This window comes from Antechinus flavipes, chromosome 2 (genome assembly GCF_016432865.1).
Source record: "Antechinus flavipes isolate AdamAnt ecotype Samford, QLD, Australia chromosome 2, AdamAnt_v2, whole genome shotgun sequence".
NCBI lineage: Eukaryota > Metazoa > Chordata > Mammalia > Dasyuromorphia > Dasyuridae > Antechinus > Antechinus flavipes.
In genome coordinates this window covers 7,909,556-8,053,734 of record NC_067399.1, presented here as the reverse complement: position 1 = coordinate 8,053,734, position 144,179 = coordinate 7,909,556, and positions in this window count along the sequence as shown.

Genomic DNA, 144,179 nt, shown 5'->3' with positions numbered 1-144,179 from the left:
AACTGATGAACTATTGATATAAAACAGCTCAATTGTTAGGAAACAAACACACACTGTCAATAGACCAGAAAGCTAAAGGTGCTGTCACTGATTCTTCTATAGTAGAGCCCACTATAGTTGAATTTAGAAAAACATAGGGAAAAAAAACAAATTAAAACAAACAAGCAACAAAAAACCCTTTATCCCCTGCTATGAAAAGGGAAAATTATTTGTCATAGGCAACTCAGTACAAAAAGACTGAAAAATAGTAATTTTTACTAAAGAAATTCAATGTTATTCAAGACTAATCACTGACAGAATAATTCCAAGTAAGCTTATGAATCTTTAGCAAACTAAAGAATAGTGGGGATTTTAGGTTTGTTTTGTTTCTTTTTAATATCCCTTGGACCTGGAAGGTTTATCTTTTTTGATGAAATGATAAGATTCTGGCAAACATATCTAAAGAACATATCATAAAGAACAAAATTATCTCTGTATCGCAAAAATTTCCTAATGGAGGTGGGTCACACTACAGAAAAGATTTAGAAATTTATCCAATACATTCAAAGGAGTTCTTAGAAAAAAATGTCATGTATCTAGAGGCTTATTTGCATAAATAGAGAAAGAGAAAATCAATGAATGGGCATACAACTAAAAAAGCTAGAACAAAAAATTAGGTCTTTGGGGGGAGCAGGGGTAGAGCCAAGATGAACAAGTAAAGTCAGGAAGTTGTTGGAGCTTTCCCAGTTTCCCTCTAAAACTACATGAAGCTAAGCCTCTGAATGGAGTCTGGCAGAATGAAACCCCTCTACAACTCAAGATAGACTGAAAAAATTTCAAGAAAATTTGGTCTCACTGGGGTGAAAAGAATGTTTAGCCCAGATCAAATAGTCTCTGGGAAAGCTGGTGAAAGGGTCTTAATCACAGCAATCACAATGAAGATCCTCAGACCTAGCTCAATAGAGGAGCAAATCAGGGGCCCACCTTCCAGTCCCAGCTCAGAAAGCAAACTCTGGGGGAAAAGGGTATTTCCTGAACAGAGCAGGCAAAGCTAGCTCCTAAAAACACAGGGGGGCCCTATGCTCAAAGACAAAGCTCAGAGCTTCACCAGAAGCTTGGGACAACACTCCCTTTATCCCAGGGGCAGAGTTCTACCTTAAAAGTGAAAAAGAGGAAATAATAAAAGAAAAAAAAATAGAAAATAAGCAAGAGACAGAAAAGAACCTTGACCATCAAAAGTTACTATGGTGACCGGGCAGACCAAAAGACAATCTCAGACAAGGACAGAATGTCCACAGAAGAAATCTCAAAGAGTGAGATAAATTGGTGTCAAGTCTAAAGCATTTTCTTGGAAATGTTCATTAAAAACTTTGAAAGGCAAATAAGAAATTGAGGAAAGAACTGAGAGCTATGCATGAGAGAGTCAACAGTTTGGAAAAGGAAGGAAAAAATCTCAAAAAACAAATCTTTAAACAATAGAAAAAATGCCTACTCTCTCAGAGGCGGAGTCAGATTCATTCCAACTTCACCTTTGTGCTGGCTGGAGATTCGGAGGAAGAGAAGCTGAAGCTGGAAGAGGCAAAGGACTAGTGGCAAGAGCTCTCGGCACCAAGGAGAGAGATAGGTCTCTAAGAAAACTAACTGGGCCCAAGGAAGGAGACAATAGAGAATCTGGACTTTAACTCCTGGCTGCATTTGGGGTGATTACACTGAACTGAAACTAAGGCTGCCTCCAGAAGTCCCCCAAGAAACCTGCTCCTGGAGAACATTATATTTTAGAGAAGAACATTACAAAATAGAAAAAGAGATACAAAAGATAACTGAAAAAAATCACACATTAAAACTAGAACAGGGCAAATGAAAGCAAATGAGTTTGTGAGATGGCAAGAATCAGTCAAACAAACTAAAAAGAATGAAAATGAAAGAAAATGTGAAATACCTCATTGGCAAAACAGCCAACCAGGAAAATAGATCGAGAAGAGACAGTTTAAAAATTATTGGATGACCTGAAAGCTATGACCAAAAAAAGAGCCTGGATAGTGTTCTACAAGAGGTCATTACAGAAAACTGCCCCAATATTGTAGAGAAAAGACAGTGAAATACTCATTGAAAAAATCATTGAATTACTTCTGGAATAAGATCCCACAAGAAAAACCCCAAGGAATATTGTTGTGAAAATCCCAAACTATAATTTCAAGAAAAAAAAGATACTTCAAGCTGCCAGACAAAAATGATTCAAGTAATAAGGAGCAACAGTCAGGATTACCCAGGATCTGGCAGCTTGTACAATAAAAGAACAGAGGGAGAGCCTGCAATATGATATTCTGGAAGGATTCGGGGTTACAACCAAGAATTAACAACCCAGTGAGTTTCAGCATCATCTTTCAAGGCAGGAGATAGAGCTTCAGTGAAGTAAGAGACTTTTAATCATTTCTATTGAAAAAAAACAGAATTAAATACAAAATTTAATTACAAATAAAGGACTCAAGTATAGAAAAGTAAACAGGGGAAAATACATATATTATTTAAATGTTAAACTACTTACATCCTCACATGGGAAAACTACATGTGTAACTCTTGAGAATTGTATCTGTCATTGCATAAGAAAAAAAAAGGGTGTCATCACATGGACTGAGGGTGGGTTCTGAATGAACTCTGATGTGATGACATCAAAGAAAAACACATTAAGAGTGGAAAAGCAGAAAAAGGGAGGTATAATGGGACAATTATTTCACTTAAAGAGATACAAAAGACCTATTACAATCCAGGGAAAGAAGGGGAAAAGATGAGCATTGTTGAAGTTTTCTTTCATCAATTTTGAGTTTAAGAGAAAATAATTTAATCATTTAGTTGGATATAGAAATTTATTTAATTTTATAAAGGAGAAGAAAAAGGAAAAGAAAAGAGAGGGACAAGATAGAATAGGCAGAAACACTAGGGAAAAATAGAAGGAGGGAAGGATTTGATAGAAGAAAAGGTAGTTGGTGGAGTGGGTTAGAAAAAATACATGACTAAGGACAGGGTGGAAAGAGAGAATAAAAGTATATACAGGGAAGGAAATAGGATGGAGGGAAATGCAGGGGTGATAATCATAATTATGAATGTTTATGGGGTGAAATTTCTCATAAAATGGAAGCAAGTAGCAGAGTGGATCACAAAACAGAATCCTTCAATATGTTGTTTATTAAAAACACATTTGACACAGAAAGACACATACAGAAGAAAGGTAAAAGGCAGAAAAAGAATTTATTATGCTTCAGTTTAAGTACAAAAAAATAGGGGTAGCAATTCTGACCTCAGATAAAGCAAAAGTAAAAATAGATTTTATTAAAAGATATGGAGGGAAAGTTCATCTTGCTAAAGGGTAGAATAATTAATGAAAAATTGATAGCAGTAAATGTGGATGGATCAAGTGGAAAAGCAGGAAGACTAGAGAAGATTTTAAGACAGTTACAGGAAGAAACAGATACAAAACTTCTTGTGGGAAACCTCAACCTTCTCCTCTCAAAATCAGACAAATCTAACAAGAAAATAAACAGAAAAAAACTAGAGAAGTTAATAGAAAATCTAGATATGATAGAACTCTGGAGAAAACTGAATAGGGACAAAAAGGAATACATCTTTTTCACAGAAGTACATGCTACCTACACAAAAATTGACCATGTATTGGGGCATAAAAACCTCACAATCAAATATAAAATGATGGGAATAGTAAATCCTTCCTTTTCAGACCATAATGCAATAAAAATATATTCAATAAAGAACCAGAGGAGGATAGAGTAAAAAGCATTCTAATTCTAAAGAATGAATGGGTCAAACAACAAACTGAAGAAACAATCCATAATTTCATTCAAGAAAATGACAATAATGAGACAACATACCAAAACCTATGGGATGCAGCAAAAGTAGTTCTTAGAGGAAATGTTGCAGATTGAAATATTTTCAAATATCTGTGACAAGGAACTGGAAACTGAGCAGATACTCATCAGTTGAAGAATAATTGAATAAGTTAGGGTATATGAATGTTATGGAATATTTATTGTTCTATAAGAAATGATCAGCAGGATAATTTCAGAGAGGTCTGGAGAGACTAACATGACCTGAGGCTGAGTGAAATGAGCAGAACCAAGAGATCTTTGTACATGACGACAAGATTATACAATGATCAATTCTAATGGACATGGGTCTTTTCAACAGTGAAGGGATTCAGGCCAGTTCCAATGGTCTTGTGATGGAGAGAGACATCTATATCCAAAGAGAGGAACTGAATAAGGATTATGGGAAAAATATATATATGTGTGTGTGTGTGTGTGTGTGTGTGTGTGTATATATATACATACATACATACATATAAAATTGCACATGTTTAATATATTGGATTATCTGTTGTCTAAATGAGGGATAGAAGGAAAGGAAAAAAAATTGGAGCAGGTTTTGCAAGGTGGATATTGAACACTATCTATGCATGTATTTTGTAAATAAAAAGCTTTCATTTGTCAATAAGAAATTTATTCAAAATTCAAAGATAAACATGTATTATGAACCTTGATTATCACCCGAGTTAAACTCCATTATAAATCTATGGGCTATAATCAAGACTAGACAAGAAAAATCACCAGCTTGCCAAAGTGATACTTAATAGCCAAGGAATTTGAGTAGCATTTTATAACAAAGAAAGAAAAAATGTTCAAAATCATATAAATTCAATGTTATGTAAAATAGGTGTTTTGAGCAAAAAGGACATATACATACACATATAGGTATAGATATAAACATACTTGCACACCATACAAAAACACACATATATGTGTTTAAAGATAGAAAGTTTTAAGTTTTTAATATATATCATTCACTGAATTGTTTTACTTTATTCCAAGTAACTGACAGCTATAAATCATTCCATGAACTTGCCTGAGGAGTTTCACTCTCTGTATTTCAGTTTCCTCATCTGTTAAATCACCAACTATAATATTTTGAAGGTCCCTTCTAGCTACAGCAGTTTCAGATTCTAGGAGGACCCTCTCCTTTTACTCAACCTCATTTTAAAGAAAATTGATTGAACAAAACTCAACTTTGCTGAATTCTCTACTCAAGGCAACCTGAAATTAACCAGGTTTCAGTTTGATTATCACAACAGTCACATAACTGGTGCAAGGTGTTTGACAGCCTCCAGAGGTGGCAAACGGTCAGAAGGCATTAAGGATCTCCTAAAAAAGAATGGGGGCTTAGCCAGAGTAGAAACAAGGAGGAAAATGATCATAAGAAGCATTAAGGTCAGCTACATTAAGTTAATTTGAATTAACTGAACCGGGGCAAGGTCATTACTGAGGCAGACTTCTGCTCCAATTTCTTTAAAATCCCATCTTGATCAAGTAGTAAATTTGCATTATAGAGAAAAACTCAAGAATGTTTCCTTTTCATAAAAGAAAAAGACAATTTTATTTCATTTTCTTGCATTGTCTTAGTAGAAAAGATGGATGATGATGGTGAAGAATGGCAAATATGTGCATTGTGTAAACTTGTAAATGTATATACCATATTTTTATATGTAACTCGAGAGAGACAGACACAGAGAGAAGACAGAGACAAAGGGGAGAAAGAGACAGAGACAGGGAGACTGAGACAGAGAAAGAGAGACACAGGGAGGTTGAGACAAAGAAACTGAGACAGAGAGAGACAGAGATAGAGAGACAGAGACAGAGTAGGCCATAGCTTTAAATTATCCATGAATATAGATATAGAGGAAGGAGGTGGGTATGGGTATGGAGGTTTTATATGTTGTATATACATTGTTTGATTTGAGTCTCAAACCTTCTGAGATAGACATTTGTGTGATTATTGTTCCCATTTTATAGAAGAAGAAAAGAGGCACAGAAAGGCAAAGATCATGCACCTCACGAATGTTAGAGGAAAGATTTAAATGAAATCAATAGAGACTATTAATCACCTAAGACATCCCGGGCATATGTCTAGGTTATGAAGATTCAAAGATGAAATTCAGTCTTTTTTTTAAGGACATTCTATTTAACTCATTTATTATTGTCTCTACGTGGACAAATTACATTTGAGGTCCAAAAGAAAAGTAATTTGAGGTCTTGTTGAGCACTTTCATATAGAATCTACATAATTACCTTTTCACACATGAAGTCCCCAGAATAGCCAATCCATATTAGAGATACTCTGTGAATCCACATGTACTCAAAACGATCTTATGAGGCACAACTAATAAGTCTACATTGTCATCCAGAGGGTGCAATTAGTTCAAAGCAAAGTAGTTTATTCAATTAGAAAACTAAGGTGATTTTACTAAAGTCTATCATTCAATAAATTCAAGCAATGTACACCCATCATTGGTGGAGAAAATGAGAATTTTAAGAGTCAGTTAGGAGAGAAGGGGGTTGACAGCTATAAAATGAGACTTGGTACTGATACTTGCAGAGTGTGGAGCTCTTGTGAGTGGGTTGTTTTATCATTTTTTATTTGGGAGATGGGGGTTTGGTTTGGTTTGTTTTTTGCTGACTGTGATTACTCCCCCTTGTATTGAGTGCTCTTCATTGGGAATAGCATCTCTATTCCATTGGGCTTTGCTGGAAGCCCTACACAGTCTAGGCTGGCTCATTGTCTACTCATTTCAAAATTTCTTTGCAGAGTATTGTTCTGCTTATAACTTCAACTAAATCATCATAGATCCAATCAGCTAGGGCATAGGAGCTTCTATAGCTGGAAGTTTTAGTCAAAACCACTAACAGCAGTTTTAAAAGTCAGGCAGAGTAGCTCAAGCTGAACTCAGGCCTTTTTTGACCCCTATAATCTGGCCAGAGTTCATAGGATCCTCAAATTAAACCTTCAAGAAATATTACAAGTCATCACATTCAACCCCTTCATTTTTCGGATGAAGAAACTGAGAGCAAAGAGCATTTAAGTGATCTGGTCAGTGCTTACACATAGCAGATTCTTCATGAGATACAGGTTTTATTTTTCAGGGTTCCTCAGTTTACTTATTCTGAAAATCCACCCAGGCTCAGCTTAACTGCAGATGAATTTAGACAAAAGGTAGGTTGAGAAGGCAAAGACAATATTCTCTATCTGCCTTTTACAATATATCAAGAGCAGAGCTTAGTGGAACGATGCCTTGTTTTAGCCAAAATCTATTCATTCTATTTTGTTTTCCTGGCCATAGGATTTTAGGAATCCCCTGTATATAAGGAAACTAAGACTTTCAAAAAGAGAAGCATCTTTCTTCAGGTCACAGAAGGGAGAAGAAAGAGGGTCAGATTTCCAAACCAGCACCTAGAACCATAATTCTTTATGTTCTTTATGAACTTCATAAAGGTTAACGTGTTTGGACAGCGATATAAAAGCTACTTAATGTTATGAGCTCATTTCAATAGACACAATAGTACTGAATATATGCTTCATGAGGGTCCCAGGTCTAGGTCAAAATACATCAAATACTCATGCCTTCTCCTGATAGTAATTCCAGCTTAACTAGGAAATGTAGGCAACTCTATGGACACAATAACATGACAATAATAGAGAATATTAGAGAAATAATAATAGAGAAATGGCACACATTGCTATGTGAGGTGTGAGGGAGATAATAATTACTAAGGAGGAAGATGAGAAGTTATAGATCAATGAAGGCTTCCTGGAGGAGATGGCATGTTAAATTAGCCTCTATGTGATAGGTTGAAATTCAATAGGAAAAAGAGATGAAATCACAGGTGAAGGAAACAGCACAAAGAAAATTATGACTTCCAAAGGGCAAGTTTGGAGGTCAAATATCTACCTGGCTAACTGGAATTTAATGTGTTCGGGGTGAGGAGCAGAGTAAGGTAAAGGTCAAGAATAATGAAATATAGCTAGAATGGATAGGGTGACATTGGAATATGAAGAGTTTTAAAGTTCCTTTTTATTTTATCTTCCCCAATTACATGTAAAGATAATTTTTTAAACATTTTTAAAATTTTGAGTTTCAAATTATCTCCCTCCTGCCTGCGAAAGCAAATAATGAGATATGCAAAACTTACTTCTATATCAGTCATGTTGTAAAAGAAAACACAAATGCCCCCCCCAAAAAAAAGAAAAAAGAAAGAAAAAAAATTTTTAAATGAGCTTTGATCTGCATTCAGATTCCATCTATTTTTTTTCCTCTGAAGATAGATAGCATTTTTCATCATTAAGTCATTTGGATTTGCCTTGTATCATGAATAAGCTGTTATTTTTTTGCACATGTAGCTCCTTTTTGTTTTTAATTTCTTTGGGATACAGACCTAGTAGTAATATTGCTCAGTCAAAAGGTATGCATGTTATATATGTATTTTAATTTTCATTTTTAATCAATGATGATTCAGAGCATTTTTTCACATCTATAGATAACTTTGATTACTGAAAACTGTTTCTTTTAACCATTTATTAATTGAGAAATGAACTACATTCTTATAAATTTGACTCTATATATTTGAGAACTGAGGTCTTTGTCAAAGAAACTTGTTTAAAAGCTTGATGCTTAATAATTGTGCATTTCCCTCAATCTTATCCACCCATTTATACTGTCACTGTTTCTTTCTCTCTATAATTTTCTTTCTGTCACTATTTCTATTTCTCTGTGTCTCTGTTTCTTTTCTCCCTGTCTATTTCTCTATTTCTCTTTCATTCTACCCCCCCCTTACCATTCATCCTCAAATATGGTTTGGTTCAATACCACTTCTCCATTATATACTCCCATCTATCATTACTCCCTCTTTCCCTTCCCTCCTCCTTTTCTGCAAAGACAGTTTTTTTTTCTTTTAATAGTATTTGATTTTTCTAAATATATGGAAAGATTCACCTTTGGGAAACGTTGTATTCCAAAAATTTCTCCCTCTCCTTCCCTTTTCACCCTTCCCCAAGACAGCAAGTCATCTGATATGTTACATGTTCAATTCTTCTAAATTATTTCCATATTCACAAGATAGGTTTTTACACCCAACTAAGAGTATATGTTAGTCTCCTCTGTGAGTCAATTCTTAGGTGAGTGAGATTCAGGAACTCTTCTTCCCTACTTCAGACAAGTTACCCTCCAGTGTAAAAGTCTTTCGTGGCACTTTTATTTGAGATAATTTATCCTGTTCTTTCTTTCCCTGGCCTCTTCTTCCAGTGCTTTCTCTCTCTCACCTTTAAATTTTATTTTTTTAAGATATCATCACATCATATTCAACTCACACCTATACCTATAATCTTGACTGTGTATATATATATATATATATATATATATATATATATATATATATATATCCTTGCTAACTGTATCCTTGCTAACTGCCCAAATAATGATAAATTTCTTAAGAATTATAAGTATTGTATTTTCATGTAAGAATGTCAACAGTTAAACTTTATTGAATCCCTTATGATTTCTATTTCCTCTTTATTCATGTATCTTTCACTTGAATCTTATATTTGAAAGTAAAACTTTCTATTCAGCGTTATTTGTTTTTGCAACAAGGATATTTAAAAGCCCTCTACTTCATTTTTCTCCCTGATTATACTTGGTTTTGGTGGGTAGGGGACTCGTGGTTGTAATTCTACTGCCTTGGCACTAGAATCATATTCCAAACCCTCTGATCCTTTAATGCAAAAGCTGCTAAATCTTGTGTTGTCCTCGCTATGGCTCTGTGATGTTTGATTTATTTCTATTTCTTTCTGACTGCTTGCAATATTTTCTTTTTAACATGGGAACTTTGGGATTTGGCTATAACATTTCTGAGAGTATTCGTTTTAATATCTCAGGAGGTTATCTGTGAGTTTCTCCAATTTCTATTTTACACTCTGGCTTATAATACCAGGATAGTTTTTCTTGATAGTTTCTTGAAAGCTGATGTCTAAGTTCTTGTTTTAATCATGGTTTTCAGATAGGCCAATAATTAATAATAATAAATTAATAAATAAATAAATAATTAATAATAAACCCATCCAATTCTTCTCAACAAATTTCCATATTCATCATGTTGCACAAGAAAAATCAGATTAAAAAGGAAAAAAAATCATCATCAACAATAACAAAGGAAAAAATACAATGCTTTGACCCACATCCTTCATAGCTCCATCTTTGCATGTGAATGGCACTTTACAAGTCTATTGGAATTTTCTTGAATAACCTCATTGTTGAAAAGAGTCAACTCTCTCACAATTGACTGTATCTACATTAAGGTTAGGGTTTTTTCCCCTGTAAAGTATTTCACATTATCTTCTATTTTTCATTCTTTTTATTTTGTTTTATCATTTCTTAATGTCTCATTGAATCATTAGAATTCACCTGTTGAATTTTAATTTTTAAAAAATTATTTTATTCAGTGAACTTTTGTACCTTCCTTTCCAGGGACCACTTCTTTTTTTAAGTGTTCTTACCTTCAGTGGATTTTTATGCCTCTTTTCTCATTTGACTTATTCTGTTTTTAAGGTATTATTTTCATTGGTAATCATCTTCTTTACTAAGCTATTAACTCTTTTTTTCATTATTTTCTTTCATTACTATGGCTCTTTACCCAATGTTCTGCTTTTCTTATTTAATTATTAAAATCCTCTTTGAGGGCTTCCAGCACTTATTTTTGAATCTGAGACCAATTTATATTTTTCTTTGAGACTTCTTTATCTTTTTTTAAGTGTGTGTTTTGATTTAGTCTATCACTATCACTATATTATCACTATAATAACTTTCTATAATCATATTTTTGCTGCTGTTTTTTCTTTCCATCCCGTTTCTTGATTTTCACTTTATGTTATACTTGGACTCTCTTTCTAGGGTATAGTTCTTATCCCAAGGTTCAGGTTTTTTGTGTGTACAGTTGTTTTTACTGTTAATTTTGTGTGTTTGCAAGTCAATTCTTTCAAGATGGCATGAATTTAATTCTGAATTTAAAAGTTGTGGAAGCTACTGATGTTCATTCAGTTGTCCCTAAGGACCGCACTGACTTGCAAAGGTCTCTCTCGTAACTGTCTTGTAGGATATGGCCTTCACTGAATTGCACTACACTATCATCCTCATACAGTAGACCTTTGTCTTGGGCTAGAGAAGTTTCACCCTATCTTTTGTGGGTTTTTCTGCTGACCAATTCATTTTGAGTTTTATTTAAAAGTGTTTGCAGGTAAATTTGGGAGAGTTCAAAAATGTATCTCCCTTTTCTTTGACATTTTGGCTCTCTACCTCCCAGCCTCAGAGTTCTCAGAAAGGTTTGGAGGTGTTGAATTTGTCAATAAAAAGTCACTGTTTGAAGAGAATTATGACATGATTAGCTCTCAGATCTATGCAGAAGAGCCAATTTCAAAGTTGTATGGTTTCCCTCTCTAATATGTCCCTATCTAGTAGGGTCTGTAAGAAGATTGGTAAGATGCTGTACAGAGAAATTTAATAGGATTAAAAGAGGGGATATGAGAAGCAGTATAGCAGAATGAACTTCAGAATCAGGAAGATCTTGGTTTAATTTTATCTTTCAATTACCTTTGCCCTTGCCTGGTTAAACCTGGGCATTTCACTTAAACTCTCAGGGGGATCAGAAAACTTGAAAAGCTGTAAAGCTGATATGCATGGAAGGGACTAGAGCTTCTTCCCCAAGATTGCCAGAGAAATAAAAGGTTCATTCCATTCTAGGGAAGTATCTCATCTTTTTTTTTTTATTTGTATTCTGTCATATAATGCAGTGTCTCACATATAGTAAGTATTTAATAAATGTTTGGGATTTTTTTTTCCAAATCAATGTATTCATTCATTGATTCACTTGTTCATTTCTCAGAGAGATGAGAACACTGAAGAAAAGAGCACTTATGCTGCTATTGCATGACATTTACCCTGACCTAGAGGAACTTTAATGGTAATCTAGCTGAAACCCTTTATTGACCAAAATGAGTCAGAGAAAGAACAGGTGACTAGTCCAAAAATATCCATTTTTTAAGGAGAAGATCTGACATTACAACCCAAATACTGGGCTCTACTGTATGCTTTACCTCTTACTTTTTGGCAAAAGATTGTAATTATTCTGATACAATTATCATGTAGAAATGAAAAAGAAAAAAAATTTAGTATAAGATTAAAAAAAAAAACCCCTCTCCATACATTATGTCCTTAGGTCTTCAAACAATTCAAGGAGCTACTTGCTACTATTGGCCACATTTTGAAGATAGAAAAACTGGGCTTAAGAAAAGTTAAATGATTTTCCCAAGATGACTCAACCAGGAAGCATCTGAAGTAAGATTACAAACACAGGTCTTCCTCATGCCAAATCTAGTCTTCTATCCCCTATATCACTAAATGCCTGGTTTATCTGATTTAAAAGAAAGGAGCCTAAAACAAGTAACTGGAAGCTGAATGGATGTCCATCAATTGGGGAAACTATATAAGTTATGGTGTATAAACATCATGAGCTAGTATTGTTCTATAAGAAATGATGACCAAGGTGTCTACTCACTAGGTACCTATTCTTACAGGAATGTAAAATAGAGTATGTGTAGGGCAGAGCTAAGATGGCAGAGAACAGACAAGACTTTCTGTGACCTCTTCTGACCTCTCAAACCAACAGCAGATTAAGCCTCTAAACTGTTTCAAAGGCAAAGAACCCACAAATATTTGGAGTACAACACATTCCCAGAAGATTACCTTGGAAGAACTTGATAACAGGTCTGTTTCAATCGGGCACAGAGATAGTCTGCGGAGTCCAAACCACAGCAGGAGCATCCCAAGCAGGAGTCAGAGGATTGTAGCTTCTACACACCTGGGAGTCATCTGTGGGTCTTTTAGGTCCACTCTCCCCTGGTTGAAAGCAGGTGGTTTGGTAGATTTGCCTTTTGTAAAAGATAAATTGTAAACCACTGAGCCCTGGAAGAACACCAGCATTACCTAGCACTGGAAATCAATCAGCAAAACTGCCTCAGGGCAAATTAAAGCAGCTGTGCCTCCTTTGCATTGAACAGACCTCAGGCCTTAAAATAAGGAATAAAAAAACAAAAATAATCCTCACCATAGACAGCTTTTATGGAGAGAGAGAACAGAACTCAAATCCTGAGGTTCCTAAAGACAAATCAATTCCAAAAGAAGCCCCAAAGAGAGATATGAGCTGATCTCCCTTTCACAAGGCTGTCTTAGAAGATTGATAAAGAATCTAAAAAGAGAGCCAGAAGAAAAATGGAGAAATGAAATGAGATCATTGCAAGAAAGAATGTGAAAAATGGAGGGAAAAAGTGCAATGAACAAAAAAAATTAATTTGCCAATTGCAAAAGGAGATAAAAAAAGATAACTGAAGAAAATAATACACTAAAAATTAGAATTGAACAAATGGAAGTGAATGACTCAATAAGTCTTTAAGAATCAGCCAAACACAACTAAAAAAATGAAAAAATAAAAGAAAATATGAAATATCTCCTAGGAAAAACAACAGAACTGGAAAATAGATTTAGGAAAGACAATCTAAGAATTACTGGCTTTCTGAAAGCCATGATGAAAAAAAAATGAATGGGTAAAACAGCAAATCATGGACACAATCATTTCTTTCAAGAGAATGACAATAATGAGAAAACATACCAAAATTTGTGGGATGCAGCCAAAGTGGTAATAAGGGGAATTTTTATACTTCTGGATGCTTACTTGTATAAAATGAGAAAAAGAAGATCAATTTATTGGGCTGGACTTGCAATGAAAAAAGCTAGAAAAAGAACAAATTAAAAACCCCCAATGAAACACCAAACTTGAAATTCTAAAAATAAAAGGAGAGATTAATAAAATTGAAAGTAAAAAAAAATATATATTGAATTAATAAGTAAAACTAAAAATTGGTTTTATGAAAAAACCAACAAAGTAGATAAACCTTTAGTTAATTTGATTAGAAAAAGGAAAGAGGAAAATTAAATTGTTAGTATCAAAAATGAAGAGAGAGCTTTCCACCGATGACAAGGAAATTACAGAAATCGTTAAGAGTTATTTTGGCCAACTTTATGCCAATAAATTTGATAACCTAAGTGAAATGGAGGAATACCTACACAAATAGATTGTTCAGATTAACAGCAGAGGAAATAAATTACTTAAATAATCCCATTTTAGAAAAAGAAATAGTGTAAGCTATTAATCAACTTCCTAAGAAAAAATCCCCAGGACCAGATGGATTTACATGTGAATTCTACCAAACATTTAAACAATTAACTCCAACACTACATAAACTTTTTGAAAAAATAGGGAATTAAGGACTAGCAAACTCCTTTTATGACACAGTCATGATATTGATACCTAAACAAGGTAGAACAGAAACAGAGAAAGAAAATTGTAGACCAATCTTCCTAATGAATATTGATGCAAAAATCTTAAATAAAATATTAGCAAAGAGATAATAGAAAATCATCCCCAGGATAATACACCATGACCAAGTGGGATTTATACCAAAAATGTAGGGTTGATTCAATATTAGGAAAACTATTAGCATAATTGATAATGTCAATAATCAAATTAACAAATACCATAAGATTATCTCAATAGATGCAGAAAAAGCATTTGATAAAATCCTACATTCATTCCTATTAAAAACACTGGAGAGTATAGGAATAAATGGAGTTTTCCTCAAAATACTCAGTACCATCTAGTTAAAACCATCAGCAAGCATCATATGTAATGGGGATAACCTGAAACTATTCCCAAGAAGATCAAAGGGTTTAAAAAGGTTGTCCACTATCACCATTACTATTCAATATTGTATTAGAAATCCTAGCTTTGGCAATAAGAGAAGAAAAAGAGATTAAAGAAATCAGATTAGGTAATGAGCAAACCAAATGATCACTTTGCAGATGATACATACGATGGTATATTTAGAGAATCCTAGAGAATCAATTAAAAAACTATTAGAAATAATCCACAACTTTAGCAAAGTTGCAGGATACAAAATAAATCCACATAAATCATCAGCATTTTTATACATCACTAACAAAATCCAACAGCATAAGATACAAAAAGAAATTCTGTTATGGGCCAGAACTCTGTACTTGAAACGAGGATTCTTACAAGGTGTTAAGTCAGTGGAATTGATAATACAATGGTTATCTACTTTAGCATGGTGATGAATAGTTCTCTAGTTCAGTATGACTGATTTAATCTTACAACAAATAATGGTCCCCTAGTGATATAATGATTGGTTTATTTTCAGTATAATGAATAGATTTAACTGTAATAGAGCATATAAGCTGGGACAAACTCAGCCAGAGAAATTCATTCCATCTCCCACCTTTGTGGTGGCTGGAGGCTGGAACACAAGCCCTCAGACTGAGACAGACTTCAAGACAAAGACTGTTGTGGTAGTCTTCCTGCCTCCCCCACAGAAACCAAGGCACATTCCAGAGGATCTCAAGAAAGCTAGCCGGGGCCCCAGGCAAGGAGACTAGACTTTGAAGGAGATAATAAAGAATTTGGACTTTTAACGCCTGGCTATTCTCCAGGTGATTACTTTGCTGAAACAAAGGCTGGTCCAAAGACCTCCAGAAAACCAACCAGAACACTACAAAATTCCATTTAAAATAACTGTCAATGGTATAAAATATTTGGGAATCTATCTGCCAAGGGAAAGTCAGAAACTATGTAAGCAAAACTACAAAATACTTTCCACACAAATGATGTCAGATCTAAACAATTGGAAAAATATTAAGTTCTCTTGAATAGGTCAAGCAAATATAATAAATATGACAATACTACCTAAACTAATCTATTTATTTAGTGCTATGCCAATCAAACTTCCAAGAAACTATTTTACTGACCTCTAAAAAAAATAACAAAATTAACCTGGAAGAACAAAAGGTCAAGAATTTCAAGGGAATTAATGAAAAAAAAAAAAAAAAGGCAAATGAAGGCAGCCTAGCTGTACCAGATCTAAAACTATATTATAAAGCAGCAGTCACCAAAACCATTTGGTATTGGGTAAGAAATAGACTAGTTCATCAATGGAATAGGTTAGGTTCACAAGACAAAATAGTCAATGACTATAGTAATCTAGTGTCTGACATACCCAAAGACCTCAGGTTTTGGAGAAGAATTCACTATTTGACAAATCTGCTGGGAAAATTGGAAACTATTATGACAGAAACTAGGCATATACCATATACCATATACCAAGATAAGATCAAAATCATGATCTAGACATAGTGATATCATAAATAAATTAGAAGAACATAGGATAGTTTACCTCTCAGATCTGTGGAGGAGGAAGGAATTTGTGACCAAAAAAGAACTTGAGGTCATTAATGATCACAAAATAGATAATTTTGATTATATTAAGTTAAAAAGTTTTTGTACAAGCAAAACCAATGCAGACAAGATTAGAAGGGAATCAATAAACTGGGGAAATATTTTTCCATTCAAATGTTCTGATAAGACCTCGTTTCTAAAATTTATAGAGAATAAACTCAAATTTACAAGAATTCAAGCCATTTTCCAATTGATAAATGGTCAAAGGATATGAACAGACAATTTTCAGATAAAGAAACTGAATATTTCTAGTCATATGAAAAGGTGCTCCAAATTGTCAAATCAGAGAAATTCAAATTAAGACAACTTTTGTGATACCACCACATACCTCTCAGATTGGCTAAGATGACAGGAAAAGATAATGACAAACGTTGGAGGGGATGTGGGAAAACTGGGACACTGCTACATTACTGGTAGAACTGTGAAAGGATCCAGCCATTCTGGAGAATAATTTGGAACTATGCTCAAAAAGGTATCAAACTGTGCATACCCTTTGACCCATCAATGTCTCTACTGGGCTTATATTCCAAAGAGATCTTAAAGGAGGGAAAGGGATCCACATGTGCAAAAAAGTTTGTGGCAGCCCTCTTTGTAGTGACAAGAAACTGGAAACTGAATGGATGCCTATCAGTTGGAGAATGGCTGAATAAGTTATGGTATCTGAATGTGATGGAATATTATTGTTCTGTAAGAAATGATCAGGAGGATGATTTCAGAGAGGCCTGGAGAGGCTGACAGGAACTGATGCTGAGGGAAGTGAGCAGAACCAGGAGATCATTATACATGGCAACAACAAGGCTATATGACGATCAATTCTGATGGATGCAGCTCTCTTCAACAAGGAGAGGATCCAAATCAGTTCCGAAAGCCATCTCTATCCAGAGATAGGAATGTGGGAACTGAGTATGGTTCACAACATGGCATTTTAATGCTTTCTGTTGATGTGTGTTTGCATTTTGTTTTCCTTCTCAAGTTTTTTTTTTTTTCTGTAGATCCGATTTTTTTGTGCAGCAAGATAAATGTATAAATATGTATACATATATTGGGTTTAACATATTTTAAACACATTTAACATGTATTGGACTACCTGCCACCTCGGGAAAGAGGAAGGGAAAAGAGGGAAAAGAGAAAGTTTTGCAAGGATCAATGTTGAAAAATTACTCATGCATATGTTTTGTAAATCAAAAGCTCTAATAAAAAATAAAAAAAGAAATAATGACCAAGCTGATTTTTAAAAAGCCTTGAAAGATTTCCAAGAATTGATGCTAAGTAAAGTGTGCAGAACTAGAACTTTGTACACAGTAATAAGAAGATTAGGATCAATAGTAATGGACTTAGCTCTTCTTAGCAATACATTGATCCAAGACAATTCCAATAGACTTGGTATGGAAAATGTCATCTGTTTCCAGAGAAAGAACCATGGATTCTGAATGTGGATCAAAGCATAATATTTTCACCCTTTTTTCCCTTTCTTTTTGTCTGATTTTTCTTGCACAACATGACAAATATGGAAATATGCCTTTAAAATGCACATATTTAGCCTATATCAAATTGTTTGCTGTGTTAGAGAAGAGGAAGTAAAGCAGAGGGAAAAAATTGGAATGCAAATAATGACAAAAGTAAACCTTGAAAAATATTCTTTCATGTATTTCAGAAAATAAAATACTATTGAAGAAAAGAAAGAAAATATCCCCAAAAAGGTAAATGTTTCTCTTTTTAATTCATTCTGCAAGTGAGTAGTAAATCTTGAATTTGAACCCAGGGCTTCTAACTCCAAATCTGGAGGTTTTGTTTTTATTTTGGTTTATTTTATATTTCATTTTGTCTTTCTTCCTCTCATTTGCAGGTAGAAGGGTTGAAGTACATTCCACCATCAGAAGATGAGGATACTTGTGAACCATAATCCAGCCTTGCCTAAAGAATGACAAAACCACAGATCATTCAGAAGAGAATCCTTGAAGTATTTCCCCATCCTGAACTAGAACAAAGTTGGGTGACTTCATGACTTGGGGGAATGGCTGTGAGTGGAAGCTGGTAATACTCAACCACTGAGGGGAATGACTAAGTTCATCATCACTTGATCAGAAATAGCTCTGTCCTTGAGAGTAAGGACTAAAGGGGCCATTGTAGCTGGGAAGACCAACCCTCTCCAAGACTTCCTGGATGTGATTTATAGTCAGATAAATACTATAATAGAGAAAGAAAAGTGGTTCCCCCTGCGATGAAAGGCTTAAAGTGGAGACAAATTATCGGAGTTTGTCAACTTGGAGAAAAACAATAAAGTTTGGATTCCTTTCTTGGCGATTTTCTGCCGCTCACACTGTCGTGCTTAATCAGAGCAGGCCATGCATTATTTAATATAAACGAGAGCTATTTATCCTGAGAGATGCTTGAAGGTTGTCATGGAAACCGTGGGCAGAAGAGAAAGTAGGCATGGACAGCCAGGTTAAAATTTGAAGACTTAAATTTTTTTAAAAAAAGAAATGAACAGGTGCAGGTCATTTAGTGAATGAAGATAAATGGAGAAGTAGTCAAGAATTGTCTCCCTCCTTTGTGCTCTTTGGGTTTTAATGCTGATGTCTGCTTAAATCTCTGCCCCCAAACCAGAGCTAAGCATTTATGGGAAGGAGGGGTCAACGTAGGGCTAATTCACTCGGCAAAAGTGGAAATTCTCCCCATCATCATCTGGAAAAGTAGCCTTCTTCCGTGGAGTTTGAGAAGTTTATTCTTAGGTGTAAGAGTACTATCCTGCCATTAGTAAGTGGAATGGTGGGGCTTAAGAGCTAGGAGCTGCAGTTAAATCAGAGGGTGCATGAGAAGTCTGAGGCTTGAGTCATTAGCAGCAATGGATGGGAACAGAATCCAGAAGCAGCCAGTACACAAAAATGAAGAGTTGGGGCTGAGTCATATAAGCAAACACTTATGTGCTTAATTTTGATTTTGTATTTGAATTCCTCCAGAATTGTTTTGCTAGGGTTAGATCCTAGAGACTCGTGTGAGCTGGTCGTTAAATTTTTAGTATGGCCATTTTACATCTCAGAAATCAGCAAATGTGACAAGTCCGGGCTTTAAGGATTGTTTTGTTGAGCATCTAGATTTGAGAAAATGATGAAGAAAATGTTAATGAAGCAGATCAAATTTTAAACTAAATCATGTGAACATCTTTTAGTGGGAGAAGATAGCTGGTCATCAGGATCCTTTATTCAGTCACTTTGCCCGTGTCCCGGTACTAAATGAGCTTGGCTTTAGGTTTGCACTGATCCCAGATCCAATCTGGTTTCAACTTCTGCAGGCAGAAATCGTCCTCCCTCACTGGTCTAAGAAAAACAACCCCTGGATCTGCTTAATCACAGCAGTGTTTTGGGGGAGATGAGGCAAAGAGATAGACACTGACCCATGCAGACTACTGTACTTTGGAAAGGGCTCAAATACTAGGACCCAGAGCAGAGAGAACATAGAGCTTAAGGGAGTAATAGTAAAAACCAGGAGATAGGGAAATGAGATCAGTCAGAACAAGCACCAAAACAGCAGCACCAAAGCTAGTGTAAAAGAAAAAATAAAAGAGTGGCCAATGAGTGGAAAGTAGCAAAATCTCATCATCCCCCTCGTCTTATGCCCCCTCATCCTGTCCCACTCCATACCCCGCAGATTGAGGTGAGGGCCCCAAAGCCAAAGCGGAGCAGCTGACTTTCATTCAGTCCCTTCCTTGCATCTGTAGAGCATTGACTGGGGAGGTGGGGTGGGCAGGAATGAATGGAGAGATACTACTAGGTTCTAGGTGCCCAACCGTAGCCCCTCTTAGGAAAGAACTCACTAAATAACCATGGTTTTTCTCCTTAAGGAACAGGTTTGACTATGACCTTCCAAAACTCAACCAATTCCAATGACTTTCTAGAGTCAGTGGGCTTAAATATAAGCTTTTTCTGTTTATTGTTACAGTCCTTCACATCCTGGCTCTACCGTGTAGCAAATGGAACTTTTGTCCAGGATTATCTAAATTGTCTTACCTAAAATATGTCATTCATTCATTCAATAAATATTTATTTAGCACCTACTGCAGGCATTGTGATAAACCCACGGATGTAAAAAAAAAAAAAGACAAAAGACAGTCCCTATCCTCATAATCTAACATTGGACAACATGGACAACATGAAAAACACTTTATATAAAAAAAGCCTTATATACATATATATAAAAATTAAAAGAAGGAAGATTATGGAATTAAGAAGGGCTAGGGAAGACTTCTTGTAAAAGGTGGGATTTTAGGTGGGACTTTAAGGAAGCCAAGGAGGTTATACTATAGAATGGAAGTAAAGCATTCCAGGAATGGATGACTGCTAAAAACTTTGCCGGAAACTGAGTGATGGGGGGTCTTGGATATGGCTGAGGAGGAAAGCTGCAAGAAGATGAAAAGTTAGGAGGCGGCTGGGTTATGAAGGGCATGGAAGGCCAAAAAGAGCATTTTGTATTTACTTTAGCAGCAATAAAAAGCTATTTGGAAGTTCCCGAGGAGGCAGGTGACCAGTGTTGGAACCATTTTAGGAAAACTTTAATGACTGGAGAGAGAGTGGATTGGAGCAGGGAGAGATTTGAGGCAGGAAGAAATCCATCTCATCAGCAACTGCATTAGTCCAGGTGTAAGGTGATGAGGGTCTCCATCAGAGTGGGAAAGTATCCAAGGAGAGAAGGGGGGTATGGGAAAGATGCTGCAGAAGTGAAATTCGGAGGTCTTGGCAATAGCTTGGATATTGGGGAGGGGGCGGGAGAGACCAAGGAGTCTAGGATGACTCCATGGTTAGGAACCTGAGGGACTGGGAAGCAAGGTGACTTCTACCATAAAAGGAAAGGTACTTCTGAGATTTTTTTTGACCTGGGCAAATCTAAGATTCAGTTTCCTCCCAAGTAAAATGATGGGGTTGGATTTGAAGTCCCTTTGAAATCTAAAAGCATGCTTCTATGATTCTCCCTTTCTGAATTTAGTGCATATTATTCTACTTCTCAAATTGTCTCATTAAGCCAAAATAGTCATCTGGGCTTCTCACACATGACACTCAATTTTCCATGAATGTGTCATTGTATTAGCCATCCTTTATACCTGTAAAGTCAAGTAAACAATCATTATGAAGTGTCTATTATATGTCAGGAACTGTGTTTTTTCCTTAAAAAGTAGCTTTTTTTCAAAATACATGCAATGATAGTTTTAAACATTTATCCCTGCAAAACCTTTGTTCCAAATCACTTCCCTCCCTTCCTCCACTTCCTTGACAGCAAGCAATATAGCATAGACCAAACATGCCCAATTCTTCCAAACATATCTCCATATTTATCAGGAGGCACAAGAAAAATTATGTAAAAGAGGGGAATTAAAAAGAAAAAAAACAAGCAAACAAACAATAACAACAACAAAAGATTAAAATATTATATTATGATCCCCACAGTGTCCATAGTTCTCTCTCTGGAGGCAGATAGTTCCCTCTATCACAAGTCTATTGGAATTTTCTTGAATCACCTCATTGTTGAGAAGAGCCAAATCCATTACAGATGCTCATCACATATTCTTGTTGTTCTGTACAATGTTCTGTACAATGTTCTCTTGGTTCTGCTCACTTTGCTTAGCATGACCTTCATGTAAGTCTTTCCGGGTTTTTCTGAAATCAGCCTATTATTTCTTCCAGAACAATAATATCCCTTTACCATCATATGTCATAACTTATTCAGCCATCCCCCAACTGATGGACAGCCATTCAGTTTCCAGTTCCTTGCCATTACAAACAGGACTGTTACAAGCAGTTGTGCATGTATGGGTCCTTTTCCCTCTTATACAATCTCTTTGCGATATAGGCTTAGTAGAGACACTGCTGGATCAAAGGGTATGCCCAGTTTTATAGTCCTTTAGGTACAGTTCCAAATTGATCTCCAGAATGTTTGGATCAGTTCTCAACTCCACCAACAATGTATTAATTTCCCAGTTTTCCCATGTCCCCAACATTTATCATTATCTTTTCCTGTCATCTTAGCCAATCTGAGAGATGTGAAATGGTACATCAGCGGTCTTAATTTTCATTTCTCTAATCAATAGTGATTGAGAACATTTTTAATAGACTAGAAATTGCATTCATTTCTTCATCTGAAAATTGTCGGACAAACTTTATTAAGCACTGAAATTCATAGCTTTCTTATGTCCATTGCTGGGATTTTTTTCCTTTAAAACTATGTTCTTATGATACCGTCTACAGGAAACATTCCTTGATCCTCCAAACTGCTAACGCTCATCTCCTCATCCCATCCCCACTTTATATATATATATATACACACACACACACATTATATATACACTATACACACACACACACACACACACACACACACACACACACACACAGATTCTTTCTGGCATATTTCTATACACATTGTTTACCTATGCTAGCTTGGAGGCTCCTTGAGGGCAGAGCATCCCCAGAGATGTGATTTATAAAAATTTCAGGACAGGAAGACCCAGATTCAAATCCTGCCTCTGATACAACCTAGCTAAGAGATCATAAAGTTCCTCAAACTCTTAGTGACTCTAGACAACTCTTTAAGACCATAGTTGATGATGAGTAGGCTGATTCAGAAAAGTCTGGAAAGACTAACATGAATTAATATTGAGTGAATGGAACCAATAGAACATTGTACATGATAACAGCAACACTGTGCAATAATCATCTATGGCCGACTTTGCTCTTCTCAGCAACCCAGCGATCCAAGGTAATCCCAATATATCCAGAGAGAGAACTATAGGGAATGAATGGAAATTAAAGCATACGAATTTCATTTATTGTTATTATTTTTTCTTGTGCTTTTTCTTTTTTGTTTTGAATTTTCTTTCACAAATGACTAATAAGGAAATATGTTTAAAATGATTGTACATGTATAACCTATATCAGATTGTTTTCTATCTTGGGGAAGGGGGTGAAGAGGAAGGGAGGGAGAAAAAAATGAAACTCAAAATCTTACAAAGATGAATGTTGAAAACTATCTTTCCATGTAATTCAAAAAAAAAACACCAAAAAGACCATATTTCATAAAAGATGCTTATCCTTATTCGTAGAAGGAGTGCCCAGGTCTTCTTCTCTCCCTAACTCCAACACTTGGCATGGAACCTGGCATTTCATTAAAGCTCATCGATTGATTGCTCGAATCTGTCTGTGCAGATTTCATACATGCTTTCTATCCCTCCATCTCTCCCTCTTTTTCTCTGTTTATCTCAGTATCTATTTCTCTTGGTCTTTCTCTCTGCCCTGTTTGTATTTATCTGCCTGCCATTTCTCTGTCTCTCACATCTGTCTTTTTTGCTCAAAACTAACTTGACTTTTTGGGAGGTTTGTTGTTCTGACTTCACCATCACCACCCTGGAAACATTCTCTGCTTTGTCTCCCTCTAGTAGGAAGGATCATGATTATGGCAATAGCAGCCACAACTGGCTTCATCTGCCCCAGTTCAGTTCTGCAGAAAGCTTCATTTTTTTTTGCCTCTCCACTCTTTTTCATCCTCAGCTCAATGGCCAAAGTGACTTTCAGCCCTAATGGATAGGACTGGTGATGTACCTCCTCTTCTCTACAAACATCAGTGGCTCCCTAGGATCTCTAGTTGTCTGACATTTGAAGAAAACCCTCTGAAATCTAAAGCTCTTTCAAGCATCTGTGTCCATCTTTGCAGTCTTATCTCTGCCTTTCCTAGCATGAACTCTCTGGTAGAGTCAAACTAGACGACATGCCTTTTCTCCCAAACCATTTGATCTTCTGCCTCCATATCCTGACACTGGCTGCTCCAGGCTCACAGAATGCACTCCTTCCTCATCTTAGAGACTGGGCAGACAGAGATCAAGGACCTTCTTCCAGATAAGGCCTGTCCTGATTCATTCTCTCATAGAGCCACCTTGCATTTGTTCTGTGTGTGTTCTGTGTTTATATTTTATTTATTTAAATGTGTTCACATTATCTTTCCCAGTACAATAAAAGGCGGCTGCTATATGTCATCACAGTGCTAGGGACTTCAAATGCCAGCAAAAATGAGAGTTTCTGCCCTCAAGAAACTTATATTCTCCTGGGTGAAGCGACAGCCTGCATATACACACACAGACATAAACACACAATGCCTAACTATATATATATGTATATACACACACACACACACACATATATATACATATACACGTGTGTGTGTGTGTGTGTGTGTGTGTGTGTGTGTGTGTGTGTAATGGGTGTAAATCAGAGATTCCTTTTAGGCCATTTGGGGGGATAATTCCCACTGCTGAAGGATTTTTGGATGATGCAAACATTTCCCCACAAAGACAGGATGGGGAAAAGTGCCTGGATCAAAGAAGGCTGACAATGAACTTAAAAATCCGACCCATCCAACTCACTTAGAGCCCCTTAAAAGGAGCAACTCTACTCTCTATGTTTGTCTCTGCTGAGCACGACTCCATGACTGTTATCCTTTGGACTTCCTGTGGAGTCCAGTATTCCCTCTCCTCTCCACTCCATTCCCTGTCCCTGTCACCCCAGCTATGGTGCCTGCTCATATGGCTGCAGGCAAAGTGAACCTGAGACTTGATTTCAAGGTCTTGGCTATCTCATGTTTCTGTGTTTCTTTTGCTGAAGGTAGGTAACTTTAACAATGAGTCTGAGAAAAACTTTTTTTTTAAGTTAAATATGCAATTAATTATTCTAAACATATTTTTATATTCATCATCCTGCACAAGAAAAATAAGATCAGAAGGTGAAAGAAAAAACCACAAGAAAAAAAAATAAGTAAATGTACAAGAACAAAAGGTGAAAATATTATGCTTTGATCTACATTCAGGCCCCATAGTTCTTTGTCTGGATGCTGATGGCTCTTTCCATCACAGGTCTATTGGAATTCCCTTGAATGAGATAAACTTTCTAGAAAAGGAATCGAAGAGTGTTTGGGGCTCTCAATCAGAGATAACAAGGAGCAAGAGGCATTTTTCATAATGACTTCTTTGGAGAAGAACCATCCACAGATGGATAAGCCCATACACTGGTCTGACATGTTTAGAATCCTTGATGAACTTTAGAACCAAGGTGAAGGAGAAATGCTTATTGATCCACACTACCAAGTGCTCTATTTATAGTATTTTAAATGTTAACTTCTTCAGAGATTCTAATCTTTGTCAACATTTGGTTGTGAGTCTATGTGTTTTAATCTTTTCTTTTATGTGGAGAAAATAAGTAGCTGTCCTATACCCAACTGAACTTGCACAAGTATACTTCTATTTTCTTTTGAGGAGATTTTAAGTCTCCATTTTAACTTGTTTTCCTCAGGGCCCATAGGTGAGCTCATAAAAAATCAGAAGGGAAAAAAGGTTAACACCTCTTTAGAGCAACACCTGAGAGCTGACTTCAGAGCATGATTACATTCAGAAATCTAAAGTAGTTTGTGGAGGGAGGGTTAGTTGGTGATTGTTGTCCTTTGTTCTCAAAGAGGACCATAATGACATCACTACGTCCGTGTCCAGTTACAGTGTGTCCAATTATGGCTCATCAAACCAATATGAGCCGAGAATTCTCTGCCAGAGGCCACATACAAAGAGTCCATATGAACATTTGGGGCGGCTTCTCTAATTTTCCTTTCAGCTAATTCCATTCTGCTTTGCTCAGAGAGCACAGTCCTTCTCTGAAGAGGGTCCTCCATGCTGAGTGGTCCTCTGCCAATGTCCCCATGTCATACAATCAATACTAAAGTTTTTAAGAGAGACCTTGAGAGCATCCTTGTATTGCTTTTTCTGATCACCTTGTGAGCACTTGCCCTGTTTAAGTTCTCTATAAAATATTTTTTTTGGCAAGCATATCAATGTGGCCAGCCCAATGAAGTTGTGCTTTCTGCAATAGAGCTGGAAACTGACAAAGGACCTCAGGGGCTGATGATGTCTTATCCTGTAGGTGATCTTCAGAATCTTCCCATTCAAATGGGAGCGATTCCATTTCCTGGCATTGTAGTGTCCGGATTTCACAGGGATACAACAATAAGAGCAGCACAATGACTCTGTAGGCCTCTAGTTTGAACCCTAACCAATGGTTCTCAAAGTAGAGAATCCTGGGGATCTCTGAAACCCTTTTAGAGGGTCTACAATTTCAAAAATAGTTTTTATCTCCAATATGGTAAATGTCTATAAATAGAACCCAGATAAACAAAAACGCTTTGGAGAGATCCTCAATCATTTTAATAGGATAAAGATACTGAAAACAAAAGTTTGAGAACTACTGCATCCCTCTCCTCTCCCACATTTTCCTTTGGAGCCTCCCAAACATTGAGCTAGCTCTGGCAAAGTGTGTGTGTCCGTCTCATGATCCATGTGTATAGTCCTGCTAAACGTCTCCATTTGCTGCAGCTGATGGTTGCACACGTGGATGACGTGGCACTGGCTGATTCAGTGTTTTCTTGGTATTAATTGTTGGGCCAAAATTAGGACGTGCAGCAGAGAATTGACCCTTGTTTTGTCGCATCTCAGCTTCAGAGGCTGCATGGAGGACACAATCATCTGCAAACCAAAAATCCACTTCAGTCTTTACTTGTAGCCTTTTCACATTGAAGAATTTATCATCAATACAGTAGCTCACCTTGATGTGATGTTCAACACATGTCTCATTATCAGTGGGTTCACTTACCTTGGCAGTATACTTTCCAGAGAGGGAGGGCACCGACAGAAGGATGAGAGGCTTCTTGGCAAAGCTGTAAAGTGGCAAAGTAGGATCTGAGCTGAATGTTGTCCTAGTATGATGGATGGATAGACAGAGATTATACAGGTTTGAGAAAGAAGTGAGTTTAACTTGGGTTTCCTTCTGTTCTTGAAAGGATGGCAGCCCTCTGGCTCTTCTTCTCTGAGATAGCTACTGAATAGATGACCTTTCTCTATATTATCTCTATTACTTCCCAGTTTTACCTGAACTTTGCCTTTCTGCTGGTCTAGTGGCCATTCAGGGCTCATCTCTGTATAACCTGATCATTCATGTGTCTGCATCCAGGCCACAAAAATCTCTAATATCATTGCTCTACATACAACCCCCCTTTTATTCCATTCCTTCCAGTGGGTGCGATGTAGTCTCTTACAAAGTGGCTTTGATTGATTCAAGGAGGCACAGAAACCCAACACTCGCCTTGTGTACGCGAGATGCTGATTCATTCATTCAATCTCCAAGTGCCCTTACCTAACAAAGGCCATTACTTTTAGTGGGTGAGTTAGTAATGGAGTGCCACTGTTAAATGTGATTGCACAACACGGACACATGTAGCCTGGCTCGCATCATTGTTAAGCCCAGCAGTATTCAAACATCTCCACATCAATCACATCCTCTCTTCCCTACCCCATGGCATTGCTCACATATTTTTCGGGGCTGATATTGCCTTCTTCAGCTCTCCCTGTGGAGCTCAATCAGGTCAGAATTTGAATGGTGCTCCCTACATGAAGCCTCCCTCAACCACCCCAAATCAACATACTTCTCTCCCGTAATCACCTAGACATTTTACTTGTTCATATGAACATCCTATGTTCTAAGATGGATTTAAGCTGTTTTCTGTTGATGTTAGTGAACCTCTAGACCCTGAAGACAAAGATACCCTTCCATCCTTTAATTGGTGGCCCCAGGACCCCGCACTCAATATTACATTGTATAGATGCTCGAGAGCTATAGTTAATGAATGTTGTCAAATCGGCATGAATAGCAAATGCTGGCTGACTATTTCTTATAGTCTTCAATTCATAATGCTATTGAAAAATGAGCAGAGAGCCTATGATAACTCACATTACCTCCAAATTGCTTTAAACAATAAGATTTCCTGATACACTGAAGCTTTTGTTTCTAGATAATAATCATTATAATCACTGTTGTTATTATTCGTACTAACCATAATAGCTGCCATTCAACGAATCCATTGATTACAAAGCACTTTTCACATATCATCTCATTTGAGATTCACAAGAGCCCTGTAGAGAAGGTAAAGCCATTTTTCTTTTTTTCCTATCTGAATAAATGAGGCTGTTGGATGACATGATCTGTAAGGTTCACATAGGCTCTAACATTCTCTATCGATACTATGTTCTCCTACCTCTGACATTCTCTGTTCTAAGATTCGTCGAAGTTTAGGCATTGATTGTTTTGTGTTCTGAGATCTTTCTGATGTTACAACATCTGCTGAGTAAAATTTGCCCTTTTGATATTTTCTGGGAAGCTTACTTTTTCCCCTGTCCTCTTGACCTGTTTGGGTGTAGTACTGTTGTTAAAGTACAGAAAAATACTCTGAATCAGTTTAAAGAAGAAACAGAAATAAGAATTGAGAATCTTTGAAATAAATTTAAATGATGTTTTAAAATGATTCTTTTCTTATGGAAGACTTCTTTTTCTCTAAATCTGAGATGAAATATTGCTAAAGAGAGTGGATAGAGAGAAACCGTGATTTTATGGAGAAAGACTGGATTTGACATTAAGGAAAGACTTGGTTTTGCATGGGAATTCTAATTCTACCACTTCCTTCTTGTGTTACTAGGATACTGAGTGATGTGATCAGGCAGTTCGTTAGTCAGTCAATATTTATTCATATCGATTATGTGCCAGACACTCTGCTGAGTTCTGGGGATACAAAGAAGAGGGGGAAAACCTCACCATTCTCATGGAGTTCACAAAAGGGAGAGACAACACTCAAACAACAGCATACAAACAAACTACATGCAATAAAAATGAAAGATAATCAGCCTTGGGAAAGCACTAGGATTGGAAGTGATGAGAAAAGACCTTTTGCAAAGGAGGAGATTTTATCTGTTACTTGAAAGAAACTGGGAAAGCCAAGAAATGATCATTAGAAGAGAGATCATTCCAGACATGATAGATAGCTGATGAAAATATTCTGAGTCAGAAAAAGATACATCTTGGGGTGAAAAAAAATACATAAAGTCACAGGGCTGAAGAGATAGCTTCTCTTTTCCCCTCCTATTTATTTAATTGCTTGTAAAACTTATCCCCTTCCTCTTTAGTCCAAGAGTAGTTACTCAGATTTCAGTTGGGAAGTAGGTCTCCAGTAGAAGGCCCAAATGCTCTGTCCTTGGTCCCGTGCTGCTTACAGTTTTGTAAATGACTTAGAAGCAAAGATGCTGTCCTCATCAAATTTGCAAATTACCAACAGCTGGGGAATGGGGAGAGGGACATGGTAAGGTAAATAGCTAACATGTTGGATAATTGAGTGAAGATCCAAAAAGATCTGAGCAGGATGAGGATTGAAACAAAAAGTATGAATAGAAAGTCAATAGAAATAAGTAGGAAGTTAGCACAGATTCAAAAAAATTAACCTTACAGGTATAAATTGGGAGGATTCTGGCTAAAGAGTATTTTATTTTTGAAGAGGGCTGGGAGATGACCTTGATTTGAATCAATCCAACCAAGTCCAATAAGTACTTGTTATATACCAAGCATTTTTCCAGAAAATGGGCAAAAATTAAGGGGGAAAAACTCCCTTCAGGAGTTTACATTACTTTGAGAGAAAAATAGTATATGTAAAAATAAACAAAAATAGATACAGAGTATATGCAAATGATATTTAGAGAGAAATAATCTAGCTATGGGGATCAGGAAAGCTTTTATGTAGAAAATGTCTTCTGAGTTGAGCCTTGAATGGAATGAGACTTGCCAAAAGGGATCATTTAATAGAGAAGCCAAGATATTTAGTAAAAATGCCATTGTTATTGAGTTGTATAATATTTAATAATGACAAAGTAAAAAGTTCCACCATGGAGTGACAAGATCATATCACATCTAAGGCATTTTGTTCCGTCTTAAGCAGCTAGCATACCACTAGAATATACTTTTAACATTTAATTTCAACACTCACTTCTTAAAACTTGTGAGTTCTGAATTCTCTCTTCTACTCCTTCCCCCACCCCCTGTGAAACACCCCTTGTGATGCCAATTATGCATGTGAAATCAAGCAAAACACATTTCCATATCGAATATGTTGCAAAAAAGGCAAGAAAAATGACTTTTAAAAACTGCAACAATCACTTTATTATTTTTCTCTTTGGCAGTAGATAACATTTTTCATGGTGAGTTTTTCATGATTATATTGGATCGTTGTATTGCTCAGAGTGCCTAAGTCATTTAATGTTAATTATTATTACAACCTTACTGTTTCTGTATACAAGGTTCTCCTGATTCTGCTTACTTCATTTTGTATCAGTTTGTATAAGCCTTCACAGGTTTTTCTAAGAGCATCTTGCTTGTCATTTCTTATAACACAAGAGTATTTCATCATAATCATATAGCACAGCTTGTTCAGTTTTCCCCCAATTGATGGGTAACCCCTCAGTTTTCAATTATGTTCCCCCTCAAAAAGAGTACAGCAGTATATTATTAAATATTTAACAATTGCCTCCTATCACACAAACATAAAGTATGCTTTACACACTATGAAATTTAATTTGTATTGATACTTTCTTTTTGACTTTCTTAAGTCTAGGCAATCAAAAAAAACTATAAATTAAGCTTTAATTTATAGAATTATTCAATTCTTGATGTGTAATTGGTGACACTGAAAAATTAACAATCAGCTCTCATGAGCCAGTATGAGTTGACTTCAATATATCCATGGTTCTGAGATCAGAGTTTATGAAGGATATTAATAATCTGAAAACTTACCAGATTAGGTACCTCAAAATATTGAAGAACTTGGAAGAAATTGGGGGAAAAATGGAATAGGCAAGCAGGGGAAGCATAGAGATTGAGAGTGGTCTTACATAATCTGAAGTACTGCTTGATGGATGAAGAACTATACATACCCTCTGGTTCCAGAGAGAAGAAATAGAAACAATGGGGTAGAATCTCCAAAAGGGAAAACTGAGGTTTACTGTCTTAATAATTTGAACTTTAGAAAAGTAAAATAAGATGCCTTGGAAGGTAGGTTGATCTCCCCCACTGGAAGTTTTCAAGTACATGCTATATGACCATTTGTCAAATATGTTGATGAAGGGATGCCTTTCCCTTTTCCCTTTCTATTTATTTAATTTCATGTAAAACTTATTCCCTTCCTCTTTAGATCAGTCCTCTGACCCTGTGATTAAAGATTGTATCGTTTTTCAAATATCGTTTGGATCAGATGGCAATTGAGCCCCCGTTAAAGTCTATGTTTCTGTGAAAACTCTTCTACTCATTGGGTTCCATTTTCCTTATCAATTAACATGAGACAAAAATATCAGTTGACTCTCAAAATCCTTTCTGGTTCTACTTTTCTGGGATAACTGGATTATTTCCTATACTCATTGTAAAAATGTGAGTTCAAATCCTGACTGTCATATTCCACTTCCATGAGTTTGGAGGCTGGTTTAGACTTCATGCCCCTTCAACTTTGAATCTTGTTTAAAGCAAAAACTGTTATCTGTGTAGAAAGGGCCTGTAAAAAACCTGAATGGGGTTTCACTCTATACTTGTGGCTAAGACCAATAATTAGATGCAGTGTCCAGCCTCCCCTGAAACTCCCGTGATATTTCCTGGGCAATGCCAGTTAGAAAATCATGGCAAGAATTCCCAGGCCTATAGGAAAAGTTTGGTTGTTCTCTATGGCCTTGTTCTTAATGCAGAGCCCAGAGAGTACATTCTGACTGATTGCATCTGAAAGGAGAGAAAAAACAATCAACTGGGATATCTAGTTGTTTCAGGTTGTAATTCCAGTCAGGGAATTTCTTTCCTTACAGTTCTTTAAATAGGATTGATCTCTCATATCTGAAAAGTCCCTCAGGCTAGTGCTGGGGAAATAGGAATTTCAGAGTCAGGGTTATCTTTTAAGAAGAAAATGGCGCACCCTTGGAGGTCAGCACAGGACATAAGGAGACTAGTGTGGAAAGAAGAAAGAGAAAGAAATTGCCCCCTAATTCTGTGCCTCTGTCTCAGAAACAAAATTATCATCTCCGTTGTCACCAAATTTCATTGTTTCATGCTCCATGCTGTCAAATATAATAGAAGGTGGGAAGAAGTAATGAAGGAGCTAGCCTATCCTTGGTCTGCCTGACTCGGGTGCTTCCCATGAAGCCTAATCTGTGCCACTGGGCTTCATTTTACTGCTTGAGCAGGGAATATTTGGTCAGGGAAAGGTGCTCCCTTACTACACCTTTGCAGAGAAGAAGAGAGGGAAGAACAGTTGGAAAACAGAAGATATACCTGTCTGCCCAGAAGTCTTGGAATTTGACTTGCCACTCAGGAAAAAAATGTGGTTGACCATTGCACAGATCTGGCAAATAGGAGTGACGGTGTGTTGTTTCATGCCTTAGGTATTTGTTCGTGTGTATTTTTGAGTCCTTTATGTTTTAAACAATTTGCCTATGGTGGAAGAAATACAGAGCTTCCTTATACCTAGCATGTGTCATGTGCCAGTTGGATAAAAAGCATTTAAAAGCCTATTATATGCCAGTCACTTTGTTTAGTGATGAGAATGTAAAGAAAGACAAAAAAAGTGCTTTTTTTCAAGGAGCTTATGGGCCGATGTGAGAGAATATATTCAAATAACCACGTATAAAAAGCATAATCATAAATTGGAGATAATCACCAGGGAGGAGGCACTAGAATTAAAAAAGATTAAAAGGTTTCTTGTAGAAGGCAGGATTTTTATTGAGATTTGAAGGAAGCCAGAGAAGAGGAACATTTTAGATCCGAGGACTGGTAGGCATAATGGATAGAGTGAGGAAGGACAACAGATCACGGGAGTGAATAAAACAGAAAACATCTGGAAATGTAGGGCTGGATCATATATGGAAAAGTCTTGAAATGCCAGTGGAGTCTATATTTAATATCAGAAGCAATTAAGAGCCATGGGAGTGTATTGAGTAGGGTAATGAACTAGGCAGACCTGCTCTTCAGAAAGAGCAGTTTAAAGCTGAGTGAAGAATGGAATGGATGGACAGCTCAAAATACTTTAAAACCTGAGATTTTAGAGCAGAAAGGGGAAATAGTACATTGAACATCCAAGGGGAAGAGGAAAATCATAGAATTAAGTCAACTCAAGAACCATCAAGTCAAATGGGCCAGGTTCTGTACTAAGTACAGGGAATGCAAATACAAGCAAAACAGAGATATTCCTTTCCCTCAAGGAGTTTATATTCTAATCAAATAGAATACATTAAAAAAAAAACTGGGAAAGATCCTGATCTGGAGGAGGGAATGGGAAGAGGGCAGCAATTGGGGCATGGGCATGAAGGATGTTTTAGGTGTTTCTTCAAAAGGGAGATTTCAGGAAGAGCTTTGCAAAAGGAGATGGGGGATGCAGAGGTGGAAGGAGAAGGTATCAGAGCCATGGTTGCAAAGTCTTGAGAAGAAAAGATGACTAGCCTGATCCTGCCTCCAGTTTGAGGATGAGTGGAGACTAGATTCTATCAGACTGAGTTGGGTACCATGGTGGAAAGAGCATTGAGAATCCCAAAGAGCCAACATCAAATGCTACATCTGCATCTGTTAGCTGCACGACTCTGTTCAAATCGTTGAATTCATAAAATAGTATTAGTTATGGCACCCACCTCAGGGATTGTTATGAGAATCAAATGACACTCCTACAAGGTGTATTGTATAAAAACTAGCTCTGACTATCATCATTGTTAACATCATCATCCAAACTGATGATCATTTAAGTATCTACTCTGTGTCAGGCGCTGTCCTGAGTGCTGAAGATACAATAAATAAAAAGAAAGATAGTTCCCACCTTCAGTGGGGTGTACAATCCAAGGACACAAGACAATACACAAAAGAAGGCATGAGAGGGAGAAGGTAACTACAGCAGAGGCACCCACAGTATGGAACTGTCTTGTTCCAAAGAGTTGAACTCTTGTTCCAAAGACTTGAACCCGGTAGGGCAGCAGATGGGAAAGAAAATGAGCTGCTTTCTACAGAGGAAGGCATTGGGAGGGGTTTGGTACTGAGCTTCCCAGGTCTCTAGCCAAAAAGAAGAGCTGATTGAGGAACATGGAGTCATTTAAGGCTGGTGGTAAGATGTGAGATACTGAATTTGACTGGAAACCCAACCAAATAGCAGCTATAGAGTGGAGGGAGATTATGATTATGATTTATCACTTATCATTATTAATTAGAGAGGCAGCAAATTATAGAGAAGAAAAAAAGCTACCAAGAAAGTCAGCAAACCTTAGTTCTCTAGGACTTCCTCTTCCACATTTGGAAAGTCATCTTTCTGTCTTTCTGAGTCTCGGTTTCCTCATCTGTGAAATGAGGGGGTGGGAAGAGCTGAACCGTAAAGTCTCTTCCAGCTTTGACATTCTGTGATTCTAGGAAATCAGAGACGTACGCAGCCAAAGAACGAGCTCCTCCACACAACCTGTCTTGTCTCCAGTAGTGGGTGTCCTTGGGCCAGGGACCAAGGGAAGATTTGTTTCAGCATAAAATGTCATGGGGCTGACTTGAATGTAAAACAAATCTCTTTGACAGTCACCACTTTGCTAAAATGTTTTGAGAGTTATATTCACTTCAGGGCATTATGCTGAAATGAACAGAAAAATAGGAGGTGGGGGAAGATGAGGTATAATTCACACATGGCTGAGCATGGCTGTTTCCAAGATTGATTACCCAAGACACCTTCCAATAGCTGAGCTACTGGAGAGGATGGGGAGCTTGATGTGACTTTATTCATTAATTTATCGAACTCGCATTGAGCCTACTATGTGTCAGACTCTCTGCACATAGGAACTGTAGCTCACTCTGTACACCGCTGTGATCAAATCCCACCTGGATTATAATCAGTTCTTGGCTTTGCATTTTAATAAGGGCATTGATTAGCTAACAATGTCCAAAGTAAGGAAGCTAGGACCGAAAAAGTTCTTCTGGAGGAACAACAAACATGTCTTCAAGAATATAAAGAACTGTTATGTGGGAGAGAAATAAACTTACTCTGCCAAGTGCCAGAAGATAGAACCCATGGTGATGGGGGTAAGCAGCAAAAGGAGTATTTACGAAGAAGCAAAAAGATTTTGGCAGATAGACTGTGCCCTGCAGAGTGCCAGGCCAAGAGGCAGGAAAACCCAAATTCAAAACTGTCAGGCACTTACTAGTTGTGTGACCCTAGGTAAGTCACTTCACCTTGCTTGCCTCAGTTTCCTCATGTATAAAATGAGTTGTATAAGAAAATGTCAGACCTCTCTGCTATCCTTGCCAAGAAAACCTAAATGGAGTGATGAGTTAGGTATGACTCAAAATGACTAAAGAACAAAAACGATAAACTGAAGTTTACAAATTCCCTGACAATTAAAACGATTCATCGACATGGACTAAACTGTATTGGGAGGTTGTCAAGCAAAGGCTTAATAAGTAATTATTTGCAATACTCTAATGGGAATTGTTTTATATGTGTGGGTTTTACCATATTGTTTCAGAGGCCGCTTCCAGTTCTGAAGTTCTATGAATCTCTGATTTTGTGAAGCAGAAGTGGAAGGGAGTTGTCCTAAATCTTAATGTCTGGTCACTGACCTTTCAGATTAAAAACTGACACGAAGACTGGATTTCTGACAAATCCCCTTTTCTGTTTTACAGAAAGGCATGGATTCAGAAATTCTTAGATTTAACAAGACTTGACAACTTATTAGATATAGAGTAATAGGGAGGGGTGAGTGACAGGCAAGAGAAAAGGCTCTGAGATTATGTGCCTGGGTTAATGGAACACTCTCAATGGCAATGGAGATGTTAGAAAGATGGGTAGATTTGGAGGGCTGATAACAATTACCATTTATTACATCTCGGGCTTTTAGCAGAGATGGGTCATTGCTCAGTTGGTTAGAACAGTTTTTCTTTGTTGTTCAGTCATTTTAAATAGGATCTGACTCTTCATGATCCATTTGGGGATTTCTTGGCAGTTACTAGAGCAGTTTCCCATTTACTTCTCCACCTCATTTTACAAGTAAGGACTTTTTTTATTATTTATAACTAAACAATATTTTATATTATCTATATCTAAATAATATTTCATATTATTTATAACTAAATAATATTTCATATTGTTTATAACTAAATAATGTCATATTGTTTATCATATTGTTTATAACTAAATAATATTTCATATTGTTTATAATTAAATAATATTTAATATTATTTATAATTAAATAATATTTTATATTACTTAATTAAGTGACTTGCCCAGGGTCATACAGCTAGTAAGTATCTAAGGCCAGCTTTCAAACTCAAGATGAGTCATCTTGACTTCAGGTTTGGTTCTCTACCTACTGTGCCACCAGGAAAGTCCCCTAAAGAAAATAGCATTTCCATTAGACTTTAAACTATCTATTAGCATTCAAGAGACAAAGTAGGAGAATACCCTGGATCGCTTAAGTACCAGTGTGAGCAAAGGTACAGAGAATAGAAAACTCAGAACATGTACTAGTCCATTAGATTAGTCCATTAGAGTCTTTAGAAATGAATAAAGTAAGAAAAGCCTAGGACCAATGCAATAAAGTAATTATAGGGCTCTACATTTCTGGGTTAAGAGGAGCATACAATGTGGTAAAAAAGCTAGACTTCCCCTTATCTCAATCCTTTTGATTTCCTTGTTTTTCCAAAAGCAGAATTCAGAGTGATCAAATGAAAAGCACATTGGGTTTAGAGACAAAGGCTTTGAATGTCTTTTGTCTTTTTCTGACATGTGTGGACCAGGGACAAATCACTTAATTCCTCTGGGTGTTAGTTTCATTGTCTTTTAGAAAAGGAATTGAGACTAAATGACTGGAAGGTCCCTTCCAGTTCTCAGTCTACAGTCCTGTGCTCCAGACTTTCTTATCTGATCCTTCCTCAGCCAATCTCCACTGACAACTTTTGAATAATTGTTTCTTTTTTGTTTTCAACTGTACACTATCTTCTCACACTCATAAAGAGTTTCTTTTAAAATTTAGCTCCTTTAGCCAGAGATCGAAGACATCACCATTGGACTTCTGACAGATTTCCCTTCTAATACATTCTCTTAAATGAAGTTTTCTCCAAAAGATAAGGTGTGTATGTATATTTCTCTGTATGTATGTATCTGTCTGTCTAATGGGAGTTTGAAAAGTTACCCCCTGGGATTTGTAATTTGTAGAGTGTGATGACCACGCTAGCACCCCAGACATCCCAGAATCAGCAGGAGTCAGGATGAACAAAAGTCCTTAGTCTTTATTCTTGGTCTTTAGGGATAGAAGTGAATTGGATGGAAGCAGAATCTCCACAACCATCTTCTTCCTCGTCTATAGCTAAAGTGACTCTGGCTCATCTTACTCCACCCCCAGTCCCTCCTACAATCCTCTGTGTACACCAATCATTGAGCCAGCACAGGATAGTGGGAAGGACCATTTTCCAAGTATATGTCCATAGAGTATTGTCCAATCAGTAATTAGCCCTAAGTGCTTGGACCAACCTCAGTGCAAGGACTTAAGAGTTTCAGCCCTCTACAATAGAGAAAAGTCCTTCCTCTCAGCTTTGAGAACCATGGGATACTACCAACATCTTTAATCTATAAGGCAGGCTGAAGTCATCCTCAGTATTTTCACCAATGCCTATGAGATACAGACTAAGAGGAAGGAATGAGGACTATCAAGAGTTGAACAGCAGCACCCAAGGGACTTGTCTTTACACATGTTTAATAAGAGACAATAATCAAAAAGAAACTGAAAGGGGAAACTAAAAGCAAGGCTGAAGTATGACACAGAAGGGAGGTGTCAAAGTGGATTGTCAGACCCTGAAAACATCAAAACCTAAAAGATTTAAAATAAAGTTAGGGTTATAATTAGGTGGCTATGAATCTGGAGTCAAGAGGATCTGAGTTCAAACCTTACCACAGATACTTACTAGTTGGGTCCTTTAGGCAAGACTCTTAAAAGATATCTGCCTCAGTTTCCTCAATTGTAAAATGGGAGTCATAATAGTACCTATCTCCCTGAATTTCTGTGAAGGAAAAATGAGAAAATATGTGTAAAGTATCTAGCACAGTGCCTGACACATAGTAGGCAATTAATAAGTGCTTCTTTCCTTGAACCCACCTCTTTAAGTACTAAGAAAAGTTTCCCCAAATGATCTTTCCCAGTCCTTCTCTCTGTGTGCTTTTACCCAAGAATTCTCTACATTCTGAAACTGCATTTGCTTTTCTTTAAGATTATTTTTTGAGTCTGATTCTTTTTGTACAGCAAAATAACTGTGTGGATATGTATACATATATTATATTTAACTTATATTTTAACATATTTAACATGTATTGGTCAACCTTCCATCTGGGGAGGGGATGGGGGGAAGAAGGGGAAAAATTGGAACAAAAGGTTTTACAACTGTCAATGTTGAAAAATTACCCATGCATATAACTTGTAAATAAAGAGCTATTAAAAAGATTATTTTTTGAATCCTCAAAGATGCTATTGGTCTTACATTTATAATAAGAATATTTTTTCCATCCATTATCTTATGTGCAGTGTTCTTCTGAAGAATAAGTCCCACCACTTGATTTCCTTTTTCTATTCATCTAGTAAAAGTACACATCCTTTTTAACAACTACATATTGATTGATAGTTTTCTTTTTTTTTTTTTTACTGAGGCTATTGGAGTTAAATGACTCCCCAAAGTCATACAGCTAGGAAGTATTAAGTGTCTGACACCAGATTTGAATTCAGGTCCTCCTGACTTCAGGGCTGGTGCTTTAATTGATCATTTTCAAAGACTCTTCACCCTTCTTCTCTAGAATCTTAGGACTGAGGGTTTAAAGTAGATGTAATCCAATCTTCTCACTTTTGTGATTAAAGGAGTAAGGCCCAAATACTGTCTGAAAATTCTCCATGGTCACATGATGGTGAACCTGAGAGTTCAGTTTAGAACTTCCATTTCTTGACTCTCATTCTAAAATTATTTCCCTCCATATCCTTATGCCTTTCAAGTAGCAATTGATTATCAGCAAAATTCTATGAACCAGGACAAGAAAGGAACTATTTAGCCCTTTTGAGAGAAAATGAAGCAGAGATCCAAATATAGGAAATGACTTATATAAAGTCACATAATATATCAGTGGAGTAACAGGACTAGAACCCAGGTCTTCTATTTCCAATGGCTCTTTCTATTCTGTTGGGTAAATACTGATTTCCATTATTCTATTTTATTTCTTACTAGGCCAACCTCCCCCAACCCTATAGATCAAAATTTGAAGTAACAGCATCTAAATTAATAGCAAACTATTATTTATTGGAACTCATCTAAGCAATGCCACATTGGATTGGTTAGGGTCCAAGTGCTCAGTCTATTAAACTTAGCACTTAGTACTTATACATGGCAGCACCCCATGAAAAGTGAAGAAATAAGTCTAGAAGCTGGAGACTCTGTGACATCTCTGTAACTATATGAAGAAATTGATGGGGGCAATAAAGGACACTTCTTCAAGCGAGAAAGAAGCAGCAAATAACTGGTGAATAAAGGTAATAGCAGAAGATTTTATTCAAGGTAAAAAAATCCCATTGAAAATCCATTGACATATTTCAGGTTGCCTGACATGCTCGCTCTCTCTCTCTCTCTCTCTCTCTCTCTCTCTCTCTCTCTCTCTCTCTCTCTCTGCTTTCCACTACAGCTCTATGAAGACAGTGCATTAAGATGACCAGGTAAACTTTTACAAGGAAAAAATGGAAATGTGTCCTCAAAGATCCATTATCCAAGGTTAGATGTGAGACCAGGAAATCTGAAAAAAAATATTATTGCTCAGGAAAAAATAAAGGTATAAGTTTGAGGGGAAGCAAACTCAATATAAAGCACCAACCTGACAAGATGAAGCCAAAGCTAATGTTATCTTAGGGTTCACTTTAGAAGGAAAAATTCTAGAAGAGAAAAAGATGTTAGTCCTCTTCCTCTCTGCCCTGCTCGCACTAGGGAATTTTGTCCAATTCTGGATAGGACATTTGAGAAGAAAATTGATCATTTGGAAATTGACCCGAGAACAAGTGAAGAAGATGGTAAAATAACTGGAGACTATATCAGTTGAAGGTTGGTTGAAGAGGAAAGATGAATTCAAGCACAATGGATGAATGAACAGTTATATCAAAATTCAACATTTCTTTTCACATTACAAACAGGAGAAAATACCCAATAAAGTAGAAAGGAAAGAAAGAAGGACTTCTTCACCAGGAAAACCTCACAGAAAATCCATCAGAAAAACTTAAAAATGAATAAAGAAACACAAACAATGAAAAACATCCCAATATAATGGAGATGTATTGCAAGGGTATAAATAGTATCTTATAACTAAGGGAATAATTCTACATTAAAATTACATTCTGCCTTCCTACCCCCACAAAAACTGGCAGCAAAAACTTTAACAATTACAAAACCGATTTAGAAGGCTAATTAAATATTTTTCTTTTGTTCTCTATTGTGCACTTTATTTTTTTCTCTCTTACTCCATATATTTGACACAGATATGTATATATTTATGTAAAACTATATTATATATACTTTATTTCTCAGTTTTTTCTCAAGAGATAGATGACATCTTCCTTCATAGGTCCTTTATAGTTAGAGTATTTATTTATTTATTTTAAATTTTTATTTAGTTTATTTTTAATTCGTGGAATAAAACAAGTATTTCTCTAACATAGTATAACAAAGATAATGGCACATGAAACTGCAAATATATCAAGTACAAGTTGCTATTCCTTTTAAATATATAGTTATTATATAAATTTCTTCTTTTCCTTTCTTTTCTGTTCTTCCTTGACCTACAATAAATGGCTACCATTAGATACAAATACATATATGTGTATGTATATGAATGTGTATATATATATATGTGTGTGTGTGTGTGTGTATATATTGTATATACAATACACACACACACACATATATATATACACATACATATACATACACATATATGTGTGTGTGTATGTGTGTGTATATATACACACATACACACACACACACACACACATATATATACACACACACACACACCAATTTTCTTTCTCTGGATGTAGGTAGCATCTTTCTTCATATGTCCTTTGTGGCTAATTTATGATATACAAAATGTCTCATTCCATAAAAGTCATTCTTAAAACAATATTCTGGAGATCACTTGGTAAGATAAAATACCATACACAGAAGTCCTTTCTTTAACTTAAATTGCCCAATACTCAAAGTCTACTGCAGAGCGTTGGCCACATTGTTCAAATGTCAATTATATGCTTGCCAGAAAGAATATTTTATGGAGAACTCCCACAAAGCTATAAAGTACTTCAGAAAAAACAAGTTGTACAAGTCAGATAAACCACCCCAAATGTTCACAAGGACAATTTGTTCCTAGCCTGTGGCAGAGCATCACAAACTCATACTGGTTAGAAAAGCCATTTTTGGTTATACCATTACTTGACGCTAATATAATGCTATCATTTTGGTCCTCTTCAAGAATGAAGGACACCAGCCATTTCATGCATGCCTTTCCGAGTTATTTTTTCTGAAAATCACTGAACTCATCATTTCTTACAATACAGTAGTATTCCATCACAATCATATACTACAATTTGTTCAGTCATTTCCAAATTAATGTACGTGCCTATAATTCCCACTTCTTTGCAACCACAATGATTTCTGCTATAAATATTTTCTAATATAAGTTTTTTTTCCCCTAATCATCTTTGGAAATATTGCTGGGTCAAAGGATATAGGTAGTTCAATAAATTTTTGGTAATAATCTCTGATCTCTTATGAGATCTTTTTTTAAAATATAAATCATGAATCCATTTAAATCTTATCTTGATAAATGGTATAAAGTATGCAAAATTTCTGCCAGACTTATTTCCAGTTTTCTTAGAGAGATAAATAGATATCTTACCAAATGATTCTTATCCCCAAAGCTTACATCTTTATCTTTGTCAAACACAAGGATGCTATAATTTACTACCATGTATTGTAGATCTACTCTATTCGATCTACTTTTCTATTTCTTAGGCAATTCCAGATTGCTTTGATAATTACTGTTATACAACATAGCTTGAGATGTAGTATTGCTAACACTCCTTCCTTTACATTTTTTTCTTTGATATTTTTGACTTTATCTTCTTCCAAGTAAATTTTGTTATTGTTTCTAGCTCAATAAGTAATTTTTAGTAATGTAATTAGACTCAAATTAAATAAAGAGATTAATTTAGTAGAACTGTCATTTTAAAATAATGTCACAATAATATCTCATTATTATATTGGTTGTGTCTACTCATAAATAATATCTCCAATTATTTATATAAAAAGGGTTTTATACTTATGATCACACAGTTCTTAAGTTTGTCTTGGCAGGTATATGTTCAAGTATTTTATATTGTCTACAATTAGTTTAATACCTCTTGCTATTTCTTCTTGCAGGCTTTTGTTGATGATATATAGAAATGATGATTTATTTTATATACTGCTACTTTGCAAAAGTTATTGATTTTATCAAGTAATCATTTATTTTTACTCTGTCTCTCAGTTTTAAATCTCTTTCTTGTAAACAACATATTGTCAGATTCTGGGTTTTAATCCATTCTACTATCTGTTTCTGTTTTATGAAAAAGTTCATCCTATTAACAATCAAAATTATACTTACTATTTGCCCTCTTTTTATCCTTTCTCCTCCTCAAACATCTAATTGGTGTCCACTGGACCATAACCAGTTTATCTTGACTCTTGTCTTCCCACTGGACTCTGATGACTCTGGAAGAGAGAATGAGGCTGATGAATTTGTGAAGATCTGCCATATTTAAATCTGAATCATTCAGAATTCAAGAAATCACAACTGTGATATCACAATTGTGATGTCATTGGTACTGCTTAAGAATGTAGGATGAACAAGAATCAGTGAGTAGAAGCAGCTGCCCTCTGGGAAGCCAAATTTCCATGGTGAGTTAGGGAATGCTGCTATTTGTCTTTCTCCCCATCCTTCTTCTTCCTCTTCTCTCCCCTTTTATGTGGGGTCCTTCTCTATAGTTCAGATGCTATATCCTTACTTATAGATGCTCTGTCCAAAGGAACATAACTTTTACTCATATAATTTGAAAGCTATCTCAAGGTTGGGAGGGCTAGATCTTTTTCTTTTTTTAAATTTTCTATTCCTTTCTTTTTCCACAAAAAGCTGGGACAATTTAGTTTTTTTTCCCTGTGCATCTTTCACTGATTTATAATTTCTTTAAATATTACTCTAAAAAGGAAAAAAAAAACAGAGTAGAAGTCTGCATCTACTTTTTTCTTTTCATATTTTATCTCTTAGCTTTACTTATCAAATGGTCTTGTCCCCTTTGATTTTTTTCAAGCCATTTTGTTATCCATTTTTCCATTTTCCCCTTCAAATTTATATTCCCTCATAAGTCCCAAGAAACTTTTGATGAAGTATCTGTCTTTGGTCTGAAAGAGATGGCCAAATGACCATTTTAATAACCTGTTGGCCTTATTTATAAAATGATTGAATTGCCCCCAAAATCAAGTAAGAAATGTAGAAGAAAAATTGGAAAAAGAAATAAAAATGATGCAGAATTATGGGGAAAAGTCAGCAGCTTAGAAAAGGAAACATAAGATTGAAGAAAACAAGTCCTTAAAAACAGACTTAACCAAAAGAAAAGGAGGTTAAAAAAAAGCTAACTGAAGAAAATTATTCACTAAAAATTAGAATTAGACAAATGGGAGCTAATTATTCAGTAACATCAAGAATAAGTCAAACAAAACTTTTTTTAAAAAAAAATTGAAAATAAAATAATAGAAAAACAACCAATCTGAAAACTATATCTGAGAGAGATAACTTAAGAATTATTGAACTATCTGAAATTCAGATTCTGGACAATATCTTTCAAGAAATCAGAAAGGAAAACTATCTTAATATCCTAGAACCAGAGGATAAAATATTCATTCAAGAATTGACCAATCATTTCCTGAAAGTGATTCCAAAAAGAAAATTCCAAGGAGTATTATGGTTTTAATTCCATAATTATCAGGTCAAGGAGAAAATACTGAAAGCAGCCAGAAAGAAACAATTTAAATACTGAAGAGCCACAGTCAAGATTACCCATGACTTAGAAGCTTCCAGATTATAGTATCAGAGGCCTGGAATATGATATTCCACAAGGCAAAGGATTTTGGACTGCAACCAAGAATCAACTACCCAGCAAAATCTTGCACTAACTTTCAGGGAAAAATGATGGAAATTCAATTATATATGGAACTTTCAATCATTTCTGATGAAAAGATCAGAGTTGAACAGAAAATTCAGTCTTCAAATATAGAGTTCAAGAGAAGCTTAAAACAATTAAACTGGAAAAAAACCTATTACATTAAACATAAAATGTTTACATCATCTCACAGGATGATGATACTTGTAACTCTTGAGAGCTAAATCTTTCTTAGAGTAGTTAGGAGTCCACGTAAATAGAGGATATGGGTATAAGTTGTCTTTAATATGATGATATAAAAAAAATTAAGAGATGAAAAAAGTTTAGTACTTCAAGAAGAGGAAAGAGGAAGTAAAATGGGGTTAATTACATCACATTAAAAGGCACAAGAGAACTATAAATGGAAAGGAGAGGGAAATAAAGGAGAGGGATGAGTATTATCTGAACATTAATCTCATCAGATTTGGTGGAAAGAAAGAATGCACATATAAATGTATCTTACTCTAAAAGGAAGTAGGAAGAGAAAGGAGAAAATGGAGGAAGGGGAGGAAAAGTTGATAGAAGGGAGGCCAAAAGTAGGACAGGAAAGGGGAAAGGAAAAGTAAGGGTGGTAGAAGGGAAAGCAGATTGAAGAAAGTGGGGGTCAGAAGCAAAACAATCGTGCTGAGGGAAATGGTGAAAGGAGAGAGAAAATTATAAATGGCAGGGATAGGAAGAAGGGAAATACACGGATGTAACCTAACTATGAAGATGAATGGAATGAACTCTCCCCTAAAACAAAAGCAGATAGCAGAGTGGATTAAAAGCTAGAATTCTACAACAATTACAAGAAGCGTATTTGAAAAAGAGAGATTCACATAGAATAAAGGTAAAAAGCTAGAATAGAATATATTATGTCTCAGCTGAAGTAAATAAAAATGGTAGTGATCCTGATCTCAGACAAAGTGAAAGCAAATGTAGATCTATTTAAGAGAGATACATCTTACTAAAGGATACTACAGACAATAAAAATATCAATGCTAAACATTTATGAACCAAGTAGCTTTTAGGAATGATATTATTTTATTGTCTGTGGTGCAAGAGTCAATGCTGACAAATTTATAAGACTACAAGTCCTTCCTCAATTGATAAATGGTGGGACTTCCGGTTAATATGGCGGAGAGGAGGCTCACAGTTGCATAAGCTCCGCGCTTTCTCTCACTATCCACTTCATTACAAGCCTCTGAATCAATGCTTGACTGAAAAAAACCCACAAATAGTTACCAAGAGAAGCCATCCTTGAGATCCGCCAAGAAAGGTCTGTCTTTACTGGAGGGCTGGGGCGGTTTTAGATCGGGCGCAGGCGGCGGGCAGCGGCAGTGAGAGCACGGGAGCAAAGCTGAGAGGGGGTGGGGAGTGATCGTAGCCGTCTCTGCGGGGAGAGCTTCGCTACAGGTTTGGATACTTTCCTCCGGCAGCAAGTCAACAGCCCAGCAGAGAAGCTAAAAACACCTGGGCTGAAGAATACAACCGCAAACAGCTGGAGTCTCTCAGGACCTGGCCGCCCCCTCCCTTCCCCCCCCTCAGTGACTCAGCACGCTCTGGGATCTCAGAGCGCAGGCGCAGCACAGTCCTGCTAGTGCCTCACTGCTTCCCCCTGCAGTCTGTAGAGGAAGCTCGATAACACACCCAGCCCCCCCCCCCCAAAGAAAGACTCCAGTTTTTTCTGTTTTTCTTTGGTAGTTTGTCTCTGATTAATAGACAGAATGAGCAAGAAGCTGAAGAGGACTTTAACCCTTGACAGCTTCTATACAGACAGAGAGCAGACTCTAAATCCTGAGGAGACTAAAAACAGGCAGTCCCCAGGTGATTCCCCAAAGGAGGAGATCGTCTGTTCCTCAGCACAGATGAACCTCATAGAAGTGATTAAAAAGGCTCTCACAAGGGAGCTAGAAGAAAAATGGGAAAAGAGTCTGGAGAAAGTTAAAGAGAGAGTGGATAAAGAAGTAAAATCCTTGAAAAATAGGATTAGTGAACTGGAAACAGAAAACAGCTCTCTAAAAAACAAAATTGGCGAAATGGAAAAAAATTCCACAGAACAAAAGAACTCAATTGGACAATTAGAAAAAGATTTTAAAAAAGTGAGTGAAGAGAATACTTCACTGAAAATCAGAATTGAACAAGTGGAATTGAATGACTCGAGGAGACAAGAAGAATCAGTCAAGCAAATCCAAAAAAATCAAACAATGGAGAAAAATGTGAAATACCTTCTGGGGAAGACAACAGACCTGGAAAACAGATCCAGGAGAGACAATCTGAGAATCATTGGACTCCCAGAAAAACATGATGAAAAAAAGAGCCTGGACACTGTCTTCCAGGAAATTATCAAAGAGAACTGCCCAGAAGTCATAGGAACAGAGGAAAAAATAAACATTGAAAGGATTCATCGATCACCCACTGAAAGGGATCCTAAAATCAAAACACCAAGGAATATAGTGGCCAAATGCCAGAACCCTCAGATGAAAGAAAAAATATTGCAAGCGGCTAGAAAAACCCAATTCAAGTATCAAGGAGCCACAATAAGGATCACCAAGGATCTGGCAGCATCCACATTAAAAGATCGAAGGGCCTGGAATATGATATTCCGAAAGGCTAAGGAACTTGGTATGCAACCAAAAATAACTTACCCAGCGAGAATGAGCATCTTTTTCCAGGGAAGAAGATGGACATTCAACGAAGTAAGCGAATTTCATCTATTTCTGATGAAAAAACCAGAACTTAACAAAAAGTTTGATCTACAAATATAGAACTCAAGAGAAATCTAAAAAGGTAAAGATTAATCTTGGGAACTATATTTTGACTATATAGATGTATAAAGAATACATGTATACCTTGTTCTAGAAATTGATGTGGAAAGGACATTGTACCAGAAAAAGGGTAAAGTGGGGGTAGTACATCTCATGAAGAGGCATAGGAAACCTATTATATCTGAGAGAAAGAATGGAGGGGGATGAATATAGTGGGTATCTTACTGCCTTCAGAATTGGCTTTAAGTGAAAAATCTTAAGACATATTCAATCTAAGGTGAAACTTCTCCCATCTCATTGAAAAGTGAGAAGGGAAAAGTGGAAAGGGAAGGAATAAGCTAAGCGGAAGGGAATACGGGAACTGGGAGGGAAAGGGGTAAGATAGGGGGAGGAACTCTAAGGCGGGGGGAGGGACACTAAAAAGGGAGGGCTGTGAGAAGCAAGGGGTGCTCACAAGCTTAATACTTGGAAGGGGGGGAAGGGGAAAGAAGGGAGGAAAGCATAAACCGGGGTTAACAAGATGGCAAGTAATACAGAATTGGTCATTCTAACCATAAACGTGAACGGGGTAAACTCCCCCATAAAGAGGAAGCGGTTAGCAGAATGGATTAAAAGCCAGAATCCTACAATATGTTGTTTACAGGAAACACACCTGAAGCGGGGAGATACATGCAGGTTAAAGGTAAAAGGTTGGAGCAAAATCTACTATGCTTCAGGTGAAGTCAAAAAAGCAGGGGTAGCCATCCTGATCTCAGATCAAGCTAAAGCAAAAATTGACCTAATTAAAAGAGATAAGGAAGGACACTATATCTTGCTAAAGGGTAGCATGGATAATGAAGCACTATCTATATTTAACATATATGCACCAAGTGGGGTAGCATCTAAATTCTTAAAAGAGAAACTAAGAGAGCTGCAAGAAGAAATAGACAGTAAAACTATAATAGTGGGAGATCTTAACCTTGCACTCTCAGAATTAGATAAATCAAACCAGAAAATAAATAAGAAAGAAGTCAAAGAGGTAAACAGAATACTAGAAAAGCTAGATATGATAGATCTCTGGAGAAAATGTAATGGAGACAGAAAGGAATACACTTTCTTTTCAGCAGTTCATGGAACCTATACAAAAATTGACCATATATTAGGACATAAAAACCTCAAACTCAAATGTAGTAAGGCAGAAATAGTAAATGCATCCTTTTCAGACCACGATGCAATGAAAATTACATTCAACAAAAAAGCAGGGGGAAGTAGACCAAAAAATAATTGGAAACTAAATAATCTCATACTAAAGAATGATTGGGTAAAACAGCAAATCATAGACATAATTAATAACTTCACCCAAGAAAACGATAATAATGAGACATCATACCAAAATGTATGGGATGCAGCCAAAGCGGTAATAAGGGGAAATTTCATATCTCTAGAGGCCTATTTGTATAAAATAGAGAAAGAGAAGGTCAATGAATTGGGTTTGCAATTAAAAATGCTAGAAAAGGAACAAATTAAAAACCCCCAGTCAAACACTAAACTTGAAATTCTAAAAGTAAAAGGTGAGATCAATAAAATTGAAAGTAAAAAAACTATTGAATTGATTAATAAAACTAAGAGTTGGTTCTATGAAAAAACCAACAAAATAGACAAACCCTTAGTAAATCTGATTAAAAAAAGGAAAGAGGAAAATCAAATTGTTAGTCTTAAAAATGAAAAGGGAGAACTCACCACTAACGAAGAGGAAATTAGAGCAATAATTAGGAGTTACTTTGCCCAACTTTATGCCAATAAATTCGACAACTTAAATGAAATAGAAAAATACCTCCAAAAATACAGCTTGCCCAAACTAACAGAGGAAGAAGTAAATATCCTAAACAGTCCCATCTCAGAAAAAGAAATAGAACAAACTATCAATCAACTCCCTAAGAAAAAATCCCCAGGACCAGATGGATTTACATGTGAATTCTACCAAACATTTAAAGAACAATTAACTCCAATGTTATATAAACTATTTGAAAAAATAGGGATTGAAGGAGTCCTACCAAACTCCTTTTATGACACAGATATGGTACTGATACCTAAACCAGGTAGGCTGAAAACAGAGAAAGAAAATTATAGACCAATCTCCCTAATGAATATTGATGCTAAAATCTTAAATAAAATATTAGCAAAAAGATTACAGAAAATTGTCACCAGGATAATACACTATGACCAAGTAGGATTTATACCAGGAATGCAGGGCTGGTTCAATATTAGGAAAACTATTAGCATAATTGACTATATCAATAACCAAACAAACAAAAACCACATGATCATCTCAATAGATGCAGAAAAAGCATTTGATAAAATCCAACATCCATTCCTAATAAAAACACTTGAGAGCATAGGAATAAATGGACTTTTCCTTAAAATAGTCAGGAGCATATATTTAAAACCATCAGTAAGCATCATATGCAATGGGGAAAAACTGGAACCTTTCCCAGTAAGATCTGGAGTGAAGCAAGGTTGCCCACTATCACCATTATTATTTAATATCGTATTAGAAACACTAGCCTCGGCAATAAGAGTCGAGAAAGATATAAAAGGAATTAGAGTAGGCAATGAGGAAACCAAACTATCACTCTTTGCAGACGATATGATGGTATACCTAGAGAACCCCAGAGATTCTACCAAAAAGCTATTGGAAATAATTCATAATTTTAGCAAAGTAGCTGGCTAAAAAATAAATCCCCATAAATCCTCAGCATTTTTATACATCACCAACAAAACCCAACAGCAAGAGATACAAAGAGAAATTCCATTCAGAATAACTGTTGATACCATAAAATATTTGGGAATCTATCTACCAAAGGAAAGTCAGGAATTATATGAGCAAAATTATAAAAAAGTCTCCACACAAATAAAGTCAGACTTAAATAATTGGAAAAATATTAAGTGCTCTTGGATCGGCCGAGCGAACATAATAAAGATGACAATACTCCCTAAACTAATCTATTTATTTAGTGCTATACCAATCAGACTTCCAAGAAAATATTTTATTGATCTAGAAAAAATAACAACAAAATTCATATGGAACAATAAAAAGTCGAGAATCTCAAGGGAATTAATGAAAAAAAAATCAAATGAAGGTGGCCTAGCTGTACCTGATCTAAAATTATATTATAAAGCAGCAGTCACCAAAACCATTTGGTATTGGCTAAGAAATAGATTAGTGGATCAGTGGAAAAGGCTAGGCTCACAAGACAGAATAGTCAATTATAGCAATCTAGTGTTTGACAAACCCAAAGCCCCTAACTTCTGGGAAAAGAATTCATTATTTGATAAAAACTGCTGGGATAATTGGAAATTAGTATGGCAGAAATTAGGCATGGACCCACACTTAACACCATATACCAAGATAAGATCAAAATGGGTCTATGACCTAGGCATAAAGAACGAGATTATAAATAAATTAGAGGAACATAGAATAGTTTATCTCTCAGACTTGTGGAGGAGAAAGAAATTTGTGACCAAAGATGAACTAGAGACCATTACTGATCACAGAATAGAAAATTTCGATTACATCAAATTAAAAAGCCTTTGTACAAATAAAACTAATGCAAACAAGATTAGAAGGGAAGCAACAAACTGGGAAAACATTTTCACAGTTAAAGATTCTGATAAAGGCCTCATTTCCAAAATATATAGAGAACTGACTCAAATTTATAAGAAATCAAGCCATTCTCCAATTGATAAATGGTCAAAGGATATGAACAGACAATTTTCAGAGGATGAGATTGAAACTATTACCACTCATATGAAAGAGTGTTCCAAATCATTATTGATCAGAGAAATGCAAATTAAGACAACTCTGAGATACCACTACACACCTGTCAGATTGGCTAAGATGACAGGAAAAAATAATGATGAATGTTGGAGGGGATGCGGGAAAACTGGGACACTAATGCATTGTTGGTGGAGTTGTGAACGAATCCAACCATTCTGGAGAGCAATCTGGAATTATGCCCAAAAAATTATCAAAATGTGCATATCCTTTGATCCAGCAGTGTTTCTATTGGGCTTATATCCCAAAGAAATACTAAAGAAGGGAAAGGGACCTGTATGTGCCAAAATGTTTGTAGCAGCCCTGTTTGTAGTGGCTAGAAACTGGAAAATGAATGGATGCCCATCAATTGGAGAATGGCTGGGTAAATTGTGGTATATGAATGTTATGGAATATTATTGTTCTGTAAGAAATGACCAGCAGGATGAATACAGAGAGGCTTGGAGAGACCTACATGAACTGATGCTAAGTGAAATGAGCAGAACCAGGAGATCATTATACACTTCGACAACGATACTGTATGAGGACATATTTTGATGGAAGTGGATTTCTTTGACAAAGAGACCTGAGTTTCAGTTGATAAATGACGGACAAAAGCAGCTACACCCAAAGAAAGAACACTGGGAAACGAATGTGAACTATCTGCATTTTTGTTTTTCTTCCCGGATTATTTATACCTTCTGAATCCAATTCTCCCTACGCAACAAGAGAACTGTTCGGTTCTGCAAACATATATTGTATCTAGGATATACTGCAACATATCCAACATATAAAGGACTGCTTGCCATCTAGGGGAGGGGGTGGAGGGAGGGAGGGGAAAAAAAATCGGAACAGAAATGAGTGTCAATATAATGTAATTATTAAATAAAAAATTAAAAAAAAAATTGATAAATGGTCAAAGGACATGGACAAGCAGTTTTCAGATGAAGAAATTAATACCATCCATACTCATTTTAAAAAATACTATAAATCACTATTGATTAGAGAAATGCAAATTAAAATAACTCTGAAGTAATACTTCATACCTTTCAAATTGACTAAGATGACAGTAAAAGATGAGTTTTGGAGCAAATGTGAAAAAATTGGTACAATAATGCATTGTTGTTGGAGTTCTGAAATGATCCAACCATTCCAGCAGTGCCACTATTGGATCTATATCTTCCCAGAATCCCTTTTTCTAAAGTATATTTGTAAAAGTGTTATGATTTATTTTTTAAAGTAGTATAGCTAGGTGAATAGTCCTTAGTCTCACATTCAAGAAGTGTCTATATTCTAGTTCTCTGAATCTAAGTTCATTTTTTTTGCTACATCATCATTTCTCCATTAACAACTTGATTCAGTGACTAAGCGTGGTATAAAGAAAAAACTAAACTCAGAAAGACTAATGTATTGAAATTCAAATTGGGTCAAAACGTACTAAGCTGGAAATACCTCAAGTACAGGGCCAACAAACAAACATGTGTCTATTGTTTCCAAACCAGCCAAGTGAAAGATGTGGAAGGTCACCTTAACATGTTTTCTAGTAATGACTTATTTGACTATCAATATAGGTCTTCCATATCAATTCCAAAAGTGTCCATATCAACTGATATCACTTGAATTGAATTGAACAGAATCATATAAATTAAATCTAGAAAGGATCTTACAACACGGGTTGTCAGAACTAAAATGACTTGTAAGGTAATGCTGATCCTCTTCAATTATTTTTATTTTATAAAATCAATTTTTATTCTTGTGTTTTTATTTTAGAGTCATTTCTGGATATACCTTACCTGAGCTCGTCTTTACAAAAATGAAATCAGTTAAGGCAAATCCAACTGACATTGAAACTATATCTGACTATCTATACTATGTTCTGTAACGAAGGTTTCCCACCACTAAACTCAAAGAATAAAGGCTGGTTTCAGCATCAGTTCTCCCCAGCCAAGAGTAATTATGCAATTACTCAGACTTGTACTTTTAGTATTTATTCCATTTTCCTTAGTAGAGTCAACATGTGCATTATCCTATAGAGAAAGTAACCATCTGTATAGGGAGGAGGAAGTAATTTCCTCACCTGAGAGATCCCTACATAAATGACATTTCAGGTCTAATACCTAACACATTTGTGTCCTCATCTTTCTCAGAATTTTTAATATTAGTCTTTTCTTTCAAATTAAAAATGTTATCATCTTCAAATATTATGATTTATTCAGCTATTCCTAAATGAATAGGCTTTAAATGTGTTTCTAGTCTCCTTAATTCTCATGAATTAATATTTAAATTAAATTAAAATTTAAAAAATTTATAGTTAAGAGATGTCTTGGTACATTAAGAGTATCTTTTCCTATCACTGTGTTTATTGATGGTTATCTTTAGAATCTATTAGTGGGATTACTGGGTTAAAGGGTATAGACAATTTAATGGCACATATACAATAATTGAAATTGTTTTCTTGATTGTTGAACCAGTTGGCAAGCTATCAATTCACAGATCATATGTAGCATGCATTTTGACTTATTTCCACTAATTTCATTCACACTCTTAGGAATAGTGGCCAGTAAAGGACTATTTTCTGGATTTTAAGGGTTAACTCTAGGGATTCTAAAACTGTCGCTCATGAACCCTAATTAATGTGATTTTGATTGTCAATCAGTTAATAGATTCAATTGGCTCTTACCAAAGGCATTCCCTGCATTATCTATGATAATAAAACAAGAATGATGGCTGTGAAATATTCTGCCCATAAACCTTCTCCCACAAACACTCATAATACCCATGGGTCAAATAGACTCACAATTGAGTACAATGATAATGAAAAACACAAATAAGATGTATGTTAGGTAGAGTCAAATAACAATTTAAGATGCTGAATAGGAAAGAAGTCTTTCATGGCTTTTACAGCCTTTAGACAGTTCCACTCCATATAATATCTCAAAGACAGGTTATTCAGCTTTGCTCCCAAGGTCTATACCTCTCTACAGCCTAATTTATTTCTTTGCTGCCAACCATCCCATGCTTTAAAATGAGTTTTCCCCTCAAGTGACTATCTCTCTGTATATGTCTGGTATTTGTGTCTCTGCTCCTTGTTGCATGTTATAGACATCTTCTTAATCCAGTGGTTCTCATTCAAAACTCTACGTCCAATGTAGAGTGAGAGAGAGGACAGAGAAACTCCTCCACAGTTTCCTTTGCAAGTCGCTTCCATTTTCCAATATCTCCAACTTTCAAACTCTGAAATTCATTTAGTTCTTACCTAGTTAAAGCCTTCAGAGGTATGGCTAATTTGTAAACTTAGCTGATTCTGCTACTCCTTTACTAACTTAATCACAGATGCGTTTGCGTCTCCACAATAAGTTTAATATCTCATTAACGCTTTATGATTAGATCCCCTGCCTTCTGTGAATACAATTGAGGTTAGTCAGGAAAAACCATTCTCTTTTACAAGTAGTTCTGCTTATTATTCTATTTGAAAAATTAAAATGAATCTTTAGGATTGTTTTATTTGGGGTGTTTAGAGCAATGTTTCATATGACTTGATAATTTTCATTTCTTCTTCTGAAAATCTATTATTCATATCTTTTGGACCTTATCTAATGGGATATCATGTTTGATGTTGTACATTGGTTTTCATTCCTTCTAAATTTTGAATCTTCTATTTTTTTTATCATAGAGATATAATAAGAACAATTGATGATTTCTCTTAAGTTAAAGAAATTGAATAATCCCAGAGTGAAAGTTGCTGTCCAAATTTATACTGGCGATACTTGGAAAAGATGATCATTGCTTAAAATACTGACCCATACTCAACACTGTGTGACAAATTTAATGAATGAGAAGGATCCGTATCCAAAATAGTCAAAATAAAATATTAAATCTTGGAATTATTTTAGCGTGAGGTTTAAGTTTGGAACATTGAAACCGCCTCATTTCCCAGTGACTTCTCCCATTTCAATCTGTACTTAATGCTATGTGTGGTACAGTGCCGGAGCTGGAAAGGAACTTGAAATAGAAAATATCGAAAGAAATCTTAAAAACAGCTAAGGACGCTATTGATATTTAAAAGACCTGGGATGGCTAGGGGGTGCAGTGGATAGAGCACCAGCCCTGAAGTCAGAGGAGCTGAATTCAAATCCAGCCTCAGACACTTAACGCTTCCTGCTGTGTGACCCTGGGCAAGTCACTTAACCCCAATTGCAAAAGAAAGAAAAAGAAATAAAGAAAGGGGGGAAAAAAAGACCTGGGAAATTATCTAATACAGATACACCACTTTTCAGATAGGGAAATGAAGATGCAGGGGAATCCAATAGCTTGTTTCTGGCAAGTAGAATGGTTAAGCCACAAATTGGGGTAAGATTTCAGGCCCCTGGTCCAGTAGAGAAACACTCCTTTTCTCCATTCTGGGTTCTCTGGATTAGACTCTGTTCGATCACACTCCATTTGGAAACAAAAACAAGATGAAAATCTAGAAATCAGCTAATACTTTGGTGACACCGCATAGTCACAAGGTCACCCCATGCTCCAGGGTCACCTGCTGTGAACTAATGGAGGCTCGATGCGCTCCCTGTCAGGGGGGCCTCAGACTGGAAAGGAGCTGTCCAGAATGGGGAGCACATATTTATAAAATGCCAGGGCCGTGGATTCGGTCGTATCACCCACTGTGCCTAATGAACGAGAGCAGATCTGGGAGCTGAGAGGCAATCTGGCGTGGGAAGGTACAGACTTTTGTCTTGAGTGTTTGCCCTGTTTTTCGTTTTAATGTGGCCTGTTTCTTTATTCGAGGCCTTTTTATCTTTTCTGAGGATCGCCCTTGCCTCTACTTCTAGCTGATCACAGTTCATTAAATGTCTCCTGGGAGACCATGTCTTATATATTTTTATTTCTCCCATGACACCTTTCAAAGAGCTTAGCAATTCACTCAAATTTGGAAAGAGGCACTATATACCCATTTTGTGTGAAAAGTCCTGCTTGCAACATGAAAAGGGAAGGGGAAAAAACAAAGAAATAAGAATAAGAATTAGCCTCAGAAAACAGATTAAATCAAAGCTTTTTAAGCTTTTTTTTCCACTGGTGAACTCTTTCCACTCAAGATTTTTTTTATGTGACCCCGGTTATATAAATATAAAAAATAGGCATATAAATCAAACATTTACTGATAATAAATCATAATTTCACAACCCTCACATTCAGGTGTGAGATTCCATATAGGGTTATAACCCATAATTTCAGAAGCTGGGAACTAGATTAATTGCAAGTATTTTTATAGTATTTTAAGGATTTGTAGTGATATCCTTCGATCCTCCCAAAAACCCTGGGAGGTAGGTACCATGCTTACCTCCATTTTATATTGGAGGAAATTTCAGTTGCAAGTGATTAAATGACTTATCCAAGGTCAAAAAACTTGTTAGAAGCTGAGGCAAGATTTAAAATCAGTTTTTCCGGACACCAAGTTCATCATTTTTCGCTATAGTTTCACTGAGTTACATACATACATAAAGTATAAAGTAATTTACAACTCATAATTTTTTTATATATTTTTTTTAAGTATAACTTTTTATTGACAGAACCCAGGCCTGGGTAATTTTTTACAACATTATCCCTTGCACTTTTCCCCTCCCCAAGATGGCAAGCAGTCCTTTACATGTTAAATATGTCACAGTATATCCTAAATACAATATATTTGTGCAGAACTGAACTGTTCTCTTGTTGCACAGGGAGAATTGGATTCAGAAGGTAAAAATAACCAAAATGCAAACAGTTTACACTCATTTTCCAGTGTTCTTTCTTTGGGTTTAGCTGCTTCTGTCCATCATTGATCAATTGAAACTGACAACTCATAATTTCTTTTTAAAATATATTTTAATACATTTAAAATTTGTATGTTTCATACAGAATAATGAAAAAAACATCTCCTGAGAACCTCCACTCATTTTAAAAAACTAAAACTAAGGATGTCTATTTTTTGTTTTTTCTATTTTGGTGGAGATCATTTTTTGCTTTCTTTTAAACTCATCAAAAATGCACAATGCGACAAAACCACATGATGACTTCTTCGAGACTACAAATCCTAAAGTTATCACAAGTTACTTAGACAGTTACTACAGTAGGAATTCCCTGCTTAGTGCAGCTCCAAGGCTGGCTCCTCTGCCTACATAGCTCACTTGTTGAATTTTCAAGGAGCTTCTGGGGTCCATACTTTTAATACAGACATTCACGATCTGCTAGATTCTAAAGGATATTGCTTTGGTCTGAGGGTAAATGTTTAACAACTGGATTTTGGGGAGAGAAAAAAGTTTAATCTTTTTATTATATTATTATTATAATTTCTCCCTCACTTTCATAGACAATCCACAAAAGAATAGATCAGGTTCTTATTTGTAGCACTTGCTGGTTCCTGAGGTGTAAATGGGCTGAAAATTAAGCAATTCCTAGCTGACCCCAGCCTGCCCTAGTCATGAGTGACTGATGTTGAATTCTTGCTCAGCTGTGTTGGTGGCAGTCATAGGACTGGGAGTCCTAGAACTGGTCCCGCTCAGAAATAGTCGCTGCTGGGACCAGAGTGATGACACCGACACAGAGTTTGGCCAGAAAGTATTCAGATTTTGTTTTAGAATACAATTATAAAATTCTGTGTCTATCCCTGTTACAGTTTTAGGTACTAGAACTTGATTGTTATTGGAACAGCCCACTATCCCATCTGATTAAAATTCACATGCTTAAAGTGGGCATCTCACTCTAATCTGGATCTTGGGGATCTATTTAAATCCTGAATCCCATATCTCACCTGAGAGCCAACCCTTTCTGGTTTTTTCACTCGCTGAATAAATGGAATCGTTTAGATTTATAGTATATATATACACACACATACATATATATATAATTTAGATTTAGAAGCCCTACGGAGGAAATTCCTTCATCCAGATATGAGGGATATAGAGAACTGGCTGCTTAGATTTTGACCAAGTATTAGACCCATTTCTAAATTAGTCGTTTAGTGGGATTCTCTACCACTAAGCCGCGAACCTTTTCTTCATGAGTGATTTCTGTGGCTGCCAGGACTTAATAGCTTCTCTCAAACAACAAGGGCCAGCGGAGATCAGAGCAAACCTAGGAAGCCATGGGCAATACTGAACAAGGAACTGCCGGGAGTCAGGCTAATGAAACGGAGCATGAAGATATGCATCAAATTATATATACCATAGTATGTGTATAATTACAGACATATATGTACATAATATGATTTGGTACATATCTATTTCTACTTGATTATGTGTGTCATACATATCATATATGCATACATGTGTATATGTGCATTATTAATTACTTTATGGGACAAGTACCGTTGGGTTGTATATTGTTAAAATTATAATGATTATATAAATATATAAAATACATTTAATTATGTGTATGAATAGATTATATATTGTATGTAAATAAAAAATTAAAACCAAGTATATGCATATATGTGCATATATATATGTATTATGAATTATATAATAGGAAAAACACCATTGGGTTATATATTATAAAAATACCACATACATACATGTATACATGCATGCTTATATATACATAATATAAGTACTGGCCACCACATGGATGTCCCTGTTATGATTATGTGCATGGGGTACGTGTGTGAGAGTGCATGTGCGCATGTGTATTTACCAAAGGTAGACCAGTGGGTCTTTGTCATTTAACAGTGGGAGATTTTGTCTCAGCGTGAGTCCAAATGAGACCAGGAAGGGCATCTCTAGCACTCTCCCCCCACGCCCAGAAATCATTGTCTGCTCTATAGCCTTAGAACCATTGTAAAGGATGCTATTGTCATCATGTCTCAGCCCTTTTTCACATGTGGGCGGGTTTGGCCTGACCCAGGCATTTCTCCTGGCTTGTCCATTCAAGTGGGGGTACTTCAGGGTCCCCTTGAAATATCTATTTCTCTCCAACAAAAGCCAGTGGGACGTGTAATGAGGATCTGCCCTTCATGTGCCCTGGCAGACACGACTTCTAAAGCTCCTTTGGCGGATAGAGGTCTTGCCCTTCGTAGATAGGGAGAACTCGGGCTCATTCACAACGGCTGCTGGGCGAGTAAAGGTAGCAAGATAATTGGTGGGAAACTGAATAGATTTACTTAGACAAAACCCAGTGCAAACCTCTGACAGGGGCCCAGAGAGATGTGGCCGCTTCTTCTCTCTCAATGGGAATTTAACTTTCTCAGTTGGAATTTAAAGCCCAGATTCCAAATTACTGAAACTTCAGGTGGGGAAGAACCTCGGGCCTTTATGTGCATGTGTCCTCTATCAAGAAGGACCATCTCTCTTCTACTAAATCATGAAGTGGACCACATCAACAACTGAGGCAGCTTATTTGGCTTGTGAATTGTTAAAAAACAAAACCCTATTTCCTTGGATTCAGAATGTCTTCCCATTATTCTTCATTCTGCTTTCTCGATCCAATTCCGACAATTCTTATTTTCTTCTTTATAAAAGCCCCCCACCTGCAGACAGAGAGTGGTCTGCCATCATTGTCTCTTTTCTAAGCTGATGGCTTCTCAGAACACAGCTCACGGGGGGAAAGACTCCCTTGGTCCCTTGTTTCTGCCTTTGTATCCCTTAGCCCTTTTTTGTGCACATTTTTCTAGCAGACCTTTGCTTTGTCGCAAGACGATTCCTGATATGAAAACTCTAATTATGCAGACTGCAGCTCATCGGAAATTCAAAGTGTGGGAGCGGCTCCCGGGTCACTTCAGATGTGGACAGAACTGTGAGTGGTCACAATGTGTGTGTCAGAGACGGGACCGGAACTCAGCGACCTATTCCACGGCCATATGGCTTCTCATGCTTGTCACATACTCAGCATTAAAAAACAGTAGGATGGCCTTGTGAAAGGTAGGATAGAAAGAAAACCGGTTCCGATTTCTGCTTCTTATGCTCTCTGGGTAGCTGCATAGAGGGCAAGTTTCCTTTTAAGCCTTCCTCAATTTCCTAATCTATAAAATGGGATTAATTATCCTTGAAGGCCAATCTCACAGGGTAACTGAGCAGAGCACTTGGCAAATTTTCAGGAGATAAATGATCTACGCATGTCTCCACCTCCATCATGACCATTATCATCAGCATCCTAAGCATGGACATCATAGTCAGGACCATCATCTCCACACCTATCATTATCCCCATCAGTCCTGTGCCATACACAGCCCCACCCAACATCGAGGAAGGGAAAAGTTCTTAGAAATAGAGAACCAAAGATCTTCGATGAAGGGGCCCTTATCACATAGTTCTACAATCATGGTCTCTGTTCCCCAGACTCCTCGGTCTAATCCTCTGCGTAATCAGAAACTACACATTTTCATTTCTCGTGAGCCTCAGAGTGTAAGATTATGCCGCCTAATAAGATCGTTGGGCTTCAGCAAGAAGGTTGAACATGGAGGGCCCTGGTGCTTCCAGGGGATTAAGTCAGCCTTCCCAAAGATTAATAGAAATGTTTGAACTTAAAATAGCCCCCGGTGTAGAAACATGTGTCTTTCATGAAAGTGCTCTTTTAGGGAATACTTGTTCAAAGAATAAATCTTCTAAAATCAGCCGGTGCACACCCTGTCTGCTCTTGGACATTTTAGGATCTCCCTTACAGATTAGATATGTGTATATACAGATATACAACCATTTGTATAAATTTATATATGTGTGTGTATGTGTGTGTGTGTATACATATGTATATTTATATATCCATAGATACAGATATTTAGCCCAATATTTGGAAATGCCTAATAAAAGTCAAACAACTTCATTTGATTTTTGTTGTGGTTCAGTCATTTTTAGACATTTCACTCTATTTGGGGTTTTCTTGGCAAAGACGCTGAATTGGCTTGCCATTTCCTTCTCCGGCTCATTTTACAGGTGAGGAAGCAGAGGCAAACAGGGTGAAATGATTTGCCAGCATCATGCAGCAAGTAAGTGTCTGAGAGTGAATTTGAACTCATCTCCCTACCTACAATGTCAGTGGATGCATTGAATCACCTAGCTGCCCTTAAAGACTATTTAATCCAGAAATCTCATTTTAAATCAAGGGAATCTATTTAAAATGCTGGGGAAAAGGACTTTCCAAAGTTCACAAAAGTTGAGTAATTAGCAGTAAAAAAGAGGCACTTGATTCCAGTCCCAAAATCAACATATCCCAACCAGAATTCATTACATGTTCTCCTTTTCTTGCCCCTCCATCAAAACAAGCAAAGAAAAAAAATCTTCCTTCTACCTAACTAAACTTGTTGATATCAAGAAGACCCCACTATTCTTCTCTCCAGGCAGGTCTGCAGAATTGGAATCACCCCCAACTCCTCTCCCCCCCCTCCATCCCCAATCTGGTTAGTTTTCCATTCTTGTTCTTATGTTAGTTCTCAAATCTATCCCATACTTACATTCACACACACAACCATCAGTCTACTCTAGTTCTTACCTTTTACTCTGCTTGATGGTAGGAATAATTTCAAATCATCTCCTTGCTTTCCTAATCCACTTTCCTCACAGCTGCCAAATTGAGACTCCTACAGCACAGATCTGACCCTTTCTTCTCTTCCTCGCTTAAGAATACCCTGAGGCTCTCTTGCCTCTAATATAAAATATAAAATCCTCTCCTTTTTGCATTGAAAATCTTCATGGTGCATTTTTGAACTATATTTCCCAGCTTAGTACTTTTTTTCATGCTTCCATATGCTCAAGCATTCTTTTTTTTTATATTCTACATTACAGTGAAACCGTCCCAGTTGCAGGTGTCCGAATATTCTATCTCCCACCTCTTTCCCTTGCACATGCTGACCCTCACACTAGCCAAGTACTCCTTCCTCCCCTCCACCTTGTAGAATCCTTAGCTTCCTTTGAGACTGAGCTCAAGAGTCACCACTTAGAAGAGGTTATACTTATCCCCTCCTTTCCCTTTGATATTACTTGGATTTTTTTTAATATTCACTTACCTTTCTATTTGTTGTTTTCATTCCATAAAATGAAAGCTTCTTGGAAAGGGAGACTTTTAATTTTTATATTTGAATTCTCAGTGATTAGAACATATTAGACATATGATAAAAAAAACTTGTTAAATGAATTAATGAATTTGTACAGAGTTTATGTTATAAATGTATTGAAAATTCTGGGTATAAAGAAACAAGCCTTCAAAAGGGCAGAAGGAAGAAATCAGATCATTTTGTACTTGAAAGAAAGAAATTGGGTTTATAGGAAAAGAAAGAGAAATATCCAGTGGAAAAGAAAGAGAAATATCCAGTAGAAGATTCTTCTAGATAATAAATCAAGCTTTAAATAATCTGCCTCAGTGCTAAAACAGTAGGCCACACAGTTCATTGATGTCAGAGCTAAAACTCATATTTCTCTCCTCTGGGGTCAGCGGCAAGTTAAATCCTTCCAAAAATACTTACAGATAGTTATCATTTTAAGTCTTCGCTTTTCAAGATTATCCACTTCCAGTTTCTTCAGCTGAATCTCACATGTTAGGTGGTATTCAAGAGGAGACATGACCTTTTACTGCCCTGATTGCTCTCCTGTGGATATTCCTTAACTTCATTCTGTCTTTCCTAAGGTGTAGAATGCAAGACTCTAGTAGTGATCTGACCAAGACAGAGGACAGCAAGCATATTCCCTTTCTATTTCTGGAAACCATATTTTTTTCACTCATGTCCACATGAATGACACTTTCAAATGAATGATGTTGTTGATTTGGTGCCCAATCTCTATAAATTTCTAGGTTCAGCAGCGAAAATACCAGCTAGAATGATGTCTGGTCCATGTTCACTATATAATAAGTGAGATGATACCTGGACAAAAACTATTCTGTCATCAGATTGGGGCAGTGTGGAGAATTCAGTCTGGAAATTCACTTGATTGTTTTTCTTATTTTTTAACACGGGACTTGGCTTTCATCTATGTAGAAAATAACAGAATTATTTTTTAAAATCCTCTAGGAGTACAAATGAGTGTTTGCTCTGTAATATAAAGTTTTAAATCATTGCTGAAGCACTCAGAAGTTGAGGGATTTTTTTCCCCCAGATTCATGCCATCAGTATGTTAAAAAACTGGGACATAAATTCAGGTCTTCTCGACTCCAAGACCAGCAATTTATCCTTTCCGCCATATGGCCTGTGACTAGACACATGATAGGTGCTTAATAAATGGTTTTTGAATAAATGAAAGAATAAATAAACAATTCATGTTTAAGAGAATGGGAGTATAATCATTCTTAAAGCTATGTTAATGTAATAACAATATTTAATCATTTGTGATATTTTTAAAATATAAAATAAAGCCATAGCAAGTCATCATTTTTTTTAAAGGAACCTCTTTCTCTAACAGAATTTAAGAGATTACCTTCATTAGTCTAAATACCTTTACAAGGTTCTAAATATTTAGGATTTAGAGAGAATTCCAAGCCAGGATTACAGACTCAAGAGATTTCTGTGGAGAAGCTCCATGATGGGGAGCAGAGGAAGAGAGAAGGGGATTTCATCCATATGCACATAGCCCAATCAGTCATGGGAATTAACAGTAGAGCACAAGCCAGCCAATCCATCAGTTCTAGGGGTCATTGACTCAAAGGAATTCAAGGAAAAATTGAGAAAATAAAGACCCTAGAGATACTGTTAAAGAAAAAGAAGTCACGGAGGGAAGAAGGAGCTATGAGTAATAGAAACCCTGGAGCGGAGAAGAGAACCAGTGATCAACTTGAGTGAGATAGCCCTGGCAATCAATTTGCACTGTGGAGAGAATTTCTGAAACCTAGAAATCTCAAATTCAGCAGTAATAATGTACCTGGAATTGCAGAGATGATGAAAAGGAGGAAAAAAAAAACTTCCAACACATAAAATCTCATTCATTCTAGTTCAATATATATGTTACATCTGTTTTTTTTTATTTTTATTGTATAATAATAATCATATTTATTGGTTATTTGCTTCTTGTTGGGTTTTTCCCCCAATATTCCCAATGACATTGTATATCTTTGTAGTAGATTTATACTCCAGTTAACTGGGAAGGATGTGTTATAAAAATACTCTTTTTATTACGTCATTTTAGTAAATGGCTTTGCTAAGAGCTAAATGTATCTACTGACTGATGATGAAAAGCACAAAAGTGGGAGCTTAATAATCATAATGTTGAGTATATATCCACATGTTCACCCCTTGAATCTGAGGTAGCTGTGGCCCGACAAAGACTCAATCAATGATCATTAGCTGAGAGAGTAGGTCAGAGAGAATGTTACATAAAAGAGAATAAAAGTTACAGCTAAGGAACTCCAGAGGTAGGAATAATTGTTTTTAGCTGGGACTACTCAGGGGAAGATCAAGGAAAAGTTCATATTGAAAATATGAATAGGATTATGGATTGAATTAGATCAATAGTCTCCAAAGTGGGCTATAATATGAATCCAAAGAGACGAAAAATGGATTAAATCTCATCTTCCCCATGATCAACACTGCCATTTCACCTGATATTACTCAGTCCTGGCCTCCTAAGTCTGTACAAATTCCAAACCTCTCTTCTTCTGTCCTGGGTACCAGGGTCTATATGTGGTTAAACTACCTCAGCAAGCAAAATTCACTTCACAAGAAACATATCCAGATTCTACTCCCAGAAGCCTCCTGGTTATGGCAGATGCCACTTGGTATGCTCTGGGACAGTGACTGGTAAGTATCCCCTTGCACCTCTAATTCTTCATTTTCAGTGGAACAGAGTCAGATCTCATTACATTATCTTGCCAAAAATCTCCCCCTCTTCCAAATGGTGCTATTTTGACAAGAGATTCATAAACCTTCAGGGTCATCCTTGACTCCTTTCTTTCCATTGCCCTAATATTTATTCAGCTATTAATTCAACTTCTCATCCAGCTATTTATTGCCATGTACAAAGCCACCATCCTAACTGAAGCCCCCACAATTCTCTGTTGGTCTGTTGTAATAATTTCTTAATTTATCTCTCCATCTCAGATGAATCATCTCTCTCCTCCCCAACCCTTTCAGCATCATACTGCCAAAGATCTATGGCAAAAGCACAGGGTCTGACTAGCCCCCTCCACTACTCAACAAATTTCAAGCCTCTTGACTGACTCCAAGATCAAATATGATTTCATCTTTATCTTGGCAATTTTCACATTGACTTTGTCTATGTTTTATAAGTCATTAGTATACTAGTGCATTACATAATTTATATGGGAATCTGTACATATATATATATAAATACATATTTAGGGTATTGGCTCAACATTTTAAAAATGTTATTGATAGGGATGTATAACCAAAAAAAAAAATGTGGCGACCAGACTAGATGATCATTGAGGCCATTTTTAATTCTCACATACTACGAGTCTAATTTGATAGCAAGAAAATAGGAAAGGGCATTAGAGATACGAGAACATTAGAAACAACAATGGCCTGAGTGAAGAAGCAGTGCAAGAGAAGTTCAAAGAAAATTCATCAGTCAATAAGGATTGCTGCCATTTTATGGGCATTGTGCTAAATACTAGAGAACCAAAGCAAGGCAAAAGCAGCCCCTGCCTTCAAGGAGTTCACAGCCTAATGAGAGAAATAACGTGGAAATTACATAAAGGATATGTGTGGAATAGAAAAAAAAAGTAAAAGTCAAAAACCTGGGTCCTGTGTCAAAGGGCTTACATTCTAATGAAGGGATATTAAGTACATAAAAAATTCACCCAGAAGAGATGGAAGAAGGGAAGGCAGAATTCCCTTTACATTCTCTATTGCTCATCCTGTATTGTTTTCTAATAATCCTATTGGTTTATTAGAAAGCTTCTTCTCATTCCATGAACAAAGTGGATTACAGAGGAAACAAAATCCAGGAAGAAAAACTGTGGTGACCTCATTTCAGACGTCCAGGTGAGAGTTAATGAGTCTGAACTATGGTTTTGGAAATACAAATAAATAGAAAGACTTCAGGTGGCTTTAGGCTGCTTGTAAGGAAACACCACTGTGATATCCCAAAGGAGATGAGACTGCCCCAAGAAGTAGGAGCTTCTCCTTCCTTGAAAGCCTCCAATAGAGATTGATGAACTTTTATTCAGGATTCATCAAGGGGGTTCTTGTTCCCACACAGGACCTCTGATCTCTTTTAGATCCCAGAGATTCGGTGCTTCCGTGAAATGGATGTTTATTCAAAGTAAGAGAGCATAAAAACCTGTCGACTCCTTGGGGAAATGGCCTCTTTTCAGCCATCATTGATGAATGGAGAACGAGATGGATTTTTAAATAACACATCCCTGGGAGAGCAAAGCCCAGATACAGCCATCCCGGGGTCACATAATCTATACAAATTGATGGGGCCACAGTGACGGAAAGTGCTTCTTTAATGGACATTGAAAATTAAGCATGTGAGAGGATTGCTACAGTCCTACACAGCACATTACAGATACTCCATGTCTGTTAATGAGCTGGGATGTATTGTAGGAATACAATAAAAATGACAAAGACTCCTTCTCTGTGTGTCTATAGGGGTGAGGGGGATTTGTGACTTATCACATTTCTTTTTTTTCTCCTCTTTCTATCACAATTGAATTCAACCCAGTAGATGTTTATCAAGCAGATATTCAAAGACAAAAATAAAAACCAAGTCTTTCTTTCAATAACCAAAGTGACATTGAATATCAAAGGGGAAGAGACCTCAGATATCAGCTAGTCCAACCAGTATAAGAACCATGAATGCCCTCTATAAGGGCCCTGACAAATAACTGGTTATCCACTGGGAATCAGGCATTCTCTGCTTCCTGAGGTAGCCATTCCATGCTTGGGCAGCTTAAAGTTTTAGGGAATTTTCCTTATCTGCACCAGAAATCTGCACAATTGCACTCATTGAACTACCACTATCACTCAGGGTCGTCCACAGTCAAATCCAATAAATCCAGTCCCTCTACCAGGAAACAACCAGTTCTCCATCATGGTACTTAAGCCCTCAGTAGGCCATAATTTTCATTAGGACAGGACTTGAGCTTAATTCGACTATATCCCAAAAGACATCTCATAGTGCTCTGCAAAAGTGCTCTTGATTTGAATCAATTGATCAAAATAAAAATTAATTAGCATTAATAGGAATCAATCAACACATATTTAAGTCCTTTAAGTCCAATGAGCTAGAGATGCAAAAAAAAAAAAAAAAAGAATCCTTATTCCCAAGGAATTTACATTCAAATGTGCATGATAACAAGGACATCTATTAATGTACAGAGAATGTATTAAAATATGCACAGCATGAATAAATAAATATATATGTAGTAGTGGAATAGGAGATAGTTAATAAATGTTTAGGAAATTCATGAAGGAATGAATGAATATTTCAAATATGAGATGACTTGGGAAGAGTAATTTCCAAGCTACCTCCCTAGAGCCAATGCAGCAGGTTTCTATGGGGGTTGGGGAGAAAGGGATGTGCTTCCAGACACTGGGTCCCCTTCCCATGACTTCGAGTTCCTGGCAGAAAGCTATTTACCACATCACCCACAATAAGGCACGGACAAGGGAAGCCTTGACTTACTGCTTCACACAAGTTACCAAGGCCTTGTTATCCTTCCATGGATGATGCTTTCAGGAAGCTGATATTCATCTAATAAAATATTCAATGCCTTCATTTCCCTGTACTTTCATTCACGTCCAAGAAGAGAGGAAAGGATTGTTTTTCCATATGCTATAAAATGGATTCTTCTTTAACTGTGATTTGGACTGCATGTTGCCTTCCAATTCTAGATTTCTGTGATCTTCGCACATTTGGTCCATGAGATCCAAACTCTGAACTAGGCAGTGCCCCAGAAGTCATCCCATAGGAATCAGCTCTGATAGAAATAACTTCTGGAATTGCCCTAATCAGTGGGCATCCAGACTGTGACAGCTTTCTTCCAAGGTAATGCTTTCCTTTCTTGATTCCCATTGAAAGGTTTTAACATAGAAGCTTGCATGCTAAACAATACTTAGAAGTATTGATTAATATTAGCTCCCTTTTGGACCTGTATGTGCCAAAATGTTTGTAGCAGCCCTGTTTGTAGTGGCTAGAAACTGGAAAATGAATGGATGCCCATCCATTGGAGAATGGCTAGGTAAACTGTGGTATATGAACGTTATGGAATATTATTGCTCTGTAAGGAATGACCAGCAGGATGAATACAGAGAGGCTTGGAGAGACCTACATGGACTGATGCTAAGTGAGATGAGCAGAACCAGGAGATCATTATACACTTCGACAACGATATTGTATGAGAATGTATTCTGATGGAAGTGGATTTCTATGACAAAGAGACCTAACTGAGTTTCAATGGATAAATGATGGACAGAGACAGCTACACCCAGAGAAGGAACACTGGGAAACGAATGTGAACTATTTGCATTTTTGATTTTCCTCCCGATTTATTTTTACCTTCTGAATCCAATTCTCCCTGTGCAACAGGAGAACTGTTCGGTTCTGCAAATATGTATTATATCTAGGATATACTGCAACATACTTAACATATATAGGACTGCTTGCCATCTTGGGGGGGGGGTGGAGGGAGGGAGGGGAAAAAACAAAACATAAGCGAGTGCAAGGGATAATGTTGTAAAAAATTACCCTGGCATGGATTCTGTCAATACAAAGTTATTATTAAATAAAATAAAATTTAAATTAAAAAAATATATTAGCTCCCTTTTTAAATCAAATCTGTTTCCTTATTGTCAAATTCAGAAACATAATACCTACATTATCAAGAAGCAAGAAATAATGTAAACACAAGACTTTTTCTAACCTATCAAGGAGGTAGGAAGAGCTATCATCATGAAGGAAGTAAAGGAGAACTTTACTCATTGCCTTCATGTTCCCCCATCCCACAACCTTAGATTATTACCTCCTTCTTAGATTCTTATTCCTATTCCATTAGTCCCTCTGATGAGATAGGAGACCACCTGGCTTGCCATCTGCCCTTCCTCTCTCACCTAACTTCCATCAGAGCTTGCCCTGGCCCTACACACCAGAGACCTTCAAGAACAGACACAACATACTGAAATGACCTGAGTAACCCAGGGCCTTTTCATCATCCCTGTCCCTGCATGCTCGGGATCTCTAAGACCTTCTATCTTCTCTGAAACGGTTCTCTTTCATGTTATGTCCCTTGCAATTTGAGTGAAAGCCCATCTCGAAGAGATGAGGAACTGTCCCAAGTTTTCAGCATTTGCCTCAGAGGAGGCTTGTACCTCAATGGAATAATGGGTAAATCCCGTTTTTGACAAGAGGTCTTTTCTGACCTCCCTTCATTCTAGTGACTTTTCTCAGCTGATTATTTCAAAATTATCCTGTGTACTTATATCTTGTTTGTCCATATTTATTTGCATATCTCCCCCTTTAGACTGAGCTCCTTGAACACAAGGATGGAGTTTCACCTTTCTTGGTTTCCCCCTTAGAACAGTGACTAGCATATAGTTATAGCATATTAACAAATACTATTTGACTGACCAGCTGAGTCTCTAGCTCTAATGCTCTGATTCTATAAACATCACTGGGCTGGTAGGAAGAAGATGTTTTACAAATTCAAAAGCAGGTTTTTATTGTCTCTCTCCCTTCTTCAGGAATCTTTCTTCCATGCTCAAGAACAAAAGCTCTCTTTTCTGGAAGACAGACATTCAGAGAGAGAGAAAGCCATGGGGGAGTCTTGAGCCCAGACCGAGCTGGGTGGCCCCAAGGAGAGGGACCTGCTGCCAGCCCCTGGTGACTCATGACTAGCAGGACCTCCCCAGGATGAGTAGGTGGGCCTGCCAGCAAGTTTTCAGACTTCAGGGAAAACAAGGCAAAAACAAAACAAATGCAAAGCTTGGATTAGTGCCACAAAGACAGTCACTCTTATCCTAAACTTGGGGTGCAGCTCCCCCACTTCAAGGAAGTCAAGAACAAGGTCTAGGTGTGTTTAACTCAGCCTAAAGGAAATCTCCCAACCCGCTCTGAAGAGTGCAGATGACAGCAATTGTCCTTCTGTTGAGTCCCAGGATAGAGCCACGGGCCCCTTTGGCAGGACTGAGGGCTTTAGACTAAGAGGTTTAGTAGAAGACCAGAGAACTATGGACTTTCAGGTCCAGACCTTAGTTTGGAGACTGTCTGAGTCCTACAAAAACAGAAAAACCGGGAGAAAACTTGGATCCCAGAACACAGAATAAAAATAATCTTTCTTCTCTTTCTGAGTGTCTTTAATTTCTTGTTTTCCCCTAATAATATGCAAATTTCTTGGGTATAGAGACTAACTTTTCCTCCTTGTTTTTGTATTTTGAACATAACACATTTCCTGCACTTAATGTTTCATCTGGCTACCAATTTATCATTTATCTATCTACCTATTAATCTATCTTGTTCATTTTCTTCTATAAGTTCACCATAAGAGGTCGACTTAATATACAGTAAGACTTCCTCATTTTTTTTAAATTGCAAGGATGTCAATATAATATATAGCTATATCCATTTGCTGCTCATTTTATATTATATGATGCAAAAAAGCATAGTATTTGGTGTAATGTTCTCTCTAAATTATAATGTTCTCTTTTGAGGTTTTTTTGGGGTCTCTGGGAGCAGCCTTCGTTTCAGTTCACTAATCACTGCAACTGCAGCCCAGGTGTTAAAGTCCAAATCCTTTATTATCTCTTTCAAAGTCCAATCTCCTTCACTTGGGGTTTGGCTAGTTTTCTGGGGGCCTTCTGGAGTCTTGGTTTCAGTGGAGAAGTGAAGGAGGAGAGCCTGCCGCCAAGGTAGTATGAGATGGGATGAATCTACCTGAGTCCAAGGGTTTGTGTTCCAGTCTTCTGTCTGCTTGTCTCTATATCTCCCTGGGTAAGGCTTCTAACTTATATGCTCCAAACTGAGTATAAACTAATCATTACATCACTAGGAAATCATTTTTTGTTGAAGGATTAAATCAATGCTAAACTAGTTTTAACCATTGTCTCCTCAATTCCCCTTACTACCTTGTTTCAAGTTCTGGTCCAACATCTCCTTGTAGGATTAAATCAATCATACTGAACCATGCTAAATTACATAACTATTGTCTCGATCAATTCCACTGACTTAGCACCTTGTATTCAAGTTCCTTTGTTTCAAGTTCAGAGTTCTGGCCCATAATAATTTGGAGTCAAAAGTTTGAGCAGCTTAAGGTCTCACAGCTACTAAATGAAAGAGCCAAGATGGTAAGCTAATTACAAAGGAGGACCACTTCAAGGAGGATCTGTAAAAATGTTTAATGAATGGAAACTACCATGGCCAAAGCTTTGGCCATTGATGGGAGTGACGTGGATGTCCTGCCCCCAGACATGTCATCATGCACCTGGACAAGAACCACCATAACTCCATCTGTATTTGGCCAAGATTATCAATGGCCAAGCTAGGTGAACAGGACCCAAAATTCCAAGGGAACAGAGAACATCTGGTCATGGGGGAAGGGAAGGGACATTCTCTAGGGCTCCACCACCCACGACCACATTCTGTATCAATGGCAACACGTAGCCTTTGCCTTGGTGCAGTGATGTAGCTGTGGGCTCCAACAGCTGGGCTTATCTTAGTTATTGTTCCATATTCCCTCAACATCAGACTTTCAAAACAGTTATTTCCACATCAATGGTTGATCTATTGCTGGGCTGGTGAGAAAATATGAGATGTGGCAAAAGAGGAGAGGTATGGACAGAGGGGAAGGAAATAGTGGAGGACAAGTGAGAAATGGGAAAAGTCAATAATAGAAAAATGAATTTGGTTCTAGAGCCCAATGAAGGAAGTAAAGAAGCCAAGGAGGAGAATGAACTGGATTTACCAAAGTTGGAGTTGCACATCGACTATTACTAGAATGCACAGCCTCCTCTTTCTGACTCAGAATAGTATCTTCCAACTTTGATATTTTGTGTTTTGTCTTTTTTCCCAATTCTGGCATTCTGTTCTTATTTTGACTATGAATATTCTATGATCTAAGATCTATACCCTTGATCTTTTGTGTCTTAAGGTTTTTCCTAGCTCTGTCGTTATCTCTTCTATGTTCTTTCAGCTTTGGTGTTTTGTGTTATATCATTCTGTTCAAAAACAAAAGTGAGTAAGGGTCATTGACACACTTGGCTTGAAATACCCATCTGTCAGCTTCTTGGATTTAATCCAATTTAACAGAAGGTAGAAATGCAATCCTCTTTTAAATTGTAGAACACTTAGCATCCTGTGAGTTACAAAGGGAACTTGACTATGTGGGGTTAAATCAGCTAATGCTATCTTCTGAACACAAGGAGAACATCAGAACTTTGGTTAGTGCCATCCAGGTGGCACAGTAAATGGAGCACCAGACTTGGAGTCTGGAAGACCTGAGTTCAAATTCAGCCTCAGATACCTACTAGTTATGTGACTTGGGCAAATACTTTAACCCTGTTTGCCTCAGTTTCCTCATTTTTAAAATGTGCTAGAGAAGAAAATGGCAAACTGCCCCAGTATCTTTGCCAAGAAACTCCCAAATGGTGTCACTTGTTAGACATAACAACAAAGTGTGTCTTAGTTGGAACTGAGGGTGGGAGACACTCACCATATATGGAATATTTGAGACTATATTCAGAGGAACTTTTATTACCCTGAAAAAAATTGATATTTTAAACAATTTTTTTCTTTTTTTGTCTTTTATTTTTCTTTTACTTGTAAGAGTTTACACCTGTTTCACCATGGCTTTAGAAGTTTTATTTCTAAATCACATGGAACTAAGGGGAAGGAAAGTGGAGATCAGCATGTGTTATAAATGAAGCTATTCTGGGAAAACATGACATCCAGAGGTTTTAAAGAACCTCAGAAAGGATCTAACTCAACCGCAGATGGAAAAAGGATTCTCCACTATTGAACCCCTAATAATTAATTAAACAGCTAGCAATAGATATTTTGATTGGGAGCTGGCAACTTTTCAGAAGAGCTGGCCAAGTCTTTACTCTTTGCTCTTCATGAGCTGTGGGTGGAGAGATCAGAATGGAATTGACATCTTTGTAAGTAGGGAGAGAAGAGGGTGAAGGCGAGTAGCCACATTCTGAAGGGGAATGAAGTGGATTTACCAGAGTTGGAGTTGGATATGCACTATTACTAGAATGCACAGCCTCCTCCTTCTAACTCAGAATTTTATTGTTCTTCCAATTCAGTACAGATGATAAGTTCTTTTCTCTCCCCTAATCTCCTAATACTCATCTACCTACAGGAAGTATTCTTCCAGTATGCTTCAATTGTTCTTTAGTCATTTTTTGGCTGTGTCCAACTCTTCATGACTCCATGGAGTTTTCTTGGCAAAGATACTGAAGTGGTTCACGACTTCCTTTTCTAGATCATTTTACTGAGTCCAACAGTGTTAAATGACTTTGCCCAGGGTCACACAACTTAATAAGTGGCTAAGCTTGGATTTGAACTCAGGAGGATGAAACTTCCCGATTCCAGGCTTGGCATTTTATCCACTGTACCACCCAGCTGATTCTAATTCACTTCTAATTGAATTTTCCAAGTAAGAAACTATTTAAAATTTGTCTTGCTATTCCATAACTGCCACAGCCCCCATGGCACCTAGTAGACCTTGGAGTGATTGGCAGATAGGGAGAAAGTGCATACAAAGGAAGCATAGAAAAGGGGTGAAAATAAGTTGTGAATTTAAAGTAATGTTCTAAATTTGATAGAAACAATAAGGTTTGAGATTCTCTAGACAGTTAAGGCCAAAATCTCACCTGTGCAATTTCCTGTCCATGTGATCCTATGCAAGTTAGCTTCCTCATCTATAAAATACACATGTGCATTTGGGGATAGGGCACAATGTCCTCCGAGCTCCATTTCTCTCTAAGTCTACAGCTGTTTCCTGAGTATAAGAATTCTAGGGCTGGAAAACCAAAAATAGAATTTTGTCTCTACCTTTAAGGAACCAACTGCCAGAAAGAATAAGCCCACTTCCTTTTTAGCCAGTCATCCCTTTTGGTAGGACTTTGCTTTTAGAAGGGGCTGTGGACCAGAGAAACTAGAAAGGAATTCTCTATCTTCATGACACCATGGATCCAATCCTTAACCATTTTACAAGCAAAGTGTTTCTATGCATCAAATTTAAATGTGTGTCAAAAATATTTTTTTATCACACACAGACCCATATCCTTAGCTTATAAATGGCCTTCTTGAGCCACTTGTTAACAAGACAAACCTTTATACTTTGTGTATGTAAAGATCTTTTTCAAAGTTAAATTAAATATTGATATGTAATATACATTAATAAATCATCATTATAAAAAGATGTTTTCCTAAGAAAAAAATAAAATAAAAATTCCTTTATTGCTCCTAACTTTCCCATAGTAGTTTGTTTTTGTCTTTCTGTGAAGCATTTCAGGTTGTATAACCTGATTGTTATACAATCACAGAGCTAGAGCCAGAGAAGACTTTAGCAAGATCTCTGGAGGACCTGGGGACCAGCCGGAGTCCTTGGTCTTAGTGGAGGAGTGAAGGAGGCAGGAACTCAGAAGATGATCAAAGATGGAGTCCATTTATTTCAAGTCCTCTCAACCCTTAAATACTTTAGTATGATTACATCACTACAGCACACTGCTCATGTGCCAACTGTAGAACCACTACATCACCACAGCACACATCTGTTAACTATAAGCACCCTGCTATTGAAATGTAAATGCCTCTTACTGAAAGTCCCTTGCTTCAAGTAGAACACAGGTGGTCACGCCCTCCCTGACTTCTCAGGAAGGCAGAAAGCCCTTAGGGGAGATAGGGAGCCAAAGCAGACATTGTCAGTAGACTCCCTCTGGGCCAAAGGGTCTTATATCTTACCCAGAGTCCCCCCACTATCTGCGGCCCTCTACATGCATGTACATGAGTATATATGTATGTATACACACACACACATTGTGCACAAAGGTATGCATGTGTGTAAGTGCATATACACTCATACATATACAATTATATGGATGTAGATGTAAACATAGACAAACATAGATATAAGCAAAAATGTAGACATGAACATAGACATAGATGTAGACAGTCATACATAGACATAGACAGACAGATTTAGATATAGACATGGACGTAAACACAGACATAGATATAGATATATAGACATAGACATAGACAATATATAAACACAGACATAGATACAGATATATAGACATAGACATAGATTAGATATAAACATAGATATAGATATAGACATAGGAATCAACACAGACTCAGATGTAGACATGGACATAGACAGACACAGGCATAAAGACAGACACATACATAAACTAGACACAGACATAGACATACTCACAGACATCGATAAAGCAAACATAGACATAGACACATACATAAACTAGAAACAGACATAGCTATAGACATAGACATAGATACAGACAGATACAGACAAAGACATGGACATAGACACAGACATAGACATAGACATAAACACAGATAGACATAGACTAGACACAGAGATAGGTGTAGACATGCCTGTTCCACAAGGCAGAGAATCATGCTCTAGATAAAAACAATAAGCATTAGCATTTACATAACACCAACTCCAAGCCAGGTGCTTTATAAACATTATTTCATTTGACCGTCCCAACAAATCTAGTTGAGGAAATGAGGTTGTTGGTATCTGTCCTTTATTTTCAAAGAGGACCAATGACATCATGATGATGAGCAAAATCATCCAATCATGATGAGGATCAAAATCCAGGATGGCTGATGATGGCATGGAATGCATTAGCTGACCTTGATGTCTTTGATATCTAACCAAGCTTAGTGCCCCCTTCACAGCCATTGGAACAAATTGTTCTCATCCTCCTATTCTGCAGGGGAAAGTCTTCACATGCTTGGGGTAGATATTCCCTTTAACTCACCCATATCCCCTCATTCTGATTTAGTCCATCTGCTGACATGTTTTACTGGGAGACCACAATACATGTTATAGCTTTTAGAGCCACAAATAAATCAGGTGGACCTCAAAGGTGGATAAGCAACCTTGTAGTGGGCTCATCAAATCTTCATATTAGAGGCTGCAAATCAATCCTCCTGAATATCACATACATTTCTAGAAATGAGGAATACTGAGATGGATCAAGATCACACAGATAATATGTGTCAGAGGCTAAAACTGAACCCAGATCTTCCTAACTCTAGCCAGTGTGCTCTAGCCACTGTACCACAACGCCGCCTTATTTATTACTTCTCCCAAAGAAACAGTATAGTGCTCTGCATACAGTAATTCCTAATCAATCAATGTTCATTGAATAAATGTCTAATGGACTTTGGCAATCCTTTTATCCTCTCCCTTCCTGACCCTGGAAATTGAGATGGATGAGTAGTTTTTCCTCCAGAATCGCATTGCTCCCCAAGAACAATTTATGTGGAAAAGATGAGCCTGCCTGCAGCCTCAAGTAACAGAACTCTTAGTAGTGCAGGATATGTTCCTGCCTCTCTCTGCTTGTCTATATCTGCTCTTTCTAGAAAATATAAATCTGTGTATTGGCAGCAAGTCTTGTTCCTTCCTAATGACAAGAGGCAGAAAGAAGGCTGGAAGGGAGTTTATTTCATTTTTTAATTTGGAAGAAAAAGTGACAATTTATCTGGAAAGCTGACAAGCCACAAGTAAAAAGATCAAGATTTGGCCACTCACAGGGACTAGAGAAAAATTTTTCTCCAAAGCTCTCATGTCTCCATTGGATAGTCCTTGTGCTTGATGTTGGTGGTAGACTGTCCAGTGAAGAAACAGAATCTTTTTGGATAGGTTGTGTTGGAGATGTCCTGGTCTCCACACTGATCTCTAAAGTTGGGGGCATGCTGTCCAGATCTCCTAGAAGATGGAATACTAAGATTTTGAGCTGGAAAGGCTCTCAGGATCTAGGTCATCTAATCCTTTAATTTGTAAAAATGACAAAATTGAGACCCAAAGACAAGATCCAAGGTTACACATATAACAACTGACAAAGATATGATATAAACTTAGATCTCCTAATTTAAAGTTCTGAGTCGCTGTGTCCAATGCTTAGCATAGTGCCTGGCACACAATAGGTGTTTTATAAATGTTTGTTGGTTGGTGAGGGCTCCATTTTGAAGTATAATGAAGATAAATGAAGAAAAAGTCATTTGTGGAAAAAGCCTGGGAACTTAAGATTCTTAGTCATTGAGTCATTGGCACTTGATTGCTGTGTGGCCTGTGAAAGATCCTTTACCTCTAAAGTAAGCACATCACTATTACAACAATTGCCTCACCTGGCTTTGCACTCTGTTTCATTGGCAGGAAACAGGTGAAAAGGAAGCCTGAGTTACCAGGGAAAGCCAATTTGGGCAGAATGGATCATGAGATAGATAGAGGCAGGATTTTTATAAAGAGACAGAAACTGTGGTCTGGGATTTCATAGTAGCCTCACTCCAAGAAAGAGAGAACAAGATCTTTACAGATCCAAAGATCTTTCAACACTTTCAACACTTTAGGGTACGAGCTCACATCCTCTTTATAAGCAAATTTCTATTTAATGGAGTGAGGAGATAAGAAGGACATGGAAGTGACACAGAATCAGTGTAGAGTAAAAAATAAGGTCGTATCTGATCAGACGAAATTAAAAGGCATAAGTGTAACGCCTCTGAAACCCATTCAAAAGAACCAAGTGGCACAGCATAGGATGGAGACACTTGGCTAGCCAACAATAAGAAATCTGAGAAAATCTAGAAGTTTGACCAGACTCCATGCTCGAAAGGGAAGAATAGTTATGGAAGTTATGAAAGTTAATGGAAACATAAATTATAGTCAGAGAAAAAGGGTCAGCCAAGAACAAGATGGTGATCAACCCTATGGCCAACCCCAGTCGGACCACTTTGGAATGACATGTTCAATTGACGACACCATGGAAATTAATCAACTGGAAAATGTCCAGAGAAGATGACCAGGGTGGTAAAGTGCCTTGAGCTCATCACATAGTAATCAATTCAACAAAAAAGCACTTGTTAAATGCCAGCTACATACCAGACTCCAGAGATCAGCTGGAAGAATTAAGCACCCTTCATCTGGAGAAAAGATGGATGAGGAAAGTGATCAGGGAGATGGTACCGGAAACAAATAGGTAGCATATTGGATGGAGTCCTCTGACTTAGAGTCACAAAGATCTGAATTTGAATCCTGCTCTGGATACTTGCCTGTTGTATGATGCTGGACAAATTATAACCTCTCAGCTTCAGTGTCTGCAGCTGTAAAATGGGGGTAATAACAGTGATCTCTGCCCCACAAGACTGTAATAGTATCAAATCAAAGGGAGGACTCATGCAAAATATTTTATGAATGGTAAAGTGTGTATAAATAGTGGTTTTTAAAATTGGTATGGATTTTAAAAGAGGAGAGATTGGACTTTATCTGTTTAGTCTCCAAAAGCCAATCGAGAATGAGTAGGTGGAAATTATGGAGAGGTTGTGGTTATCTTCCATCTTCTCCACAGTTAGCTTATATCTACCTATTTATATTTCTATTTCCCTTAAATAGAGAGTAAGCTCTTTGAAGGCAAGTACTGGTTGTTTTTTGTTGCAGTTTTTAATCTCCTTTGCTTACACAGCTTAATTAATGCTTAGGAAATGCTTGTTGACTGGTTGATTAAAACCATCATCAAGAGGGAAAACCCCCAAAACTTGTTTATAATTAGTGCTCCCCAAAAGCAGAATGAGCTATCTTAGGAAGTAGTTTATAGCCCATTTCTGCCTCCTAGAGGATCATGTCAAACAACCACTTGTTGGGTATATTGCAAAGGAGATTTTACTTCTCATGGATGTTGAAATAGAAGACCTTTGGGGGTCCTTTGAAATCTGAGATTCTGAGAAATCTAATGTATCTCACAACATATTTAAGAAGAGTATATGGAGAAAATACCATTTTCCTCCTTTATAGGTGAGAATAATGGTGACCAGAGCAGAGAAGTGGTTTGTTTGCTCAAGATCACAGAAAGATTATTTCTAGTGGTAAACTCAGTATTAGATCCCAGACCTCCTCATAGTCCATTGTTCTTCTCATCACAATAAATTCACTCTCCCATAATGGAAAAATCAGCATTATCACTTGGACTGATCAAGACTGACCTACTAGATGTCCTTGATAGCCTCCTGTAGTATGGACTGGGATTCCTGGCTAGACAACATTCTGCTGATACCTTTTGATGTGCAAAAGAACAGGTCTTTCACCATCTGGCTACTGAAGGATAGATCTCTGAATTCTTGGCTGCTCAGATTCCTGAGCTCTTGTTCTTTCTATATTTCATCTCCTGACTTCCTTTAAATCCTAACAAAAAATCCCATCACCTACATGAATCTTTTCCCAATTCCTCTTACTCTTTGGCTTCCCTTTTTTAATATTTTAATATTTCTCATATGCATTCACAACTCGCTCCCCCAATATATTGTTAATTTCTCGAAGGCAAGAACTGTCTTTTTCCTTTTTTTGTAACCCAAGCTTTTAGTACAGCCTGGCACATTGGAGATGCTTTAAAAATGCTTATTAACTGACTGACCAAGGACCATCAGAGATAATAAATGAGTAGATAGATAGATAGTCCGAATTCTTGAGAATTCAAATATAAGCAAACAAAACAGTACTCAACCTTACATTCTAATAGTGCAAGAAAGCATATAAAGGGGAGGAGAAAGGTTAGTATACCATTTGCAGAGAGGAATGGATGGACCACTTTAGGCAAGGGTATATGTACATCTCAGTTCAGTCTTTTTTCAGTTATGTCCAATTCTTTATGACTCCCTTTGGGGTTTTCTTGCCAAAGAAATTGGAGTCATCTGCCATTTCCTTCTCTGACTTATTTCAAAGACGGAGGAACTGAGGCAAACAGAGTGAATTGTCCAGGGTCATAAGCTAGCAAGTGTCTGAGGCCAGATTTGAATACATAAATAGGAATATTCCTGACGCTAGGCCCAGCACTCTATTCACTTTGCCAGCTAGACATCTAGAATCAAACAAAATGAGATCAAAGCTAACCTATCAAGACCTAGGGCAATTTAGAGGGAAGAAAGAGAGTCCAAATTAGGAAAGCATGAGATGATGACCTGAATGAAAAAAATAAAATAGCTAGGAACAGAATGACCTCAGCCACAAAAAAGGCACAGTAGCCTTCATCATTCCTGCTCCCCACCCTTGGAATAAGATCAAAGTTCCTCTTCTTTGCCTCCTTATTTACCTCAAGATTCAGCTCAGATTCTGTCTTCTGCAGGAGGTCTTTGGCTGGCTTCTTCTAAGGCTTAATGAGACTCTTTACATATATTGTGTGTATCTAATATTTTACATGTTGGCTCCCCCATTAGAATGGGAGCTCCTTGATGATGGGGACATTTTTAATATCCCCAATTCTTAGAACCACATTTGCTCTATAGTAAGGACTTAATAAAGATTTGTTGTTGACTGTCTAGCAATAAACACAATGGAACTTTAATTTCTCTACATTTTTTCAGTCTGTTTTGAGATAATGAAAGTGTGATCCATTATTGAAAGCTTGTTGATTTCCTGACATATGACCTTCATAGAGATGAAAATTTCTTAGTCCCTTCTTTTTTTGTATTAATAAGGACTGAGATTTTCCCTGGACCTTTAGAGTATTTATGTACACTTAGCACTTTGTCTATCGGTCACTCATGCTATCTCTAGGACAAATAAATATATTTCTCTACACAGCCCAACTGTATTGCTAGAACATGATCTTGGTTGGTTGATGTGTGGGTAACCCAGTATGCTCAAAGGCTGTGTTAGCAGAGCATTAGTTCTAGAATTTCCTACCATTTAGGAAGACTTTTAGCATCCCCCTTACAGTGGATATCTGATCCTCAAAACCCAACCTAGATAACTGCCACCAGGGCAGGACAATAGGGATTATAGTGGAACTTGTCATTATTGGGGAGAAGAGACTGGGCTGGTGATGTCATTGATTTAAGAAACTCTCAGAAGAAAACACCTCCACTGAAGGATAGGATACCTTATCTACAATTTATGGTCTTGAAAAAGTTATTTAAAGTATTGAGTAGTTAAATAAATCATGTAGGGCCTTGTAGACAGTAAATGTCAAAGAAGGGACTTGATCCAAGAATTTCTCGAATCTTATTATGTATTACACAATATTATTTCTCTATTGTTATTATTAGTAGCAATGTGCCCATGAACTTTTTATTATTAAAATAATCCACAATAATTCCAAAGAAAACTTTAATAAAAATATGTTCCACTAGGCCAAGATATCTATGATCACTTTTATGTCCAATCTACTTGCATATGAGACAAAGAGCCTATCTACATAGAAATCTTCCCAAAGATGGTATGGACAAGCAGCCGAAGCTGACAAAATAAAATATATTTTTTGAAATTCGAAGGTCCTAAAAATAATTTTCAGATAATGAGACTCGTAAAAGACTGAATCCCATTTCATCTTTCTAGGAATGCAAATCCTGGTTTCCCCCAGCCTCTCTGCAATTCTGGCCCCCTGAATTTCTCTAAGACAGGCATTTTTCAGGAGCTTAGTGTCATATTCTTCCCATTCTGGGCAAGGAACACACAGACCACATGGTTTCAGGTCATTTTCCTGTGTGGAATGATTTCTAGAAGGAGTTTGACATTTGGCAGATTGCTGACATCTTGATTTCATCCACTTAGACAAGTGGGGAAGAGAAAATTGAATGTGGATTTTTTTAACGTTTCAATGAATTGATATCCCTCGGGAAGCAACAGGGAGACGGGCATGTGTGGCGGTGATAGACTTGTCAGCAACCTTGACCTGTCAGCCCTAGCTGAAGGGTGAAGGGACACTCCATGGGGATCAGATCAAGAGCATCCTTCGGGCAGACTTCCATACACTCTTTTCCAAACTGGGCTGATTTGAGCCCTAGAACATAGTAAACAACTCGCCTTACTTCATATCTAAAATATTGAGTCTTTGTCAGTATCCACCCAGAATCACGTGATCTCTGAAAGGTCAGATCCTTAGGACATTGCAGGTCATTGGGCCCTTAAATTATCCTGACAGCTGGCACTGGTGTCTTGCAAATGTCTTTAAAGTCAGCAATTTGCTTGATTCTCACAATGACCTAGAAATTCAGGATAGGCAGGAATGACCATCCCTTTTCATATAGGACAATTACAGTTCAAAGTTTTGTGGTGTGAGTTGCCCAAAGTTACATAGAAGGGACTCGAACCCAGTAATTCCCAGGAACCAGAGTAGCTTGCCTCCCAAGAACTACTTCCACTGGGTTATTTGCCTATGACTTAACTCCTACTCTTCTGCCATTACTGACTACAGAATATAGTGCCAGAGGCTCAGGACTTCTTACTGTAACCGTTTAAAATAAGGTAAACTGAGGCACAAAGTTCTAAGCACGATCAATATATCGGCAAAGCATAAATCTAGGAATAAATGGGATCTGACAAATCTTCCTTAGTGAGCTGAGATGCTGGATAAGGAAAACAGTTTTACAGGCTTTGAGGAGTAAAGAACACAGCAAGGTAGATGAAAGCACAGAATTGTAGACAACACAGTTGGTAACATAGCTAAGTCATGGAGGACAATATGATTGATTGGAAGTTTGGCAGTGGAGGAAAGGGTAGCAACAAGCACCTCCTTTCCTGTGAGTAAGAAGGTGTTATTGTTTTGAGTCCATCTGCAAGGTTACTGATAATGACCCAGACTTTTGGACAGCAAACCAGGCGTCTCTGAAGGAGAGTCAAAGTGACTAGAAAGCTTGGAAGGACAGCTTCATGGCATAAAAATATTACACCCAACTTCCAAGTGTACAGATACTTTCCCCAATGTCAGCTAATTCTTTGAGGAAGAATAGATCAGTGATTAATAAGAGGATTAGATTTTCAAAATTTAACCTATTATAGATCAGCTAACGTCTGAACTAACACATGACAAGCAATTACAGATTAGGGCAAAATCAATTAACTGGAAATAGGATCAATAAGAAAATGATTCGGAATGAATCTTGATCCCTTCACTACTATAATCCTAGATTTCCATACAATTTTGTCTCACAATAAGGAAAATCTCCATGAGAAGGGCAATCGCTGTTAGAGAGCTTGACATGAGCAAAGGTACAATGGTGGAGAATGGAGTAGATTCAAACAATAGCATGTGACACTAGTTGACTAGAATTAGAGTGAAAGGAAATAATGAATAATTAAAATGATAATAGCAATAATGGTGATAGAAAAAAGTTAATCATATAACTTTGCGAATTTACATATATATAACAACATTTGATATTGTTAAATGAGATTGGGAAAGAATTTCAATATGTTCACTCTTTAAAGTGTTTCATTTGCTGAAAATCCTGGTGGGAAAATTTTCTCACATTTGACTATCTCTATCCATTGGAAAGTTCTTTCCTCCAGGGAGCAGATAGGACATGAGTTTGAACTTGGAGCAGAGAAGGTACAATTCAAGTTTTTTCTCACCTACTTACCTTCTGTGCGATCCCATGAAAATCATTCAAACTCTCTGAGCTTCCGGTTTACCTTTTGTAGTAACACCTAGGGAATAGCACCTACCTTCCTGCATTAGTGTGAGGAGTGAATGTGAAGTGGACACAGGGTTTTGCAGGTCTTCCAGAGCTACATACCTGTAAATGACAAATACTATCACTGTTTTTGTGCAACTTGGCTATAGAAAGGCTGTGTGGTCCATTGGAGAAAACAGTGGACTTAGAATCAGGGGGTCTTCACCTTCACCTTCAAGGGTCATGAGCTAGTAAGTGGAAGAATTTGAATTAATGTCCATGCCTCTGACTCGTGACTTGCGTTCCTTCCTTCCAATATATTATATTTTAGCAAAAAGTTTAAGGCTGGTAGCCAGTGTAATACCAATTGTTGCCTCCAAACAAAAGGATAAAACTTGCAGTTAGAAGACCTGAGTTCAAATTTCAACTTTGCCTATGTGACGTTGACTAAGTCACTGTCTCTCTCAAGGTCACAAAGAAAATTAGTGACACAATGGATAGAAAACTAGGCCCAGAGACAGGAGGACCTGATTCTGAATCCAGTGTCAGCTATTACCTAGCCATGTGACTCTGCAAAGTCATGTAGTATGTGTGTTATAAAATGGGCCTCATGATAGTGTCTGTCTCGTGGGGTTTATTTGAGGATCTAATTGATAATCTTGTAAAAAACTTAGCTAAATGCTGAGCACATAATGAGCACTTAACAAATGCTTTTTTTTTTCTCCCCTTGCTCTCCCTTCAACTACATCAGTTGAAAATAAAGGCGTTGATAACACAGTATCTGAGGTCAAATTCAGCTCAAAATTCATAAGTGTGAGATGTCCCAAATTAGGAGAAAAAGTCGTCAAAATTTAGTAATGAAAATAAACAGCCTCAAACTCAAGCCAGGAGGGAGCAGTGAATTGTGTGTGCAGGTCACTGATTGTGAGCAGAGAAATCTGCTGGTTTGGATATATGCGTATGATAATGGGGGAGCTGTTTGGTGAAATAAATTTGGGGTGAATAGAAAGCAGAGAGCCGGGTCACTGTTAAATCATCTTTGGGGCAGATCGGAAAGCCTTCCCACCTCTTAAAAAGCATCGAGACAACTCTTCTTGATGTTTGGCTCAGGGCTACGCCAGCCTAATTAAATGTGTAGAGTCCTAGACAGGCACCCATTGGATGGCAACCAGAGCACTTGGACAGTTCACAAACTAGAGATGAAATAGGGAGAATTCTGTTGACATTCCAAGGATAAAGGCAGTTGCCAACCACAGATGGTCTCCACAGAAGAGGGATAGTAATCATCACATTACATGGGCATGGATACAGTTCACTGTTGTTATATTTGATCATTTGGATTTTGTCATTTTAATTTTGCTATTATTTAATATGTTTATCTCAAATAAGAAAAGAAAAACGATTCTCCTATGGCCAACAGTTCTTACAATGCCATGTGATTGCCCAAGAATCATTGGGGATCATCTTATGGATAAAAGATAAGATTCTCATTCAGCATTCAATGTCTTACCTACCATAGGAATGATCTGTTTCAAGATTCATTTCTCATTTTTCCCCTTGAATAAACTCTATATTTTGGACTAAATGGACTAGTTACTATCAGCTGATTTTCCCCCCTATAGTCTCACTACTTTTGGTATTCTCAAAGGAAGTACTATCCCCTCTCCAGATATGCTGAGAACACCTTTTTTCTCCCCCTCCTCATATATTATTGACATCCCTCTCTTCCCTCCTCATTAAGTAGAGGAAAATTTTAAGTTAGTTTCTTCAATATATTAGAATATTATATACCTTAAAGTGACAGACAGAGCAAACAGGAGGTGTTGTGGTGATGGTGGTAATTATGGTTACGTTTATTGTTGCCAGGGATAATGGTGATGGTGATGGAAGTTTGGGTGCATTATTGTTAATGCTTTGGTTTTGTCATATTTAAAATGAGGGAGAGTTGGGATTAAGCAAGCCAGCAGGATAACTGAATCGGCAGCACTGATTTGAAGAGTTTTGACCCCACAAATGGTAAGGGGGTCAAAAGGGGATTACAGGGGACCCTTTCTTGGCACTGGGTGCAGGACTCTGTTACATTACTTGATGTAGTTCTGGAAGTCAGTCTTAGGGTGAAAAGGAACACTAGCAACTAAAGTTGTGGCCACAGGGGAAAGAGGATCCAACCCTGGTCACAGCTCCAGGGCAGAAAATAATCTTAGTGGTCACTCACCAACCAGAGCACATCCCGGGACCGCATCTCTCCTTAGAACACATCACATTGGAAAACCTGAGAAGTTCTAAACTCCCAGAACTAGCTTGGAAAACAGTAATACCAAAAGCTCTGCTGCTTGAGATAGAGTCCTCAGGAGCAGAACCCAACATTTTCATAGAGTTAAAAATCAAGTAGACAACAAAGTCAAAATATCTATGTGCAAAGTCTCAAAAGAAAAGAGGCAATTCAGACTTAGACCCAAATGGAATTCCTGGAAAAGCTTAAATAATCCAAAAAACAGATAAATGAGTAAATGAATGAATGAGAGACACAGAGAAAAGTAAGAAAAAGAAATGGGACTGATGAAAAAAATGAAAAGAAGAGTCAAGAGTAATGCAAGGAAAAAAAAATGCTGAAGAAAATAATACTTTAAAAAACAGAATAGACCAATGATAAAAGAAGCATGAAAATCCACTCAGGAGAAAAGCTGCTTAAAAGCAGAATTATACAACTGAACACAAATATATAAAAAGTCACTTAAAATTTCTTAAAAAATAAAATTGGTCAAATGAAAAAGGAGATACAAAAGCATAGTGAAGAAAATAATTGCTTAAAATTAGAACTGGGCAAGTGAGAAATAATGACTCCAGGGAACATCAAGAAACAATAAAATCAAATCTAAAGAAAAAATAAAAATGGGAAATTTATTGTTCAAAAAACAACTATGCTGAAAATAGAATAAGTAGAGATCATTTTAAAATTATTGGACTATCTGATTTAAAAATTATTGGACTACCTGAATGCCATGATAAAAAAGAGCCTAAACATCATATTGCAAAAAAGATTAACAAGATAAACTGCCCTGATGCCCTAGAATGAGCAAAATTAAAATTGAAAAAATTCACGAATCACCTTTGTGTAAGAGATCCTCAAATAAAAACTCCCAGAAATAATATAGCCAAATTCCAGGTCTCAAGTTAAGGAAAAAATATTAGAAACAGACAGAAAGATAACAATTCAAATATCATGGAGCCACAATCAGGATAACACAAGGTTTAGGAACTTCTACATTAAAGAACTCGAGGGCTTGGAATATGATATTGCAGAGAATAAAAATGCTAGAATTACAAGCACAAATTCCTTGCCCAGAAAAACTGAGTATAATTCTTCAGAGGGAAAAAAGGATATTTAATGAAATAGATCATTGTCTAGCATTCCTGATGAACAAAACAGGGCTCAATAGGAAAAAATAACTTTGAAATAAAACATTCAAGAAAAGCACCAAAGGGCCAGAAAGAGAAAAAGCAAAAAAAAATTAAGTTCCAACTATTTATGTTCCTATAAATGTGAAGATAAACTCATAAGACCTTTATCACTATCAAGGCAGTTAAAAGGAGGATAAATAGGTAGAGATCATGAGTGTGAACCAACTATAATGAGATGACATCTAAAAAATAAAATTAATGGGTAAAAATGAAGGGATGTACTGGAAAAAGGGAGAAGTGGAAGGCGCTAAATTATCTCATATAACAGAAGGGTGAATGACTGTCACAGTGGAGGTAAAGAAAGGAGAGATAAGGAGAGCACTTGAACTTTGTTATCGTTGGAGTAGGCACAAAGAAAAAGTAAAATACTACTCAGTTAGGTAGAGAAATCCATTTTACCCTACAGGATAGTAAGAGGGAGAGGGGATAAGAGAAGAGAGGCTAATAGAAGAGAAGGTGGAGTGGAGGATTCAATGGTCAAAGGAAAAGCCCATTTGAGGAAGGATAAGGTGAAAGAAGAGAGAGAGAAAATGGCAAAAATAGGATATAGGGAAATACACAGCACTTATAAATGTGAAAAAAATTGCAGCAAGTTTCTCTGATAAAGGTCTCATTTCTCACATATATATATAGAACTGAGTCATATTTATAAGAATATAAATCATTCTTCAATTGGTAAATGGTCAAAGGAGATGAACAGTCAGCTTTCACATAAAATCAAAACTTTCTGTGGTCAAATGAAAAAATGTTGTAAATCAATATTGATTAGAGTTGAAAATTAAAAAAAAAATTCTGAGGTATCACCTTATATCTATCAGATTGGCTAAGATGAAGAAAAAGGAAAATAGCTAATATGATAGGGAATAGAGAGAAATCAGGACACTAAAGCAGTATTAGTGGAATTGTGAACTCATCCAGCTAGTCTGGGGAGCAATTTGGAACTATGACCAAAGGGCTATAAAACTATATAAACTTTGACCCACAATACCTCTGGGTCTGTATCTCAAAGAGATTTTTTTTAAGTGTGTGAGGAAAAGAAAGACCTAGATTGTACAAAAATATTTTTGCAGCTATTTTTGAGATGGAAAAGAATTGGAAATCAGGATGAGGGAGGCCATGAATTGGGAAATAGCTAAAAAAAAGTTGTATGTAATTGTGATGTAATATTATTGTGCTAAAAGAAATGATGAGCAGGATGGTTGCAAAACACCTGAAAGACTCATATGAGTCAATACAAAATGAAGTGAGAACATTGTACATAGGAACAGCAATATTGTATGATGATCAATTGTTAATTATTAGCTACTCTCGACAATACAATGCTCATGTATAACTTGTATCAAATTGCTTGCCTTCTCAATGAGGGCATGAGGTGAGAGGGAGCAAGAACTTGGACATCAAATTTTTTTAAATAAATATTTTTTTTTTACTTATAATAGGAAAAAAAAACAAAACGTGATTATGAGTTCATTGAGAGCATAGACTTTTTTTCTCTTCTATCAGGATGTAGAACAGTGACTGAGATGTAGAAGTCACTTAATTATTTATTGCCTCAATGACTCTGTGTCAAGTGTTCCAGGTAATGAGTCAGGAAATAGGAAGATTGAAAGGGAAAAAAAGACAATGTGCTTAAAGAAAAAAGGGAAAGTGACTGACAGACTGAAGTGGAGAAGGGAAATGTTTGAAATATTTATTCCAACAAATAGGATAACGATTACATGAGAGATGAATAAAAGGATTTTCATGTAACACCGAAGGCCCAGCTGAGCCAAGATTAACATGTAGCTTTAATATACCCAGTCAGCAGAACTTCCTGATTTCATTCAGAAGCAGAGAAGGGAGTTCCTAGGAGGGGCACCAGGTAGGAGCTCAGCAGGGCAGGTATTATGGAAAATCCAGGGGAGAGATGAATGGAAGATAATGAGTTGCCCTGTTTTGCTAGAAGAAAATGTGAAGAAATGAAAAACCAACCAGAACAGTGAACAAATAGTGGGGTAACGGACAAATGGCAAGGAAGGGAAGGATTAAAAAGAGTTTGGGAGGAGTGGAGCCATCAAAAGGGAGGACGATCAGGAGACTATGATCAGAGGAAATTGCTTTAGAGCCCACTATCACTGATATGGAGCAGTTTGGGATTGAAAATGAGACTGAAGGTGTAACTCGGCTGATGGATGGCTGAAGGACAGCTGAGACAGATTGTCCCAGGAAACAGATGAAGGGGAAAGCCAGGATGTTCTGAGAGCCAAAAATGGGTCCTTTTGTCAGGGGGAAAACTCAGATGTTTTTAACAAAGGCACAGATGGCTTTCAACAAGAGCAGAATCATGAGTCAGGAGTTGGCTACAGAGGCAGACTAGAAGTCAAGTACTTATTCCCTAAAGCTCAAGGGATGAAGGCTGGGCAGTGACCTGGAGACAGCCCCAGGAACCACAAAGGCAAGAGGCAGCCATACAGTGGCAGCTCAGTGTGAAATGAGCCAGCTCCCAGTAGATCATCTCCAAGTCCCTCCCCCGGATTTAGACTCACTTCATCTTTGCCTTTGCTGCACTTTTTTGTTTTGGAGTCAAGTCTTCTCAGTTGGAGCACACCTGCCAACAAACTGCCCAAAAAGCCTAGAAAAATCCTCCAGTGATCATTCAGACCAATGGCCTCAATTGAAGCCAGAGAAAGAACATGTCTTGCCCAGAGTCGTGTATTGAATCAATGGAAGCATTAGGACTTGAATCCAGCTTTCTATTTCCTAGCCAGTGATCCCTCCCCCCCACCAAAAAAAAAGAAGAAGAAGAAGAAGAAGAAGAAGAAGAAGAAGAAGAAGAAGAAGAAGAAGAAGAAGAAGAAGAAAACTCATTGGTTGTTATGGTAAACATGTGAAAATTGCAGCATAAATAATGGCTAAAACCCCCATTGGACAAAGCTGGGCAGGCTGTGGTGGAGGATTTAGCTCATCAGCTTTGGAAGCAATAAGAGTCTCAGGATGACGGGTACAGAGACTTACAATCACTATAATTTGGAAGAGAATTGGCAACTTAGAAGAGCAAGTGGTCGGTTTTATCCAAAAAACTGGATTCCAGAAATTGTAAGAAACCAAAGAGAATTCAGTGAGTCCGTAAAACATCAAGTATTAGAGGAAAATATAAGGATTGAAAAAAATAGAAGAAAATGAAAGAAACATGATTTTTTAAAATTATCTAGAAGGCATATCAGGGAGGGATGACTTAAAAATCACAGAACTTGAAAAGCATACTAAAAAACAAAGCCTAGGTATATTTCAAAATACTATAAATGACAATAACCTGCATTTATTATAATCTCAGAACAAAAGTAGAGACAGATTAAACCAATCCCAATTGGATTGGAATTATACCAACTCCAAAAAAAAAAAAAGGCAATAATCCCAGGGATGTCAGAAATGAATCCCAGAGCATTCACATCAAAGATTCAAGCACCAGAAAGGTACGAGCCCTGTGGTCAGATGGTCAAGTCACCTGTGGAGTAGACTTTGCTTAGGAAATCTGGGCAAATCTGGGAGTCTCTAATCTGCCTCTGGAGAATCTATTTTCTTCAATGCACTTATTTGCAGCCTGATGGGCCAAGAGGAATGAATATGAAGTAAAGTTGCTGGAAGTAAAGTTTCTTTTGTTTCAAAAAACTCACCTGAGTGAAGCCTTGTGGCCCTCGGGATGATATCTAGCCTACATCTTTGACTCAGCTAATCCAGCTTCTTCTATTTGGGGATGAAGACAATGGACCTTCCCAATGGTTTGCGAAATTCCCGTGATGGAGGCTCTTCGATGTCCATTTCATTTTCTTGTTGTTTATTATAAGAAACTTACTTTTCATCAGAAATTTCACTAAACAATTCCACCAAATGAAAGAGCCATATAAAATAGGAGAGAGCTAGACTGATGTCTGATTCCTGTCTTTCGTATTTATTGTTTGTGATTTGGGGCAAATCATCCAATCTCTTTGTGACTTCAATTTTCTTCTCTGTTAAATGGGAGTAAGGCGAGACAATGTGGTCATCTGACTGAGTTGATAATCTGATTGAGGAATCAATCACCAATATCAGGAATTGTACCGAATCCTGGCAACGAAAGAAAATTCAGGGTCCCTGTCCTCCAAGAGCTTTGATTGTCTAGTAGATGCAGCTTCAAGTCCTGACTTCATCACATAGATGCAATGTGAGTGATCACATCTCTTAAAAGCCTCAGGAAACCCTCTGATCAATCTGTTATTTATTAAGTACCTACTACATGCTGAGTGCTGGGCGTACAAATAAAAAATGAAAGTATCTTTATTTTTAAAAGTTCTCTATAAAATAGGGGAGAGAAACACAGATGTGTAAATACTCATAGGTAAAATTTAAAATAAAAACACAGAAAAAGATTAAATGCAAATTAATTTTGATAGGGAGAAAGGGAAGAAAGCATGGAGGGAATCAAAGATTGGGGAAAGAAGAAAGGTTTCTTGAAAAAAATGGAACACTGTGAGGTAAAAGAGGGAATATATTTGAGGCACGTAAGATAGCTAAGGCAAAAGCCCAGAGGTAGTAAATGTAAAGAAGAGAGAGACATTCAGTTTGGCTCAATTGTAGAATACAAAAGTAGCAGTAACATCCCATGAGTTTGTAAAGGTTGGGCTCTGGTTGTGAAAGGCTCTAAAAGGGGGTTATATTTTATCTAAGAAGGAATAGGGAAGCTGTTGAGGAATGTAGGGGAAGCCCCTGGTCAGATTGGCACGTAAGGAAAGTCTGAAGTTATAGATTTCTTGCAGATATGTCTTCATAAAGGGGGCTTCCTCTTTGGAGGTCTCTACACTAAAGGAACCACAACTACAGAGTCTGTATATCTCACAAGATTGTTTTGGGGAAAGTGCAAATAACAGAATGCTATTGAAGTAATTTTCATGGTCACATATGGAGAAAATCTCCAAATAAAATCGTAAAATATAAAACTGTTTTTACATTGATCCAAAGAGTCTTCTTATGTACCCTGGAGTATTGGGAGTGAATGCTGAGCAAATTCCTTGTCTCCATCCTTATTTTATGACAAGATCATAACGAGACAATATAACAAAAATATAGCACATTTTGATGAAATATATACAGGGATAACTGAAGTATGAGAGATAGTAGGCTTAGCGGGAAAAGAGCTGACCATGAAGGCAGGAAAACCCTTCTCTGGCCAAAATTGGCTGTGGGATTTTGGACAAGTCACCTGCTTGCTCAGTGCCCAAGCTATCAAAATTGTAGTTTGCAAAGAAAATGCCAGTCTTTATTAGTAAAGGAGGTTGTCTCCTCTGGGAATTCTCTACACTGGTAAGATCCCAGTTCCAAATCCAATGTCCATTCCAACATCTGCAATAATCAAATTGTTCTTTTTTTTATTAATACTACTTATAGTTAAATTAATTCTGTCTTATAATTGCCTAAGTCATGATTCTTTGCCTCTGAATTTACCTCAAAATTCTTCTGGCTGAAAATCCAGTTCTCCTACTTGTCATTGTGCTATTCTTGCCTCAAGGAAATCTGTTATCCTCAAGGGATGCAGGTGAACACCAGGTAGTCTGGTTTAGCCTCTTTACTGCAAGCTATCCTTCAAGAATGTCGGGTTTGTTATCCAAAGAAATCTAGCCACTCTCTCTAACCTACATGTAGATTCAAAAATGGACATTTTCTTACTCGCAGTGGGGGAAAAGGGGGTTGTTGCTAGCCCTTCATTCCCAATTGCCAACCAATCATAGTGTCTCCCCCTTGCCTCAGTTCTGACGTGAAGGAGCCAGTCATAACATGATCCCTATCTATGACGTCCTGTTTTTGTTTTGTATTCCCTCCTTATCTTTTGTACCTCTCCCTCCTTACCTACTTTCCTTTGCTAGGAAGTTTAGATCCTCCTCAATCTACCTTAATTTTAACTGTTATACCTCATATTAGGTTAGTATTGCCCCTCCAAGCCCTCCTGGGTAAATCAAAAGGCTCCTTGTCTGATCATCAGTTTCCTGTTTCCTTTCTTGTGATGACTTCAAAAGGAAGATTTTCCTTCTATTGTCAGGAAGTAATCCCAGAATACCAGCCAAGTTCCAAATCCAGTCCCAACACAAGAAGCTTTGGATCTCTTTCCCCTCGGACAGTTGAATGCTACTCTTGGAATCTTGGGAGCAACCCTTATGAGAGGTAAAAACATTAGAATAAGATTGTTCTCTGGGTTTCTGCTGGCATTTCTGCTACCCTGGTGCTTATCTGCATACCTCAATCAAGCCAAGACCTAGGATAATACAGAAAACAGCTTCCATCTTTGAGGGGAAAACTCTAGAACAGGGGCCCTCAAACTTTTAAAATAAGAGGCCAGTTCACTGTCTCTCAGACTGTTGGAGGGCCAGACTATAGTAAAAACAAAAACTTTGTTTTGTGGGCCTTTAAATAAAGAAACTTCATAGCCCTGGGTGAGGGGGGTAAATGTCCTCAGCTGCCACATCTGGCCTGCGGGCCGTAGTTTGAGGACCCCTGCTCTAGAATATTATATGTTCTAGAATTGGAATTTTTGAGCTATTTAGATACATGAGAACAGAGAACACAGACTATCAGAACTTAGGGAATCTTGAAACAGACTTAGGAGGATCCGTAAAACATAGATGGATGGAAAATGAATGGATGCCCATCAATTGGAGAATAGTTGAGTAAATTGTGGTATATGAACATTATAGAATATTATTGTTCTGTAAGAAATGACCAGCAGGATGAATACAGAGAGGACTGGTGAGACTTACATGAACTGATGCTAAGTGAAATGAGCAGAACCAGGAGATCATTATATACCTCAACAATGATACTGTTTGAGGATGTATTCTGATGGAAGTGGATCTCTTCGACAAAGAGATCTAATTCAGTTTCAATTGATCAATGATGGACAGAAGCAGCTACACCCAAAGAAAGAATACTGGGAGATGAATATAAACTACTTACATTTTTGTTTTTCTTCCTGGGTTATTTCTACCTTCTGAATCCAATCCTTCCTATGCAACAAGAGAACTGTTCGGTTCTGCACACATATATTGTATCCAGGATATACTGTAACCTATTTAACATGTAAAAGACTGCTTGCCAAATCAGAACAGAAGTGAGTGCAAGGGATAATGTTATAAAAAATTACCCTGGCATAGGTTCTGTCAATAAAAAGTTATTTAAGAAAAAAACACAGATGGCTGGATGCATAAATGATAGCCGGATGGATGAATGAATGGAAAGAAAAAGAGAATGATGTACAAATATATAAATAGATGATAGATGGATAAATGGATGGATGGATGAATAGATGATGGATGGAAGATAGGTATGGATGGACAGACAGAGAAACAGAGAGTGATAGATGGATAGATAGATAAAGTTAGAATGTTAGTTCAGCAAGAGACATTGAAAATCATCTAGCCTCTGACTATTTACCTGAAATCTGTGAACTTGTCTTACTATGTTTCAATAGAATTGATTTCCTGTTTTGTTGTTTCAGTCATGCACAACATTGTGAGCCCATTTGGGGTTTTCTTAGCAGAGATCTTGGAATCATTTGCTGTTTCTTTCTCCAAGTCATTTTGCAGATGAGAAAAATTGAGGCAAACAAAGTAAAGTAACTTGCCCAGGATCACACAGATAGTGTTTGAGACCAGATTTGAACTCAGAAAGATGAGTCTTCTTGACTTCAGGTTCAATGCTTGTCTATCCCCCTGCTCTATAACACAGCTTCTTAAACTGTGGCTCGTGACCCCATATGGGGTATCAGAATTGAATATGGAAGTCATGAAATTATCATTTATTTTCAGTAAATCTCTGATTTGCACACCTCTTTTATATAATTATATACAAAAGTCATGTAAACATTTCTCCAATTAAAAGGGGTGCAAAGGGAAAAAGTCTAAGAAGCCCTACTCTGCATCACTCAGCTGCCCTCTGGTGGTCCAAACATGGATTTCTTTGTAGTCCTCTATATTTTATTTTATGCATTTAAAAACATGATTCCAGACTTCCCCAGACTGCCCACCAAAAGGGGCTATGAAACAAAAGGTTAAGAATCCTGATTTAATCCCCATGCCTTCTTTTTTTTCTAGTGAGGAAACTGAGTCCCAGAAAAGGCAAATGTTTTGCCCAAGGTTTTAAGAAGCAGAGTTAGAATTTGATCCCACATCTGGGACAGCAATGTCAAGCTTCTTCCCATTTCTCCACAGGATATCTTCACAAAAAAGAAACACAGGCTCTTACATGTGGACATGGAAGGGTCTTAGAGGTCCGTTGGCTCAACACCATTCTGCCTTCAAGGAGAATATTGACCAGAGTTTCAGTGAGTTTGTATAAGGTTTCATAGGCACTAAGGACTGGAGATGCATCATCAATGCAGATCATTTTAGGCTGGAGAGATCATTTTGAAGCGAGGAAGACCTGGTTCAAGTCCCACCAATACACATTACCAAACCTCTCTGTGCTCTGGGAAATTCTTCAAGATCCAGAAACTTACAGGGCAGTTGTCAGACTAGATTGGTAAAGGGAATTTCTTCACATGAGAATTCCCTATGCCAAAGAAATCAGAGATTCCCCCTCTCTCCTCTGATCTCAGACTGATAGGTCTTCCCTTTTCCACCTTTTTTAATTCAATATTTAATTTTTCCAATTACACAGAAAGATATTTACAACATTCATTTTTGTAAGATTCTGAGATCCAAGACCATAGCAATCTGATAGGTTATACAGGTACAATCATTTTAAACCTATTTCACATCAGTCGTGTTGTGAAAGAAACCTCAGAAGAAAAGGGAAAAATCACAAGAAAGTTTCTAACCCTAACCCTAAATGAGCAAAGATAAAGTCTTTCCAAGCTTTTCTGAAATCAGACTACTCATTATTTCTCATTGAACAATAATATTCCATGACATTCATATATTACAATTTAGTCAGCCATTCCCCAATGGATGGGCATCCATTCAACTTCTAATTCCTTGCCACCACAAAAGAACTGCTACAAATATTTTTTGCCCATGTGCGTCCTTTGCCCTTTCTTATGATCTCTCTGGGATACAGACCCAGTGGTGACAGTGACACTGCTGAATTAAAGGATATGCACAGTTTTATAGTCTTCTGGTATTGTTCCAAGCTGATCTCCAAAATGTCTGGAGCAGTTCACAATTCCACCCACAAAGTATCCATGTCCCAGTTCTCCCATTTCTCCAACATTCGTCATTATCTTTTTCTGTCATCTTTACCAATCCAAGAGTAGTCCCTCAGAGTTTAGACCATATTACTACTAAGAAAAATCAACTAATTTTTTGAAGGTCATCCCTGGAGATGATGTTTGTAAAATACTTAAGCGCTGAAGTGCTGTATCAATGCCAATTATAAGAATAATAACTTGCTTAATTGATTTAAAAAATAATTATCTTCTTCCGATTACTATGAAGCAGAATTATAGATGGCCTGGAAGACCATGGCAAGAGTCAGTGGACTTTGGAATCAGAGAACCCAACTTCTGAAACATGACTCATGTTACCTTAAGCAAATTTCTTACCAGATCCAGTCCTCAGTTTCCACATCTACAAAAATAAAGATTGGATTAAATGTCTTCTGAAGTGCCTTGCAGCTCTGGATCAATGTGATCTTATGACTCTTCTTCTAGCACTAATTCTGCTACCAACTTGACATGTGCCTCCAAGCATTTTCATCCTCCTCCCCTCCTCTTGCCCCCTTAACCTCAGTTTCCTTCTCTGAAATGAAAAAGTGAACTAGACAGCTGATCCCTGCCATTGTCTTTTTCTTGCCTTCTAGTCATCTTTTTAGCTGTAGAATTTTGCTGCTGGGGCTTCTTTTTGCTCATTCCCTCCCCAGGTCCAGCCAGTCTGGAGTCAGTTTCTAGTCGCCCCTATTGGAAGATACCAGAATGTTCACTCTGCTGTCTCCAAGAAAGACCTGAACACTTAATTTGCCCCTGATGTCACGTCTTCAACACGGGCAGAGCTCAAACTCTACTCAAAGGTCATCACTAGTCTACTGGAAGAACTTTTGTGATTTTGTAAAAATAATAATAATAATAATAACAATAATAATAATAATAATAATTACTATGAAAGCAACAGGAAGAGTCCTAATTTCTGAAAAGAAAAACCGAAGACCCAAAGGGATTCATTAATTGAGAATCTTCACTAATTAATCTGTCAGAGCCAATGACAAATCAGAAGGATTTTAGCCAAGTCTTCCTTTCATAGTTGTTTTATGGATGATTTGGATCCGCTCATGGATGGCATGTTTGGCTCACATCTGGAAAGGGCATAAAGTTGGCAGGAGAATTAGCACTGGATGAGAGATTGAGAGTCAGGATCCAAAAGAATTTTGACAGAGTAAAATGTTGGGTCGAATCCAAATCAAAAGTAGCATTTAATAGAGATCAGTGTAAAGTCGTATATTAAATTCAAAAATCTACTTCAGTTGGGCAGCTAGATAGCATAATGGATAGAGCACTGATCCTGAAGAGGAGGACTTGAGTTCAAATCTGACCTCAGACACTTAGCATTAACTAGTAAGACAGCAAGTTTCTGAGAAAGGATACAGGGGATGGCTGATGAATGTGGACCAAATGCCTAATAGATTCCCTTGGAACATCCCATCTCTCTAATCTTTAATTTCACCTTTTTCTTTATCTCCTTCCTTCTGTATTGCCTCCAAATGTGTCCACTCCTCTCTAACTATAGAAAGAAGCCACTTTTTTCTCCTTCCATCCCTTCAAACCATTATTCTTGAGTTTTTCTCCCTTCAGACACAAAGTCCTAGAAAAAGGGCTTCTTAAATTTTTTCCACTTGAGATGCCTTTTTTGCCTGAGAAATTTCCACCTGGTCCCATTTTGATGCTGAGCTGGCAGAGTTGGTGCACAGCCAGTGCAATGTGCATGTGTCGCATGTTCAGAACCAAGGCTGCAGTGAGATTACATGATGCAACACAGGCAAGTGCTGCAGGAAACACCTCAAATGCGTGACATGTTTAATTTTTTTTAATTTCCAGAAATCTGTTACTGTTGTCAAAATTTTGTGACCCTTATATTCAGTTACCCTTCTCCATCCGGGGTCTTTGATCCATACTCCTCGTTTCCAGATGCTCACTTCCTAATCCCTTGCATTCAGTCTGCTACATTCTGGACAAACCAAATGCTTAATGTTACTTATTTCATCTCCTACCTCCACACCTTTGTGCAGGCACTGCCTCAATGTCTTCCATTTACTTTGCCCTAAACTCTCCCTTGGATACCACCAAGCTTTCTTCAAAGTTGATTTAAGGAATTACCTTCTGAAAGGTCCTTCTGGAGCCCTCCATTTGCTAGTGTCTTCCTCCACCCAATCATTTTGTATTTGCTTTACATACAGTATACTTTGTAAAAAGTTTTCCTCCTTTCAGAATGTTCTTCCCATTCAGCATGTTGTAAGCTCCTCGAGGGCACCAACTGTTCTGTTTTATCTTTTTATGTTTACATACAAAATTGGGATCCTTCCCTGGGTCTTTTCTCTGTCTCTGTTTCTGTCTCTCTCTCTCTCTCTCTCTTTGTCTCTGTGTCTGTGTCTCCATCTCTGTCTCTGTCTGTCTGTGTCTCCCTTTTCCTCTTTCCCCTCCCACCAAGTCAAATCAAAGAATAACTAAGCAGCGGGGCATTGTTCCAGGACATTAATACAGAGGTTATAATTATTGAGGGGAGAGATCCAAAAAATGGTGAGGAACACCCTGTTCATGTACTAGAAGGATGGTTTGAACAAACTGGGAATGTTTAAACTGGGCAAGAGAGTAAACACTGTCTTAAAGTAGATTCGCATTTTGAAGATTAGACTTTTTGTGTTTGTCTCCCAAGGGACAAAAATGGCAAATCAAAGCATTCAGTTTGCAAGGAGACAAATGTGTATTTGACAATGGGAAGTGAGGGTTTCCTAATTTTGAGCTCTCCAAATTGGAATGGTTTACTCTAATAGTGATGTCTCCTTCTCTAACCATCATTAAATAAAGGGTTGATGACCACTTACTATATCAAGACAATTATCAGAGCAGTCTTTTTCTAGGTATAGGGGAGACTAAATGGTTTCTGAGTTCTTTCTTAGAATTGAAATTATGATTCTGAGCAGATCCATGATTTAGTAAAGGATAGGATTTTTTTTTTTTTTTTTGCTGAGGCAATTGGGGTTAAGTGACTTGCCCAGAGTCACACAGCCAGGAAGTGTTAAGTATCTGAGGCCAGATTTGAACTCAGGTCCTCCTTTCTTCAGGACTGATGCTCTATCCACTGAGCCACCTAACTGGATAGGAATTCTATAATCAGATTTAGCAGGAAATCAATATAACTCCAAGCAGTGGCTGGACAACCAATTATCTGGATATTATATTCAAATATAGGTTGGACAAGTTACCCACAGAAATCTCTTCCAATTTGGAAATTCTGTGAAGGTCCAGGGCAGCATTTTGAATGTTGAGGTAGTTAGCATCCTGAAGTAAAATCCCATCGATGATATGGAATTAATCATGAGTCAGAATGGAGCCTTAGCAAGAGCACTGGATTGGCCATTAGAGGACCTGGCTTTGAATATATATGGATCTTACCCATAATGCCTTGCTACTGGCATCCTCTTGGATAACATTTGTCCTTTGAGCCAATATGTTTTCATCTATTAAAAGAATCAATTAAGATCTTTTCCAAAATACCCTATAGTAATAATCTCTATAGTCTGTGACCCTACAGCCCATTCTTTGACCTAGACTAATATTGTGAGCTGGGTTCAAGAAATATATGGTCTCTTTCTGGCCCTGTCAATGACTGTGTTATCCTAAACAAGCCACTTTCTCCTTTTGAAAACCAATTTTTATCTTTAAAATGGGAACAATATTAGTCAATACTTTTTAATACACAGACACACTGGCAAAGAATAGAATCATTCTCAGGGAAATGGGAGAACATAATGGGAAGAAGAGCTATTCAAGGACCCTGAGAAATAAGACAAGATTATTTACAAAACTAGCGTAAGAGACACTGGAAATCAAAGTAAACATGAGAATCAGTTTCCAGAAATAGTCTCCTCCATTACATTAATGACATTTCATGAATTTTAACTGAGAATTTCTAGCAAAATTTCATTAGCCAATGGTGCCATATGGCAAGAATGGATTTCAAAGGATTTCTTTGTATATTTCTAGCCTAGTCATAGTCTGCAATCTACACTTCTACCCTGCAGATGCAGATTTCATTTCTGTCACCAATATTTCAATTCATCCAGAACCACACAATTTGCAGCATCAGCCGAATTTATGCACTGATGGACAAGTTGGAGACATTGGATAGCTTAGGCAAGGGACGCTCTTCATTTCCTTGGCTTTTCCTTTGCGGAACTCAAGCTCTTTGGACACTTAAAGATCAGGTAAGGCAAGCACTCTGAACCCATCCAAACCATGGCTGTCCGTTTGCCTGAACCCAGGCATCCCACCATCCTGTATCAAGATCACTACAGCTCAGTGCCCTAAACAATATCACCTTTAGATTGACTCTATGGACAGCAACAACCTAAATTCATTCCTCAGTGATTAACATACTCCCATCTCATCATTTCCTGCCATTCCAGGGATTCTAAACTCCCAAGTGTCATTGCTCAAACTTGGTTCTCGTCCTCTTCTCAACACAATAACAAGTCCCTTATTTCTATTCCCAAAGCCAACTCCGTCAATGCCCTGCAGTTCTCCACCCCTTCCACCGTGTCCTCTTGGAATTACTAACAAATTAGCCTTCACCTTAAACTTTGTTTTTCCTTTCCCTTTCTTTGTATCTCCTTAGACTCACTGAGACCAACTCCCACTTGTTCACACAGCTTCCCTGACTATGCTTCCCAGCACTGGTTACATTTTCACTTGTCCTCCCAGGAGAATTTTGATAAACGTTTGGGTTTTTTTCCCATTGTTTTTCCACATTCTGTTTTTTTTTTAATTTGTGGTACAAATTCTCTCCTCTCTACACCTCTTCTCCACTTTAGAAGGCCAGCAATATGATACAAGTAAAGTCAGGCAAAACATAGTTCTATATTATGAAAGAAAACACACATATAGACAAAAGAAAAATAAAGTTTTTAAAAAATATGTTTCAATCTGCATTCAGAGCTCAACAGTTCTCTCTCAGAAGATTGAAAGAATTTTTCATTATAGTTCCTTCAGAATTGTCTTGGAACATCATTTTTATCATAGCAACTAAGTCTTTCACAATTGATGATCCAAAAATGCTGTTATTATTGTGTATAAGGTTCTCCTGGTTTCACTCATTTCACTTTCCAATTCAAATAAGTCTTCCCAGGTTTTTTTTTTCTGAAACCATCCTGCTCATCATTTCTTACAACACAATAATATCCCATCATAATAGTTTACCAAAAACTTGTTCAGCCATTTCCCAATCGATGGGCATCCTCTCCTTTTCCAATTCTTTGATACCACAAATGGGATACTTTTGCACAAATAAGTCCTTTTCTCTTTTTAAAAATCTCTTTGGACTACAAGTCTAATGGATATATTTTTGAATGGAAGTATATGAAATTTTAGAATTTTTTTGGGCATAGTTACAAATTGTTCTCCAGAATGGTTGAATCAATGTACACTAACTAACTAATCCACTAAAAGTACATTAGTATCCCAATGTTTCCCACATCCCCTCGAGCATCTTTCATTTTCCTTTTCTCTCATTTTAGTCAATTAGAATTATCTTAATTTATTTCTCTAATCCAGAACAATTTCAAATACTTTTATGTGACTATTAATAAGTTTGATTTCTTCTTCTGGAAGTACCTATTTATGTCTTTTGATTATTTATCAAAAGGAGCTCATGCTTTTAAAAAAGTGGCTTAATTTCCTATATATTTGAAAAATGAGACCTTTATCAGAGAAAGTTGCTATAATTATTTTGTTCCAATTTGCTGTCTTCCTTCTAATTTTGACTGCATGAGTTTTGTTTCTATAAAAACTTTGAAATTTCATATTATCAAAATTCTCCATTTTATTTCCTGTAATTCTCTCTATCTATGCTTGGTCATAAAACCTCTAATCAATAAATCTGATAGATACATTATTCTATGTACCCCTAGTTTATCTATGATATCACCTTTTATGTTTAAATCATTTATCCATTTTGACATTATCTTGGTAAGCGGTATGAGCTGTTAGCTTATACCTAGTTTTCTTCCAAACTTGTTTCCACTTTTTCCAGAAATTTTTGTCAAATGGTGAGTTTTTAATCCCCAAAAACTTGGATCTTTGATTTATCAAAAACAAATTATTATGGTCGTTTGCTGCATTGTATTGTGTACCTTATCAATTCCATTAATCCATCTGTTAAATGTTGAACAATCTGCTCTCTGGAAACAAGGGCAGTATGCATGACAGGTTTTAAGGTTTAATCTGCATTATTAACATTTTCACCATAACTGTCTTACATCTATAAAATACTAAACAAAATAATAAACCAAACCCTAAAATGTAATATTTGCTAATTCCAAAGTATAAATATTCACAGTAAAAGTTTAATAATTACCTCTCATAAGCTGATTGTAGCTGCCTTGCCCCCGACTCATTTCTTATGATGGGGAAGTTGGAATATTCGTTATTCCATATTGCTACTTCTAGTCTTCCCAGTTGCCGCCATCATCCAGTAACCTCTTTTCCTTTGAGGTCAATATAATATATACATATATGTATATATAATATGTATATGGATGGATGGATGGATATATTTATATTTATCATATGCCCATTATCTCCTTCCATTATCAACTCTAATTTGCATAGTAAGGTAGCTTTTTAAATGAGTAGATGCCATCAACTGGAGAATGGCTGAATAAGTTATGGTACATGAAAGTAATGGAATATTATTATTCTATAAAAATGATGAACAGGCTGATTTTAGAAAAGCCTGGAAGACTTTCATGAATTGATGCTGAGTGAAGCAAGCAGAACAAGGAAAACACTGATCACAGCAACAACAAGATTGTGTGATGATCAACCATAATCGTTTTGGTTAAGCAATTCAGTGATACAAGACAATCCCAATAAACTTTCGATGGAAAACACCATCCATATCCAAAGAGAGACGTATAGAGACTGAATGTGGATCTATGCACACTACTTTTAGTAAGTATTTTTAGTAGAATCTTCGTTAAAAGATTCCCCCTCTATCATTTCCATTACTTTGTTCCTGTCCACAAACATGTCCATATCTTTCCCATCCTCAGAAAAAAACCTCACTTGATTCATCTATACCTTACTAGCTGGCTATCATCCTGAGTCTCTTCTCCTTTTTTCTGGCTAAAATCCTTAAGAAAGCTTTCTATAATTGATAACTCAGCTTCCTTTCCTTTAGCTCCATTCTAAACTTTGTCTGATTTCTGACTTCATCATCCAACTGAAATTGCTCTCTCCAAAGTCACCACCAATCTCTTAATTAGTCGGATGGTCTTTTCTCAGTCCTCCTTTACTTTCACTTCTTTTTAGCCTTTAATATTGTCAATCACTCTCTTCTCTTTCTCTTTTCATAACACTATTCTCTGCTTGATCTCCAGTCCATCAAACTGATCCTTCTCACAGTTGGGTCTTCGCCAAAATCACAACCATTAAATGTGAATGTCCCCCTACAGCTCTGTCTTCAGCCATATTCCTTTCTTTCTAGATATTATTCACTTGATAATTAAATCAGCTGTCATGGATTTAAATAGCTCTATATACATGATTTTCAGATCAATGTAGCCAGCATTAACCTCTCTACTGATTTCTAGTCCTACATCCCTAATTACTTATTGGATGTCTTAAACTAAATGTCTCACAGACATCTGAAAAGCAACATATTTATAACCGACTTCATTGTCTTTCCATAAATCTTCTCCTTCCAAATTATTATTATTGAAGGTACAATCCAACTTTTAGTCACCTGATCTCACAATCTAGTTGTCATCCTTAATTCCTTCTTCTCACCCCACTACATGTCCCATTTGTTGTACAAACCCTACGTTTTCTACCTTTGTTGCAGTAGTAGTCTATTCCTCCCTTCTCTTCTGATACTATTATCACCATAGATCATTGATCTAGTGACATCAAACATCCCGAATCCAGCATTTTCATTAACTGATCTTCATACCTTCAACTCTCTCCCTTCTCATCTCTGCCTCCTACCTTCCCTGGCTTTCTTCAAAACTCAGCCAAAACCCTACCTTCCACAGGAAACCTTTCCTATTCCTGTTTAATTCTAGGAACTTCTCTCTCTCTTGAAAATTCCCATTTTATTTTGTATTTTTTTGTTTGTTATTTATCAGTTACTTCTTCCCAACCACTATCCAATAGATTATAACATCCTCAAGATCAGAGACTGTCTTTTGCTTTTGATTGTATCACAGGGCATAGCACAGTTCTTGGCACATAGTAGCTGCTTAATAAATGTTTTTTGACTGACTAACATAAAAATTAGGAATCCAGTGATACCGGTGACTTATACAAACTCACACCAAATAAAGTCAATAGAATCAGGATACAATGTACAAATAATTGCCAAATTAGACTGAATGCTTGGTCTTAAGAAGAATTGCAAAATATATACTTCCCTTCCCTTCATTGCAGACATGGGGGCTCCAGTTTGGGGTATTGCATATAGTTATCCATGACTGATATGTTTGATTTTATTGAATTGATAGTTTTTCTAACATTTCTTTTGCAATCTTTGTCACAGTGGATTTCTTTGTGGGGAGGGGAGGGCAATGAAATATATTAAGAAAAGAATATATTTTCAAAACTCAAGACATCAATAAAAATGAAATACAAACAATCTAGTCCATACCATTGCTGAAATACTGTACTTTGCAAAATGGAGGTTAAAAGGAGATTTAGGAAAAAAACTAACAACAAACAGCACTCCACCATTCAGTTTCCCAGATGTGTTCCAGCCCTTTCTCCTCCTCCTATTTAAGCAGAATCCCAGCTCATTGTATATCAACAGCTGCAGGAAGCTGGGACACATTTCTGAACAGACTGAAAACTGCCCACTTAGTGGCTATAGTTCCACCTCCCCCAATCTCTCCTGAAAGCATCTTCTTGTTTTGATAAAAGCATGGCCAATGGGCCAGCCCTGTCAAGAGATTAAAGGAAATTAGAAAAGCACATTTTCTGAGGTTCCCTTTCTCTGTCAGCTCAGTTCAGCATTTGTTTGTGAACCTTTTTGCCTATGTGGACAGCTCTGTGCTGGGCCCTGGAAAAGCAAAGATGCAGATGATGATACTGGCTTTCCTCTGAGGATGCTAAATGAATAAACAAGCAAACTTAGGATCCCAAGAGAAGAAACGTCTTAACATAAAAAGAATATTTAAATGAGGATGAAGTAGAAAACATAACCCACGTGGCAGCCAAGGATCTCAGATAAAAGCTAGTTTTACTAGTCTGGTGTCGGACAAATTTTTTAACCTCTCTGGGCCTTAGTTTGCTCATTGGTAAAATCATGGGATTATACTGGATGGTCTCATGTCTATTCTAGCTCTTCATCTATAATCACACAGTTGAATTGAGGATAAATAGATTAATGGGTTTGTCATAATGTGAACTTTTTTCTGTCATCACTATCAACAATCTGATCATAAGTCGAAAGATCTTTCCTATTTTATAGAATAAGGAGATGATGATTCAAATTTGAATTTCCAGGTCATACCATTTATGGAGCATTATTTTCTTGGCTGGATACATTTAGGAGGGGCATTTACTCATTAAAGTGAATAAATGCCCAGAAAAGAGTAACTGGGTGGGTGCAAAATCCATGTCATATGATATTCAACTGATGGAAAGATTTACCTTGCAGAAGAAAAGATGCAGGGGAACCATGAGAGTTGTCTTCAAATACTTGGACACTGCACTTCCTTATCTGGGCTCATGATTCCTCACTCATAAAATGAAGCAGCTGGATTGGATGGTCTCTAAAGTCACTTCCAACTCTGAATCACTGATTCTATTCAAAATGAACAACTTTCCTCCAGTTTTTGGAAGAGATGATGAAATGGCAGCTCCCAGACTGGGAGGAACCATTGAGTTCACTGCGCCCCAGATATATAGATCATTAAACCTGTGTCTGAATGAGAATTCTCTATAGAATACCAGTAAGATGTCATCATTCAGCAACCGATTGTAGGACTCCAGTCTCCCTTTCCTCTGGCCCTCGGTCCACATATATACATTAAATATAAATTTGTTTCATTTCATTTCCCCTCCTTACTCCTTCTACTCATATTTTTACCTTTTGCAAACTAAACATCTTTCTTCTACTAATTAGCACAGGTCATGAAATTTAATCCTCTCTCTGTCCTGATTAATATCTACTGGATGTTATATGACTTATTAATAACTCCTCAACTGAACATTTTTGTTATTGTCATTTTTTCCAGTCATCTTAGACCCTCTGTGAACCCTTTTGGGATTTTTTTTAGCAAAGATTCTAAAGTAGTTTCTCATTTTCTTCTCCAGCTCATTTTACAAATGAGGAACTAAGGTGAATAAGGTAAAATGACTTGCCTGGGATCACACAGATCTTAAGTGTCTGAGGTCATATTTGAACTTGTGAGGATGGATCTCCCTAATTCCAAACCTCAGAACTCTATCTACTGCACCACCTCCCTGCCCTAAACTGAGCATAATAGTCCATATATGTTCTGAGAGGGGAAAAATATAGTGGGATGGTCGCCTCCAATTTCCTAGACACTATGATTCTGTTAATGAAGCACAAGTTTTCATTGTTTTTCTTAGCTGCCAAATCACACCACTGATAGACATCGACTTTGTGGTCCTCCAGTCCCACCAGATCATGTTCATATTTTAAAAAAAAAGGCTTTATGATTTACAGTTGGAAGATACTTTATGGCTTATCTACCCTAAAGCCATACTTTTCTAAAGAAAGAAATTTAAGATAATAAAGAATAAATTCCTTGACCCAGAATCATTCAGGTTATAAGAAAGAGAAATGGTATTGAAATTCATTCCTCCTGGCTCCAATCCTAGAACTTGGGTATTAATATGTTGCACCTGGTGCCCTTCAATTCTGTGCAATTTGGTGGTAGATGAATCTTTTGGATCTTGTGTCTTTGATTATTGTATCCAAGAGAGGATTAAGAACAGTCTTATTTTTCACGAGAAATTAATTACCCATTAATTATCTCTTTGGGGAATATGACGGAGACATCTTGTCTTATCAGGACATCAACTCTATTAATAAAAGGAAAGGAAAATGGTCCCGGGAAATCCCCGGAGTCACACTCTGTAAAGAACTTCCCAACAGTCTCATTGGCCGTGCCTTTTATCGACTGCTGTTGACATGTCCTGACCTCACCTGTGGTTTCTAGTCTGGCAGTGTGTTCATTGATCCAAAGCTCTGTTTCTGAGGTGGGAGAGGGGTGATGGGAAGGAAGAATCCTACAGGTTTGAGATTGAACTATCCAGGAACTCAGGCAGACTGATAGTTCATGACACAAGGATCCCCAGAGCATTTGCCTCAAACTCAGTGTAATAGGAAGGGGAAATGGAAAAGTAATATGGGCTTACATATCCTAGGAAGCGAGGCTGAGTGGAAAGACAAAATATATATATATATACACATATATATATGTTATATTAATTTAATTTTGATATAATTTATCATATGTATTTGTATATAATTAATATTTAATTATATTAGATAAATATGATATCTTTATATTATATTCATATTCAACCTTAGGTGGTCTGAGTCTTAGCTTTGCTACATAGCACTTTCACCACCTTGGGCTTTTCCCAGAGAAACGTCCCTTCTTGCAGCCTCAGTTTCCTCCTCATTAAAAGAAAGGATCGGTCTCCACAGCCTCTAAGGTCCCTGCCAGCTCTACATCCAACTTTCACTGGATCTTGCCCAGAGAGCACAGAAAAGATCAGTTTCATCTGGTTAATACAATAGAACCAGCATGGAAAACTGCCAGCATGAGGAAAGAACGAACAGGAAGTAACCAGACTGGGGATGAGAATAATGACGATTATTATTATCCAATAGCTTTTCATGTATTCATTTGAAGAAAAACAAGCCTGGAATAATCACCTTTTGCGGAGGGATGGCTAGACGGTGCGGTGGATAAAAAATTGAGCCTTAAATCAGAAGTCCAGAAGTTCATATGCAGCCTCAGATGCTTACTCACTATGTGACACTTTTACCTCAGTTTCCCCAACTGTAAAATAAGACTAATAATAGCACCTTTTTGCTGTCATTGTTTAGTAATTTCAGTCATATCCAGCTCTTCGTGACCCCATTTGGGGTTTTCTTGGCAAAGTGGAGTGGTTTGCCATTTCCTCCTCCAGCCCATTTTACAGATGTGGAAACAGGCTGATAGGGTTGTGATACGTTCGGAGTCACATAGCTAGTAAAGAGGCTGGATTTGAACTCAGGGATTCTTGACTCCGGGTACCCCCTAGCTGCCTATAACAATAGCATGTGTCTCCCAGGATCGTTGACTGAGGCCCAAGGCATTTCTCCTCCTCCCTTCCCCAGCCTCCAACCCATTCACTGTCCTGGACTGAGCTGAGACATTCTCTTCTCTCCATGCGTTTACCTGTCCAGTTCTGAACTTGCCACCTGACCCACTTCCTCACCCAATTCGGACACACTTCCTTTACGGCGTTACAACAACTGATCAAGAATGTTCTCAATGTTTATTCCATAACCTGAGATTGAGACACGGCAGCTAGTCAGCTAGCATTATTATGCTCCCACTGTGTACCAGCAATTATTCTATGTGCTGGGGATACAACGAAAAGCAAAACTTAGTCCCTGCTCTTAAGGAGCTTGAATCTAAAAGGAAAGGATTGTTTTCACATGAAAACAATCAAAATACAAGAAGGAGAAACTGGGGCGAGTCTTAGAGAGAAGGTACAAAGATTACAGAGGACGGGGAGAGGCTTCTGGCAGAAGGCAAAATTTAACTGAGACCTAAAGGAAACCAGGAAAGGGGAAAAGGAGGAGGAGAAGGAAGAAGAGAAAGAGCAGAAGGAAAAGGAGGAGCAGGAGAAGGAGAAGGAGGAGGAGAAAAAAAGGAGGAGGAGAAGTATTTAACATGTACAAGATATGGGACCAAGGACTGAGGATTAAAAAAACTGGTTCCTTTTCTTGAGTTTTCCCTCTAATAAAGGAAGAAAAAACATAAAGGGGAGGTTAAAAGGGAGGAGGAAAGATAGAAGGTTTTCTAAAGGGGAGCCAGGAAGCTGTTGTGGGAGTAACATGGCTGAGACTGAGTGGGAAGTAGAGAATGAAATTTGGTAGACATGAAGAAACAGTGAGAAAGGGGGAGTTGGGGGAGAGAGGGAGAGAATAGAAAGTGGAAAAAGTTAATACATATATATATATATGTATGTATATGTGTATGTATGTATGTATGTGTACATGTGTGTATTATATGCATGTTTCCATTTTATATCTACTTATAAACTTGTTGTGCACATACTGTTTCCCCAAGAGAATGTCAGAACCTTGTGGGCAGACTGTTGAAAATGCTTCTATCTCTGAAAACCCAGCAGTTTCACAAAGAAACTTTCCAATGTCATTATGCATCAACAAATGAATAAATAAACATCAGGCCTCTAATGTTTCTTACACTGTGTTAAAAATTGAAGATGCAAAAAGAGGCACAAGGCCATCCCTGCCCTCAAAGAGCTTCCCATCTAATGGGGAAGACAACATGCAAAGAAATATATCCAAAGGCAGAGTTAGACAGGATAACTAGGAAATAATTAGTGGAGGGAAGGCACTGGCATGAAGAGTATTTGGGAAGGCTTCCTGTAGAAAGGGAACTTGTAGTTGGGACTCGGCAGAATGAGCAGAAGACAGTGTTCCAGGCATGGGGGACGGTGGGAGAAATGCTCAGAGCAGAGAAAGGGAGGGTCTTATTCGTAGAATGCTCCTCTTCCCACATTCTATGGTCCGATGGCACCGGACTTCTCTCTGTCGATCACTCCAATTTTACTTACTTCCCATAATGGTTGGTATCCTCCCTTCCAGACTGCACTCTATTTAACTATATGGAAATCAAACAATTTATTTTGTCTAAATTTATTCTGCGGAAGAACACATCGTGTCCCCTACTAGAATGTAAGTTTGTGGAGGGCAGGTATTCTCTTCTTTCTTCCTTCTCTTGTTTTTTTGTTTGTTTGTTTGTTTTTGTACTCCCAAAGTATAACAATGTTGGTCCAGAGAAGGTGTTTAATATTAACCAATGCTTTTTGATTGAATGAGTGAAGGAAGCAACAGCTAGCGGTTAGGGTTTTTTCTGCAAGAGCAGCCCACTCACCTGGAAGAGGTAGGGTGCATGTGGGCTGGAGGGCCGGATCTGTGGCTACGTGGCTGTGGCTCGTAGGTCTGTGTCATCCTCCTCTTACTTCAGGGATGCCCACAGGACCCCTGGACCACAGCTGCCAGTCACCGACGTTATTCCCCCAGCACGATGCTCTACTGGAGTCATCGTCTCACTTGTGACTTGTGAATGAACACAGAGCAGCAGAGTCTCGGGCCCAGGAAGGCTTAGCTTAGAGTCATACCCTGGACATCCACTGGTTGTGTGACCTTAGACAAATCACTGACTTTCCCAAGGAAATCCTCTACAAATTTAAGCTTCAGGAAAGGTACCAACCTGCCTTGGCAGAGGGAGTTACTTCACCTAGGAGTTCTCCATACCGACGAAATCACAGACACAGGGTCCGTCACCAGCTAAGAAGCGTTAGAAGTGAAACTTGCCCAATGGGCACAACTGGGCACATCCCACCATACCACCCTGCCTCTCCTGTCAATCTCAGCCTCACCCCCTCCTGATCTCTAAATGGCCCCTATCCCTAGGGGGTAGATGGTGAGTCAGGGACTCTTGGACAGAGCCTTGGCCTCCAGTCTACCTTTTCCTCCCTCATCAGTTTCCATGGCAATCCACCAGGACTCCGGCGTCCATGGAAACAGCCATGCTGGGTACCACAAATATCCCTTGGGCCCCAACCTTCTCCAGCGGCGACTGGGGGTGTGCTAGAGTGAGGGGGAGGAAATGAAGTAACAACATGCAGACAGCCAGGAAGTAGTGAGACATTTCACAAAGGCCACTTCCCTCCCAGAGGGTTTTCTCCATGACGGTGTTGACCCCCGCCCCGGTTTTTTTACTTATAGGAACAAGAATCCCCACACATCCTCAGTGCTACTGAGATTTATTTTTACTTCAGAAAACTCTTGGCATTTGCCTCCCTGCAAACATTGCAGAATCTTAATCAGTTACATAAGCAAACTTTGGCCAACTCATTCAGGTGGCTCAGCTTCCTTAGCAAGAGGACACCCCCCTCCAAAAGCCGGATTTAGTCTCTCCGTTTGTCGCTGAAGTGTCCAATCAACCCAACCAATTGCTGCTTTTCCATTCCCAAGGACAGCCGGGGCTTGCCCCATTTCTCCTTCATGGGAGAAGCAGGGGAATCTCTTTGTATAAGAAGCTGGAGCTTGCCCCATTTCTCCTTCATGGGAGAAGCAGGAGAATCTCTTTGTATAAGAAGCCAGAGCTTGCCCCATTCTTCCTTCATGGGAGAAGCAGGGGAATCTCTTTGTATAAGAAGCCGGGGCTTGCCCCATTCTTCCTTCATGGGAGAAGCAGAGGAATCTCTTTGTATAAGAAGCTGGAGCTTGCCCCATTTCTCCTTCATGGGAGAAGCAAGAGAATCTCCTTGTATAAGAAGCTGGAGCTTGCCCCATTTTTCCTTCATGGGAGAAGCAACAAAATCTCCTTGTATAAGTAGCAGTGACCCACTCACAGAGGAGGACATTGAGTCTTGCACAAAAGCACCCAAAGCTGCAGGGAGCAAGGGAATGGGCTCAAACCCAAAGCTTCTGAGCCTGCAATCAGCATGGTATAAGTACTACAAAGCTGATGGTCCTTGTTTAATTCATTAACTTGCCCTGACTTCCCATGTTGGATCAATCCCATCATACCTCTCTGGGTCTTAGTTTATCGGGGAGAAAAATGGATATGAATAGCTCCTATCTCAGAAGATAGCTGTAAGAACCAAATAATAAACACAGAACACCGAAAACTATAAACTTCCTTGATGTGCTAAAGAAATTTTAGTTCCTATTAGTCATCATCCATGTGACCAGTCCATCTCTCTACTCCCATCACCACCCCCGGAGAAGTCAATAACCTTTAATATTTCTTCCAGCTCTAAAACTGTGATCCTCGGATCCCATACTTTAATCTCTGAAGTCATCAACAACCAGGGAAAAATATTTTGTGGACCAAAACTCTTAGTGCAACGTTGAGCTAATAAAACGGCATTAAGACTTTTAGTCTGCCCAGTACATCCTGAATTTAAAGCTCTGAAATGAAATCCTTCAGAAAGTTTATATGTTTATATAAGTGGGGTTGTGTTGGTGGTTGTGTTACACTCTCAAAGAGAACCAAAATGACATCATTATGTTGGGGACAAGGTACAGTGGGTCTGACTGTGGCTGAGCGGATCGATCCGCGCTCAGAATGCACTGTCACAGGTCAGAAATCATTTCTGTGCAAATTGGGGGGAGGGGGGCTCCTCTAACTTTGCTCATCTCACGTTTCTTCTGAACTACTTCAATTCTGTTTTCTGCCCATAGCACAATCCCTTCTCTGAGGAGGATATGCCATCCTGGGCAGCCCTGTGCCATGACACCTCCCGTGTCATGAAATCAATTCTAAGCTTCTTAAGAGAGACCTTGAAAGTGTCCTTGTATCATTTTTTCTGACAACCACTTGAGCACTTGCTCTGTGTGAGTTCTTTTGAGCAAGTGTAGCAAGGTCATCCTGAAGGAGTTGTGCTCTCTGAATGCTTGACACTTTAGTTCCAGAAAGGACCTTAATATCTGGTACCTTCTCCTTCCTGGTTATCATTCCTAACACAATGGAAATGGAAGCCATCAGTTTCCTGGCAGGCACTGGGATATTATCCAGGTTTCCCAGGTATACAACAAGGAGGTCAGCACAATGACTTTCATACACACACTATACATATACACACACACACATATATATATATAATATACAGAGACAACACTATCATATAATAAGATGGTCCTCGTCCTTACCAAAGCAAATGCCTTTGCGTCTACAAACAAATTTATTCCATCTGATATTCTCCAGCTTATTGCCCACCCTCATCATCACCTATCTTCAATCTCTCCCTGTCTACCATCCTCCTTGTTACTTCCTTCAAATCCCATTAGATCTCTCTTATTCTAATAAAGCTCTCCCTTGATTCATCCATCCCTACGAACTACACCAGACATCCCTTCTCCTTTTTTGTGACTAACCTCTCTGAGAAGACTATTTCTGAATAGTATCTCTGCTTTGTCTCCCTCCCTCAGTTTTTAACTCTCTGCATTCTGGCTTCCGAGCTTATCAAGCAACTGAATTTTTTCTCTCCAAAGTTGTTAATGATCTCTTTTTTATCATAGTTTTTTTGGTTTTGTTTTTGTTTTACTTTTCAAAATACATGCAAAGATAGTTTTCAACATTCACCCTTGGAAAAGCTTGTGCTTCCTATCTTTCTTCCTCCCTCCCTACAATTCCCCTCCTCTAGACAGCAAGCAATCCAATATAGGTTAAACACGTGCAATTCTAAACACATTTACACATTTTACATGCTGCACAAGAAAAATCAGATCAAAAAGGAAGAAAAATGAGATAAAATAAAACAAGCAAGCAAGCAAGAACAAAGGTAAAAACACTATGTTGTGATCTACACTCAGTCCTTTCTCTGGATGCAGCTGACTCTCCATCACAAGTCTAATGGAACTGGCCTGAATCACCTCATTGTTGAAAAGAGCCAGATCCATCACAGTTGATCATCACATAATCTTGTTGTTGCTGTGTACAATGTTCTCCTGGTTCTGACATCACTCACTTAACATCAGTTCATGCAAATCTCTCCAGACCTTTCTAAAATCATTCTACTGATGGTTTCTTATAGAACAATAATATTCCATTATAATCATATAACATTAACTTATTCAACCATTCCCCAACTGATGGGCATCCACTCAGTTTCCAGTTCTTTACCATTATAAAAAGAGCTGCTACAAATATTTTTGCACATGTGGGTCTTTTTTCTCTTTTACGATCTCTTTTGGTTATTTATAGTCCCAGTAAAAACACTTCTGGATAAAAGGGTACAGTTTGATAACCCTTTGAGCATACTTCCAAATTGTTCTCCAGAATGATTGAATCAGTTCACAACTCCACCAACAATGTGCAAGTGTTTCAATTTCCCCACATCCTCTCTACTATTTATCATTATCTTCTCTTATTGTCTTAGTCAATCTGAGAGGTAGGAAGTGGTACCTCAGACTTGTCTTAATTTACGTTTTTCTCATCAATACTGAGTTAGAGCATTTTTATATAACTAGAAATGGCTTTCATTTCTTTATCTGAAAATTCTCTGTTCTTACCCTTTGACCATTTATCAATTGGAGAATGGTTTATATTCTTATAAATTTGAGTCAATTCTCCATATATTTTAGAAATCAGGCCTTTTTCAGAACCCTTGGATGTAATTTTTTCCCCAAATTTTCTGCTTCCCTTCTAATTTTGGCTGGATTGATTTTGTTTGTACAAAACCTTTTTAATTTAATATAATCAAAATTACCCATTTTGCATTTCATAATGTTCTCTAGCTCTTCTTTGGTCATAAATCCCTTCCTTTTCCATAGCTCTGAAAGGTAGACTATCCCTTTTTCTTCTAATTTGCTTATAATATCACCCTTGATGTCTAAATCATGAATCCATTTCAACCTTACCTTGGTATAGGGTGTTAAGTATGAGTCAATACCTGATTTCTGTTATACTATTTTCCAATTTTCCCAGCAATTTTTATCACATAGTAAGTCTTATTTCAAGAGCTGAAGTCTTTGGGTTTATCAAACACTAGATTACTATTATCACTGACTACTGTATCTTGTGAAGCTAACCTATTCCACTGATCCCCTATTCTATTTCTTAGCCAATACCAAATGGTTTTGATTACTGTTGCTTTGTAATATAGTTTTAAGTCTGTTACAGCTAGCATTTTTTTTCATTAATTCTCTTGAAATTCTTGACCTTTTTTTCTTTAGATGAATTTTGATATTTTTTTCTAATTCCACAAAGTAATTTCTTGGCAATTTGATTGGTATGACACTGAATAAGTAGATTAATTTAGGTAGAATTGTCATTTGATTATATTAGCTCAGCCTATCCACACACATTTGATATTCTTAGAGTTGCATAGTTCTAATTTTATTTGTGTGGAAAATGTTTTGTAATTGTGTTATATAATTCCTGGATTTGTCCTGACAGATAGACTCCCAAATATTTTATTTTATCTATAGTTGATAATGATCTTTAATTGCTAAATCTAATGACTTTTTATCAGACTTCATCTTTCTTGGGATCTCAGCAGCCTTAGATACTGTAACTTATCCTTTTTTCCTTGATATTTTCTTCTCTTTAGCTTCTCATGACACTATTCTTCCCTGATTCTCAGGGGAGTTCTTACTCCTTTTAACTGTTGAATCTTCTTGGTCATACTGATGATTCTGAATATCGCCCAGTATCTATAACTGTGCTCTGTCTTCTTCTCTTCTTCCTCTATCCGATTTCCCTTGCTCATCGCATGGATTTAATTATCATCTCAATGCTGATATTTATCAAATCTACTTATCTAGCCTCAAGCTTTTTACTGACTTCCTGTCTTGAATTTCTGTTTATTAGAAATCATACAGTGGATTTTAAACTCAATTTATCCATAAATGAACTCATTTTTTCCTTCTTTTTTCACTGTCCTTCATTTTTCCAGTAGTGTCCTTCCTTTACTGCAATTCCATTACTGTCAGAAGCACTGGTCACTGAGACTCTCAACTTCCCTGTGATCATTGACTTCTTTCTCTCACCCCACTCCCATCAAAGTTGCTGCCTTAACCTCTCAATTTGACCTCTCCACATCTGTGACTTTCTCTCCTGTAACACTGCCACCACTTTGGGGCAGTTACTCATCACCCCAAGCCTGAACTGTTGCAGTAACATATTGGTTGGTCTCCTTTGCAAAATTCTTCCAGTTCATTCCAAGCTCAGCTGTCAAGGTGATTTTCTTATCTTACTCAGTAAACTCCATATGCTCTTTGTCTTCTCTAAAATCAAAATATGATTTCATGATCATTCAATGTCCTTTGGAATCTTTCTCTCCCTTGCTTTTCCATTTTTTGTATGATTCATATCATGACCATCTCCCCTGTAATCTGCCGTCCAAGGACACTGGTCATCGTAGGTTCTTCCCACAAGGCTCTCCTGATTCTGGGTATCTTCACGGGCTGTCCTCCATATCTATACACTACTTGCTCTCCCTCACACACTATCTCCCATCTCTAAGGCCTTGCAAGTGTTACTTACCATGCTCGGGGGCTCCAGCCTTATTTCTTCCACAACTTTCCTGGCTTTCTTCAGGGCCACCTCCTACAGAGTGACTTGCATCTGTTATATGTGTATATGTGTGTTATGTGAATAGATATGGACGAGAGAGGTGAGAGAGATGTATGGATGGATGGATGGGTTGATGAATGATAGCTACAGGATAGATTATAGTGTGTGTGTTTGTATATATAAATATATATGTGTATGTGTATGTAAATACACATACATACATATGTGTGTATATGTTATATATTGTAATAGCATCTATTGTTTTCCCTGATAGGACACAAATTTCTCGAGAGAAGGCTTTATTTCTAGTTTATCTTTTTCTTCTCACTCCTAGAAGTACAGCTGGCACATAATTGGCATTTTGTTTATTAAATGAATGCAGGAGAATCTAGCCAATATCTCTTCTTGCTCTTTGAAGATTCTGACTACACTCAGTATTTGTGTAAGTTAGATTTCAGAAGGGGGAAGGTGGCTATATTTGGACTAAGACAGGATGGCCTTGTGTGATATCTCAAAAAGCACAAAAACATGAAATTTGAGGAGCTAGGAAGAGATGGCAGGCCTTCAGTAGAAAATCCCACCGATTTCTCTGGGCTTCTCTTCATCTCCATTGTCTCCTCAGGGAAACTGGATGGTTTGTACTAGATGAGCTGAGCTCACAGCACATTTTTTTCTTTCAATTAGATATTAATGTGTTTGGAACCATATACCAATGGATTTGGGGCTGTTATTATTTTAAATAGAGGGAAGTGGCTACAGCAGGCACCCAATAGTACAGTGAGGAGGGTTCCAATATCACTAGAAGATGAGAATCACTATAATATTAATGATGAAAGCAATGTTGGCTAATTTCTACTTATTTAAACTTAAGGAAAACTCTATTTGATATTTAGATAATTCTATTTTAAGTTTTATGGAACTCTTAACATTTATATATATACACACACACACACACACACACACACATACACACATACCCACAATCTCATATGTATACTAATTTGTTGTTATAACATATAGTACATACTATCAGCATGCTATATTAACTATACTCAGTGCAAATATGTTGCTCAGTCATTCATTCATGTCCAACTCTTTGTGACCCCATTGGGAATTTTCTTGGCAAAGATACTGGAGGCCTTTGCCTCTACTTTCTCTAGCTTATTTTACAGATGAGGAAACTGAGACAAACAGGTTAACTAACTTACTCAAGTCACACAACTAGCAAGTGTCTGAGGCTAGTTTTGAACTCAGGTCTTCTTTATTCCAAGCCCATTGCTCCATCCACTGCAGCATCACCTCACTGGATATATGCAGGGACCAGCAAACACACAAGAATTGAAGTTTATACAAAAACTGGGGATATGAATATGACAAAGAAAGCGGTGAAGAAGGAAGTCTTTAGGAGAGACTTAGGCCAGAGAAGGGAATAGGAAATCAGTTCTGCTTTTCACAGATCAGTTAATATTCACAGTAGAATCAGTTTCCTGCCATAGCTGAGTTTGCACTAACTTTCAAAGTCAGAGACATTGCCTCTCAAAGCCAGAGTAGAATAGCAAAGGGAAATCACGGAAGTCCACATAGTACGGGAGTTTGGTTTTCCCAATGGAGGCAATGACATTTTCTGACTAAGAGGGGTGTCTCTGTGTGTATTTGAAAGTCTGTTTGTGTATGTTTACGTATGAGTCTATGTGTATCTATCTACAACCATCCATCCTTCGGTGGATTTTCTTTCAATGTATAAACCAGAGGGGCTCTCCCAGGTCCTTTTCACAAGTCAAAAGGTATTTCGTGTTTAAGACACCTATGGAAATTTGTTACAACCGAGAGGCGATGTAGGAAGATGGGTGATGTAACGATAAAAATATAGTTTGGGAATTGGAAGCAATAGATTCAAATATTCCATCTTTTTGAGAGATATGAGAAAGAGTGACACAGAGAGAAAGAGAGAGAGAGGAAGAAACAAAAAGAGAGAGACGAGAAATGGAGAAAAAGATAGATAAAGACAGGTAGAGAAAGAGAGAGAGAGACTGACAGACAGAGACAGAGAGACTGGGAGAGAAAAGAGCTACAAAGACAGGCAAGAGACAAAGAGGAGGGAGGAGGGAGAGAGAAAAGGAAAGAGGGAGACAGATGAGCAGAGAAGACCAGAGAGAGACAGAGACAGAGAGAGACAGAGAATCAGGATAATGCTGTTACCACTTATCTGATAAAGACATTGTGAGGCTCAAGTTAAAACATGTTTAGAAAGTGCCTGCCCTGAACAGAAGGCCATCCTCACTACTGGCTCTGCCAAGTGGGCATCCTTGGATGAGACACTTTCTCCCCCTCCGGGTCTCAGTTTGCTCATCCATAAAGCTCTAACTCGCCTCCCGCCACCCAGACAGCCCGCGTTGGAGCCCGCACTCACAGCCACCTCCCCGATTCTCTGCCCAGTACCACACGCTTTATAGCAGACATAAATCATTCTTCTGATGAGTCACAAGTGAACGAGCCATCAAGACCTCCAGCATCTGGGCCGGCTGCCAGCGGCACTGGGCACTCGTGATGTGTGGCAGGCTGAGAACAGGACTGTCAGCCCTTATTCTGAGGGATGTACAGTCAATTATCATCTCGGCGGGCACATTATCCCCGGCAGAGGCTTGCTCCCCACCACCTTTCCATTCAATCCAACGGCGACTTCTTCGTCACCGCTACGTGAGACATTATGCTAAGTGATGGGGATGCGAGGACCGGCTGGGAAGCACGCCGTGCCCTCAGAGAGCTCACAGTCTGCTGGGGAAAGAGAGATGTAACGTGTCCCCTGTGTGTGATCATGGCAAAAATCAACCAATCAACCAATGAGCTTCTCTGTCTACTCTGCCCAAACTCTGCTCTGTGCTGGGAAACTAGCTTGCCGTTCTACTCTGTAGGGAAGGCAATAGAGGCAAAGATCTGCTGCCTGTGTGTGTGTGAGTGTATACAAGGATGTGCCCACGTTGCTCTCCATACACACACGTGTGTGCATCTACATACAGCTGTATTCAGGATGCCCTGTAAAGCGGGTTTTGTCTGTGTATATGTCTGTGTACACACAAACACACATTTGTGAATTATTCCCTGCACAACAGTGTCAGATCTCCTGAGGGTCGCTGCCTTCTAATAAAAAAAGCAATCAAAAGAAAAGTCCAGTACCAATGGAACTCATTACTGGGTGGGCTTCCTTTTGTTTATCTTGCTCGCTGGGCCTGATAAACTACTGCTGAGGGGAAAGGCTCATTAGCGGCCAGACCTTGGAGAAGACAAAACAGCAGAATTTTCTGGTGAACCTAGGGCAAGAGTGTTTTTTTTCCTCCTTTCTAAAAAAGCAAAACAAAAGAAAAAAACTTGTGAAAAGCCTATCGTTTCTGAGAGCCACTTTTTGAAATCCCTTTGCACTGATTTAAGTGTGCTCTTTAGCTGACAATTAATGCTAAAGACGCCACTGGGGACTCATGAATTATACTTTTAGTATACTTTTAGGGGATGGGGACTGACAGAGTGCCTTAAAACTGGGGAGGAATCTTGTCTGGGGGACCTTCCCAATGAATTATGGGGTGAGTGTTCCCCTACTGTTCCACATAAGTGAGTCAGTGTGGCAATGGAAAGAGCCCTAAATCTCCGGTGAGAATGGGATTGTTTTCCTGCCTCCCTCAGGAGGGCCCTTCCCCTCCTCTGGAACAGAGGAGCTAGACTTCCAGTACTTCTGGCCCAAATGTTGTGCAAATGCATTCCGGCTCAAAAGCCTTAGTTCTAATAACTTCTGACCCAGACTTGGTTTAGTGACAAAGCCACAAATGACTATAGGCTTTGGTTCCCGGGTGCCTCACCGCCATCGTGCGACATCTCGGAAAAAGTCTAAATGAAGTAACAATGATTTTGTGAGTTGAGGGGGCAAGGGAAGAAAGAATCAACTTTAATTATTCTGAAAGAGACAATTTAGTTAATCACTTCCTACAGCAGAGGAGATTTTTCTCCACAAAGACTTGACTCAGGAAATGCAGAATGAAGGTCAGAGCGGTGTCACCTGCAGAGATGATACGCTCTAAGTCGTTCTTTTGCTTTCCCAGAGAAATCACACTAACACCCCCTCACATCGACTCACAAAGAACAGAGTGAACATCCAGTGAGGAATCGCAGAACTGAACTTGGAGGGGGATGCTGGAAAAGGCTGTAGAGCCATGATGGCCCCTGGAAGGAACCATCATCATCCCTTCCCCATCCCAACTCCAGAGTCACACAAGGCTCCCTTCTCTCTCTGTGCTCCCCACTGGGGCCCAATCCTGTGCATGGGACCCCACTGTGTCCTGTCGTGTACAGTCCTGAGGAACACCATTCCATTTCCACCACTCCCAGAGATGTCCCCCACTAATAAAGCTCTAGCCACTAAAACTGTACTTTATGATTCCTCATTAACATGATTACATTTTATAGGTACAATCATACGCAGATGCTCCCCCTTCTCCTCTTCCTTCTCCTAATAATAACAATAGCAAAAACAATAATGCTATTATTATAGTATAATATATTACATATAGGTTAGAATTATTATCATTATAGCCAGCATTTATTGGAAGCTTAACATGTATCAGCATTGTGCCATTTTTTTACAATTATTATTTCGTTTAATCCAGAACAACCATGAAAGGCAAATGGCATTAATCTGCTCCTTTTATGGCTGAGGGAATTGAGGCAAAGATTGAGTGACTTTTCCCAAGTGACCCGTCTAATAAGTGTCAGAGGTTAGATTTAAACTCAGCTTGTCTGACTGAGGCATAGAGCTCCATCACTGGGCACCTGGCTGCCTGACAGTTCTCTTCCAATACTAAATATTAGACTCCTTCCCACAACCAAAAGGTGATGGACCAGTTCCTTTTCCATCTCTTCTCTCTTTAACAATCCCACCAGGTGGACTAGAACATATGCTGTTTGAACGACAAGAACTCGCCAGGTAAACTACTTCTATCTACCATGAGGCTAACATGCTCTTACTGTTTACTCTTCTATGGCACGTGAAGGTCCACTGAGCCTGGTTTTTCAGTCACTTCAGACATGTCCAAATCTTCATGACCCTTTAGGGTTTTCTTGGCAAAGACACTAGAGCGATTTGCCATTTCCCTCCACAGTCTGTTTTACAGATGAGGAAACTGAAGCAGACAAAATGAAGTGACTTGTCCAGGATCACACAACTAGGAAGGGAATGAGGAAATATTTGAACCCTGAGAATGAGTCTTTTTGGCATAAGGCTAGGAGTTCCATCCACTGAGTCTTAAAATGGACAGAACTTAAGAGAACTGGCTTATATTACCAGAAGATACACATTACAAGTTATTTGGCCCATATAGAGATCAAAATGTAAAGTGTCTCATTAGGAATCTCACAAATTGTTTTATGTTTTAATAAGGTTTTAGTATTAACTCCCCAAAAGGATCTCTTATACGCTCTTATAAGTCAATGCACACTTGTTAAGAGTTTATTTATATATGTTTGTTTGGTATACAGGAAATAAATTGTCCTATACCCGATTTATACTTTTTTTTTAACTCTCCTCTTTGTGAAGACCTAGATATGACCCAACAACAAAAGTCTAAAATAAAATAAACACATGTGTGTGCATCTACATGATATACATATTAAATATATGAACATGCTATCACATACATAAATACATAGATGTTCATACATGTGTGTATATTCAATTCCCTGGACCATAGAGTGAGGGGCTTAATGAGCCAAAGTGGGTGAGGAAAAATATAAAAGCAACATAGCTCCTCCTTTCATAAGAGGCCTCCATGACTGCATTTAATCCTGATTGAATACTTAGATGCTTCTCAAAGAAATATCATTTTAGAGAAAAGAGTCTAGTTCCCCAGTCCTTCTGCACTCCAGGGACAAAATACCTAAAAGTGTAGGTTCCAGCTCATGGCTAGATCTCCCAAAAAGGGGGATGAGGAGTTTTAAAAACTACCTTTGGTAATAAAATGAGATGAGACAGGACTTTATTTCCTACACACAAAAGAAATACTAAAAGACAAATGATCCTCAAAAATATGTATTGACACAATGGCTTAAAACAAGATACTCTGACTCCATTTTTAACTATTATTATAATCTCTTAGGACCTTGACATTTAAATCTTAACAAAACATAAATCAATTTGGGAGATCCCAGTTGAGTCAAGTCAATATTTGACCTTGGCTTTATGTTGTCTAAACAAAATGCCCCCCCCCATTCTCTGTTGGGTCATTGTCTTCTCCAATGAGAAAATTTTTGATTTGCCCATAGCCAGCTCTACTTAACTGGATCTTTCAAACTTGACTCCAAGACTTTATCTTGAAAATAACATTCTATGTCCTATGTGAGAGAGGAAATACCTAAAAAGAATATGTGTCAGGAGGCCAGGTATCAACTCACCTAGTGAAATCCCCCTCCTGTGTCTGCCATTTGTCACCATTGATACCAAAATCCACATTGGAAATCTCAGAATAGATTACATCCCCTGGAGGACCCATGGGAAAATGCATGCAAGGATGATGTATCTTTTGAACCGATACAGCTCCTAACTTACGCCATGAGATACGACACTCATGGTTTTCTTTATCATACCAAATTGATAGTCCTTTTAGTATTGGGCCAGTATATGGATGAAGCAGCCCAGGATTTCATCATTCTCCCAAACCCCCAGTCGTGGTGCCCTGGAGATGCTAGAAATTTCCAGGAAAACTCCTTGGGATAGCCCCTCTAGTTCAATTTAACTTAAGCTACAGAAAATCAAATGTCAAAGAGCTAAAGGACTTTGGAGCCTGTCTATAGGAGACATCCGAGAATTGTGAGGGACCTCAGAAAATGGAAAAAGAAATGTTAGATCTGGGAGATACCTTAGATCACAGAACATAGAGTGGTAGAGAAGTGAAAGTTTTTAGAATACAGAACAGAAAATGCAAGGGTTGATAAAGACACATGTCTTCAGCCATGGACCATCACTATCTTCTCTGGCAAATAAGAAAACATCTAGGTCGTTCATTTGATCTATGGGTCTTTGTGTAGTGATTTAATAGATTACAATTTTTCTGATAGGCTCAAACTTTTTCTAAACATCTCATCAGTCTATCAATCCAAAACTGTTGTTGATTGATCGGCCTAAATTATAAGTTTTTCTGTTTTCTTGAGATCATGAAGGGAAAGGGGGAACAATAAGGCCCAGCTAGTCTACTCCCTCCCATCAATGTAAATTATCTGAAACACATAATGAGATGTATCTCATTCATGGAAGTGACTGAACTCAAGCTTTTTCCTGCATTATTTCTTGCTTTTTTCTACATTATTTTTTGGCTATAATCAAATCTTTTTTTTCCAACAATGCATTCCAAATCCAAGAAAAACTCAAGTCTAAATGTCTGTGCTTGAAAGAAGCAAAAGCATGGTTTTTCTGAAATGGAAAAGGGGGATAGAAATTCAGCAAGTCTACTTCTTTGCCTGTGGAAATGTGTCTGGTTTCTCAAAACAATAATGTTTCTACTAAACATAGGAGACTCTGGATGAATCCTGGATTTCATTTTGGTCCACTGTTCTTTAGTCAGGGACCCCTCTGATGGAAGGAGGGTAGCTGCAAACCCTTTTCTAGGGAAGCAAGAGGACCCTCCTCTTCAAATATCTCAGAAAGCCAAGAAAATGAGAAATATTGGAGGAAGGACTCTGTATGGACCAGACAGGCCAGATAAGAAAGAGTTAACTTTAGAGTTAAGAGTGTAAAAATGCAATAAAATAAAAGCCCAAGTGTATATCATACTCATGAACTTCAAAATACATTATAGGTACCTCCCTTTTGCTGGCTACAACTTTTCTAATGGATGAACCTAAAGACTGAATCTTCCCAGGTCCCTCCAACTTCTAATATACACCCCACCTGGACATTACTATAAGAGCAGCAATGATATATCTTATATATAATATACACACATATGCATATATCATACAGGTATCTCTGTGTGCATTACCATGTGCCACACACTGTGCTAAACTTTTTACAATTATTATCCCATTAAATCCTTAACACCCACCCTATGAGATGGGTGCTATTATTTCCCATTTTATAAATGAGGAAACTGAGGTAAGCAAATGCTAAATAATTTAACCAGGGACACACAACTTGTAAGTGCACAGGTGTAGAATTCCGGCCCTTTCTACATACAGGATCACATTTGAACTCAGGTTTTCCTCAGTTTAATCCCAGTGCTCTAACTACTATACAACCTGGGTGCGCTGTAAGAACTTTGGGGACAAAGACTGACTTTTAGGGGACTTTGCCTCTCTTCCAATGTTAAAGACTGCACTTTGCACACAGTAGGTGCTTAATAAACATTGTTTAGTATTCTTGAATTATTTAAATTTCTTTTGGTTAAAATTGGTGAAGACTTTCCAATTAATCACAGTTCCCAGAGAGTGCTGGTAATTGGGAGTCTAGCATTTATAAAGTGCTTTCTGATCAACTAAGTGCTGCACTTATGCTTTCTTATTTGATCTTCACAACAACTCTGAAAGGTGGATTTTATTATCATCCTGATTTTTCAGATGAGGAATCAAAAGCAGGCAAACTTGAAGTGACTTACCCTGGATAATACAGTGAACAAGCATCCGAGACAGCATTCGAACTTCACTCCTAGTCCAGTGCTCTCTTCAATGACTGTGACTGTGATTGCTGCTGTTCTCATTGTTATTTCATATTTTGTAAAGGGCTTGAGGGGCATTGAGAGAGAAAGCTTCTCCAACCTTACTTCAAGTCCCAGTTCTGGGCCAAAGTCACTTCCCCTCACATGGCTTCAAAGGCCTCTCTAAAATGACAGCTTGCCCAGGATGTCTGAGTGCTCCCTTCCTGGAGAAAAGCACAAACAACAACAAAACAAATAATCAACTTTTAAAATTGTATATCATATTTACATTGTTCTTGCTTTGCCATTAATAGTTTATGTTTACATATCCTAAAGTTGCAAAGTGTTTAAAAATACATTTCTTCTTTTGACCTTCAGAGCCATCCTGTGAGATATGAAACACAGATCTTATCCCCATTTGAATGTAAGAAATGAAAGAAGAGAAGAAAACCTGTAAGATAAAGAAAATGTAAGCTGCCCAATACCACACCAAAAGCAACTATTGGAGGTAGGATTTGAACTCAGGTCTTCTTGACTACAAGGTCACTCTTTCCACTATGATCCTCCAAGTGCTCACTGACAATAGTAGACTTTTGTGAAGACCGAGTTAGCACCCTAGATACCTTAGAATCAGCTGGAGTCAGAAGAAGCAAAAGTTCTCAGTCTTTATTCTTGGTCTTTAGAGGTAGGATTGAATTGGATGGAAGCAGAATTTCCAAGACCTTTCTTCTTTGTCTCCCACCCCAAAGTGACTCTGGCTCATCTTACTCCATCCCCTAGTCCCTCCTACAATCCTCTGTATACACCAATCAAAGAGCCAGCACAGCATAGTGGGAAGGGCTATTTTCCAAGCACATGCCCATAGAGTAGTGTCCAATAGGTAATTAGCCTTAAGTGCTCGGCTTCTTGACCTCAGCGAATCGACTCAAGCGTTTCAAGCCCATTACAGACTTTGGAGAGAAAAAAAATCAACTCTTGACTTGTTAGAAACTCAGAATTTGTGTTCTGGTTCTGCAAGGCTGGTGATTCTAGACAAATCCTTTCCTTTCTGTGTAGTTCACTTTCTTCATCTGTATGTCAGAGGCTGGGTTTATTGAAAAGAATGTGTTACTGGGAGGGGAGTTATTGCTAGTATGGATTTTACATACTACTATCACTGGTGGGGCCCCCAAAGTGTCTATAAGTTATAATTTCCATTCACAGCTTGGGGGAGAAAACTAAACCATCTGAATGAACTAAATTCAGCCACCATTTGTTTTTTTGTTTTTTTCTGAAAAAAAATAATCTTTTTATTAAAGCTTTTTATTTTCAAAACATATGCATAGCTAATTTTCAACATTCACCCTTGCAAAACCTTCTGTTCCGATTTTTCTCCCTTCCTTCCCTCCCACCCGTCTGTCCCCTAGATGGCAAGTAATCCAGTATATGTTAAACATGTGCAAGTCTTCTCTACAGATTTCCACAATTATCATGCTGCATGAGAAGAAAAATAAGCAAAAAAGAAAAAGAGAGAAAGAAAACAAAATGTAAACAAACAACAAAAAAGTGAAAATATTATATTGTTATCCACAAATAGTTCCCAGAGTCCCTCTCTGGATGCAGATGGCTCTCTCCATCACGGGACTATTAGAACTGACCTGAATCACCTCGCTGTTGAAAAGAGCCATGTCCATCAGAACTGATCATTGGATAAAACTGCTGTTGCCATATACAATATTCACCTATTCTACTCTATTCAGCATCAATTCTGGTAAATCTCTCCCGGCTTCTCTGAAATCACCTTTCAGCTATTTGTTAAGAGTCCTACCATTGTACCCTGCTCAGGGAATATATTGCATAGAGGCGTGACATCAAGATTGCATCCAACACAGCCTCCACTCTCATGGAGCTCTCAAGGAAGGAGGAACATACAGAGAAGATAGGAGAAATGTAGCTCAGAGGGAAGAAAAGTCATTGATTCATTCAACAATCATTGCTTAAGCTTTGCTGTGTGAAAAACTCTGTCCAAGGTGCTAGGGGAAAAACAAGTTTTGATATCATTTTTCAAGCCTCCTGAAGTCCCCAGCCAGTTCAGATCACGATTATCCATTCAAATCTCACTCATATACTTATGGGGCAAGTCATTTAACCTTTCTGAGACTCAGTTTCCCCACCTACAATATAGGGAGAATGATAGTTTCTATCTTAAAGAAAAGTTGTGAAAATCAAACGGGATAATATAACGACTATAGTGTTAGATCTGGAGTCAGGAAGACCTAATAAGACCTAGTTTCAATACCTGCCTCAGAAAATTGCAAATCAGTTCACCAAGCCAGGATTTAGCTTCTTCTCCTGAAAATGGAAATAATAATCACTCAAGATTGTTGCAACAATAAAATAAAAACCTATTTGTAAAATACATTGTCAATCTTAAAGCACTTCTAGAAATGCAAGTTATTATTATATAATTATGCAAAACATTGAAAACTTTCTATGATTGTTACTATTTGTTGTTGGGTGGCTTGGGAAGGGAGGGGGTTCCTCCTCACTAGAAGGCTTTCTGACAATCCCCTTCTCTAGTGGAGAAGGGTGGAGAAGGAAGAAAGATTTTTGTTTCTACTTTTGACCTCTATGGTTCTTTCCAGTGATGAGATTCTGAGCCATCTTGAAACCAAACCTATCTCATTTACAAATGGCTTACCAGGTGTTTGTGGACTAAATCAGTGAATGATCAACAAACACACACGTGTCTGCCTTTGAAGCCAGTTGGGATGATTTCTGTCCTCAGCATTTTGTTATGGTGGGGAGGGGTGGCTGGGAAGCAGCTTATATTTCAGATAGACCCCCATTGCATTATAATGGCGGCGTTCTCAAATAGTTTGTTCAAAGTTCTGGATAAGTTTCCCTCAGCCCCAGCCCTGGAGAGTCACCTGATTTATTTATGCTCACAGCCATTTTATGGCTTCCCCAACTCCATGCCTGGGCTTCCAAGATATGCTTCTTATCAGATCCCCAAAGCTGGCGTGGACACATTTCAGTGGAAAGTTTCTCAGTGGCTGTTTGTCTCTCCCCTCCGTGCTGACAACCTATGATAAATCCGATCCGAGGCTAGTCCAGGCTGAGAGGAGAGAGGAAGATGAAGGATGTCGGGGCTATAATCAAATCCTCGCTCAGATCCAAGTGCCCGGCTCTGCCACCAGGCTAAGGGAGCTCCAGCTGGACTGGGACCTGGCAAGAGAACTAAAGGAGAAAAGCAAAGATATAGCAAAGGGTCACCCTCTCCACCCACACTCCCACCTCCAGCAGCGGCTCACCCCGGAGAGCTTTCCAAGCCTAATGAAAAGGGATGGAAATCTAGAGCACCTCATTTCCTTCCCCCGGGAATGAAGAGAACATATATGCTAATCAATTCCAATCATTGATAGGCTAATGGGAAACAGCTTTTTAGAGCTCGCAGCAAGGACTATCTCTTGGAAAATTCCCCCAAAGGGAGGAGGAAACTTGCATAAAAAAAACTGACTTCAGAGAATTTATGAAATGGCTTCTTAGAAATTAGAGCATCATAGAACATCAGCCTCACAATCTAGGTATTATTCCTGATGCCTCTCTCTCATCCCCCATAATCCATCTCTTATCAAATCCTACCATTTCCAGCTCATCAATCCCTCTTGTATATGCCCTCCCTTCTCTCCCCCAACACTGACAATCCTCTGGGGCAAGCCCCCATCATCTCTGATCCATACCATTGCAAAACCTGGCCGGATGACCCTCCACCTCCACCTGTGGGGATTTTCTCAAGCATCCACCATGGCTGCAATTCTCCTCCTCCTCCTCCTCCTCCTTCTCCTCCTCCTCCTCCTCTTCCTCCTCCTCCTCCTCCTCCTCCTGCTTCTGCTCCTCCTCCTCCTCTTTGTCCTCCTCCTTCTTTTCCTCTTCAACCCACCTGCAACTTCTCAGGATTCCTTCAAATTTCAGCGAAAGTTCTACCTTCTGAATGAAGACCTTCCTAGTCCTTAATGATAATACCTTCTCTCCTCAACTGCCTCCAGTTTATCCTGCTTTTGGTTAATTGTACTTAGTTGTGTGAATGTTGTCTCCCTCATTGTGAGCTCCTTGAGGTTTTTCACTTTTCTTTGTGGCCCCAGTACTAAGCACAGGCCCTACCACAGGGTGGGTACTTAACAACTTCTAATTGACCAAAGGATTGACAGAGAGTCGGAACTTGGAGGAACCTTAGAATGCAAAGTCTCTGAAACTTTTTTAAGACCTTAGTATGTAATACATATATATTGGATTTAACCTATTTTAACATATTTAACATGTATTGGACTACCTGCCATCTAGGGGAGAGGGTGGGAGGAAGGAGGGGAAAATTTGGAACAGAAGGCTTTGCAAGGGTCATTATTAAAAAATTACCCATGCATGTGTTTTGTGAATAAAAAGCTTTAATAAAATAAAATTTTTTAAAATTAAAAAGAAAGAAAGTCTTAGAAGCCCTGAGCCAGCAGACAAAAAAAAAAAAAAAAGACTAGGATTTTGTTTTAAGATTCAATGGTCCTATAATAATAGTAACTTTAACTTGAATATATGTTAAACATGGTAAAAATATGTTAAATCAAAAATAATATATATAATATGTATTAATATGATAATATAATAACATATATATGTAAATAATATATGTATACATATACTTGACATCTTGGGGAGGGCATGGAGGAAAGATGGGAAAAATTGGAACACGGGGTTTTGCAAGGGCTAATGCTGAAGAATTGTCCATGCATATGTTTTGAAAAATAAAAAACTTTACTAAAAAAAGACCTTAGTACATAGAATGTGAGAAATGGCAAGGATCTTAAAACACAAAGTTTTGGAACTTGGAGGAATCTTAAGACATAGAATAAAAAATGTCAAAGTTGGAGAAATATAGAATTTTCTCACCTTTTTGTGTGTGTCCTGGCTTTCTTTAGCAGTCTTTGATGAATCCTAAGGACCCCTGTTCTTAAACACAAAAATCATCTAAATTATGGAATATAAAGGAAACCAATTGTATTGAAATATTGACTTTTATCCTTTCAAGTTCACAGACCACATGAAATCTTTCCTTTAACTTTTTTGGCTTCTGTGGAATCTTGATTAAGAACCCCTTAGAATAGAGAAAAGAAAATATCAAAGATAAAGGGGGCCCTAGATCATAAAGTATGGGACATAAAAGGGAAATTAATACACAGGAGGACTGGGAGGATTCTTAGAACACTTTCTAATGGGAGACATAGAACAAATCTTGGAATAAAATGGAGAGGCAGGAAACCTTAGGACACACAACACAATATTGGCAAGGACGAACAGACCTTAGCATAAGGCAAAATATCGTCGGCTTGAGAATGGTCCTCATCAATCCTTATTGTTTATAGATGATTATATGGAGACAGATGGAAATTAAACATTGACTTATCCATCATTAATTAATGTGTCAGAGTCAGGACTGTAATATAGATCTTATACTTTCAAATGTAAGATTCTGTCCATTGGTACAGGACCAGGGACGTCGTGCTAGCTTTGCATTAATTGCTATTCCATGTACACACACACACATATATATACATATATATATATATATATATATATATATATACATATATATATATATAACATATATGTGTATATATACATATATATATTCAGGAATGTGAAGGTAGATATAATATACATGCATAGATAAATACATAACTAAATATATGCTATATACTTATATTATTGTTCTTTCATTTTTCCCAAAGCAAAAGAAGGAATTTCTTTTCTAACCAATCATCCATATTAGTATTTGAAATATAGAGCTGTAAGGATCCTCTCTAGGACTCAGTTTCCAGATCTTTAAAATGGGAGCATAGATGACTCTAGGGATTAAGAATGAGCAAAACCCTAATTTGAATTTTGCTTCTGATCCCAGGTGCCACAGGTGATCTAAAGCAAGCCACTTAACCCCTTCTGTGTTGACAAAAACTCCATGGGACTGATATACTTAGCCCCATTCAGCCTGAAATCTAAAGTCCCATCAAGTCACAATTAAGTTGTGAAATGAAGGAGTAGAATGAGTGTCCACCATCACTAACAAAGAACAGATCCTTTGGCCTCCATAACAGCTTCCAGGGCTTCCAGGAGAGAAATGCTTTGGAAACCTTCAAACCCCAAAGAAGTGGGAACTCTCTTTGCCCCTAAAGTGCTGATCCTTCATAGAACACACTGTCCCTGCACCCTGTGATTCTTAAGTACAGACCCATAATCCTTCTGTAATTGCACCAAGGCACAATTACATCTGTAGCCCCAGGGACATAATTGGGCCATTTCAATTTCCAAACCACAAATTACAATGTTCAGGATGCTTCAGCAAATTCTAAAAGTACAATGTTTGACCCCAAATTACTCAGACTGGAGAGTTAAACTGAAATAGCCATGTGGTCCCTAACTCTGCTAACGAAATTAATAAATTTCAGACCTTTTTAAAATTTTGACTTCTCTTTAAAGAATTGAGTTTGTGTATGGAGAAGCCTCTCACCTTAAGGAACCAATTTATACTGAAAATCCCTAAAGTAAAAAATAAATGGGAGCTCAACCTTGACTTCTTTCACAGACATTTATTTTATTCTTCAAAAAGATATGAAATTTTCCAGAAACCTTGTCCCCAACTTAGGATACAGAAAGTCAGAATTAAAAGGACTTTATAATGTCAGAGTGGAGAATGAATGGCCTTAGCGGACAAAATTCAGAATGACAGAGCTAAGAGACAACTGAGAACACAAAATGTCAGAGCTGGGAGGGAACCTAGAACCAAAAATATAAATTATATGACCTCTGAGGCTTCTCAGAATATAAAAGATAATGCCAAAATCATCAGAAATGTGGAAAAAAGACAAACAGAATGCCAAGTCATAGCTTACCCACATGTATTCCCTGAATAAAATGTAAGTTCTTTGAGAAAAAGAATGATTTCATTTTTGTCGTTATATTCCTAGTGCCTTGCACAGAAGTGGACACAGCAGGCATTTAAAATAAATGTTTTTTTCCCTTTTTTAATTGGCTGGTAGTAAAAAATGGATAGGATCATAAGAGACCTGAGAACATAGAACAGAAGCTGTCATATTTAGTGGGATCCTCAAAAGAAAGAAAGTAGTTATTCATAAATAAGCATTTATTAAGCAGGTGCCAGATATTGCTCTCAATGGTAGTGATAAAAAAGAAAGACCAAGTAGCTCCTCTCTCAAGAAATAAAATGGGGAAGACAACATGCAAATAACTCTACATGGACAAGATATGTAAAGACGAAGCAGAGATGACCAATAGAAGAAAGGCATCAAGGGAAATCAAGGAAGATTTCTGTAGAAGGTGGAATTGTATCTGAGAATTGAAGGAAAATAGAAGGTGGAGATGAAGAGAAATAGCATCCCAGGCATGGCAGACAGCCCATAAACACATGTGCTGAGTTGGGATATGTGGTAGCTTATGTGAAGAACAGAAAGGAGCCCAATGTCATTGAACTGAGGAGTATGGAAGGCAGGAAAGTTGGAAGCAGACTTAGAAAGTCCCTAGATAATAAAGGGCATTGAACATCAAACAGAGGACTTTATATTTGACCCTGGATGTGATAGGGAATTCGGCGAGTCAGAGCTGACCTACTTTAGAAAGATCACTTGGACAGTAGAGCAGAGGATCAAGTGGAAAGGGGAAAGATTTAACAAAGGCTGAGCAGAGAGCAGACTATTACAATAGTCCCGACTTGAGGGGATGAGACCCTGAACCAGGGTTGTGGCAGGCAATATCAGAAGAGAAAAACGAGATATATTCAAGAGGTGTTACAAAAATAGCACTGAAAAGTCTTGGCAATAGGTTGGATGTGAGGATAGGGTCAGAGAGAGCATGAGGAGTCAAGGATTACACTTGAGTTGGGATCCTGTGCATCTGCGATGATGATGGTCTCCTCAGCAGTAATAGGGAAGTTAGAAAGATAGGAGACTTTGTTTTTGGGGGTGGGATAAGTTTGGTTTTGAATATGATGAACTTAAGATATCTGCAGGACTCTAGTTTGAGATGTTCATTAAATAATTGTAGATTTGATACTTAAGGTCAGCAGAAAGGCTATGTTGGATCCATTTATCTGAAAGTCATCAGAGTAGAGTTGATCTTAAACATGGAACTGATGAGATCATTAAATGAGAAAAGAAAGAAAGACCAAGACAAAGTCCTATGAGTTAGCAAGTGTGACCTAACCGAAGACCCAGGAAAGGAGAATGAGAAGGACCTGTCGGTTGGTAGAAGGAGAAGTAGGAGAAAGTAATACCCCAAAACTTAGAGAAAAGAGAAAAGAGAAATGGGTGATCAAAGGCTACAGAGAGGACAAGAAGAATGAGTTTCAGAAAATTTGGTTGAATTTGGCACTTGGGAGAGCAATGGTAACTTTAGAGCTAGGAGTTTCAGTGGAATAATGAATGAAGCCAGACTGCAGAGAGATAAGAAGAAAGTCAAAGTCCCCGTTGTAGAAGGCCTTCTCAAGAAGCTTAGCCCCAAAGGGAAGGGGAAATATGGAAACTTAGCACAGGTGGGCTGATTAATTGAAGTGTTTTGGTTTTTTATGAGGGAAACATGGGTATGTTTGTAAGTAGTGGGCAAGTAGCCAGTAGAAGGGATGGATTAAGAGAGGTGATGACCAAAAAGGGAGAATGTCCTGGAGTGGATGGGGCAGAATGAGGTTCTTTGTGCACCGAGAGGACACGGCTTTGATCAGAAGAGCCACCTCATTGTGTGAGATGAATTGAAGGAGGGGAAAATAGCAAAAGGTATGTTCTGCCATTATCTCCACCTTCTTGGCAAAAAAAAAAAAAAATGAAGTGAAGAACAAGAGAGAAAAAGGAGCTCTTGGACAAGGATTTCATTTTTTTTTCAGTGAAATGTAAGGCAAAGTTCTCAGCCGAATGGATTGGGAGGAAAGCCATGTGAAGTTTGAGGAAAAATTTTTAAGAAAAGTTTATGAGAGTAACTGTCATTGGTGATTTACTTAATTAGTTACAGAATTAGTTAGATACAAAAAAAATTGCCTAGTAGCAACGAGGTCCCAGTTGGAGTTGTATAAGATAAATTTATTGTGGATTTTCTCCTGATTTTCTCCACTTTCATTCAACAGCCCATGCAAAGGAACAAAGGCAATAAATGGTCAAAGCAATCTAAAACTGAGCCTTGGCAGGGAACAAGTGCCACCTTGCCAATGTATAGATATTATAGAGTAGCATGGGGCATGGAGAGGTTAAAGCCTTGCCCATTGTGACGCAAACAAAATGTGTTCATATGCTGTACTTAAACCCAGGGCTTCTGAAGCGGTTCTGTGGACCAGAGGATAGTGTATTAGACTCCGAGTAAAAAAGATCTAAATTCAAATCTTGTCTCAGACATTTCCTAGATATATGAACCTGGGCCAGTCATGTGACATTTCAGGCTCAATTTCCTCATTTGTATGATGGAAATAATAATAGTACTATTTCACAGAGTTGTTGTGTCAACTGAGATAAAATGTGTAAAGGGCTTTGAAAACCTTAAAATGTCATCTAAAAGCCAGTTGTCATTATTAGCATCACTATTATCATCATTATTCCTGCTTCTGAAGCCGGCTTTCTATGAAATGCCCCATGCTGCCTTTCTCATCATGTGGAAGAATTTCAAAATAGATTGAGGGATTTATCGAGTAAATCAGGGAATGAATTATTTGTTATTGAAAAACAGCTTCCCGAAATACCAAAGCTTCAGGTCCCAGTGTTAGGGCCTGGCTTCATGCTGTTGAAAGGCTTTATTCTATTAAGTCAATTTTGTGTTATTTAACTGCCAAAGGAAGATCTGGGGATGAAATGAACAGAGCTCCAAACATATGGCCTTCAGCACCTGCCAATCACTTTAATCTGAATTCTGTCAATTCAGTGTGGGACGAACAGAAGAGACAGTGTGGCGAAGTTGGCAATGGGGTGGGTTGTTGTTTGATCACGTCCAATTCTTCAGGGCCCCGTGGGCCATATCGTCCACAGGCTTCTCTTGGCAAAGATGTGAGAACAGTTTGCCATTTTCTTCTCCAGTGGATTGAGGCAGACTGAGATTAAGTGATTTTCCCAGAGTCATACAGCTGGTCAGTGACTGAGGCTGGATTTGAACTGAGACCAGGTCTAGTGCTCTACCCACTGAGCCACCTCGCTGCTACAACTAGAAGGTGTGATCACCATATAAAGAACGACTCCAATGGCCATTTCAAGTGTGCTTAGGTAAATTATCAGCCAAAACATTGGTAATGTTGAAATCATTAAAGCGACCAGCAACAGATCTTGAGGGGACCTTGACTGTTCTCCTTTACATGGCTTCCCTTACTATTCTCTCTCTCTCAAAGCCTGATAACTTATTTTATTATTTGTAAACTACCATGGTTCCCTCTGGAAACGCTGAGAATTGCTCCAGATAAACTCAAAAGTTTCTCCTAGCTCTGATCATCTCTGTGCCATCTTCTAAAGTTCCTTCCAGCTCTAAAATTCTCATATTTTATGTGTTTAGATCTTTGACAGACCTAATATTCTACGTTCCAAGATCCTTTTAAATTCTTACTTTGTATACTCTATGTTCTAAAGTTTCTCCACGTTCTTTCTCCTATCAGCTCTGATATTCTATGGTCTACAGCATCTTTTAGTTCAGATTTTCTGTATTTTCTAAAATTCCTTCCTTTTTTGATATTCTATTTTTATGCTCTTAGGCACCTCTCACCTTTCATACTTTGGAATGACTTTATAGTTTCTCCATTTATAGTTGAAGCTCTCTCCAGATCTGAAATGTTCTATTCTATATTCTACCGTGTCCCTAGCTCTGACATTTTATGTTATATGTTATGAAATATGTCTGGCTCGGGTGTTCTATATTCTCTGGCAAGATAGTAGGCTGCCTTAGAACTCTCAAGTTCCATATTCTAAAGTCTCTCCCAGCTCTGCCATTGTGTGCTATATTTGAAGACCTCCAGCTCCAACATCCCATGTTCTAAGTTTCTTCCAGCTGACATCTTAGTGGGTTTGTTCTAATCTCCCTGTCCACTCTGATAGACTGTGTTCTATATTCTGTCTTCCGATGTCTTTCCCACCTTACCCTTAGGCATTCCGTGTTCTCAGCTCCCTTCAAACTCTGGCAATTCGAGAATTCTTAGTTCCATGTCTTCTAAATTGTCTTTCTTCACAATATCCCTAATAATAACTCTTGTCCCCAAGTAGATCAACTGCCCATTTCCAGGACTGAATTTCCAAATTTGCCTTTTATGAGAATTCATCAGCAGTCTTCATCCCTTTGACCTTTTTTACAAAACTCTTTCTTTCTTCCTTGCGTCTTCTCCTTAATCCTCTTGCCACTCTGGCTCCTCTCTCATCAATATCCTTTTTAAACTTAAGAAACCGGAGTTGTAAGTCGGACCCCAAGTCAATTAGAGGCAAGGCTGGTGCTCTGCATCTTGGTTTTGATGGAGCCTGGAGCTGGAGACACTCACCTGATTACCATTGATTTTGCCGGCTGTCTGGAATCCTGCTGAAATTCTTGTGGTCACTGTAAATAAAGCTCCCTTCAAGCAGAAAAATAGAAAAGGTAGAATCTCAGAGCTATGAGGGGCCCCAGAAGTCAGCTAGTCTGGCCTCTACCTCAAGTAGCCATGCTGCTGCATTTCTAGCAAGTCACCATTCATCTGAGCTGGAATATCTCAAGGGTGGAGAACCACTATCTCCAAGAGTGGGAAGGGGGTGACTGAACTCCCTAATCCCCCAGGAAAACTATTCCATTCCCAGAAAAAGCTAATGACTATGAGTCTTCCTTTTAATGAGATGAACTGGCCTTCCCATAAATGGCTCCCATTCCTTCTTGTCCAAGGCTAAGCAGACCAGGGCTAATTTCAGATTCCAATCCAATAAACATTTGTTAAGCACTCACTATGTGTCAGGCACTAACTATTGTGTACATAAAGAACTATTTGAAGAAGTTGAGATTTTGCTCAAGCAGATTTTCTTCTCTTTACTTCCCTGCCCCACATTTTAGGAAAGACATAGATAAGTCACAAAATGGGCAGAGGAAGCCACAGGAGATGGAGGGAACTGGCTTCAGTCATAGAAGGATAAATGGAAGGAACTAGGGACTTTTAGCTAAAAAGGAGAGATGCTAGCATTGGTCATCAAGAGCCAGAAGGAGGCCACTTAGTGGAAAATCTTCATTTTAGACATGAGGAAAATATGGATCAACAATGGCTCATGATCTGGCTGAGTGGAGAATGTAAGATTTGAACCCAAAACCTCTGCTTTCAGAGCCAGGGCTCTGTGCCACACTACATAAATACAGGACGAAGGAGCAGTGTAGCTGATATTCAGGACTTGAAAGGCTGTCATATGGAAGAGGGTTTAGTTTTGCTCTATTTGACTCCAGAATGAGTAATGAACAAATGAAGGGAAGGCAAAGAAGAAACAGAAAGACTAGAATTTCAGAAAAGTTCAAAGGATCAAGGAAATTTTTGTATTAATTAACATATCTCTGCCCTTCTAGAGGCATGTGCTGTGACAGAAGAAGCATTTATTAAACATTGTGTGTCAGGCCCAGTGATGAGCACTGGAAATCTATTTCTTTTTTTAAATAGCATTTTATTTTTCCAAATACATGAAAATATAGTTTTCAACATTCACCTTTACAAAACCTTGTGTTCCAAATATTTTTCCCTCTCTCCCTCCCTCCCCTTTCCCTAAGTCAGCAAGCAATCTGATGCAGATTAAAAATGTGCAGACATAGAAACATAATAGAAAGAGGCAAAAACACCCCCTGTCCTCAGATAGCTCATCTAGTAATGGAGAAAACCACCTGTCTGGAAGGTTTCAGCTACAAGTCAGATTGAATGGCTCCAGGGTCTTTAGGATGCGGCAGCAAAGGAATAAATCTTCTTTACTATCATTTCCATTGATAAAGCTATATCTTTGTTTGATGGCGAACCACTTGGCAGGGCCCAATCATTTGGCCTTAAGAACTTTGTTTTATGTGGCTTCAATGGCTGTGGTTGCTGAAGGAGGCAGGAGAGAGGTGGGAGCACATGCAGAGCCAATGGAGTCTCTACAAGAAATTCTCATTTGAATTTGGAACTCTGCCCCAAGGGTTATCAAACCCTTTTACTCAGCAGTGTCTCTATTTGCTCTGTATCCCAGAGAGATCATAAAAGAAGGAAAAGGACCACACGTGCAAAACTGTTTGTAGCAGCCCTTTTTGTAGTGGCAAGGAACTGGAAATTGAATGGATGTCCATCAGTTGGAGAATGACTAAATAAGTTGTGGTCTATAAATGTAATGGAATATTAGTGTTCTGTAAGAAATGATCAGCAGGAGCATATCAGAATAACCTAGAAAGATTTACATGAATGGATGCTGAGTGAAGTGAGCAGAACCAGGAGTACACAGTAACAACAAGATTACATGAGGATTAACTGATGGACTTGGCTCTTTTTAATAGTGAGGTGATCCAAGAAAATTCCAGTAGATTTGTGATAGAAAGTGCCATCAGCATCCAGAGAAAGAGAATTATAGAGACTGGATGTGGATCAAAGCATAGTACTTTCACCTTTTTTATTGTTGTTTGTTTGCTCGTTTTTTTCTTCTTTCTCACATTTTTCCCTTTTGATCAAATTCTTCTGTGGAAATATGTTTAGAAGAATTGCACATTTTTAATCTACATCAGATTGCTTGTTGTCTTGGTGAGGAAGGGAGAGGGAAAAAAACTTGGAACACAAGGTTTTGCAAAGGTGAATATTGAAAACTATCTTTTCATGTATTTGGAAAAGTAAAATATGATTTAAAAAACAAAGAAATGCTCGTCTGCACAGGAGCTGTGTAGTGCAGTCAGTCAGACTCTTGGGCTTGCCTGCTTATTGGTTCCAATCAGTCTGCAGTGGGGAGTAGCAGTGGTGGTAGCTGAGATCTTGGGTCCCAAGGGCTCCTTCTCTCAACAGTTCCCAAGGAGACCAGGCTGGAAATGTCATGAGTGATCTGAGGATACTACAGCTCTTGGACACTTGATTCTGGAATATAACTAGTGGATTTGGAGAGATGGTTTTCTTTTTTTAGGTTTTTTTTAATAAAAGCTTTTTTTTCCCCAAAATCTATGCATAGATAATTTTCATCATTCACCCTTGCAAAACCTTGTGTTACAAATTTTTTTCTCCCTCCCTTCTCCCACCCCCTCCCCTAGACTCCAAGCAATCCAATACATGTTAAACATGTGAATTCTTCCATACATATTTCCATCATTATCATGCTGCACATGAAAAATCAGATCAAAAAGGGAAAAAATGAGAAAGAAAACAAAATGCAAGGAAACTATAACAAAACAAGTGAAAATATTATGTTGCAATCCACACTCAGTCTGCACCGTCTGGAGAGATGGTTTTCAAAGTGGCGATGGTTTGATGTATCTTCCTGTCTCAGCCTCAGGGCACCTTACTATTTCAGCTAGGTCGCCTTACCTGTCCCGTGGGTGCCGGGGGGATAGTGGCGAGCATTGCTGTCACCTTCTCCACAAGTTTTGCTTACCTGGATGATGGACATCATCAACCTGAATCATCAACCAGACGTCCAACATAGATGTCAAACTGGTGGTCTAGAGGGCACTTCTATTCCTGGAGTTTTGAGGCTTAAAACTCAGTGAGAGTTGGCTAGAACTTATCACAGGGGAGGTCAAGGGAGATGGACCCCTCCTCCATCAGGATCCTTCTGCTCAATTTTTTTCTGGGTATGGGAACTGGCCTGTCGATCTGAGTTGGGATTCAATCCGCTGTGCTAGATTATTTCTCCTAAATAGTTCTACTTCTTAGGCTGGATTGCCATATTTCAAGTCTTAAACTATCTCCCCTGCTCCAGAGAGATAGATAAAAAACAGCTACTGGCATGTCCCAGTGGAGACAACCCAGAACTCAGAATCTGAGAGCCTGCAGAAGGGCAGGTCCCACTGACAAGTGGGATTCGATCTAGCACATCTGGGCCACTTGACTACATTCATCAAGGGCAACCACGTGCTCTCTTATTGATGTAATTCATTTTTTGGCCATCATCTCACTCTGGAACTCTCCTCAGGACTTGGGAGCATCTTTCCTCCAGGCCAGTCTTCCTATTCTATGGAAGCTCTCCATTTTAGAAAAAGGCTCCTCTCCTTCCAGACATCAACGCCATGCTCCTACATTATAATACTCTCATTATTTATACTCTCACACACAGACTTTTCATCTCCCTTTTGTATATTGTATATTGCCTTCTATATATTATTTGCATATATATATATAATATATATATTCTGTACATTATCTTCTAATAAGATTATTATTAGAATTAGATATTTATTATCTAATTTCATTATATATTATGAGAATATAAGCTCCATATTTTCTTTTTTTGGGTAATTATTTGTTTTTTTTAGTAATTAACACAATGTCTGGCACATAGGGAATACTTAATAAATGCATATTGATTTACCTTCTGTTCTCTCTCATTCAAGTCTCCTCATTTGATTAAAAAAAAGCAATTTGAGAATTGAAAAACTCTACCTTCTATCATCAATCACTATTGTCTCCTCTTCTCTAAGCATTTGTTCTATTCCTTTTTTGCTCTTTATCTTTCCCCAACCTATTCTAAAACATCTTTTGTTGTCCTCAGCTCCCTTCAATAATCTCAACTCGGTCTAAGATAGAAAGATCTTTACAATACTGTACCAAAATTTTGAATTAGTTTTTAGTCACCTGCCCTTTCATCCATCTTTTTTACACACCCTTTTAGAATCTAGATTGATTGTCTAGCTCTTTGGACTTCACTCTGGGTTCTTTGGCCATCTCATTTTTCCTCCTCCTATGAATTGTTTTTCTTTGTTTCTGCCATTCATTAAACATTCTAAGCTCTTGCTTTGTTTCTAGCAGGGTGTTGTGCCAGGGATACAAAGAAAGGCAAAAATGGTCCCTGACCTCTGAAAGTGGATATGTTAATATAGGAGATAATCTGTAAATAATTAGGTATATGTAATATAGTAAAAAGATCTAATTTGAGAGGGACATCTTTGTCAGCTTCGGGAACTGTAAGATTTGTACAGAAAGTAAATCTGATTCTTCAGTTTCATTCTTGAGAGTTTTCTTACTTCCTGGGTGAGAGACAGGAAACAGAGTGGGGGGATAGGAGGGAGGGAAGAAGGAAGAGACAGACAGAGAAAGACAGACAGAGACAGAGAAAGATAGACACAGAAAAAGACAGACAGAGATAGCGAGACAGAGACAGAGAGAGACAGAGACAGAAAGATGATTTTATTGTTACTTATGAGGTGTAGTGATATATATTTGCAGCACACATATTCTACCTAGGCTTCCTTTGCCATTTGAATCTGTTTTCCTGTTGGCCACATGTCAGATTGTGCTCGGATTTTCAATCTTGCTCCATTGAAAACTCTTAAGAGAAAAATGGTTTGTACCATCAGGTTTCCCATGATTTCAAACTCACCAACCAGTTCTTCTTCTTCATGAGAATCTGATCCAGACCATGACATTCCTCTCTTGGTTCTTCCCAATTCTGAAGAAAGGAATTATCGGCCAGGTATACCTCTGAGTTATCAACTACACGTTTTGTTTTGTTTGGGGTGGAGATGAAGAGACAAATATAATGCTAATATAATGGCTAGAATACTGACTCTGTGGAGCAGATTTCCAAATCCATCTTCTTCTTCTTACCTAGATTAAAAAAACAATCTATTAACATTAGTTAATTGACTTAATTTCTCTAAATATGTGTTTTCATTTTAAAAAGAGAAGAATTATACTGGGCATATTCTAATTAGAATTCCTTCCAGAGTCTGAATCTATGATCCTATGCCTGAATTATTTAATCCTCCCATCACTACAGCACCATTCCATAGCCTCAGGCTTGTAATCTGTTTGAGAACTTGTCATCTATTTTCTCTTTTTGTTCCAGGTGGTCTACAGTATAGTCTGTTTACAAAGTCTTAAGTTTTCTTTTTTCATCCCACTGCTGTTTACCAATTGTTCCATACCTGGAACACCTTAAACCCATTTGCTGGATTTCCTGACATAAGTTTATCTGCTTTATACAAAATCCTGTTGAGATTTTGCTTTGTTATCCCAAGTGTTTTGAATATACCTCTCAAGACCTAGATTCTTATCATGAATTCTAACCTATCCATTCTCAGTGACATCTCTGAGGATAGATTTGCCGTCTTGCCTTAGGACCTTTAATTTCTCTTCTTTTTTGGCTTTAAGTTTGGGGAATTTGCAGTATGTAGGATTAAAGGATCATCAACATAAGAGCCAGAAAGTAATTCTGAAGCCATCTGGTCTATGTGACTCATATGACATTTGAGGAACAAAAGACCTAGATATGTCAAGATACTTTCCTGAAGTCATACTTAAAGTAAGCATCAAAGGCAAAATTTGAACCCCAGGACTCTGCCTCTGAAGTCAGTGATGTTTTTCACTGGACCAAATTCCCAGAAGTCTTCGGAGTACCTCAGAGTACATGTCAATGGCCAATCATCCGGAGGACTGAGCAGCAGGACGGGTAAGGCCTAGAGGGCATGAAGACACAGAGATGGAGTCAAGAGGCTCCTGCATCTCACCAGAAGGTTTCTGTGTAGTTGGTGACTCCCAGCTCATGGAAGCTAACTGATTTCTCTTGCTATTCTCCATCCCTTTTGAGGCTGCCCCCTAGGTTTTTTCCACCACACGCCAGAAATCCTGAGAAATAAGCCCAGCCCTAGAACTCACACCTTGGTAGCTGCCTCTGCCCCTGCCAACTCTTTCTCTGACTGGCTGGGTCCTCCTAATCTTCTCTGAAGGAGGGAGTCCAGCTTAGCCTATCTTCATTATTCTCCAGGTCACATTCTGGACTTACTCTCCTGATAGGAAGGCAAGGGGAAAATCAATAATTTAAGTTTAGAAGGTCTGACGTTTCCTTGGGGGTAAGGGACACCCTGTGCCAGTTTTGATCAACCTGGAACTTTGTACAGAAAAGCTTAGATAATTGTCTAAAGCAGAGTCTAAATAACTTGCCCGGGCCACACAACTCATGAGAGAAGCAGTTCTTCCCGAGTCTAGACCTGGTGCTCTATTTATTAGGCAACATTGTCTCTCAACAACCAGCATTTAATATTCCACATTATAGATAAGAGGAGCACAGATGAAGGAAAGGGAGTTGCCTGGGATCATGTTGTTGTGATAAGCAACAAAGCCCAGTTTTAGACCCAAGTCTAAAAGTCTAAATGGAGTTTGCGAGTCAGCAAACGAGCAACATGTCAGCCTGGATTACTACAGCACACGTTACCTGATACCTGCATCAAGGGGGTGCAAAGAAAATGGAAGACCATCATTAACAGGCAGGATCAGAGATTTGTTGTGTGGGACTTTAAATTCTACAGATAAGCCTAAGGAAGGAGGATATTCTAGACAAAGAGGAAGTTATGAAGAAAGGTACAAAGTTCCAAAAGTCAGGAAAGGTCCAACGGTGAGAATAACTTAATTTAGCAAAATGTAGAAGGGACAGAGATGAATACGGAGAGATCAAGGTGAAAATAAATTCTCTGCATGGTGTTTAATAATACTAAAACATTCCTAATTCTGTCCCAGTTCAAAGGGAAGGAAAGGATCCTTCTAAAGGTAAGTCAATTTATCTCATAGGATGATAAAATGTAGAATCATAAGGGTCCATAAGGATTATTCCATTCAACTTCGCTCTCATTTTCCAGGACATGAAATTGACTTTGTAAATTCAATCTCCAAAAGAAGGGAATTTCAGAAAAGGAAGGAGGGAGGGAGGGAAGAAAGGAAGGGAGGAAGGAAGGGAGGAGAGAGGGAGGGAGGGAGGGAGGAAGGAAAGAAGGGAGGAAGGGAGGAAGGGAGGAAGGAAGGGAGGAAGGAAGGGAGGAGAGAGGGAGGGAGGGAAGGAGGAAGGAAAGAAGGGAGGAAGGGAGGAAGGGAGGAAGGAAGGAAGGAAGGAAGGAAGGAAGGAAGGAAGGAAGGAAGGAAGGAAGGAAGGAAGGAAGGAAGGAAGAAAGGAAGAAA